The sequence below is a fragment of the Spea bombifrons genome, chromosome 10 (assembly GCF_027358695.1).
Source record: "Spea bombifrons isolate aSpeBom1 chromosome 10, aSpeBom1.2.pri, whole genome shotgun sequence".
NCBI lineage: Eukaryota > Metazoa > Chordata > Amphibia > Anura > Pelobatidae > Spea > Spea bombifrons.
Window position 1 is genome coordinate 22,847,569 of NC_071096.1, and position 144,179 is coordinate 22,991,747.

Genomic DNA, 144,179 nt, shown 5'->3' on the forward strand with positions numbered 1-144,179 from the left:
TGGGGTATCACTGCGCTCAGGAGATGTTACTGAACACATATTGGGGTGTTGTTTGACAGGGACATATACCAGGAGCGATACATTTATACCTGAAGTACGTGTGTGAAAAAAATACAAAAAAATTTACTACCATAAAGTTTCACAAAGGCTGGTGGTAAAATTAGTGCATGGAAAGGGTTAAATTACCAGCATGTGAAATACCTTGGGGTGTCTAGTTTTTAAAAATATATGACTTGATGGGGTAAATTGCATTGGCCGGCTTCAAAGATACCCGAAATGGCACATGGGGGGAAGAATTACCAGATTTGGAAAAAAAGGTTTTGAAATAGCAAAACGCTACCTGTACTTATTGCCCCATAACGTGCAGAAAAAAGCAAAAAAACATAAAAACATTGGGTATTTCAAACTCAGGACAAATAGTAGAATCTATTTAGCAGGTTTTTTCATTCGTTTTTGCAGATGAGTAAAAGTTTTTTGTTTAAAAAGTGAGAAAAAGTAATTTTTTAACAAAAAATCCCCATATTGTATCATTTTTTTTATAGTAAATTAGATGATATGATAAAATTAATGGTATCTAAAGAAAGCCCTGTTTGTCCTGAAAAAAACAATATATAATATGTGTGGGAGCACGAAATGAGAAAGAAGAAAATCACAGCTAAACAGGAACACCGAAAAATGTTAAAATAGCCATTGTCCCACAATATACTACGAGTAATAACCCCTATTGTCCTTAAGGGGTTAAATAGTTAACATATTAATATTTACTAGTAACTTTGTATTAAAACCTAGTTTGAGAAACACTGTGTTCGGGTTCTTGTAGCTTTTATTATTATGTCAGTAAAATAAGAAGGTGAATAGAGAAATGCCATTGTGATAAAGAGATGAAAGTGTAAATTGTAAGTTTTTTATTACATTATAATTAGCATTTTTTTTATCCGATTAATCGAAAAAATAATCGGCCAACTAATCGATTATTAAAATAATCGTTAGTTGCAGCCCTAGACAGTGCTGCACTCCACGTTTTGGAGGTTGCTGTGAGACTGCTGGTGAGGAGTCTAGTTCCAACTTTCTGGTTTACCTCACCTGCAAAAGGTAACCATTTCGATATCAAATGGACATGTCAGTATGTCTTTAAAAAAAAATAAATTCCTGCGCTTAAAAGCACATTAGGATATACTGCTATGCCCTGACATTCTTGCAGAAGCAGGGACACCTCCACGCCATTACAAGGAGATCAGGCTGTCTTTTTACCGCTTGGACTACTCTTTTTACCGCTTGGACTACTCTCTGTCAGCATAAGAAAGAGGGTACGAAAGGCGTTTTTCAAATGTGATGAAAGTAACAGGTACCATACCCTGAGATGTACTTTAATACATTTTCCGTCAATGTTTTATTTAATGGATGCTACATCCTTAGATTATGGTTGGTATTGCAACAATAATGGTATTTGTTAAGAAGTACTCTTACTTTTAAGATATTCTCATGTACCGTTTTAAAAATGCACTGTAAATAAAGTACAATTTTACAATAGTTGATACTTCCATCTTTAACATGCCTTATTTTACCTTCTATGCCAGGTGTGTCATGATTGAATGTGCACTGTTTCAGTAACATGAGGCTGAAGCTCAGAAACATTTTCCTTGTCTACTTTGTGGTCTCCAGTATTGTTCTGCTGTATGCAGTGTTGCAACTTGGTGAGCTGGGTTTTCTTTTGGGGATCTGCTCCTCACAACGTCCAATACCCGAAGTCGATAAGTATATACATCTGCTAGCTATATGTGTCAGAAAGATTTGTGTTTTGAAGAGAAACCAGAGCATATATGGGTAATGTGTAAGGTTATATGGGTAATCAAGGTTACTGACATAAAATGTACAAGTAAAAATCAAAGAGAAGTAGTTGAAAGACAGTCTGCAATTACTTAAGTGATATGGAATGTTATATGGAGTTTACGTCTCTTGTAATCTTTTATTTGCTAACAGGGCAGCCATGTGATTGCTCCCTTCATATTCAGGAAGCTCGGGGTATCCATGGGAAGGACTATAATGTTGCGAATCGAAGGGAATCCAATGACCAAGGACTAGTGAGCCAGTTACCCATTATATATGTGGTTACTCCAACCTTTAGGCGGTTAGTACTTCATTTATGGTAATTCAGCCTCTTTTTTTCCCCTCTCCTTTCAGTTTTGTTGTTCACTGTATTTCTAGCATTACTGTGCCTCTTGACAACTCTGTCCTCTAATTCCCTTCCTTTACAGGGTTATATACTTATATTGAGGGAGTGGGTCCGTTCCCATGTGAATTTTCAATCTAATTCAGTTTGGATATTTGGATTATTGCTGTTTGATAATTTACAACATTTTGTCTACGTATCCGGATTTTTCTTCGATACATTTCAGTGACTTTAAATAGCTTCCATTTAGTCACTGTTTTATTTTTCTTTTTATCATGCTTTCTTTCTTTTCTGTTTTACAGGTTATCCCCTGCTTGTAATTTACTTTCTCTCTCACTTGTCTATACTCCAGACCTCTACAACGTGCAGAACTCACCCGCTTGTCCCAGACTTTGATTTTGGTCCCTGCTCTTCACTGGATCTTGGTAGAAGACTCACCAGAAAGAACCCCATTAGTGACAGATCTGCTTGCACAGAGTGGTTTGCATTATACTCACTTGAATGTTCAGACACCACCATCCATGAAACTTAAAGAAGGAGACCCAAATTGGTTGAAACCTCGTGGCGTGGAACAACGTAATGAAGCCCTGCATTGGCTAAGGACAAACCAGTCACCAGTAGATCGAGGAGTTGTATATTTTGCAGATGATGACAATACATACAGTGTCAACATTTTTAAGGAGGTAAACCTAACAATTAGTTTTTCAGGTTGCATAACATATGCAAATGACAAAAATTCTTATTTATACAGTAAGTTAATCCTTTTACTGAATTTGGGCTTGTATATTGGCGTGATTAATAGTTCACTAGTGTAGACAATAGATAAAAAGATCACCCTTCATGGGGATATATATATTCGCTCCATTTATATCACTGTTGAACTATGCATTTTATAAGAGCAGTTCATCCCTTGCAAAAACAAAACAAACCTTCAAAATGTAAAAATGCATCTTTCCTCTTGCTATAGTGATTAAAACCCTCTTGCAAACAGACCCCCAGACTTAAAATCTTTGACAATCACTTTTCTGAGAATGTCTGTAATTCATCTAAATGTGCCCTTGGAAAGTGTCCATATTATACTTAGTATATACTTATGTTTTAGTTTTTTTTACACAATTTCCCCTTTTTCTTAACAGCTGCCAGGACCATGGGTTCTATTCATACGAGAAGGAGATCAGGAATATAACCATGGGTTATATTCCTGTTCTCGTCTTGTAGTACAGGGTCTCCCCAATTAAGAACCTCCTCCTTTATATTAAATAAACCACCACCACAGCTCCCTGGTATTCTTCTATTCTATTGGGAAGATCGGTCAATTAGATTTCTTGGCTTTGTCAGGCTACCTTTTCTGGAAGCTGCAAAAGTCACTACCAGATCGCTAAGTACCCTGTACCCTATCCTCTCCCACAGAAACAATTTTTGTACTGGCAGGTGCAAATACTCGAGCCGCAGAGAAATGTAGAGTTTTTATTGGAAGGGTACGGCATCTGAACTTCTCCAGTTTGATGCTGAGCATGCACTCAGAGTATCATGACATCTAAAAGGTGGTGACAGGGAGGCAGGAAAAGAAAATACAAATTCTTTGTAGGTATAAAAGCACAGGGGGTATTGCAGAAAGATGCTAGGAGAGGTCAGGAAAAATAGGGTTGCATTTAAAAAGGTTGACAATTCTTTTTTTTTTTTAATGAAAATCCCAAGAAATACATTTTTGAGGACTGGAAGCTTCTGGCCCAAGGAACATGTGAAGTCAGTTGCCCCCATTGACCCCTAACATACGCACTGGCATACACATCACACACTTATTCTAACACACATATACTTATATTTACCCCTTAAGGCACAGGCTGTTTTAAAATTTTTGCGATGCTCGTCTTTAGCTGTAATTTTCTATTAGTCTATTCCTATTTAATGTACCCACGCAAGTTATATATATTTTTTTCAGGACTAGAAGGGCTTTCTTCCTATAAAAATAATAATAAAATATGCTAGAAAAACTGGGGGGAAAAAAAGCTTTTTATCACTTTTATTTGAAAAATCTTTTACCATAAAACCTAATGAAGAATCCTGCTAAACAGATTCTACTATTGTCCTGAGTTTAGAAATATTCATTATTTTATTTTTTTTGCACGTTTATAGGGCAGTAAGCACAAGTAGCGCTTTGCTATTTTAACTTGATAAAGACCTCATTGTGAGGTCGAAACGTTGTTGTCCGTTTCCTTCAAATAAATCTGTCTGATGGAACCCTTGAGTGCCTGGAGCCTTTTTCTATTTTGATTTACTGGGGAGTTGGCCCTTCCCGGCACAGCCAAGCACCTGAGTTCCTGTGGGGAGTGAGTGCAGATTCCTGATTCTGGTGACTTGCTATTTTAAAACCATTTTTTTCCCCAAATCTGGTCATTCTGCCCCATGTGCTATCTGGGACTTCTTTAAAGCCAGCCAATGCAAACTTTGTGGTAGTAATTTATTTTGTGTTTTTTATCAACATCTTCCGAATACCACCAATGCTTGGTTTGTCTGGTTGTGTGTGGCTTAAAGGCCACATTTGGGAAGTGCGCTTTTTCGTTTTGGTCATTCTGTGCCTATGCCCTATTTGGGACATCTTTGAACCCGGCCAATACTAATATTTTAAATCTTTCCATATCTGGATTTTTTTGGAAGATTCTGTTTATTTAATTTTGTTTTACATTTTGTTGGAACTGGACGGTTCCCCTGATGGTGACATCACTGCATAATTATTTCTAAACGTTACCACATTTTTTTTTTAGGTATTTTTATTTTTTTCCTTTTTTGATTTATGTTTTTTATCTCCCATTGGTGCTTGTGACCACTCTCCAGAGTTGTCCCAGTGCGTCTTGGGGTAGGTTTGCGGTGTTGTTGAATGCCTCGCTATTTAGGCATTTCAGCGACACCATTAAAGTGTTGATCGCCTCCTGAGCTCCTCTAAAATGGGAGTAGATGCCCCGGGGAGGGGCCACACAAGGCCCCTGATGCCGTGCAGCAACACCTTGAAGAGAAGAAAGCGATTGTAAATCGCTTTCTAAACTTAATTAATGTCATGACATGCCAGGCACATCATTGCTCTTTAATTAACTGTTTTTCTGTGACGTGCCTGGCATGTCGCTGGTCATTAATATGCACACTTATGCAAACACACACTTACACACACTCATGCATATGTACATACATACATACTCCCTCTCTCCCTTAGCACTTTACCTTGCCCAGAACCTTCTTTCTAGCAGCAAGACACTATTTTACCATAGGTCACATAACCTTGTTCCTGCGTCTCGAAGTTGGGCCAGATGTTTTGGAAGTTTTATGAATTCTATTCCAATTACATACCACCCACTTAATAAAGTAAAAAAAAAAGAATAAAATTATATATACCACCCACTTAATAAAGTAAAAAAAGAATAAAATTATATATACCACATGCGGTATCAGCTCAGTCCTTTTTTGCTTAGGGTCACTGAGGTTCGCCTTTTATAATACGTAAATACGCATATGTTTTTGTTCTATAGAAAACTAGATATAATAGCCACAAGAATTCCCAAATTTAAATAGTTATAATTGTGTATATGCTGGATGCAAAATGACGATAACGATATAACAGTACGATATTACTATACAAATCTGTTCCTTCAGATTGCATCACATAAAAAAATATGTAAATACATAAGGAGATTGAAAAGAAAAGTTCAGCCGCAAACTTCAAAGTTAGTGAATTTAGCCCAAGCATTAGATTTACTATCAAGAATCAATCTGATATATGTATCAGAGGCGGACTGGGGATGATGTTGGTTCAGCTAATGTTCCTGTTTCGTGTGAATAGCGTACACATGTAAAGTATTTCTTGTTTTTTTGAAGAAAACTTGGTTTTGATACCGTATTTGCATGATTAGGTGAAAATTGTGGGTGGGAAATTTAGTAAAAACTCTAGGGCTGCAACAACTAATCGATAAAATCGATAATAATCGATAATGAAATTCGTTGGCAACGAATTTCATTATCGATTAGTTGAATCGATTATTATCGATTATAAAATGAGGGTTTTTTCAGAGCAAACGCTCTGAAAAATCCCCCTCATTATATAATCCGTTTAGTCTGACTCACCGTCTCACAGAAGCAGCTCCTACTTACTCCCCCTCCCTGTAATCACTGTGACAACTGGCCCCGCCCCTTCCTTCTCCAGGCCAGAACCACATGGCTGTGACACTCATCTAACTGTAAGTATATGTGTGTGTATATATATATATATATATATATATATATATATATATATATATATATATATATATATATAAAGTCCAAAAATAGTTACCGGCACTCCAGGGACTTTGCAAATGACCACACAAACAACTTCGGTTTTTAAGTCAACGTTTCAGTCTTGTTTATTACAGACTTTTCATCAGGTGTTTAGGTTTAATTTAGGAGCAGCTGTGGTTAATGGGGTGTTTGGGGTTAATTTGAGGCAGTTGTGGTTAATGGTGTGTTTAGGGTTAATTTAGGGGATGCTGTAGTTAAGGGGGTGTTAAGGGTTAATTTAGGGGCAGTTATGGTTAATGGGGAGTTTAGGGTTAATTTAGGGGAATCTAAATCCTGGGGGCAGTGAAGTGACATATCTGGGGGTATAAGGCATATACAGTATATAAGGCATATGTGGGGAGGGCAGTGTGGCATGTCTGGGGAGGACGGAGTGGTGTATCAGGGTGTATAAGGCATATCTGGGGGTAGAGAAGTGGCATGTCTGGGAGGCAGGGTGGCATGTCTGGGGAGGATGGAGTGGGGTATCGGGATATAAGGTGTATCAGGCACAGTGGCAGATGTGGGAGGCAGCGTGGAGTGGCAGATGTGGGAGGCAGCGTGGAGTGGCATATGTGGGAGGCATTGTGGAGTGGCAGATGTGGGAGGCAGCATGGCGTGGCATATGTGGGGAGGGCAGGGTGGCATGTCTGGGGAGGATGGAGTGGTGTTTCAGGGGGTATAAGGCGTATCAGGCACAGTGGCATGGGGGTAGAGTGGAGTGGCAGATGTGGGAGGCAGCGTGGCGTGGCAGATGTGGGAGGTGGCGTGGCATATGTGGGAGGCAGCGTGGAGTGGCATATGTGGGAGGCAGCGTGGTGTGGTATATGTGGGAGGCAGCGTGGAGTGCTGTGGTAGGCAGCGTGGCATATGTGGGGGGGCAGCATGGCATGTCTGGGAGGCAGCGTAGCAAGCCTGGGCTCAAATGTGCATATATTGGGGGGCTGGTTGGGAAATAAAGACAAGAAATGTATTATCAAAGTTTTTTTATTCTGCTGTTTGTATTTAACATCATTTGTTTAGTAAATTATTTTAAATAAATGAAAAATTTACATTCATTTTTTTATCCGATTAATCGATTAATCGAAAAAATAATCGGCCAACTAATCGATTATTAAAATAATCGTTAGTTGCAGCCCTAAACAACTCTGAATCGTCATCAAAGTAGTTACATTAACGTAAAATACCCACAAATCCACTGTACAGGAAATTGCCTTCTGGTAAGACACAGAACATTTTTGTCTTCCACAAAGAGGGCATCCCTCAGGATTCTAGGAAGGTGTAGATCTTCCCAGTTCCACATATCTTGTACAGCACCTACGTATGCATACAGCACATACATATGTATGTTTCCAACATACATATGTAAACATACTTAACATACTGGGTATATACCCCACATAGACAGGTTATTCCAAGGCCCATTTTTTAACATCTCGCTTTCCTCCACTTATGTGTATTTTAATATTGTGTCCGTGTTCTACAGCCCTGAAAGTCACAGCAAGAGGAAATGTGTTGATAATGTTAATTTCAAGTGTGTAAATAAATAAATAAAAACATTTTAAAAAAATCACCCTTCTACATGCCTTACTCAGTTATCAATAGATGACAGCCACATAAACAGTGACGTTTTACCCCCTAGGCCCAGCAACTAAAACAAGTGCCCCTCTGAGGCCATTTTCAGCATTAGGATTGTTTGTTTTAACGTGTGCTGCTAAAGTGGGAGACCGTGACCACAAGGCTGTTAGTGTACCCACCATACATGTTCACAGAAGGGGAGGGCTGGAACCTTCTGGCCTGGGGTGTCTAGACCCCATGCCTTTCTCCAGGCTAACAAATATAAATACTGTCGTTTAAAATGTTCTTTTTGAATTCAAAGGAATGTTTGAATGCAGATTAGAGACTTCATGGCTACACATCTGAGCAGTGTTCATTTTGTTTTTCATCTAGAGACTAATAAATGCAAAGTAATATGCTTCATGTTATTTGTATTATGCATATTAGAAGTTTTCACACAGTGTTTAAGAAACACTGAATTCAGGACAATACATTAACCTTACTTGTTATACAGTATGTTCTTATTTTCTTTATTGCAGATGCGTTATACTCAGAAGGTCTCTGTCTGGCCAGTTGGGCTAGTTGGGGGCTTGCTCTATGAGGGACCACTGGTAGATAAAGGCCATGTGGTTGGATTTCACACTGCCTGGAAGACACATAGACCATTTCCCATAGATATGGCAGGATTTGCAGTGTCCCTCTCAATTCTTTTAATGCACCCAGATGCCATATTTGATCCCATTGCGGAGAGGGGATTTCTGGAAAGCAGTCTATTACAACAGTTGGTATCAGTTGAAGAACTGGAGCCCCGAGCAGATAACTGCACCAAGGTTTGTATAATTATATATATATTTTTTACACATAATATGTTTGCATATATTAGTATCCATGTATTTATACAGTTCCTTGCAAAAGTATTCGGACCCTTTAACAATCGTTACATGTGGTACATTGGAATTTCGTTTTGTATAGTGTCTATATACCGTATTTGCTCGATTTATAAGACGACCCCCCAAATCTGAATATTAATTTAGGAAAAAAAGAACACGACCCTATAGGAACAAAGTTTTACCAGTGAATGTTAATTCATGTAAACTATTTTTTTTAATAAAAGCTATGATTGAGAAAAATATTTTGGTTTTATTTCCTTCTATTTTCCAACCTGGATCCAGTTATGCATTTCATAGAACACTCTGCCTCCAGAAACAGAAATGCCTTATTCGCGTAGACAATTTACGCTGCAGCCGGAAGGAGGTGTGGCTAGCAGAGGGGGTTGTCTGCGTCCATCGCGCAGACCTTCCCCGGCTGTCAGATCAGAGTTCCCCGCAACGGTAAGGGGTGGGGGAGGGTTTATGAGCAAGTATGAATGATTAAGGGAATGAATGAGTATTTAAATGTTTGTGAAGGAGTGTATGTGATAGCATGGATGTATAAGGGGGGTAGCATGGCATAGGGAGGCTGTAATCATACTCCTATCATGCCCAGGTACTGACTGCCAGGCTATGATAGGAGTGTGATTGCTGTTAGCAATATATATATATATATATATATATATATATATAAACAATCCCTATATGCCACTCTGCCCCATGATATGCTTTTTAACCCCCTATATGCCAGAGTGACATATAGGGATATAAGGCAAATCATGGGGCAGAGTGGCATATAGGGGGTTAAAAGGCATATCGTGGAGCACAGTGGCATATAGGAGGGTGTAAGGCATTTCTGGAGGTAGAGTGGCATATAGAGGGTTAAAAGGCATATCATGGGGCAGAGTGGCATATAGGGGGGTATAAGGCATATCATGGAGCACAGTGGCATATAGGAAGGTATAAGGCATTTCTGGAGGTAGAGTGGCATATAGAGGGTTAAAAGACATATCATGGGGCAGAGTGGCATATAGGGGGTATAAGGCATTTCTGGGGGCAGATGTGCATAACGGGGGGGCAGGTTGGCAAATAAAAGGAAATAAAAACAAAAAAAAAATCTCAATCATAGCTTTTATTAAATATGAAAAAATAGTTTACATGAATTAATATTTACTAGTAAAACTTTTTTCCGACAGGGTAGTGTTATATTCAAGCTTTTTCTTTTTTCCTAAATTAATATTCAGATTTTGGGGGGTCTTCCTATAATCGAGCAAATATGGTAATCGATTGTAAGCTCGTCTGAGCAGGGCCCTCTTCACCTGTTGTGTCTGCAAGTCAAATGTTACATACTTGTTGTGTCCTGTCCACCTATTGTACAGGCTATGGAATTTGGCGCTATATAAAACAATAAATTAATAATAAATAATAATGATATTTCATTGGATATTGAAAGCCATGTGTCAGTGCTTGCAGATGACACAAAATTAGGTAAAATAATTTGGTCTAAACTATACCTTACTTTCCTGCTAGGAGATTTGATAGAATTGGAGGTGTGGACAGCCAAGAGATACTAATAATTATATACTTAATATTGATGAATGCAAGGTTATTTATTTTGGGAGACGTTCACGTTTCCAACGCTGGCACACAACTGTAACCCGACACCTACGACAATGTTCCCACACTGCTGAACATGGTTGGCGAAAGTCTCATTTCATGTCTGACTTTCTGCACTATAAATTAATGCTACGTTCCTACTACTCTGCTCTCAACCTTGCTAAAGAAACCTACTTCACTTCCCTTATCTCCTCCCTGTCTCACAACTCTAAACGATACTTTAATACTTTCAATTCCCTGCTTCCACCGATCCCCACTACCCCTTCCACCAACCTTAACGCATCTGACTTTGCCACATTATTCAATAATAAAATTCAAACTATCAGAAATTACATATCTGCACAGTCACCACCCTGTCCTCACCCTCCTTCTGACTCTGACCCAGTGACCTCTTTTCCCTTCACTAATTTCTCTGCTGTCACTGAAGAGGATGTACATGCTCTTCTTCTTTACTCTTGTCCAACCACCTGCCCCCTTGACCCCATCCCTTCCCATCTCACTCAGTCTCTTTCATCTACCCGTGTCCCTACTCTAACTCATATCTTCAACCTCTCCCTCACTACTGGATCTGTCCCATCCTCCTTCAAGCATGCTACCATTACTCCCTATCTTGAAAAAGTCCTCTCTTGACCCGACTGATCTCTCCAATTACCGTTATCTCTTTGCTTCCTTTCACCTCCAAACTTCTTGAAAGAATTGTTTATATCCAATTAACTAAGTTTCTAGATTCCAACTTCCTGCTTGACCCTCTTCAATCTGGTTTTCACCCTCGACACTCTAATGACTTAATTACTGCTAAGTCCAAGGGCCACTACGCCATGCTAATCATACTGGACCTTTCTGCTGCTTTTGACACTGTGGCCTCCGTGACTCTGCTCTCTCCTGGCTCACTTCCTACCTCTCTGATCGTACCTTTCAGTGTCTCTGTCTCCAGTAACACTTCCCTTCCCCTCTCTCTCTCAGTTGGGGTACCCCAAGGCTCAGTTTTAGGACCCCTTCTGTTCTCGCTTTACACTTGGCAAACTGATCTCATCCTTTGGCTTTCAATACCACCTGTATGCTGATGACACCCAGATCTATCTATCCTCCCCTGATCTCTCTCCCTCTGTCTTGGACCATGTAACTAACTGCCTTGTATCTGTCTCTACCTGGATGTCTGCATGTTTCTTGAAACTTAACCTCTCCAAAACCGAACTGAACTCCTCATCTTCCCTCCCTCCAATGCTAAGATTCCCTTACACTGGCACTTTTACCTATTGTGTAATACACCCTAAATCCCTCTAGATTGTAAGCTTGTTTGAGCAGGGCCCTCCTCACATAGTTACATAGTTACATAGGCTGAAAAAAGACATGCGTCCATCAAGTTCAGCCTTTCCTATATCTGTTAATTTGTTGCTGTTGATCCAAAAGAAGGCAAAAAACCCGGCTTCGCTCTTTCCAATTTTGCACTAACCAGGGAAAAAAATTCCTTCTTGACCCCAAAATGACAGTCAGATTTCTCCTTGGATCAATAAGCTGTTTCCCCATAATTAAAGATTATATCCCCGAACATTATGTTTTTCCAGGTATCCATCCAGTTGCAGTTTAAACATCTGTACAGACTCTGATAAAACTACCTCTGCAGTCAGAGAATTCCACATCCTTATTGTCCTTACTGTAAAAAACCCTTTCCTCTGCTTTAGTCTAAATCTCCTTTCTTCCAGTCTAAATGCATGACCACGTGTCCTATGCATAGTCCTGTTTATGAACAGATTTCCACACAATGGTTTGTATTGGCCCCGAATATATTTATATAACGTTATCATATCCCCTCTGAGGCGACATTTTTCTAAACTAAACAGATTTAAATTAGTTAACCTTTCTTCATAACTATAGTGCTCCATTCCTTTTATTAATTTTGTAGCCCGCCTCTGCACCCTTTCTAGTGCTATGATATCCTTCTTTAGAAAAGGTGCCCAAAATTGCACAGCATACTCAAGGTGCGGCCTTACCATTGATTTATACAAAGGCAAAATTCTATCTTTATTCCGCGACTTGATGCCCCTTTTTATACACGACAATACCTTACTGGCCTTAGCAACCGCAGACTGACACTGCACATTGTTGCCTAGTTTGTTGTCTATAACAATTCCCAAATCCTTCTCATTTGTCATTACCCCTAATTCACTACCGTTTAGGGTGTAGGTTGCTTGTGCATTCGCTACCCCAAAGTGCATAACTTTACATTTATCTACATTGAATTTCATCTGCCATTTGAGTGCCCAGTCCCCCAGTCTATCTAGATCCCTCTGCAGCACTGTAATATCCTGCTCGCCCTGTATAACTTTACCTAGTTTTGTGTCATCTGCAAACACAGAAACATGACTTTCAATGCCTACTGCCAGGTCATTTATAAATATGTTGAATAAAATTGGTCCCAGAACAGAACCCTGAGGGACACCACTTACCACTTTTGACCAGCTTGAAAATTTACCATTTATAACAACTCTCTGTTCTCTACCTCTAAGCCAATGTTCTACCCAAGAACAAGAATTTGCATCTAGGCCAATTTCTTTCAGTTTGAATACTAACCTATTGTGTGGAACCGTGTCAAACGCCTTGGCAAAATCCAAGTAGATTACATCCACTGCAACCCCCTGATCGACACTTCTACTTACTTCTTCGTAGAATGCAATTAAATTAGTTTGACAGGACCTATGTTCTATAAAACCATGCTGATTTATGATAATAATACTATTCTTCCAAAGGAATTCTTGAATATTATCCCTAAACAGCCCTTCAAATACTTTCCCAGCAACGGAAGTTAGGCTCACAGGTCTATAATTTCCGGGCACAGAGTTGGAACCCTTTTTGAAAATAGGAACCACATCTGCCTTCCTCCAATCCTCTGGTACAATTCCTGAAAGAAAAGAATCCCGAAAGATTAGAAACAGAGGTTCGCTTATTTCCTGACACAGCTCCTTAAGTACTCGTGGGTGAATACCGTCAGGCCCTGGAGCCTTGTTAACATTAATTTTCTTTAGTTGCTGCAGCACCTTGTCCTGGGCCATCCACTCACAGTTTGACTGAAAATTTTTCTCAGTGGTCCTATGTATCTCCATTGCCATAGGTTCCTCCATAACATATACTGAGGAAAAATACTTATTTAAAGTTTCTGCTTTTTCCTGGTCCTCCTTAACCAACACTCCCCTCTCTGTTATTAATGAACCTACATTTTCATTCTTTGTTTTTTTAGAATTTATGTACTTAAAGAATATTTTGGGGTTAGTTTTGCTCTCTTTGGCAATCACCCTCTCATTTTCTAGTTTAGCCCATCTAATCACTTTTTTGCATGCTTTATTGGCTTCCTTATATCTTATATAGGATGCCTCTGATTTGTCTGATTTTAAATGCTGTAAAAGCCATTTTCTTATTTTTAATTTCCTGCTTAACGACCCCACTAAGCCACATCGGTTTCAATTTGTTTCTTTTATATTTGTTTCCTAGTGGTACATACTGAGAAGTGTACCCTGCTAATATTTGTTTGAAAATACTCCGTTTTTCCTCAGTATTTTTATCCCTGAAGAGTTTTTGCCAGTCAGTAAGTTGTAAAGCTGCCCTTATCTTATTGAAATTGGCCTTCTTAAAATTATACATTTTAGTATTCCCCATGGGCAATTTCTTTTTTGAGTTTATTTCAAAAGAGACCATATTGTGATCACTATTACCCAGGTGCTCCCCCACTTGAATGTTAGACACAAGATCAACATTGTTTATCACCAGATCCAAACAAGTATCCTTTCTAGTTGGTGCTTGTACCAGTTGTGACATGAAGGCGTCATTTAACAGGTTCAAAAACCTGGATCCCCTTGCAGAACTACTAGTCTCTCTATCCCAATTTATGTCCGGGTAATTGAAATCTCCAATAATTAACGCGTTACCCAGATGTGCAGCTTTCTCAATTTGTTCTAACAGCTGCTCTTCCTCATCATTATTAACATTAGGTGGTTTATAACATATCCCAACCAGTAGTTCTTTTCCTTTTTTTTGCCCCAAGTTGATATCTACCCATAAAGCTTCCACAAATCCCTTGTCGCCTTCAAGATGCTTAATATTTGACTTTAGCTCGTTGCTAACATACAAGCATACTCCTCATCCCTTCCTGCTTTTTCTGTCCTTCCTATATAATGTATAACCTTTTAAGTTAACTGCCCAGTCATGGGTCTCATCCCACCATGTTTCTGTTATGCCTATTATATCATATTGGTTAGTGTATGCTATTGCCTCTAGTTCTCCCATTTTGTTATTTAGGCTCCTTGCATTAGCAAGCATACATTTAATATTACCCTGAGTCTCTTGAATTTTATGAGAATTTTTATTAATACATACCTCCTCTGTTATGATCTTGCCCCTCCCCCCATCTCCACCCCCCTTGTTCTGATCTGAAGCCCCACTCCTTTCTGCACTATCTCCATTTTCAAGATCTCTGTGTCCCTCCCCCCCCTACCACTAGTTTAAAAACTCCTCCAGCCTTCTAGCCATCCTCTCCCCTAGCACAACAGACCCTCTTCCGTTTAGGTGCAATCCATCACCGCTATAAAGATTGTACCCAAGCGCAAAATCAGCCCAGTGCTCTAGAAAGCCAAAACCCTCCTTCCTACACCATGACTTTAGCCACGCATTTACCTCCCTGATCTCCCGCTGTCTTTCTACTGTTGCGCGTGGCACAGGTAATATTTCTGACCTGTTGTCTCTGTTAGTCAAAGTGTTATGTTACCACTTGTTTTGTCCTGTCCACCCATTGTACAGCACTACGGAATTTGATGGTGCTATATAAAACAAGAAATCATAATAATAATATTTGCTGGTCAGCAGAAGCCAGCATTTCTATCTTCCCGGATGTGGTGTAACTGTCCATGTGCCATACCATTGCTTATTAAATATCTGATCACATGACTGGGCAGTATCTTTCAGTTGGTGTAAATGCTAACACCCGCCAGAGACTTCTCAACCCCCCCCAGTGGAAATGGGGTGGGGGGAAATGAGTGTTACGGGGAGGTCCTGTACCCTGATGTGGGTACACCTGCCAGATTGTTGCTTCCTTCCCGAGACTTTGGCGATTAACCCTATCGGCGCTGGACTATGGCAATCTAGCTGATGCAGTGCTCATACAGTCCTGTCAAGGACAATAAGTGATTGTAGCAGCCCACCTGAAGCATCAGACAGAGTTAATATTGAGGTTAAAACAAAGAACACTTTATTGTGAAAACACACAGCCTTATATACAAACTCTATCAGATAAGGACATAATCTGATCACCACAAGCAATGCCCATATAACCCTAAATCGTTGTTTTCAGGGGGATCTGAAGGGAGTGGTGACTGTCCCGGGGTCCCTAGATGATTAGGTCGTGCACTGGACCCCAAGCGGTAGCAGTTTGATGCTTTCCTGGGACAGTCCACAAAGCAACCAGGCTGCTTAACCCCGGTCAACAAAAGGTGCTTAAAAACTGGGGTTCCAGCTGCCTCAACCAACCACCCCTTGTCAGAGCCCCGCCACATGTTGTATAATTGTGCAAAAGAGCGCTCTGGTGGGGCCAAGGGCATCCGGGATATTAAAGGTTTAAAAGTCCAGCAGGCACTTCTGCCAATCCTAGACTACACACAGTTCCAGAGAATTATGGCTAAGAACTGGTCAGGTACAGGGCAAGGAAAATAAAGATCCAATGGGTCTGGGTAAAACAAAGGTTGGACTATACTCCTGGGCACAACCAAAACAGGTAAACACAACTGAAGAATAGGTTAAGTCCTCTGCAGCCCTTGTTCCTTGACAATGGGCAAGGTCTGCGGCTATGCAACCCCATATGCAACAATTTTTGATGCGCTGTGTGTTCTGACACCTTTCTATGAGAACCAGGATTAACTTCTTCAGCAATTTGAGCTACACTAGCTCGTCTGTTGGGTTTGGCCACACAGGCCACCCTTGCTCCCCATGTGCATCAATGAGCCTTGGCCGCCCATGACCCTGTTCACCGATTTTCCTTATTTGGACCACTTTTGATAGCTACTGACCACTGCAAACAGGGAACACCCTGCAAGAGCTGAGGTCGTCTAGCCATCACAATTTGGCCCTTGTCAAAGTCATTCAGATCCTTATGTTTGACCATTTGTCCTGCTTTTAACACATGAACTTTGTGGAGGAAATATTCACTTGTTGCCTAATATACACCACCCACTGACAAGTGCGGTGATAAGCTTATCAATGTTATTCAATTCACCAGTCATTTGTCCTAATGTTAGGGCTGATCGGTGTATATAAACACAAAATATACAGAAACAACAGCATGTCTTTATTGAACCTTTAAATACCACTATATGGACAAACGTATTCGGGGACACCTCTTAACTCCTTCAGTCCAAGGGGTCTTTGGCACCTTAAGTAAAAAAATTTGTGAAAAAAATGTTTCATTTTAGCCTGTCTACCCAGAGTATCTCATCCAAGGGTCTTTGGTCATTTTTCATGCAGCTATTTGGCCATCAGTAACTACCAAAAAACAATAAGAAAACAAAATATAGAGCTAACTATCAGGGGAACTTGATATATAATGTATATATAATGTATATATAAACAAAATATAGAGCTAACTATCAGGGGAACTTGATTTATAATGTGTGTGATGGAACCCTCCGTCGCTGGGGCCACTGGAGTGGCCTGACTGCTTACCGACTATGGGCTCTGATTCCAATCGCTTCCTAAGCTGTTTTAGCCTGCTGTCGTTTTTCTTGTGGGGGAGGGCTTTCCTCCCCGGATCCCGGATTAACAGCAGCCCGTACATGCACGGGCTTTGTCGCTATCATATTGCACTGCAAGCACGCACGTTTATGGGCTTTGACGTGAAGGAGTTAAAGAATGAGACAAATATAAATCATGTCAGAACAGGGCTATGGGGTAGGGTGTCAAGACGGAAGCCTTTTCACACAAATAAAAATATTCAAGCCTGGCTGAAGTCCCCCTAAAGCACATGGGAAAATGTGTTATTGCCTAATGTAACCAAGGTTGAACTTTTTGGCCAGAATTCCAAAAGGTATGTTTGGTGCAAAAACAACTCTGCACATCACACAAAGAATACCATACCCACAGTGAAGCATGGTGGTGGCAGCATCATGCTTTGAGGCTATTTTTCTTCAGCTGGAACCAGGGCCTTAGTCAGGGTGGAGGGAATTATGAACAATTCCAAATACCACGCAATTTTGGCACAAAACCTTCAGGTGTCCGTTAGGAAGCTGAAGATGAAGACAAAGTTCACCTTTCAGCACAACGACCCAAAGCACACATCCAAATTCACAAAAGCATGGCTTCACCAGAAGATTAACATTTTGGGATGTGCACAGAAGAGGTCCTCGCAATCTGACAGATTTGGAGCGCTTTGGGTAAGAAGAGTGGGCCACATCAAGATGTGCCATGCATGTGGGGTATCACTGTACTCAGGAGATGTTACTGAACACATATTAGGGTGTTGTTTGACACGGACATATACCAGGAGCGGTAAATTCATACCTGAAGTACAATGTGTGTGAAAAAAATACAAAGGCTGGTGGTAAAATTAGTGCATGGAAAGGGTTAAAATACCAGCATTTCAAATACCTTGGGGTGTCTTGCTTTCAAAAATATTTGGTTTGATGGGGTACATTGGATTGGCTGGCTTTAAAGATACCTGAAATAGGATATGTGGGCAGACTTTTTGACAAGTCAAAATTCCAATTTGAAAAATGCACACCTCTCAAAAAGGGCATTTTAGTCCCTGAACAACCTAACAAACCCATGCATGTGGGGTATCGCTGCGCTCAGGAGATGTTGCAGAACACATATTGGGGTGTTGTTTGGCAGTCACTTATAACAGGTGCAGTAAATTGTGGGAAAAAAAAATACAAAATATTTTTACTACCATAAAGTTTGACAGGGTGGTGGTAGAATTAGTGGATGGAAATACCTTGGGGTGTCTGGTTTTTAAAAATATATGGTTTGATGAGGTAAATTGCATTGGCCGGCTTCAAAGATACCTGAAATAGCACATGGGGCAGAATGACCAGCTTTGGGGAAAAATTGGCTTTGAAATAGCAAAACAGTACTGGTACTTATTGCCCCATAACATGCAGAAAAAAAGCCAAAAAACATAAAAACATTGGGTATTTCTAAACTCAGGACGAATAGTAGAATCTATTTAGCAGGTTTTTTTATTAGTTTTTGCAGATGAGTAAAAGTTGTTTTTTTGTAAAAAAAAAAGTGATAAAAAATTTTTTACAAAAAAATCACAATATTTTGTACATTTTTGTTATAGTAAATTAGATGATATGATAATCCTAAAGAAAGCCCTGTTTGTCTTGGAAAAAAACAATCTATAATATGTGTGGGAGCACGAAATGAGAGAGAAGAAAGTCACAGCTAAACAGCAACACTGAAAAATGTTAAAAGAGCCATTGTCCCAAAATGTACTACGCGTAAGAAACAGTCTTGTCATTAAGTTATTAATAAAAGCTATATGCCACTCTGCCTCCAGAAATGCCTTATATCCCTATAATCCACTCTGGCATATAAGGGGTTAAAAGGCATATCACGGGCCATTCCAGAAAAGCCTTATGCCCCCCCATATAACACTCCCCCCCCCGACTTACTTCTGATTCCCTGGTGTCTGGTGGGGGCAGCGGGTGGCGGCCGGCGTTCTGCCTGGGCTTCTATTACTGAGCACCGGAAGGTCATGTGAAGCCGGTGCTCCGTCATAGAAGCCCCGGCGAAAGTGCCAGCAGCAGCGGGGGTTTGTCTGCTTCAATCGAGCAGACGTTTGCCGGCTGCCAGAGAAGAAAATTCCCTGAAGCGAAATAAGTCCTCCTCCTGCTGGACACTCCCCTGGTAACCTATCTTCTTCAGTGACCCTTAGAGACCAAGGTGATAGAAAAGGGAAAGGACATTGCACTGGGGGAGGGAGTGGAAGGTGACCAAAGGCCTTAACTGATTTGCCATGTGCTCTACATAGAAGAATCTCCATTAATGTTTGAGACCATTTTAGGGTCTTGTATAGAGAGGCTGTGCCCTTTGGATCTCTGCATCAGAACACTTAACCATTTCACTTAATTGGCATACAGTTGGTTGTCAATCATGCCTTCTTTTTTACAGGAATATTTACTTTGGGTAAGTTGTACTGTGATTTATAGTATTGGCCAAAAGCTGTGGATATATGATTGGGCGAAATCAGTTTCTTATCTCCAACTATGATGTTCTTTATTACTTCTCTTTTACGCTTGTTTTTTACCCTATTTGTGAGAGACTTGCTTGCCATATTTTTGGAGTCGTTCCATTTTTGGCGTATATATAATAGGGATTTAATAATATCAAATAATTTTGATTTCGTTTTCGCTTTAATTTGATTTATGGATTCTTTGATGTTTTGCTAAATCTATATATAGCTCTGGTAGAATCTCTTGTTTATTGCCGTTCTTCCCTATTTTTGCCCAAAAATGGCCGCTCAAACAGCTTAGGAAGCGATCGGCAATCGCTTCCTAAGCATAATTGGTGTTGCTGACATGCCCAGATAACCTTGTGATTGCTCCGAAAAGCAACAACAAGTGCCATCATGAAAACGACGTTGCCGCGACTCACAAGGTGGCGTCTACAACTGAAAAATTGAAGAGTTCACAATTCACGCTATATCTTCGCAAAAATTCGCGTGTGGAAAGAGTTAAAATAGTGGCATTATAAATGCCCATAGGGTGCCTAGTTTTAAAAAATGTATGATGTGATGGGGTATATTGAATTGGCCATCTTCAAAGATGTCCCAAATATGGGACGTGGGCACAGATTGACCAGATGTTTAAATGGCAAAAAAATACACGCCTCACAAATAACCCAACAAACCCATGTATCACTGCGCTCAGGAGATGTTGCTGAACACATATTGGGGTGTTGTTTGGCAGTGACATATACCAAGAGCGGTAAAGTCATACCTGAAGTACAACGTGTGTGAAAAAAAAATACAAAGTGTTTTACTACTATAAAGTTTGACAAAGGTTGGTGATAGAATTATTGCATGTAAAGGGTTAAAATACTAGCTTTTGAAATACCTTGGGGTTTCTAGTTTTCAAAAATATATGGTTTGTTGGGGTAAATTGCATTGGCCTGCTTCAAAGATACCCGAAATAGCACATAGGACAGAATGACCAGCTTTGGGGAAAAAATGGTTTTGAAATAGCAAAACGATACTGGTACTTATTGCCCCATAACGTGCAAAAAAAAGATAAAAACATTGGGTATTTCTAAACTCATGACAAATAGTAGAATCTATTTAGCAGGTTTTTTTCATTAGTTTTTGCAGATGAGTGAAAGATTTTTCAAAGAAAAGTGAGAGGGTAATTTTTTAACAAAAAAACCCCCATATTATATCATTTTTTAATGGTAAATTACATATGATAAAAATAATGGTATCTAAAGAAACTCAGCAAACAGGATCCATGAGCACCTTAAATAGCAGAGGACTGGCCTGAAAAGGAGAACAAATACGTGAGAGTACCAGGCAATTACAACAAGAAATACCTGGTAATAAAAAAGAGAGGCACGTGAAAAATAGTTAGAAAATTGAAAACACACAATGAAATAAATACTGCCAATAAACACATACTAATAACCCCCGAAAAGGCGAAACAAGAGAAAAACCCAGGGAGGGAAGACAAAGACCCGCCACGGGAACGTGCGTAGCAGAGATGACCGACCTAAACAGGTTGATGGTCCTGTACGACTTCCCCTAGGAAAAGAGGTGAGCTAAAACATTTATAACGACCGTTATAGGGGCCATAAAGGGATCACAACGCTGTTCCATACGCCAGCGACCCCAGACCTTCCAAGCCTGGAGGTAGGATTTTCTGGTGCCAGGAGTAGATCTCGAGCCGTTGCCGATAAACCTGACGGATCCCCGGAAACTGTCCAGGCCACCAGGGACAGGCGATCCTGCAGGACCAGAGGGTGAGGATGCCCTACTGGGTCCAGCAAGAGGTCCCCCAACGATGGGAGAAGAAGGGGATCCGCACATGACATCTCCAGGAGCAACGGGAACCAAGGTTGAGTTCTCCAGAGGGGGTTCAGCAGAACGATCGTCACACCCTGACAAGCTAGGGTGTGGAAAGCCTGAAGGATCATGGAGAACGGGGGAAACGCATAAGCTCCCCTGGGAGCCCACAACTGAAGGAACGCGTCCGCAGCTAGCGAGAGCGGATCCGGCAGCCAGCTGAAAAAAACGCTGGAGTCTGACAGTTGGTCCGGGATGCAAAGAGATCCAAATGGAAACCGCGTCGAAGCTCGATGGTGTGAAAAACTGAGGGAGTAGACGGCAGTTGCTGGCGTCCCTCCAGTGGCGTGAGAACCAGTCCACTACCAAATTGTCCGTCCCGGGTAGATACTCCGCCCGAATGGACAGATGGTTGTCCAGACAATATTGAAAGAGATCCTTGGTAAGCTCGGTCAGAAGTCGCGAGCGAGAGCCCCCCGGGCGATTGATGTATCTCACCGCGGACACGTTGTCCAGCATAGAACCAGGCAGCAGTGCGTAAGGTTTTTGGTAAAACTGCGTACTGCGAAGGAGCCGGCTATCAGCTCGAGACAATTGATGTGAAGGCCGCGCTCCTCCGAGGTCCACGGACCTCCCGTGGCCTCCGGGCCACAGGCCGCTCCCCAGCCCAACAGGCTGGCGTCGGAGTCCAGAACGAAGTCCGGAACAGAGCCGAAAATGGCACGACCGTTCCAGGCCTCCATGTGCCCCAGCCACCAGCGGAGTTCCAGAGGTGCTTCGGCCGAAAGAGCGATAAGGTGATTGTAGGAACCTGAAGCGCGAAGGTGGAAAGTTTTTAAGCGCTGAAGGGCCCATTAGTGGAGAGGGCCCTGGAAGATCGCCTGGATCGATGAGGATAGGAGGCCAATAACCCTTGCGAGGTTCCGAAGTGAAACGCAGCGACGACTGAGCAGGCGACGAATCTCCTTTTTTATGGATTGGACTTGCGGCCGATAGTCTGAGTACAGCTGCCACAGCATCCACCGTGAAGCCCAGGAATTGGACAGTCTGAGAGAGGGAGAGAGATGGCTTCTCCACATTGATAACGAACCCCAGATCCTGAAGGAGACGGACTGTGGTCGTGGTGTCGCGAAGAAGGGTCTCCACGTCGCCCTCCATCAGAAGAATGGCGTCTAAATAGATGATGGCGCGGACGCCCCACGTCTGAAGAAATTCCATAACCGGCTTTAGTAGCTTTGTGAAGCACCAGGGAGCTGAGCTGAGGCCGAATGGGAGACATGTGAACTGCCAGAGGCGCCAATGGAACTGCAGAAAACCCCTGTCGTCCGGGTGCATGGGAACGGTAAGGTAGGCGTCCTTTAGATCGAGCCTCGTAAACCAGTCGTTAGTACGCAAGAGGTCGCGGAGGAGATGGATACCTTCCATCTTGAAATGACGGTAAACGATGAACGTGTTGAGGGCCCGCGGATTTATGACGGGACGAAAGTCTCCCAACTTCTTGCCCACTAGAAAGATGTTGCTTAAGAAACGAGGGTAAACTGGCCCCTTTGTCCCGGAGCGAGCAGTGTTCTGAATGGACAAGGGAGGCCGCTGCGTGCGCAAACCGAGGGGGACAAGGAGGAGACATCTGGAATGAGACCGAAACGAACACCTGACGAAACCCTAGGACCGTCTGAAGAACCCAAGGGTCTGAGGAAAGGGCCGACCAAGCATGGAAAAAATTGGCGAGTCTGCCCGCAATAGGTAGAAAAGGATAAACAGGAATGATTCTTACCTGACACAGTCTTTCCCCTGAAGGATGAAGATACTCTACCACGGTAGGCATCACGCTGGAATGGTGTGCGGAAACGGGACCGGAAGGTGTTAGCCGAGTCCGGGTACCGGGGTCTTGAGCCGAAGGAGGCTGATCTGCTGGCGGCACGACCCCTCTGCCGGCCACCTCTGGCGGAAAAACGGTCTCCCGACCTGAAGACTTTCTTTAAAGATGTCTGTGCCTTGTCCGAGGAGGTGAAGACTGTAACGTGACGCGTGAGATCCTTGAGGAATTTTTCTCCGAAGAGCAACCCATTCGATTCAGGACCCAGCTCCTTGGGGGCCAACTCCACCAATTTAGTATCGAGCTTGAAGAGAGCCGCTTTATGGTGTTCGGCTGATAGGGCAGAGTTAGCATTCCCCAAAAGGCAGAGGGCTCTCTGGGTCCATTTGCGGACCAAATGGGGATCCAATGGAGATCCATCGAGAAGGGCCTCGTCTGCCATCTGAAAGATGTGTGTAAGAGGACCCGTGACATCCAAAAGCTTGTCTTGAGTGGAATGGAGACCAAGCTCAATCCCCTTCCTGGGATCCTTTCGATGCCGTGTAAGGAATCTAACGAATGATTGGTCGAACTCAGGAGTGCTGGTGACCTTGGCGGGAACGGTAGGTCTGGGGCATTCAGACCGGAGCCGCTGGCGAACTTCTTTATCCAAGGGCCTGCGGATCCAGAATTTGATAAACTCCGCAACGTGATCCGATGGGGTCCATTCAGTGGAGCACGGATGGCGTATCGACCTGGGGTCAAAAAGTGGTACGCCCATCTCATCGGTGACCTCAAAAGGTTGATCCCACTTGGAACAGGAGGGTTTAGGATCGTCAGGTGGCAAAACGGGAGCCAAACGGGAAGGAGAGCTGTGGCCAGAGGAGCCCGCCTGGTACTCATCCAATATCTCGTATTCTGCCTCTAGGTCGGCTGTTGGCGATCCAGGATCTGTTATAGGCCTGGATCGCTTCAGAGGAGCCTTGCCCTTGTCGGAGAGGGATGGGACAGTGGCCCAACTACGTTTGCGGGATGTATCCCGATCGGTGGGGGAGATGGAAACCCCATTATCAGATTCCTCGGCTTCAGCCAGGATGACTGCTTGTCCCGGGCGGAGTTGTTGAGCTTCAGCCAGAGCAGCGGTAGAGAGGCTGCCAATGCAGAACGGCACAGACAGCCTCCCATACACCACTCTGGCTTCTCCCCCTCCCATACACCACTCTGCCTCTCTCCCGACTCCCTGGTGTTTTGTGAACTTTTGTTGCTGACAGGCACTTTCACTGCAGCTGTATAGAAGCCTCAGTGTAAGCTCCCTGGTGTCTTGTGAACCTCCGTAGAGTGGAGTATGGGAGGTGGGAGGAGGCAAAGTGGTGTATGGGAGGTGGGAGGAGGCAGAGTGGTATATGGGAGGGGGGGAGGAACCAGAGTGGTGGATGGGAGGGGGGGGAGGCAAAGTGGTGTATGGGAGTGGGAGGAGGCAAAGTGGTGTATGGGAGTGGGAGGAGGCAGAGTGGTGTATGGGAGTGGGAGGAGGCAGAGTGGTGTATGGGAGGGTGGGAGGAGGCAGAGTGGTATATGGGAGGGGAGGAGAAAAAGTGGTGTATGGGAGGGGGTGGAGCCAGAGTGGTGTATGGGAGGGGGAGGAGGAAAAGTGGCGTATGGGAGGGGGGAGGAGGCAAAGTGGTGTATGGGAGGGGGTGGAGCCAGAGTGGTGTATGGGAGGGGGAGGAGGCAGTGTATGGGAGGGTGGGAGGAGGCAAAGTGGTGTATGGGAGGGGCCAGAGTGGTGTATGGGAGGGTGGGAGGAGGCAAAGTGGTGTATGGGAGGGGGAGGAGGCAGAGTGGAGTATGGGAGGGGAGAGGGGGAGGAGGCAGAGTGGAGTATGGGAGGGGGGAGGGGATTAGGAGGCAGAGTGGAGTATGGGAGAGGGGAGGAGGCAGAGTGGAGTATGGGAGGGGGGAGGGGATTAGGAGGCAGAGTGGAGTATGGGAGGGGGGAGGAGACAGAGTGGAGTATGGGAGGGGGGAGGAGGCAGAGTGGAGGCTGGGAGGGGGGAGGAGGCAGAGTGGAGTATGGGAGGGGGAGGAGGCAGAGTGGAGTATGGGAGGGGGGCAGAGTGGAGTATTAGAGTGGAGTATGGGAGGGGGCAGAGTGGAGTATGGGAGGGGGAGAGGGGGCAGAGTGGAGTATGGGAGAGGGGAGGGGGCAGAGTGGAGTGTGGGAGGGGGGAGTGGGCAGAGTGGAGTATGGGAGGGGGAGTGGGCAGAGTGGAGTATGGGAGGGGGAGTGGGCAGAGTGGAGTATGGGAGGGGGGAGAAGGCAGAGTGGAGTATGGGGGGAGGCAGAGTAGAGTATGGGAGGAGAGGAGGCAGAGTGGAGTATGGGGGGAGGCAGAGTAGAGTATGGGAGGAGAGGAGGCAGAGTGGAGTATGGGAGGAGAGGAGGCAGAGTGGAGTATGGGGGGGAGGAGGCAGAGTGGAGTATGGTAGGGGGAGGAGGCAGAGTGGAGTATGGGAGGGGGAGGCAGAGTAGAGTACCAATCGGCTGCTTTAAGGATGTCATTTAAGGAGCCTCCTGCTTGTAAGGTTTTGGTAGACATAGCACCTCTAGTGGAGTGTGCTCCGAATTTAGAGATGTCAATACCAACCATGGACATAATAAGTCTGACCCACCTTGCTAGGGTGGCAGAAGTAACTGGTGCGTACGGTTTACAATAGGAGATTAGTAACTGTTGGGAAGACGAACTTCTGAGAGTATGAAAGCGAAGTTCATATGTTTGTAAACATCGAACGACATAATTTAGGATGGTCAGGAAAACAGGGATAAAATACCTTTTTAAGGTTAGTTTTGGTACGTCTATTTATAATAAAGTAAACACCGTCAGGGGAAAAAGTTCTATTAGATATATCTAGAGCTTTAACATCCGACACTCTTAAAAGAAATTAAACATAGTAAAACAGTTAATTTATAAGATAACAATTTAAGAGAGAGTGAATCATTATCATTCCATGAATTAAATAAATCTAGAATAAGATTAACATTCCAAGTGTCTGTGTATTTTGGACGTGGAGGCCTCTGAAATCTGATACCTTTTAAAAGTTTACAAACCAAAGGGTGTTTGCCTACAGGAAAAGAGTTAATATGGGAATGGTAGGCAGAAATGGCACAACGGTATAGATACAGGGTCCGGTAAGCTTTACCGGAGTCAAATTCTAAAGAAAGGAAATTTAGGATTTGAGAGATAGGTGTTTGAATGGGATCCAGATCCCGTTGCATGCACCAACGAACCCAAAGTTTCCAGGCTGATCTGTAATTAGATCTGGTACCTGGGGCCCATGCTTCTGACAGTAGTCTTTGAGTAGAAGCTGAAAATTCTGGATTCGGTTCGAATGGCCTGAGATCAGCCATGCTATCAATGTCAACTGTTTGTCTAGAACAAGAGGGTGTGGGTTCCCTGATGGGTCTAATAATATCGATTGGAAGGTCGGGAGGATCCGTGGGAAGTCTATGGCCATGTTCAGTATCTGGGGAAACCATGGTTGAGCTGGCCACCATGGGGTGATCAGGATTAGGTGAGATTTTTGCATGGATACTTGAACAAGAACTCTGGATATTAGAATGAATGGGGGAAATGCATAGTTGGTTCCTGATGGCCAATCCTGAAGGAAGGCATCCGTTCCCAGAGCTTCTGGATCTGGACGCCAACTGAAGAAATCCGGGAGATGTCGATTGAGGCGAGATGCAAACAGGTCTGTTTGACATGGTCCCCAAAGGCAATTGAGTTGATAAAAGATTTGGGGATCGAGTCGCCAATCGCTGTAGTCTACTAGGAAGCAGGAGTTCCAGTCTGCTATCGTGTTGGATAGACCTGGAAGATATTCTGCTTTGAGGGAGATATTCCTCTCTAGGCAGAAGTGCCAGAATTGTTTTGCTAGATCGGCTAGAGGTTTTGATCTCGTACCCCCTAGTTTGTTGATGTATTGGACTGCGGTAATGTTGTCCATCTTGAGTAGGACACAACAATTTGTTTTGTTTTTGATGAAACTCTTGAGGGCAAAGGATCCCGGTAGAAGTTCTAGATAATTGATATGCATGTGGGATTCTGAATGTGACCATTTCCCTCCTGTGGAATTTGCACCGCAGCGAGCTCCCCAGCCTATACGGCTGGCGTCTGACTCTATTGTTATATCCGGGAAGGAACTGAAAATAGTTTTCCCATTCCATGATTGAACATGATTCAGCCACCAAAGAAGTTCCTCTTTGGCCTCCATATCTAATGAGATCTCGTCTGAGTATCCCAAGCCCTCTCTCAGATGTCTCGCCTTGAGACGTTGAAGGGCGCGATAATGGAGGGGAGCTGGAAATATGGCTTGGATTGATGCAGAGAGTAGACCCACAATCCTTGCCACAGATCTTAGGGAGATTATCTCCTTGTTGAGAATAGATCTGATTTCTTTCCGAATGGTTTTTAATTTCTTTGAGGGTAGACTCAGATTTGCTTCCTGAGAATTGATGATGAACCCTAAGAATTCTACTTCCCTTGAAGGGGTCAAAATGGATTTCTTCTCGTTTATGAGGAAACCCAAGTTTGTCAGTAATGAGATTGTCCAATTCATATGGAGGTGAATGGTATGAAGGTCTTGAGACATGAGAAGGATATCGTCTAGATAGATAAGTCTCACTCCTCGACTTCTTAGGAGGGCTATGAAAGGTTTCAAGATTTTTGTAAAGCACCATGGTGCTGAAGAAAGGCCGAAGGGAAGGCAATTGAATTGCCATTTTTGACCTTCCCATATGAATTGAAGAAAATGTTGATGTGAAGGATGAATTGGAACAGTCAAATAGGCATCCTTCAGGTCTATTTTTATCATCCAATCGTTTTGGATTAATAGATCTCGTAAGAAATGAATTCCCTCCATTTTGAAATGGTGGTACCGAACAAAATTGTTCAGTTGTTTGAGATTGATGACGGGACGATAGCCGCCATCTTTCTTTTTCACAAGAAAAAGGTTGCTCAGAAAACCCGGGGAAGAAAGGGGAACCTGAGTGATGGCCTGTTTCTGAATTAGGTTGAGAATCTCCAAACGAATCAGATTTTCGTCTGCTAGGGAGAATTTTAGAGAAAAGGGTAGAGACCTCTGTATTGGTGTTTTGAAAAAGTCTATTTTGTAGCCGGTGACAGTGTCTAGGACCCATGGGTCTGAGGTTATATAGGTCCAAATATGGGAAAAAAGTGTTAACCTGCCCCCTAAGGTGATTGGGGAAGAAAGGGGAGGTATGGTAGGATTCAGAGTGTGGGCGGAATCCTTCTTGAGAAGGGCCTTTTGAGAAGTATTTCGAGTTGGATGATCGGCTGGGAAAGCGGCCCCTGCCTTTCCCAGCCCTTCCAAAAACCTTAGGGTTGAACACCTTCTTAAGGTTAGATCGGGCCTTGTCTAACTCAGAGAAAACCTTTACGTATTTATTGATTTCTTTAAGAAAGGCTTCTCCGAAGAGGTAACCATTGGCTGATGGCCCTGGTTCTTTATGAGCTATGTTAGTTAGTTGAGGGTCCATTTTCATTAATAAGGACCTGCGTCTTTCGCTGGCCAGTGCAGTGTTAACATTTCCAAATAGACATACAGCCCTTTGTGACCAGCCTCTCAATATCTCTGTATTGACTGGGGTTCCAGAATTTGCGGATTCTTCCGCTAGCTCGCAAATTTTTGACAAAGGACCCAAGAGGTCAAGAAGTTTATCCTGGCATGATCTCATGGATCTGTCCAGGCCTTTTTTAGGGTTCTTCCCTGTTTTGCATAGATATTGGACTATAGTGGGATCTATGTCAGGGGTCAAAGCAACTTTTTTAGGTAAGTTAGGTCTTGGGCATTCCGCCCGTAATTTGTTGCGAGCAACCTTATCTCTAGGTATTTAGCCAGATGAGATGACGGCACCCATTCTGATGAACGAGGGTGTTTAATATTAATAGGATCAAAATAGGGTTTGCCTTTAGCGTCTAAGGCTATGTCATCGTTAGACTCACCAATTGGTCTAAGGTCAGCCTCATCAGAAAAGGAGTTTGAGGATATTTCCTCTATAGAGGCATTCGACTCTGAGTTGGAATCCGAACTTTCATCAGAAGAGGTTCTGTATGAGTCTGGTTTGGTGCGTGATCCTTTTTTATTCCGTTTTTCTTCCTCACGGATGGAGGGTTTTTTGTGTGATTTAGACACACTTTTTGTATTGCTGTGGTGTGACAGCGATTCATAATTTGTATTTTGATCTCTATCCTTGTTTTGGCATTTAGTGCGCTTTGTGTGATGGATAGGATCGTCAGAGCAGTGTTTCCTCTTTTCTGAGGCTTTGCCAGGTTTCTTAAAACCTTTAGCCAGGTCTTTGGATGACTCCTCTGCAGACCAGAAACATTCTGGGGTAGCAGGAGTGTGAAATGACCTTTCCCTAAGAAGGGACACAGATATGGCATCTGCCATAGATTTTGATAGTGTTTCCTGCATGGAGGACATGGCCGTAATAACAGCAGAGGAAACAGATTTATTAAGTGACTCAGATAGTTTGTCACTGTCAATAGTATGTGCAGAATGAACAGTGTCACTAGAGGTCTTTTTGCTGATTTCCTTATTGGCCATAATGCTGATAAGGAGCCAAAAAGAAACAGTATGTAATAATAATAATAATTGTAAAGTATAGGTAGGTTGTAGAGAAAGCTAGGTAGATAGAAACAAATTGCTAGTATTTGAAGCAAATTGCTACAAGTGAGCCTGTTTGTCTTGCTGAGGTACTGTGAGGAAGATGGGCGGGGACGCAAAGCAGCTGATCACCAGCTGAGTGTAAATTAAGGGCGGGAAAACGAAAAGGGGGGATGGTGCGACCAATATGGTGTTTGCGAGCAGCAGAAATATCCAAATGGACGCTTCTACCGCACTGCGACCGCAAACAAGTAAGGGAGACAGAGAAATTAACTCCTAGAAGCTAATATAGAAATGAGAGGTGCATCCTGCCGATGCCCGAGGCACCGAGGCGCCCGAGGGTAGAAATAAAATATAAGAAAATACAACTTAACATATAAAAATTGGAGAATATAATACAATAATAAATGATATTTAAACGTAGTGAATAAATGTAGGAATAATCAGTATAATATATCATAAATATACAACAATGAAGGAGAGTAAAGTAATTGTACTTAACTGTCCGAACAGCAGCAAAGAAAGAGGAGGAGCTATAAGGTTCAACTGCCACTATACCTGTCTACCAGACCTGATTGGCTAATGGACTACCTATACATATAGCATGTTTGGTTACACCTACCTGTTCATTTTTTTCTCTAACTAACTTGTATATTACCTTTGCTGCTGTTGAAAGCAAAGAAAGATATAAGCATAATAGGAGCCTCCTGTCTGCCATAAAATCGAAAGTTATCAATATGAATTACTACTTTATGAGTCTAACACACACAATTAATTTCCATTCCACTCAGCAACCAAAATTGATAATAATCAGGGCAGTAATAAAAAGATCACTAACTCTATCTATATATTAGTTCAACTAATATGACAATTAAAAGTAATTTAATAATGTCTAAGAGTATTAGTGAAGTTCCTAATAGATGCAAATAATGTCAAACTTCATCTACAGGTAAAAATACCTTTTCATTATTGTCATTATCACGGGTTATAAGCTGCAGTCTCACAAGTGGTCATATACAATAATGTCATATATACCGTGTTTCCCCGAAAGTAAGACAGTGTCTTACTTTCTTTTTATCCCTAAAAGCCCCACTATGTCTTACTTTCGGGGTATGTCTTATATTGGGAAAAAATTGAGAGTGATGGGAGTTATGATGTACTTTTAGAGCATAATTAGATCATGAAAAAGACATTGGAAATGGTACAGCATAACACCCATCACTCTCACACACTTACCAATCAACACACCTACCAATCCACACGTATACCAATCCACACACATATACACCAATCCACACGTATACACATATCCACACACATATACACTAATCCACACACATATACCAATCCACACACATATACACCAATCCACACACATATACACCAATCCACACACATATACACCAATCCACACACACATATACACCAATCCAAACACACATACACCAATCCACTCTCACTTAATGCTTTCCTACCTTTCCTTTCTTCTTTCAGCTTCTTTTCCTCCTCTTCGCTCCTCTTCTTCAGTTCTTGTCTCCTTCCGGGTCAGAGGGCACGGACAGCGGTGGGCGCGGCTTCAGTGTTGTGCGCCGGGATCTGACAAGAAACCCCGGCGCACAACAGCTGTTGCCGCGCAGATCACAAGGGAGCGGTATCGGAGGTCATTAACAGACCTCCGGCTCCCTTGAGTGATTTTAAGCCGGGTTGAACCCGGCTTAAAATCACTCAAGGGAGCCGGAGGTCTGTTAAAGACCTCCGATACCGCTCCCTTGCGAGCCTGCTCCTCCAGCGGCGGACATTACTGTCCGTCTCTGGAGGGGTGCCAGGTGCCGCAGGTTGGCACCCCCTGGAGTGTGGCGCCCTGTTCGGTCGCACACCCCAAAGGTCGGCCCTGCTCTAAGGGGCCGGCCTTAGGGGTCTGCGGCCGCACAGGGTTTAAATAAAAACATCGGGGTTTTTTTTCAACTTTATTTAACATCCTCCATGTTAAATAAAGTTAAAAAAACTTTATTTAACATCCTCCATGTTAAATAAAGTTTTTTTTAACTTTATTTAACATGGAGGATGTTAAATAAAGTTAAAAAAAAACCCCGATGTTTTAATTTAAATCCTGTGCGGCCGCAGACACGTAAGGCCGGCCTTGGTGGGGACTTCCCGGCCCCTTAGAGTGGCGGACCCGGCAAATCCCCCGTGTTTCCCCGAAAGTAAGACATATGTCTTACTTTCGGGGTACGGCTTATATTAGCTGACCCCTCTGAAACTCCCGATACGTCTTACAATCGGGGGTGTCTTACTATCGGGGAAACACGGTACTAATTCCCAGAAACAGGGAATTCTGTATTGAAGAAGACAAAATTCTCCTCTATTCAGAATAATAAAACAATTATAATTACCAACACTTGTTGCTGTGGTCCAACTGGTCCTTGTAGAAGTTAATCCAGGTTCAGTGGCAAGAAATTAAGTGGAAAGAAATATAACTTTCTAAAAGTTATATAGGTTAGGACTCAAAGTAACTCTAAGAGTAAAATGATGTTAAGATTCCAATTCTCTGGGGTGAATTTGGTGAGTTAGTCCATCAGGGTCCAATTTGTTTCAGGGTGCCTTTGTTTCAGGGTGAGTCTTTTTTTCTAATTATTAAAGACATAAGCTTTTAAAGACGGGGCTTATTATCATAGCCTCCACCTCTTGATTGGAATTATCCAATCATAACGGTGGGTTTTACCCATTATAATTAGGACTTCTACTCATATTTACACTGTTGTAATTTCTTAATTTACCTGTGAGAGACGCTCTGGTCTAAGAAATAACTTAAGATCATTACATATGTGTTTGGAATTTATCCATGGTCACCCTTATCTTTAGATGTTACCTCCTAGGTAGTAAATCAGGTCTTTGTAGTCACCCATATCTCCAGATGTTGCCTCCTAGGTAGTAAATTAGGTTTTGGTGGTCTTACGACGTATCCCCCATTCCAATTTACATTCCCAAGGATATATAGTGTCTACTCCTTAACTTTCTCATGGAAGATAAAGTTAATTAGATCATATATACTGAAACATCTATATACATGACTACTTCTTTGTTCTCAATTATAGAGGCAACAAAGACAGAAAGAAATAATCATTATATGATTAAGTAAAATAAAATGGCTCTGACTCCATTTTGTGCTCATGTAAAATACAGAATATATAGAATACATGTTTTCCATCATAAAATATCTGACAAATAAAGAGATAAAAGTGTAAATTTTAAGTTTTTTATTACATTATTTTAAATTAAAAAAAATTGATTAATCGAAAAAATAATCGGCCAACTAATCGATTATTAAAATAATCGTTAGTTGCAGCCCTAATATCATCCAAATTTTGAACATCTCATGTTTTCCAAAGGCTATCACTAGTAAAAAAATCTTTCAGGTTTGTATTTTGTCATATTGGGGTAAAGTAAGATGGTTGATCAATATTGAGAAGACCAAACTTTAAAAAAGGTTCTTTATCTGTGTTTGAAAACTAAAATAATTTGTTGAGGTATGAATTAAAGTTCCCAAATCATAATCCTTCAATAAGATTTTTCTAAGAGAACAGAGCAAAGTGATTCATCATTTGTCAACCAACCCCTGAGATTAGTTAAATTAAATCTTTTCAAAAAAGATTCTTGGGAGAGCAATCGGAGAGTTTTCGAAAAAAAAAAATATTGCTGAAGAATCATCATCTTTATCAAAATAACTCTTCCAGATACATTGATAGGTAAATGTTTCCAAACAGATACATTTTGAAGCGTTCTTTCCAATATTGGTTGGGCATTTAGTTTAAAGTATGATTTCACATCACTTGATATCACAACCCCCAAATACATAAAATTCTCAGTCCAAGTTAGAGGACAAGTCACTAAGCTCTTTTCCCTAGCTCCCTTATCAAGTTGCATTATATTCGATTTAGACCAGTTTATCTTTAAACCCGATAAGGACCCACATTCTTCTACAATCTGTAAAAGATTCTGCAATGAAGAACATGGATCCTCCAAAAACAATAAAAAATCTTCAGCATAGAGAGCAACCTTCTCTACTTTCCGGGCCACTCTAAAACCCTTTATCCTGCCGGTATTCTATATTATTTCTATAGAGTAAATAATGCTGGGGAAGGAGGGAAGCCTTGGCGAGTTCCTCTACCCAGATCAATCCAATTTGAGTTTGGTAGCTACCATCTCAACAATCCCTTCCTGAGTTCCACCTTCCCTCTTTCATAACTGATATCTAACAAAAAAAAATAGGAATGGTTAAAGAAAGAGGAGAGGAAAGAGGTAGGAAATAAAATGTATTTGCTTTTATTTAGTTTGAGAATCCAGCCAAATTGACAAATTTAAGATCGGCTAAACTGTGTTCCATTCCCAGGACCCTATTGTCAACCCCTCTACTTTATATCTATTTTAACTTTGGTAATTTTGTTATTAACTGTAACTTGACACGTAGAAATAGCCAGCATAATATCTCTAAAAGAGAATTCTTGCGATTTTTTTTTTTTTCTTTCACCGAGAGAGACCTCATTTATATTTAGAGTCTTTTGAATAGTCTGGATTTTTATCTACATCAGTGTCTGTAACTTCTAATTCCACCTCTGAGATCTCTGGTGGTTGAGTATCTTTTATTTAACTCCATAAATTCCAATTTTCTTCCTCCCCTCCTTACCCCCAATCTATGGTCTATTCTTTTCTTTACTTATTCCTCTCTTCCTCCCCTCAAAAAGCAGCACCTAATTATATAAAAAACAGGTTTTTCAACCTTACAAAAATTTATAATACTTGCAGTTTGACACTACCAGCGACAGCATTGCCAGCTTTATGAATACAGGTTTTAAAAAAACAGAGCTAGCCACCGGGTTAACCTGACTTAGAATTCACAACCACCTCCAGCAGCGATACCAGCATCAGCAGTAGCAGTAGCGCGATCAATGCTGAGGACCGGCATCTGGAGGTAGTGTCATCATCAAGCACCAAGCAGAGGTGGAGCTCCAGTAGCAGTGGCACGATCAATGTTGAGGACCGGCATCCGGAGGTAGTTAGACTTTTGATATCCATGGACATTAGGACTATTCCATCCATACTTATGTTCATTTCTTTCAAATGGTATATGAGAATATTAGTGTCCTTCAAAATTATTGGTATGGCTTCCACTGACTCCTTAAAGTGATAGTCTAGCCATTTCGCCACACGTTCTAGGATTACTCCAATAGCCGAGACTATTGGTCTTCCTGGTGGTTGTAAATTTTTATGGACCTTTGGTAGTGTATATAGCACTGGTATTCTGGGATGAATAGTAAGTAAAAAACTATATTCATCTATTGTGATGTATCTCATATAAAATAAAAAGACTGAAACGTTGACTTGTAACACAGAGTTTCTTGAAATTATTTAAAACCAAGTCCCACGAGTGCCGGCAACTATTTTTGGAATATATATACACTCACTTTATTAGTTTTGGGTTGGACCCGCTTTTGCCTTCAGAACTGCCTTCATTCTTCGTGGCATACTTTCTGTAAGGTGCTGGAAACATTCCTCAGAGATTTTGGTCCAAATGATGCGAAGCGCCACATTTAAAAGATGCTCTATTGGATTGAGATCTGGTGATTGTGGAGGCCATTGGGGTACAGCGAGCTCATTGTCATGTTCAAGAAACCTGTTTGGGATGATGTGAGCTGTGTGACATGATGCATTATTCTGCTGGAAGTAGCCATCAGAAGATGGGCACACTGTGGTCATAAAGGGATGGACATGGTCAGCACTAATACTCAGATAAGCTGTCACGTATAAACAATGCTTAATTGGTACTAAGGGGCCCAAAATGTGCCAAGAAAATGATCCCGACACCATTACACCACCAGCCTGAACCGTTGATACAAGGCAGGATGGATCCATGCTTTCGTGTTGTTTATGCCGAAGTCTGACCCTGCCATCTGAATGTCATAGCTGGAATCAAGACCCATTAGACCAGGCAACGTTCTTCCAGTCTTCCATTATCCAATTCTGGGGAGCCTGTGTGCATTGTAGCCTGTTATCTGTTCTTAGCTGACAGGAGTGGCACCCAGTGTGGTCTTCTGCTGCTGTAGCCCATCTGCTTTAAGGTTTGACGTGCTGTGCATTCAGAGATGGCATTCTGCATACCTTGGTTGTAAGGTATGGTTCTGCATACCTAAGTGGTTGTTTGAGTTACTGTTGCCTTTCTGTCATCTCGAACCAGTCTGCCCATTCTCCTCTGACCTCTGACATCAACAAGGCATTTTCGTTCACACAACTGCTGCTCACTGGATATTTTCTCTTTTTTGGACCATTCTCTGTAAACCCTAGAGATGGTTGTGCGTGAAAATCTCAGTAGATCAGCAGTTTCTGAAATACTCGGACCAGCCTGTCTGGCACCAACAACCATGCCACCTTCAGAGTCACTTAGTTCCCCTTTATTCCCCATTCTGATGCTCAGTTTGAACTTCAGCAAGTTGTCTTGACTATGTCGACATGCCTTAATGCATTGAGTTGCTGCCATGTGATTGGCTGACTAGCTGTTTGGGTTAACAAGGAATTGAACAGGTGTACCTAATAAAGTGTATATACATATGCCCCTTAGTTTTACAGAATACACAAAAGTAATAAAAAAATTAAAATTAAAAAATAGTTCATATATTTGGATGTTTATATTTAACTACTATATTTGGCATAGCAGAATTTGTGTTGAACTTTATCTGGGTATTTTTAGGTGTGTGTATATAGGCATCGTTGATGCTGGCTGGTTTCTAGTTGTGGTATGGAGAGGTTTAAAAGTGGTATAGATTTGGGTATAGACTTGACCCAACTGCACAATTGGGTATATCTGTCATTAGGAGAGATTACAGTAACATAATAACAAGTGGCATGAATTCTCTGAAATACATGTACAATGTTTCCCCTCCCTACCTACTCTCGCTGGTGAAGAAACTGCTGAGTACAATGCAGCCATGATGTACCAATCCACACCCAGGGGGTATTTGTGGAATGTCCGATCTAGACTTACGGCGGGTAATCTCAAGTTGCTTGAGAATCCAGCGATGATACAGCAAATTTTTAGAAACGGAGGGCGGGCAGATCATTATAGATTTTGTTTTGTGAGATTGTAAAATAGGAGTTTAGGCAGGGATTAGAATGTTGGTCTCTCCCTCAGGTTATGCCCTTAACGGCATAGTGTCAAGTAGGGCTGCAACTAACGATTATTTTAATAATCGATTAGTTGGCCGATTATTTTTTCGATTAATCGGATAAAAAATGCAATTTCTTTAAATTTAAAATAATGTAATAAAAAACGTACAAATTACACTTTCATCTCTTTATTGCAATGGCCTCTCTCTATTCACCTTCTTATTTTACTGACATGATAATAAAAGCTACAAGAACCCAAACACGGTGTTTCTCAAACTAGGTTTTAATACAAAGTTATTAGTAAATATTAATTCATATGTTAACTATTTTTCATATTTAATAAAAACTGAGAAAAAAGCCTTGTTTATATTTTCTTTTATTTACCAAACTGTCCCCAGTTATGCACATCTCACCCCCAGCTTGCCACTCTGCCCCCATATATGGCTTATACCTCTTATATGCCAGAGATTCCACTGTGCCCCCTGATATGGCACTGTACCCCTGATATGCCTTATACTCCTTATATGCCAGTGATATGCAACTGTGCCCCCGATATACCTTTTACCCCCAGATATGTCTTATGCCCCCCTGATATGCCTTATACCCCCTATATGCCTTATAACTTCCAATATGCCACTCGCCCCATTTATGCCTTATACCTCCCTATATGCCACTGTGCACCCTGATATGCCACTCCGCTCCCCATAAATGCCCTGCACCACCCTGAAATTCATTATACTCCCTGATTCACCACTCTGCCTCCCCCAGATATGCCACTCTGAAATTCATTATACCCCCCATACACCACTCTAACTCCCCCAGATATGCCATTCTGACTTCCCGAAATTCATTACACCCCCATACACCACTCTGCTACCCTAAAATTCATTATACCCCCCATACACCACTATAACTCACCCATACACCACTCTGCCTCCTCCCCCAATACACCACTCTGCCTCCTCCCCCTCCCATACTCCACTCTGCCTCCTCCCCCCTCCCATACTCCACTCTGCCTCCTCCCCCCCTCCCATACTCCACTCTGCCTCCTCCCCCCTCCCATACACCATTCTGGCTCCTCCCCCTCCCATACACCACTCTGCCTCTCTACCCGGCTCCCTGGTATTTTGTGAACCTCCGTTGCTGACAGGCACTTTCACTGCAGCTTCATAGAAGCCTCAGTGTAAGTGAAGGGCAGTAACGGAGGCAGACCCCCACCAGCTGACAGAGAGGATGATCCTCTGCAGGAGATCTCGATTCTCTGTCAGCCGGTGGGGGTCTGCACGATTCGCGCAGACAGCCTCCGTTACTGAGACGGGAGAGAGGCAGAGCAGTGTATGGGAGGGGGGAGGAGTCAGAGGGGTGTATGGGAGGGGGAGAGAGACAGAAGTGAGAGACCGGCCGACAGTGAGGGGAATCCAGGTCCCCTGCAGCGTTGCGGGGGATCTGGATTCTAGTGTTATAATCCGATCTCTGTTTGAGGTCGGATTATATAACGAGAGGAGTTTTTCAGAGCATTTCGCCGAAAAAAAACCTCTTTTTCTAATCGATAAAAATCGATTCGACTAATCGATAATGAAAATCGTTGACAACGATTTTCATTATCGATTATTATCGATTAGTTGTTTCAGCCCTAGTGTCAAGCAGGACTATACTGAAGTAAGGTGGGAATTGGAGACCCCTGTGGCTACTACCTCTAAAAGCTCTGGGACAGCTATTGACTATTTAGTAATTCAATCAAATATCTATCTGTTTTGGAGTCTTTCTAATAATTCTATCAAACAATAATCTCTTTTCATGCTAGATTGATTACTTCATGATTTTAGTGTGTATCATGATTTTAGTTAATGTATATTAAAAGTAAAGCTTTATTATAGGATTTGTTTTGTGCAAAAAAACCCAGACGTACTATATAAAGGTAAATAGTGCTGTAAAAAGCTTTTGCTCTTTCCTGAGTTCTTCTATTTTTGCATATTTATCACACTTAAATGTTTCAGATCATCAAACTAATTTTAATATTTAATAACGGCGTAAACACAAAAATGCTTTTTAATGTTTTTAATAAAACTATCCAACCCTACCTGGCCCTATGTGGAAAAAGTATTGCCTCCTTTCTAAACCCGTTAAACCCCTTGACAAGTCATGAGGCTAAAAAGGGTACCTCAGCACTGGTAGTGGTTTCTTAGCACTATAGGTAAGCATATATCGGCAGGAATGCTTTTACAGTAATTTTCTCTATAGTGATATTTTTTTTTAAATGTCAAGAACTCATCTCATCTCAAAAAAAAGAAGTCTTGGGAAGCACTGGTAAGTTGGGGGAGGATAAGAGTGGCATATAGGGGTTAAAAGGAATATCAGGGAGGCATAGTGTCATATAGGGGGTATAAGGCATATATGGGGAGCAGAGTGGGATATAGGGTTGTATAAGGCATATCTGGGGGGCAGAGTGGCATATGGGGGTATAAGGCATATCTGGCAGCCAGGGAGGCAGAGTGGCATAAAAGGGGGGCAGATGTGCATAACCGGGTCCAGCAAATAAAAGGAAATAAAAACAAAAAATGCATTTTTCTCTATCATAGTTTTTATTAAATATGAAAACCGTTTACATGTGAATTAATACCGTATATTCCGGAGTATAAGACGACTGGGCATATAAGACGACCCCCAACTTTTCCAGTTAAAATATAGAGTTTGTGCTATACTCGCCGTATAAGACTACCCCTCTACCCAGTATACAACAACCAGCCAATCACGGCAAGCGATGTACCTTACCGGTGATTGGCTGGTTGTTATACAGACATATACATACTACACTGCCCTTACACACACACACACACACACACACACACACACATACATATATATATATATATATATATATATATATATATATATATAATGTGTATATATATATATTGTGACTTTCATGTAGGATTGGTGGTGGAAGGGAGGTATGTTTCTCCTAGATTCCTTTCCTATGTGAAGTAACACCAGAGTCTTCCACCTGCTAGATGATTCATTTAGGTGAACGAGAGGGCGGATATAAAAGGGAAGCCAGGAGGGCATGTAGCTCTCTGGCTGAGGACACAGAAAGCCTGTCTGTGGGAGAGACATGTGAGTAAAGGTTGCTGGACATATTATGTTAAGTTGGAAGAGAGAAGCTCTCCAGCTGGTAGTGAGGGACATCCCTTGTATAGTAAGTGCCGGACAGGCAAGGTATTTCTTTTATTGCTGTGTTGTTATGTTTCTTTTGTCTTCGCAACCTTTCTAATAAACCTGACCCTGTGTCAGATTGCACGAACTTACTGCTGTTTGCCTGAAGTTTGTGCAATCTGACACAGGGTCAGGTTTATTAGAAAGGTTGCAAAGACAAAACAAATATAACAATATATCTACACATACTAACATACGCTTGTCCATACATACACATTTATACACTGCCCTCACCACACACCCCTGCCTTTACACACACACACACACATATATATACACACCAGCTTACAAACACACAATTACCTACACTGCTCTTACACACACCTGACCATACACATACACTGACCATCACAGTTGTGGCAGCGTGAGGTCTGTCATTTCAGACCTCTGCTTTACTGCTCCCTCATCACTACGCGCTGGCAATTGATGCCGAGCACCGGGACATGACGTCACCCCCGCACTTGACATCAATAGCCGGCGCGTAGTGATTAGGGAGCACAGAAGTCGAGGTCTGAAGTGCCAGACCTCGAGCTCCCTAATGTTGGGCTAGTTAGAGGGAGGTCGTGATCTTGCACCTACCTCTGCGCGGCCCTGAAGACCGGCCCAGGGGAGGCGGCTTCTCCACTCGCCCCTCCCCTAGAGATTTGTGGCTTCGTGGGGAATCTCCGGCTCGGTAAGTAAGTATACCCTGTGACAGAACCCTCCATCACTGGGGTCCGTGGAGTGGCCTGAGAGCCAGCCTCCTCCCTATCGACTATGGGCCCAGGCCTTGTAGAGACTTCTGTGTGTGGATACAGGGGTTCAGTTTCTGCTGATGTTCCCCATGTTTTAGCACTCAGTGTCTCAAAACTGTAATGTCAGCTGGACATCCTGTGGTAGGAAGAAGGCTGATTGTCTTAGCATTGTTAATTGTATAGGTGTGAAGTGTTTCCCCTGTTATTGTGTGAGTTAGCCCTTGTCTTAAGACCTAATTATCAATTACTTAACAGGTAGCTGTTAATCCTGTGAGCTCCTGTTATCCCTGTTTCCTGGCCATTGTCTGTCTCAAGCCAATTATATGTCTATCGTCATTCCACGTCTACGTCCCCAGTTAATGTAATTATTTATGTCTCGTGTCATACTGTTCTTCCCCTGGATATTGTGTTGCAGGATTAGATCATGTGATGTTTGTCTTGCCCCTTTTCTACTTGTGTATATATAACTCTGTATTTGTCTTTAATAAAGGAGTCCTGTTTTCACCTCAACATGAGTGTTGCCTGATGTTTGGGGTGGGCTGTAGCCTCGCTGTGTAGCTAAGCTTCGGATAGCCACAGTGCCAATGCAGCTACGGTGCAACGACGTCCCCCCTTCTATCTACAACGCTGGTTCTGCCCGGCGCTGAAGGGGTTACTCTTTTGAGAAGATTTTCTCGGGTTAAAAAGTCGTCTTATACGCCGGAATATACGGTATTTACTAGTAAAACTTTTTTCTTTTAGGGTAGTCTTATACTCAGGCTTTTTCTTTTTTTCCTAAATTCAAATTTTGGGGGGTTGTCTTATAATCAAGCAAATAAGGTATTTCATAATATAACCCTTTACTGACTTTTTCAGCAAGGACAAAAACAACTTTTTTTTTAATACCATTATTAGTTGTGTAATCCAACATTCAGTATTCATAATGCATTAATGAAAAATGTTGAAACAAAAACATTTTTAATCTGATATTTTACTATGAAAATGGACCCCAAACCAGTTCAGTTGACTAAAATACAACAAAATATATTGTCTTAAATTGGAAGAAGAAGAAGAAAACAAAAACCCATCATGCGTGCCTACCTTGCCCTGTTCTGTGTGCTGTTAAGTAGTGTCATGTAGATAAAAAAATATACAAAGGCCCATGCATATTGGGGTATTTCTGTAATCTAGAGATGCAGCTGAATACATTGAGGTGATGAGTATCTCTGCTTTTGCATGTAATCTACGCAAGCAATCCAAGAAGCATGTAGAGGTTGGTTGAAAAAAATCTACGGAAATTCATTTTTACGATTTTCTTTGCTACAGGTTGGTGACCACCTGGTTGCATGATTTGTGTCTGAATGCTTCTAGTGAAATAGGTTGTTTTCTCTCCAAAAATATATAGATTTGTGGTGGTATATCTGGCAGGCTGCTAAACAGTACAAAATGAGACTTTTGAAAATTTTACGTTTGGTAAAGGGAAAGAGCATGTTCTATTTTGGGCCTCATAATTTGTTCATCTGAACTGGTTTGGGGACAACTTTCAAAGGAAAAAAATTAGAAGCGATGTATTCAATATTTTTATGTTTTATTTATACTAAATGTTAGACTATATTTAAAAATTGCATCAAAAGACAGCTCTATCTATCCTTGAAAAAAACATTATATAGTTTTTTTTGGGCGCAAGAAAAATTCAAAACCAGAGTCAACCTTAAACAACTGTAAAAAATGCTGAAAAAGTCTCGGGTTTTGGGCACAAAAGAGCCTCTATAAAGACAGGGTTCAATTATGAAATATGTGAACAATACACAGATCAGCCATAACATTATGACCACCTGCCTAATATTGTGTAGATCCCCCTTTTGCCACCAAAACAGCCCTGACCTGTCAAGGCATGGACTACACCTCCTGAAGGTGTGCTGTGGTATCTAGCACCAAGATATTAGCAGCAGGTCCTTTTAGTCTTGTAACTTGAGAGGTGGGGCCTCCATGGATGCCTCCATGGATGCATCCTGGTGCCATGTGTTCTCCAGGAAAGCAATGCACATGAACCATTTCAGCTATTTGAGCTACACTTGCTCGTCTGTTGGATTTGCCCATACTGGCCAGCCTTAGCCCCAGTGTGCATCAATGAGCTTGGCCACCCATGACCCTGACGCCGGTTCACCACTTTTCCTTCCTTGGACCACTTTTAATAGCTACTGACTACTGTAAACCGGGAACACCCTGAAAGAGCTTCAGTTTTGGAGATGTTATGACTCAGTTGTTTAGCCATCACAATTTAGCCCTTGTAGAAGTCGTTCAGATCCTTACGCTTGCCCATTTTTCCTGCTTCTAACACATCAACTTTGTGGACGCAATGTTCCCTTGCTGCCTAATATATTCCACCCAGTGGTCGTAATGTTATGGCTGATCGGTGTATAATAACATACATTTTTTTTATCATGTTTTTTTTTTCTGGCAAGATACTCGTATCATGGTAGATACTTCTGATTAAGCTTCTTCTAAAGGCATAATGTGTGATGTTTTATCCATTTCATATCACATCTAAATCACATATTAATGAATATATGTGATTTTTATATATTACATTTTGGTAAAATTCTTAATAACAATATATTGAGTATCTGTCATTTTTAATTCTATGGAGAAATTTACGTTCCCACTGTATCATTCTTCTTGCAGTCCGATCTTGGAAGGATCTAAAGATCCAAGCGCATAGCCCCTGGAGGTTGCTTATACATCTTACATGGCTACAAATTTCTTGAAATATGGATGACAAGTATATCAAGCACATTGAAAAAATAGCATTAGGAGAGACAGTGGCTTTTCTGCCATGTCTCTGCACAGCGGTGGAACAAAGTAAGGTGGGGCCCTGGGGCAACACTGCTTCACACACATACATATCTAAATACACACACAGTGCATTAGCAAGCCGTTGACCACTCAATAAGATTACTGGTTTTCCCTTGTACAAATGTGGCACTTTTTTTTATTACCCCCAATAAATGCCCATTAAGAAAAATGTATCAATATATTTCCTCAAGTGTTTACAAAAGTTATTTCATAGAGCTTAAATGCTTTTTGATCACAGAGCACAAAAAATATTTACTCAAAAAAATCAAAGAAAGCTTTAATTAATTCCGTTCAATTGGAGTGAGTAAAAACAGCTAAATTCATCCGGTAATCAGCAACATTAATCAAAAATATATCTTCCATGATAGCGTTGAATTCATCGAAACACTTATGAGTCCAAATGTTAATAAGAGTATCCCTACAGTAAGCATGTTAAAGTGTCCATCATTATGCAAAATGGCCACCTCTGAATGCTCACTCTTATTACCATTTGGAGTCTCATATGTGCACATATGTGTTTTGTGAAAAAAAATTGAAAAGGCATTGTATGTATAACACAGAAAGCAGGAAGTATGATATCCCAACAGGAGGAATCAAATGAAAGCTCCATCTCCAAAAATATATATTATTGCAGGCCTAACTGAGATGTCCAATGTGCCCTGTAACTTTCCAAAAGTATAAATAAGCCTATGCATATGGGGTATTTCTGTAATCTTGAGCTGAAAGTTTTTTTTTCTGGCTTTCACACAACCTGTGTAAAGCATATAAAAAATGAAGGGGTAATAATATGGCCACAGTTGGTAGATATTGGTTGCCAAAAGGATGTGTGATTAGTGTCTTAATGCTTCTATTGAAATATTGTCTACTATAAACAGTGGAAATTGTTCTTGCTCTCTCTTTCTCATCATATATAATACCATTGGGAAGTTCCTCAAAAAATGCAAGTGGCATGTAAAGTTCAGTAAGGTTTTCTTAATACAAATAACTTGGGCCAATTAAAAAAATATATTGGGTGGATCCAGGTTATTCAGTACTTTTTAGGTTATTAGCTTAAAGCGAGCAGGCGTGCCAGCCTCCAAGGCTATATATTTTATCAGATATTGAGTGCCTGTATGATGCCTAAACGCTTATGATCCCTTAAAAGGCATAGTTTTTATTTTTTTTTTTTTAAAGAACTTTAATAACTATTTCAGCCATTTGTAACTTTTCTTTCACACTTGATAAAGGGGTTGTTTTTGACTGTTTGTATTGTTTTCGTGAATCATTGGTGAGCAATACATGTTCGCTTGAATACAAAAGTTGAAGACATTGTGACTTCTGGTCTTTGTCTGGGATTCACATGAAAATGTAATATGATTAAACGTTGAAAATACTCTCCCTTAATTGTTAAACGCATGTTCTGTCTAGTGAGAAAAAATAATTATGACAGACAATATAAGCTTTAACCTCTATACCTTTATGACGTAATTATGCTTTTTAGCAAATCTGAAGTGTTTGGGTGGGCACCTGTGAATATGCTTGTGAAAATAAATCTATTTGGAAAGGGTGTAACTAATGTCTAGTTTATTTCTCTTCTCCTCAGGTATGGGTTTGGCATACACGGACTGAAAAACCAAAACTCAAACAAGAAGAAGCACTGGAGAAACAGGGGAAGGGTTCAAATTCTAACATACGGGTATGATCTTAATTTGAAGGTTAGACCCACGGGAAGGTATGATCTTCATGCAGACCGTAGACTTGAATGTATTGGTGTATTAATACAGAAGGAAGACCCTTCTTTACAGACATTATCTTAGTGCAGAGGTGTCGCACACAAACAATGAATTTCTAGCTGTGCTAACATAATTCTAAAAGGGTTTCCCAATGATCAGCCTTTTAAACTTAAACTTTTATTAGTCAATACAATGCGCTGTTGGGACACAGGAGTTTTGATTGCTGATAAAGTACTTCTGTATGCCTCAGTTTTCAGCAGCAATAGTCATTAACAATGTGAACACTATATTTCTAATTCATTTGATATGTTAATGGACAAAATTTGCGTTTCTTTCACAAACAAGAACATCTCTAAGTGACCCCAAACTTTTGAACAGTAGTGTGTGTATGTATGTATGTATGTATGTATGTATATATATATATATATATATATATATATATATGTATATATATATATATATATATATATATATATGTGTGTGTGTGTATATTGTGATTGAAGTATGAGTATTAATAGGATACAAACAGGGCAGCCAAAGTGCATACATAGTGGGGCTTTGTTTTAGTGGGGATTCATAACCCATTGAGTGTTTAGCAGTTTCATAAGACATTTCATACCACTCAAGCACTGAAAAGGTAAATACAGTAATAGAAGGCTTTTTTCTTAATACAGAAAAAAAAATCCTGCATGTATAGATTTCATCTGACTAGTGGGTAGATCTTATTATGTAATTCAGGTCCTGGTGGGTAGATTGAATAAATAAAGGACAAAACATAATAAATTAGCAAAACCTTGATACAGATAATATGTCATTGCTGCTATCTATCAAGGTAACAAAATCATTGTTATTCAGCCGTCATAAGTTGAAGTAAAATGAATTACTGCATTAATGTTGTGTTACGGAATGCCACTCTGCCCCATTTCTCCTGGAAGAAAGGCTGGATTGGCTGTTTAGTTATACATGTCACGTAGTGAGATTTTATTTTTTCATCTCCATGGTACAGTCTGTTAAGTTATATAAACTCCCATGGTTGCTTTTTTATGAAGGGTCATATATAGTCAGCTCTGTACTGTGGCAGTGGTCTGTGTGTGATTCCATCAAGGTTTATGTGGTTGTGGGAGTTTTCAGTCCTTTTGGGAATGAGAGTAATTTTTATGATATTGTAACCTTTTCAAATGTTTAAAGCAAGGATGTTTATAATGGGTCTGGAGATTATCACATAAATAAACAACTTGTGGTACAAGCGTCTCTGATGTGTTCCTTAGAAACATGAATGTTTCACCTCTAGTTCATGTTTTTGTTTTTTGCAGTATTTGTATTGTATATTTGTCAGTGCACCATATTACTCTGCAGTATTCTTTGACTGTATCTACAACAGAACTTGTGTATTAGTATGGCAGTCTTACATATTATATGGGGGGTTTTGTTTGTATATATGTATTTCCCACAGCACTACACTCTCTCTGTTTCTCTCTTTTTTTTCTTTTATTCACGCCTTCTGATTCTACATTTTAGCAGCTACAACTAGGAAGACCATCACCCCTGACTCATCCCTCATACATGCATAGTTTGTCTGACACATAGGGATAACCCATCCCATCATCTATTTTGGAAAGGATGTGGATGCGTATTTGAGCTATTTCTAAAGTCTCTAAGCATAGCATTTTGAAGTACCTAGCTAGCTGTGGCTTCCACACCACCATTTGTCCCCACCTGATTGGACTTAAAGAGGGCCTTAGTTTTCTCTATTGTGCTGTTAAGAGTATCCCCTACACCCTTTTCCAGAAGGAATCCCTCTGATTCAGCTTCCACATCCTCAGGACCGCTGATCATATCCATAGAAGTCTGAAGATAGCGTAGGCTGACTAGGACAAAGACCTGAAGGGGATTAAAGCAAAAGCGTGTGTAAATATACTGAGCAAATTTTCTAGAACAATAGTTTGTGATTTATCTTTAATCTAACATTGTATATGTGTGTATATATATATATATATATATATATATATTGATATATATATATATATATATATATTTATATGTAAATTAAATATCTTAAAATATTTACTTGACCTACATGAGCCATTGAGTGAGCCAGTGGCCTATGAGCAGACTTGATGGGCTGAAATGTTAGATTTTCCAGTTGTTATCTCAGCTCCAAAGTATTTATATACCAACCAACAAAATTATCTCAATCAAAATCATATCAATAATACTACTCCAAAACACTCTAGGTTTCCTCCAGTCTACACATGTTTCTCCAAAAAAACTGTCCTTTGGGGACACTGAAGGTAAGTGAAGCTCCTCCTATCTACGGTAGGGGTAGGAAACAGAAATAGGGCAATAAATGTATAAGAGACGAACCAGAAAAAAAATAATGCAAACATTCGGTTGACCAAAATGACAACGGGAAAAGTAATTGTTCAGGTAAGAACCTTATCTGCTACACAATATCTTCTGTAGCACTCGAGATTGAGGTATAATAGCAACATAAAGAGAGAAAAAACACCAAGGCCTGACTTATTCTCCCAAAGACAAAATCATCTTGGAGCATTGTGATATTTTATGCTCTACCCCATAGAAATTGTGGAATTTGCATTTAAATTAAGATCCACTTTATCCAAAGAGCAATGATACTTCTAGAAACTCCACTAAATTGACTAGAAATAAGGGCACCTTTTCCATTGGGTTGATCTTTTAATCTAGATCTATAAGCTTATTTTAGCATCCATTGCATGTAATCTTTTCCTTAGCATTGCTGGATTTAGGATAGGGTGACCAGACGTCCCCTGACACGTCCCCGGACGCAGGGCCAGATTAACTTCCGCAGGGGCCCTGCTGCTTAACTGTGCGTTGCTCGCACAGTGCTGTGCGAGCAACGTCTCCTGAATCCGCCCAGGGGAAGCAGGAACCCAGTGGAGTCACATGAATTGGTCACATCACATGACTCCGTTCCTGCTTCCTCTGGGCCATACGAGAGAAGTGCTCGCACAGAGTAGTGATGGGAAGTTCAGATCAGTAAAGTGAATCAGTTAATTTCGAGTGATTCATTAAAATGAACCGATTCATTGGTTCACCTAATGTGACTCATAGCAGTTACTCCTTCCCAGTCATTCCCTGCACTCACACTGATAACTGGCCCTGCACCTTTCAATATAGTGTATGAATCCTCCTTCCTGCCTAAAAAGGATTATTTGCTTATTTGCATTACGCACGAATGTATTATACAGTAATGTAATATGTGTCCACACTGCTCAGCAACTAAACTCACAGTAAACATCAGATTAATATTTGGGGTGCTGAAAGTTAAGGGAGGTCGGATTTAATTTAGAGGCAGTTTACGGTTAATGGGATCTTTAGGGTTAATTTAATGGTGAGGACTGAGGAGCTAATTTAAGAAGGTTAACTTGAGGTGCAGTTAGAGGTAAAGGGGTGCAAACTAAGGGGAATCTAAATCCTGGGGGCAATAAAGATTAATCCTGTATTTAGTTATAAAGTATAATGGCACAGGGAGGCTGTTTGAGGCTAGGATGGCAGGTCCTGCTTCCAATCTGGGTGCCATGGCTGACGTGGGGCTAGCTGGGGGCAATACACAAGGATGACAACATCGGCCATGTTTTCCAGGACACAGAACTTTTACATATTGCTGACTATATAAACACCAAAACCTAATGCAAGGAGAGCACATAAGGAAAAAAGGTTGGTACGTTTGGACTTGGCACCATTCATTTCAGCCTTGTTTCTAGGTTTGGTTAGTTACTTTTGAGCACTGATGTACCATTGCTGTATGTTACCGTATTTGCTCGATTATAAGACGAGGTTTTTTCCAGAGCAAATGCTCTGAAAAATACCCCTCGTCTTATAATCGGGGTCGTCTTCTCAGACCCCCCAAAAAATGTCTGCTGGGGCCATGCTGCTTACCGGTCGCGAGCAGCGTCTCTTCTGTTAGAAGCAGGAGGACAGGAAGCTTGCAGCGTCCTCACAGAGCTCTATCTCCCCCTCCCTCCTCTGGGGGCGGGGCCAGAGAAGTTGCTCTACAGCCGGTCCCCTGCAGAAGTCTTCGAGTGAGAGATCTGCAGTTCAGGTAAGGGGGTGGGGGAGGGTTTTTGGGTAAGTATGTGTGATTAATGTGTGTTTAATGTGTGAAGTATGTGTGATTAATGGAATGAATGAGTATTTAAATGTGTTTGTGTGTGATAGCATGGATGTGTAAGGGGGGTGGGGGTTGTAGCATGGCATAGGGAGGCTGTAATCCCACTACTATCATCCCCAGGTTCCAGCATGTACTGGCTGCCTTGGCTTGATAGGAGTGTGATTGCTGTTAGCAGTTTGATATAGATATATATATATATATATATATATATATATATATATATATATATCTATATCAAACTGCTAACAGCAATCACACTCCTATCAAGCCAAGGCAGCCAGTACATGCTGGGTTAAAAGGCATATCATGGGGCTGAGTGGCATATAGGAGGTTAAAATGCATTTCTGGACCTCCAGAAATGCATTTTAACCCCCTATATGCCACTCAGCCCCATGATATGCCTATATACCTCCAGAAATGCATTTTAACCCCCTATATGCCACTCAGCCCCATGATATGCCTTTTAACCCCCTATATGCCAGAGTGGCATATAGGGGTATAAGGCATATCATGGGGCAGAGTGGCAAATAGGGGGGTATAAAGCATTTCTGGGGGCAGAGTGGCATAACTGGGGGGAGGCAGGTTGGCAAATAAAAGGAAATTTAAAAAATATATTTTTCTCAATCATAGCTTTTATTAAACATGAAAAAATAATTTACATGAATTAACTGGTAAAACTTTTTTCCTATAGGGTCGTCTTATATTCAGGCTTTTTGTTTTTTTCCTAAATTAATATTTTGATTTTGGGGGGTCGTCTTATATTCGGGGTCGTCTTATAATCGAGCAAATACGGTATTTCATTTGTTCCTTTTTACTTTATCGCTGTGGTCATCCTTGTGTTTCTTATTTGTGCCTTCATATACATACGTATTTCCATCCTAGTTCCTGTAGTCATGTGCCCTTGTTCATATGGACCTTCCTATATGTGTCTTGGTGCCGAGATGCTTTTTATTATATATATATATTTTTATATGTATTTAATCATATTGTTTAATAAAGATTTACTTTATATATACCTTTTTTTCCTTACGTGCTCTCCTTGCATTAGTTTTTGGTGTTTATATATGTACAGTGCATGTATTTCTACCATTATTGGTAGTTTGTTCGTTTTTGATGATTAATATTGCTGACCATCCCAAATTAAATGCTGCCCTACAGTATGGAGGATGTATAGACCCATGGAAGGGAACCAACTAGTCAGATATACATCCCCCATACTGCAGGGCAGCATTTTATCTGGGCCGGCGGCATCAATCCACAAGGGGGGCAGCTGGGGCTATTATATAAATCAATACTAAAGAGAGGGGCAGGCTGAGGGCATAAATACACATAGTGCTGGCTGGGGGCGATACAGAAGGGGGCAAAAACACAATGACGCAGCAGTGTGGAAAATACTTTTTTTTGTTTGTAGCTTACCTGTCCAGGTGTGGGTGTCAGTGTAGCAGAGCCTGTCCTGGTGTGTGTGGGTGTTGGTGTGGTTGTGTGTGTGGTAGAGCCTGTGTTATTTACTCTATTTCAATCTTCATATTTTATTGAAAAGGATTAGTGGCACTAAATTGTGCCTTCAGGTGTCCCGTGTATGATTACATTTTTAGTGTACTGATGTACTCCCAATCCCATCACATAAGATTCTATCCTATATAATCTGCCTCGCATTGATGTCATCTTTATCCAGTACACATCAATGCCGAGGAGTTTAGATTCTGTCTATTTTAATCCTCAGTACCAGGCCCATGATACTCAATCTGCCCTAAAGATTCTAAGTATTTTTATTTTTATCTCATTGACAAATGTGAGAAAAAATGTATACATCATACAATCACTTCATAAACATATACCAAATACACTGCATATATAGTTTGAAGAGAAAATTCTTATAAAAGTTTTTTACCCTTTGCCAATGAAAAATAAAAATGTCGCCGGATTTCATTTTAATTTTAATTTAGGATGACGTGGATAAGAACCAACGGATTGACATGAAAGGATGAAATCACAGGAATAAACTCTGGGGTTGATTTTCAATTGTAAGGTTACAATGCTGGCTTCCGTCAACAGGGAAAAATGCAGCAGGAAGGAGATATACCTGCAACTGCAAAAAAGTCAGGATATCCTAAAGGGCATGTGAAGGGATGCCCTGTACCCTGACTAGGTACTCCCACCGAATGTTGCTTCCTCCTGCTGGGACGCCGACAATTAACCCCTTCAGCGCCAGACAGAACCAGCGTTGTAGAGATAAGAGGGGACGTCACGGCACCGAAGCTGCGTTGGCACTGTGGATAGCGGAAGCTTAGCTGAGTGTGACTATTGTCCTGAAAAGCATCATAGCAGCACACCCCAAGCATCAGACAACACAGGTGAGGTGAAAACACAGGAATATTTAACCCCTTCAGTACCGGGACGTACCTGGTACTTCCTGGTCACATGTCACCGTCAGACCGGGACGTACCACGTAGCTCATCCAAAAAAAATGCCACCGCAATCGTGGTGATCGCGGGGGCGCTGCTGCTGCTGCTGTCTGCCCAGGTGTCTGGATCACAGAGTGATTCCGTAGGCTGAAAACACGATTGCAGGAAAACCAGCAATCGTGTCTTCAGCTGCCGCAGGCGGCTTCAGGGAAGGGGGTTGTGTGTTGATTGGATCACAACACAACATCCCCCTGTTGCCTGATCGCAGTCGCAGTATTTTAGGGGTTAATACCCGTTTTGTACAGAACGCTGCTGCTGACCAGCAACAGCAAAAACAAGCCTCCACAAGCCCTTTGATCACGCCTGTAGGCATGGAAGCCTACAGGAGTGATCAAAGAGAGTCCTCCCTATAGACCAGGAATTGCGTCTCGGCTGCCAGAGGCAGCTTCAGGGACAGGGGGAGAGGGTTTTTCAGTCTCCACGTGAGTGTGGAAACCAGCCCCAACCCTCCCCTGCACCCGCACCGCACCGGCACCAGTGCGGGGAACTCTGATCTCTGACAGCCGGGGAAGGTCTGCGCGATGGACACAACCCTCGCTGCTAGCCACACCTCCTTCCTGCTGCAGCGGAAGTTGTCTACGCGAATCGCATAGACATCTACACGCTGCCCCAGCTACACACCGGGGACTCAGAAGTACCGGTAAGTGGGCCGGGGGGGGGGGGAGACAGGAGGTCCCCTGCAGCTGCGGGGGATCTGGATCTTAGTCGTCTCATAGTCAGACCTATATGAGGTCTGATTATAAGACGAGGGGTATTTTACAGAGCATTTGCTCTGAAAAAAACTTTGTCTTATAATCGAGCAAATACGGTAATTTACAGCTCCTAGTATATGTCACTATCACAAAACTCTCCAATATGTGTTCGGCAACATCTCCAGAGTACAGTGATACCCCCATGCATGGGTTTGTTGGGTTGTTGTACTCACAAGAGTGTTCCCTTGACTGTGGCTGTAGGGGCTCCTCACCATGAAACATTGCAATTCCAAGTAAGGCAATATTTCTAATTTTCCGGTGGTCCTTGGTTGCAAAAAAAGAAAACAGTGCACAGCTGCTATGTCCTGGTCGTCTGTGTGCTGCTACTTGTTTCAGTAGGCTGTACATATGTACGTCCTCTGTATCTTCGCTCCCTAAGGAATACTCTACCTCCCCACAGGTCTTATGACCAGGGGAGGGCTGGCAGCCTAAGGCCTGGGGGGCAAGTCTAGTCAACTGGCCCATTGCACCATCAAAGCGACTGCGAGCGACATTGAAAGCGGCCGTCGTGCGGCAGTCACTCCACCAGCGCCTAATGAAATTAAAGTGGCCGGCGTGCACACACCGCATGCCTCAGCTCTTCATCACACCCCTTTTAAGACGTGGGAAGAGGAGCTGAGGCATGGCCGTTGGGTCTGACAGCCGCATGATGCAGGGGCGTACCTAGAGTATTTGGCACCTGTGGCAGACCCTGTATGTGGCACCCCCCCACACACACTTTAAAACTGCATAGTTTCTATGGTTAGGCAAACATTGACAGGGGTACAGCATAACTGTTATCATTATATACTTAGGGATTACGCAGCACCACCGTCAATGTGTGCCTATACATTGAGCCAGACACTGACAACCCCTATCACTATATACTAAGCCAAACATTGATGTGGTGTAGGCTTACCACTTTAGTGACTGGCATAGTATATAGTAGGGATGCACCGAAATGAAAATTCTGTACTGAAACTAAAAATTCAGCATTCACTTGGCCAAAACTGAAAAAAAAACAAAAAAAAACTTTAAAGTACTTTATTAAAAGTAACACCAAAATTAGACAAAAAAATCAACAATAATATTAACACACACACATATATATATATATATATATCTATATATATATATATATATATATATATATATATATATATCTATATATATATATATATATATATATATATATATATATATATATATATATATATATATATATATACACATATATATAACAACAATCACAATCCTATCATGTCCAGGTTCTAGCATGTGCTGGCTGACTTAGCATGATAGGAGTGTGATTGCTGTTTGCAATTATATATATAAATATATATATATATATATTAATACTGTCATTGAATTATTCTGTCCAATAAAAGTGTTAACACACCGAAGTTGGACCAAAAAATAATTTATAACAGCAATCACACTCCTATCATGCCTAGGCAGCCACTACATGCTGGAATCTGGGCATGAAAGGAATGTGATTACGGACTCCCTATGCCACGCTATCCCCCAACACTTACACATCCATGCTATCTGAAACTCATTCACAAACATTCAGCATAACACCCATCACTCTCACACACTTACATTCAGCATAACACCCATCACTCTCACACACTTACATTCAACATAACACCCATCACTCTCACACACTTACATTCAGCATAACACCCACTACTCTCACACACTTACATTCAGCATAACACCCATCACTCTCACACACTTACATTTAGCATAACACCCATCACTCTCACACACTTACATTTAGCATAACACCCATCACTCTCACACACTTACATTCAGCATAACACCCATCACTCTCACACACTTACATTCAGCATAACACCCATAACTCTCTAACACATACATTCAGCATAACACCCATCACTCTCACACACTTACATTTAGCATAACACCCATCACTCTCACACACTTACATTTAGCATAACACCCATCACTCTCACACACGTACATTCAGCATAACACCCATCACTCTCACACACGTATTTAGCATAACACCCATCACTCTCACACACTTACATTCAGCATAACACCCATCACTCTCACACACTTACATTTAGCATAACACCCATCACTCTCACACACTTACATTCAGCATAACACCCATCACTCTCACACACTTACATTCAGCATAACACCCATCACTCTCACACACTTACATTCAGCATAACACCCATCACTCTCACACACTTACATTTAGCATAACACCCATCACTCTCACACACTTACATTCAGCATAACACCCATCACTCTCACACACTTACATTCAGCATAACACCCATCACTCTCACACACTTACATTCAGCATAACACCCATCACTCTCACACACTTACTAATCAACTCTCTCCTACCTTTTCTTCTTTCACTCTCACTTTTCCTCTTCCTCCTCTTCTTCTTCTACTTCTACTTCTTCTTCTTCCTGTCCTGTGCACTGAGACGGTGGGTGTGGCTTCAGTGTTGTGCGCCGGGATTTGACATCAAGTCCCGGCGCACAGTCACAGTTGCCGTGCGCACCGTTTCTGAAGGCGTGCCGGCATAGTGGCAGCCCTCAGATAAGCGGCAGCCGGGGAGGACCGCCCCCCTCCCTCCCCCGCCAGGTACGCATGACGGCCGCATTCAATCCTGCTCGCGGCCGCTTAGTTTTTAACTTTGCGGCCGCAGCCGCATTGAATGCCTGTCTGCCGGTCGTCTGTCCGGCCCACCGGCCCGGATTTAGGGCGGCCTGGGGGGCAATTGCCCCCCTGCCCCCCGGCCCAGCCCGCCCCTGCTTATGACTTTGCCATAGACCTGCAACCTGGAGCCATACCTGCTTAGGGCTGTGCATACACCCTGTCTGCTGCAGAGAACAAAGCCATGGAGGAGTCTATTGCAGATGCGCTATCACAGGGAGTCATTCATAAATCTACTTCTCCAGCTGCAGCATGTTTTTTGATTGGCAAGTTAAGGCCATGTATTGATTACAATTACCAATCACTCAATTACCAATTACTCAATCACATTACCAATAAAACGCTTGCCCAATTCCGTTAATCACTGAACTTTGTGACCGCCTTAAGGGAGCTACGGTCTTTCGGTCAATGCAACGCTATCTTCTAAGAATTAATGACGTTCTATGAGGTCATTTACCTGGATGACAACCTTATCCAGTTTCCTTCATTGGAGACCCACTACTGTGGATGTCACTAGGGTCTTATAGAGATTACGAGAACAGGGTTTGATCCGTAAACTCGAAATGGTCCACCAATCACAAGTGAGGTTCTTAGGCTACATAATCTCCAATAAGGGTTTTGCTATGGACCCACAAAAACTAGCTGCTGTACTAGAAGGGCCTAGTCTCGTGGGTTTGCAATCTATATAATGTTGCCTAGGTTTTGCAAACTACTATAGGAAATTCATCACTGTATGTGTGTGTGTGTGCGGGGGGGGTTGTATAATAAATGCTTGTTACACCACTCACCTCCAGAATAAAGGACAGAGTGACAGCTACCCCGTTGGTGGCCATGATTCCAGTGTAGTAACTTAGTAGTACCTCCCTGCAACCCCTCACCCAAATATTCAGCTCATCCGTCTGATAGTTGTAGCTGTAATGGGCTGAGTTGTTGGTGATCTGGATATGGATGCAAGGCCGTGGGGAGCTTGGATTACAACAACTGAATGGGACACTGTCCATCAGGTATCGGCCATCCACATTACTTTTTATGCGACTGCAGAAATAAGATATGTTTAAGCAGGTTGGATGAAAGATCAAATAAGAAAAGGTGCTTATCAAATACAGTCTAATTTATTTACCATTCGGGTAAAGCAATAGTTACATTTGTTATACAATACATGCACATAGTAAGGAAAAATAAATAAATCTGTAAATCATAAGCCTCATGCATTAAAGCAATGCAGTTATAGCTATTTCTCACTATGGGGTTTACTCATTGAAGTGGTAATTGCCAAAATAAATTGCAGAAGAGTTGCAGTTTCAACTCACTGACTTTATAAATTATAAAGGTCCAACCTCACTCAGTAAGCTTCTGCAGTAAGGACATTGTGGTTGGCCTTGTAAAATCAATAATTAAATCAATTAGATTTCTTGAAGATGAAAGGCTGGCTAAGCCCTAATACCTGGCTTTAACTCCCATGCAGAAATTATGATTAATAATAACCATTATTGTCTTGTATATATACTAAAATAACTTACTCACTCTTTCACTTCCTTGGAGCCAAAGTCCAAGTAGCGATTGCTGATCCATTGTACCTCAAACCAATCTTTGTAATGATTGTTTCCACAGCACTGGTATTCCATTTGTAGCTTGTCCATGGACTTCTTCTGATAACAACGACCTGGGATATCTGTATCTTTGTAAAACCTGATTCCATTCTGTAGCCCAATTTTTAGTGATTCCTCCAGAGTCCCTCTCATTGCAACACTTAAAACTAGCGCAGCTAGGCAAATCATGCAGCTCAAGACAGAAACAAAAAAAAAGGGCATCATAAAGGGTTTCCATCGTGGGTACTTGGCAATATCCAGGGAGTCTTGGCTGATCTTTCCTGCATAGAGACCAAGGAGGATACCTACCAACCCAGCTGTTATCACTGTACTTGGGACAGCATGTGCTGCTGTGTTATCCATTATCTCATTGTGTATCCAAAGTTGCACCTTTAGGAAAATCCCTATTCCAAAAGTCAGGCATCCTATAAGGACAGCGAGCCACGAGAGAAGCCATAGAGTTTGAGCAAGCTTTACACGCCTTTGGAAATTGAATTTGGCCTTAAAGAGGACCATTCTGAGTGAAGGGCAGGAAAAGAAGTGCAAAGGATTCTGTGTTACACCTTCAAGGGTGGGTCTTAGGAGTATGAGAGAGAGAAACAAACAAAGATTTTCAGTGCAGGAGAAGAGAGAGTCCAAGGTGGAGAGATAATCAGATTGGAGAATAATCCTGCACTCATCTGCCTATCTGTCAATCTCTCATTAGCACTGTATGCCCCTTCTACACCTCTCTTCCAATACGGTCTCTTTTGTCCTATGTACTCTAGTTGAATTTCCACATTTCACAACCAAAATGTGTAAATATGTTTTTTTGCCTAATGAACATTACTACCTTCATCTCTTCAGAGGTTCCCATTCTCTCCCCGACAATGTGCTGTGACCACATATATATATACCACACTATACTATAGTGATCACACTATACTATAGTAAACATTAAATAACAGGATCTTCACAATAAATTACAACATATACAGCTGAATCTCATGAAGTATATTGTGTTGTATCAGGCAAGATTAGACTAGAAGAATTATGAGCCAAGGAGCCAACATTTTATAAAATGCATGTACTGTATTACAAATAGCACACAGCTGATTTTCTGAGATAGATTTCTCACAGTGCAGGACACAGTAAGTTAGCCCAGAAATAGAAGACCTCAAGCAATCCAGTCCCATCAAAAAATCACTATGGAATGAGTAATGATATAAATACTGCAGACTAATTATATTGAAGAACCATGATGGCTGTATGGAATATTGCATATTAATCCATCCCTACCTTCTAAAAAAGAAAAGGTTGCGTCTGGTAGTGGTCCAAATTCAAACTCAAGACAGCCCAGGCTCATTTTCCACACTGTTACATTTAACAGCTATTCCCTGGTGTGTGCTACTGGACTAGTGGTAAGCGCCATAGATATAGCATGAAAAACTAGTTTGCACTTTATATACCAAATATCAAATGTTACTTATAAAGTGGTAAGATGTTGCTTTATTTTTGTAATATATGGTCGTTTTATTTCTAAATGTAAAAAATGAAACAATAGAAGACTCTGTATTATACAAGAATATTGCATTTAACAATGTTAATAATATAAAATAAAAACAGTTATATAAAATTACAGTGAAACAAAACTACAATCACATACCATTCCCTCTTTAACATATCATTTCATCTAATATCCTAAATATATTCTATTTGTCCCGAGTTTAGAAATACCCAATGTTTTTTATGGTTTTTTTTTTTGTTGCTTTTTTCTGCAAGTTATTGGGCAATAATTGCAAGTACCGTTTTGCTATTTCAAAACCAATTTTTTCCTCAAATCTGGTCATTCTGCCCCATGTGCTATTTCAGGTATCTTTAAAGCCGACCAATGCAATTTACCCCATCAAACCATATATTTTTGAAAACTAGACACCCCAAGGTATTTCAACCCTTCCCATGCACTAATTTGACCACCCTTTGTTAAACTTTATGGTAGTAATGTATTTTGTGTTTTTGCTGAACAACACCCCCATATGTGTTCAGCAACATCTCCCGAGTACAGTGATACCCCCCATGCACGAGTTTCTTGGGCTGTTTAGGAGGTAAATCCCTTTGGCATTTGGGAAGTGTGCATTTTTTTATTATTATTATCTTTTATTTATATAGCGCCAACAATCCACCCAGAGAAAGGGTGAGAGGTAGTGTGGTGGTTGTATCAATGACAAGGAAGTTCTTGCAGCTAAGATGGTATGCTTCTCTGAAGAAGTGAGTTTTGAGATGTTTCTTGAATGTTGGGAGGGAGAGTGAATGCTGAAGGTTTGGTGGAAGTAGATTCCAGAGATATGGGGCAGCCCGAGTGAAATCTTGTAGACGGGAAAAGGAAGAGGTGATAAGTGACGAGGAGAGCTTTAGCCAATGGGAAGAACGTAAGGATCGAGTAGGAGAATATTTGCTTATGAGGGCAGAAGTGTATGGAGGAGCAGTGTTATGGAGGGCCTTATGCATTAGAACCACTATTTTAAATTTAATTCTAAAGGTTATTGGGAGCCAGTGGAGGATTTCACAGAGTGGGGAAGCAGAAGAGGAGCAGCAGCATTTAGGACAGATTGTAGAGGAGAGAGTCGAGACAGTGGAATGCCAACCAGAAGAGTGTTGCTGTAGTCAAGACGGGAAATGATAAGTGAATGAAACAGAGTTTTTGTGGATTCTTGGGTGAGGAATGGGCAGATGTGAGAGATTTTTTTAGGTGCAAGCGGCAGGATCTGGCGAGGGACTGAATGTGAGGGATGAAGGAAAGGTTAGAGTCAAGGATGACCCCAAGGCATCAGGGCATGGTTAGTAGGAGAGGTAGTCGTGTTGATAATGGTGATAGATAATTCAGGTAGTGGAGTGGAGATGGAAGGAAGGAAGTTGATTAGTTTAGTTTTAGAAAGATTAAGTTTCAGGTAGCGTTGTGACATCCATGAAGAAATAGCAGACAAGCAATTGGTAATACGGGACATGAGAGATGGAGAGAGATCGGAAGAAGACAGGTAGATTTGGGTATAGAAACATAGAAACATAGAAAGTGACGGCAGATAAGAACCAGTAGGCCCATCCAGTCTGCCCAACCTCTGAGTACTTTCCTTTAGTACTTGCCCTTATCCTATATCTAGCTTGGCCTTATGCCTATCCCATGCTTGCTTAAATGACTTCACTGTATTAACATCTACCACCTCTGCCGGGAGGCTATTCCATGCGTCCACTACCCTTTCCGTAAAGTAATATTTTCTGATGTTACCATTAAACCTTTGCCCCTCTAGTTTATGCTTGTGTCCTCTTGTTGTGGTAGTATTTCTTCTTTTAAATAAACTCTCTTCCTTTACCTTGTTGATTCCCTTTAAGTATTTAAATGTTTCTATCATATCCCCCCCTGTCCCGTCTTTTTTCCAGGCTATATAGGTTAAGATCCTTTAACCTGTCCTGGTAAGGTTTATCTTGTAATACATAAACCATTTTAGTAGCCCTTCTCTGAACTTTCTCCAACATTTCTATATCTTTCTGGAGATACGGTCTCAAGTACTGTACACAATACTCCAAGTGAGGTCTCACCAGTGATCTGTACAACGGCATGAGCACTTCCCTCTTACTACTGCTAATACCTCTCGCTATACAACCAAGCATTCTGCTAGCATTACCTGCTGCTTTACTGCATTGTCTGCCTACCTTTAAATCCTCAGAAATAATTACCCCTAAATCCCTTTCCTCACACGTTGAGGTTAGGACAGTACCAAATATTCTGTACTCTGCCCTTGGGTTTTTATGCCCCAGGTGCATTACTTTGCATTTATCTACATTAAATGCCAATTGCCACAGCTCTGACCATTTTTCCAGTTTACCTAGATCGTTTGCCATTTGGCTTCTTCCTCCAGGAACATCAATCCTGTTGCAAATTTTTGTGTCTTCAGCAAATAAACATACCTTTCCATCAAGTCCATCTTCAATATCACTAATAAAAATATTAAAGAGAATGGGTCCAAGTACAGATCCCTGAGGTATCCCACTGGTAACAAGACCTTGTTCTGAATATACTACAACCCTCTGTTGTCTGTCACTCAGCCACTCCTGAATCCATTCAATAACATTGGGATCTAAACCCAGAGATTGCAGTTTATTTATAAGTCTTCTATGTGGGACAGTGTCAAAGGCCTTACTGAAATCCAGATACGCAATGTCTACTGCACCACCTTGATCAATTACTTTAGTCACTCAATCAAAAAAATCAATAAGATTTGTTTGGCAAGATCTTCCTGAGGAAAATCCATGTTGTTTCTGATCTTGAAACCCATGTGACATCAGATGTTCAACAATCCTTTCCTTTAACATTGTTTCCATTAATTTCCCCACTACAGATGTAAGACTAACTGGCCTGTAGTTGCCTGACTCCTCCCTACTGCCTTTTTTGTGAATGGGCACAACATTCGCTACTTTCCAATCCCCAGGGACAACTCCCGTTACTAATGATTCGTTAAATATATCAGTTAACGGTTTTGCTAGTACACCCCCAAGCTCTTTTAATAACTTGGGGTGTATCCCATCAGGCCCCATCGACTTATTTGTCTTTACCTTAGACAACTGAAGTAGCACCTCCGCCTCGATAAACTCACATTTGGGCAGACTGGGCAGACTGGATGGGCCTACTGGTTCTTATCTGCCCTCACTTTCTATGTTTCTAAATTGTACTTCAGGTATGAATTTATAGCTCCAGGTATACATCAAACACCCCAATATGTGTTCAGCAACATCACTCGAGTACAGTGGGCTACAAGGCCACATTTGGGAAGTAGACACCCGTTAGGTATTTGAAATGCTTTTATTTTAACACTTTTCATGTCAGGATTTTTGGGAGGATACAGCGGTAATTTTAGAACTTGCTCATAATATTTTTTATTTTATTATTTTTGAACTTTTTTTTTTTTTTTTTTTTTTTTACATTTTGCTGGAACTGGATGGTTCCCCTGATGGTGACATCACTGCATAATTATTTTTAAATGTTACCACATTTTGGAAAAAAAAAACACTTTAGCTACTTTTATTTTTTTCCCATTTTTTATTTTTTTAAAAATAGTTTACTACTCACATTGTGATCAGAAAGCTGGGCTCCATTGACTTGCATGTTCGATTGCAGTACCTGTATTCAACCTCCAAGAGGAGCCAGGGTTCTCTAGAGGGTCTGAAGAGACCCTCTTGGAAACTTTTGCACCTTGGTTATTTTTATAAAGGGCACGCCGCCATCTTGTGAGTACAACATAAAGAAGCAGAGGCTCAGCACTCAAATGGTAAGGTGAGTTTATTTTACAGGCAACGTTTCGACACACGGGTCTTTCTCAAGCCTTAGAAACATAAGTGCATGCGCTCAAATACAAGTAATTAAGGGGTCAGACACACCCGATGCTACATAACAATTTAAAGTGACAGTGAAAACTGACCAGTCTATATATAAAGTGACAAAGACAGCCAATCAATGTGTATATATAGATATATATATATATATATATATATATATATATATATTATCATTATATTAAAAATATTAATAAATACAAAAGTGAAGGTATCAGTTGTGAAAAATATACTACGTGTATATCATACCAAAGAAGTATACACAAGTTTAAAATCAACACTATACTACAAATACAGACACTATATAATCTAGAAATATTACTATAACAAAATTGTAGCATAATAATATACGATATTAAAGATCGGTCTGTCAACGCAGCTGCACCAGTCAAATATTTCATAATCTCAAAAAGCTGCAAAAAAGCATTAAATAAACCTACAGGACCAGCTGCATCAGCCAAGCTGAAATAAACAGAATCTAAAAGAGATAGAGGATAATGCTGAAGTTAATAAATATATATTGTCCTTAAAATGAATATCCTCCCGCGCCTTTTATACCTACTCCAGACCCTTCCAGTCTATCTGACGCAGACGTACCTTAAGAAATGGACCAGGACCTTTACGGGTTACGTTTGGTCCAACCGCCCCCCTAGGCTGGCCCTCACATACTTGATTGGCACTAAGGAACAGGCTGGCCTGGGCCTCCCGGACGTCGAGGGGTATTGGGTCGCCTCCCATCTCCGGAGGGTGGTGGAGTGGACGTCTAGCACCCACAAACAATGGGTCCATATTGAAAATTCCCTTTTCCCCTTAGATATTGCCGCTATCCCGTGGCTACCACGACACCATAGCCGGCCCTCTAACCCTGACTTCCCCCCGGGCCTGAAACAGGCAGACATACAGTTTCTCCTGCCGGCACGGGAGCGGGTGCTCCGGGCTTCCCACCTTTTCACTGGGGAATCGGTCCGCACCATCTCGGACTTTGTACTTACCACCCCGGTTCCCTTTGGGGCCACATTCCTATATCACCAAATCAAGCATTTTCTGTCCTCCCTATCCCCCACCTCCGACCTGACCAGACCGCTGACGCCGTTTGAACTACTCTGTACGGACCCCTCTAGACATTCACATCTTCTCTCCACACTTTACAAACTTATTTTGACGTATCGCACCCCTAGAAAGCCGTATTTTCTCAGCTTGTGGGAAAAGGATCTGAACCGTTCATTTGAGTCTGTAGAGGGGGTTACTTCCAGTAGACTACAAGAATCTGCATACAAGCTTCTTACCAGGTGGTATAGGGTGCCCGCTGATCTCCACCGCTTCCTTCCGCTGGTCTCCCCCCTGTGTTGGAGGTGCGGATCCGCTGAAGGCTCCTATATGCATCTGTGGTGGTCCTGCCCCTAGTACAGCCCCTATGGGTGGCTGTGACCGCGGTGATATGGGCTGTTGATGACCCTTCCTTTCAGGCCTCTCCCGAGGTGATGCTTTTACATGGCCCCTCTAGAGTGGGCTCCTATAAGAGGTCACTTACTATCCACTTCATTACTGCGGCCAAGGCCACCATCCCCTGTTTTTGGCGACAGGCTACACCTCCGCCTGTTTCTGGCTACCCTGGAGGGAGTTTCTGGCCTCCCCCTCTTTTCAGGCCGTCCTGGGCAGCTTTGTTGCTGCCCCCCCGAACTAGACTAAAGTTGATTGTCGACTTGTATGCATATGTTTCGCCTCTGATCCCACCAGTTTGACCTACTGCGATGCCATTTTCTAAGTATGCTTTTGGAGACGGCGCCCCATCCATCCACCCATCCATTCACGTGCATTGTTGATGTTATTGTTTCTGTTCTCTTATTTTTATTTTTTCGTTTGTTTAATCTTGGCAACTCTCCAGTACAAACCTGTCTACTGCCATACCCTGTAACATTGTACCCATGATATTGCTCGCACTGTATCTTTTTGTATGGTACATCAACCTTTGTTGCATTTGACGTATATTTTGTCATCCGATATACCTTTTCGAACTGTTACCCTCTTGTGTAATACTCGCCCGATGCATACTATTGCGTTTTGATGCCTGATGTACTATGTCCACCGATTTACGCAATGTTACTTTTTCAATAAACGGAGACTTGAAAAAAAAATAATAAAAAAAAATGTATATAAGAATGTCATTATGTAAAAATATATTTTTCCAAAATAATTTAATTCATAATCATCCTAAATATCTCATATTCAAGCATGGCTTTCACACAAACTAAAAAGCCTATGACACCTGGTATTCCCAAGCAGTCTCCGATCCCAGTACTAACCAGGCCCAACCTTACTAGCTCCCGAGGTCAGACAATATTTGGGTGTATCCAGGATGGTATGGCCGTAGGCTCACAAAAATGGCATTAAATCTAATTCCCTATTGAGTCCATTTGGGAATAATGTATCCAATTCATGTATGTAGGTAGCGTGTACCGTGCACCACAAACCAACTACCACCTAAACCCACCAAGTAACGACACGGAGACTGAAATTGGATAGAACAGGCCACAGCATACTTTATTAACAATAACCACAAACAAAACTGTGTTGGCCTAAACACCATAAACCAATACAAATACACAATAAACCAACACAATAAATACTAAATACAAATATATATATATCAACATAATCCATAATACAGTCAGGCATAACCAACACAGGAACTGAATTAACCCCGTCCTTGCCGGCCGCTCACCACCGTATAATCCAAACCACAGATACTCGCCTCCCCCCCTCGTCCAAACAAACTTGACAGCTAACTTCCACTGCCCCATAACCAATGCTAACCAGCTAACCACCAGCCGACCATAAGCTCGGTGGGCACGTCCAATAAAAACACCAGAGGTCAGGGGAGAATTGAGCCTTCCTTCACACTACCATCCAAACTACATAATAAACACCCGACTGGCAAGGACACACAAACCGACACAAACCCCGCTGTTTAACCCCTTTAATCAGCAGGGGGCCCCCCACCAACAAAAGCCATGGCCTGACTGATCGCCTCCTGGAGCGCTAAATTAAAAATATCCAGACCAACATCATTTAGATGGACGCCATCGCTTCTAAACAAATTAGCGGCAGAAAACGAACGAGTGTCCGACGAGCCAAACTTGAGGAAGAACCGTACCGACAGAAAACATTAAGCAGACATATCCAAACCAACATAAGACCTAAAACGCCCTGATCGCCAATGCGCAATCCACTGCACCAAAGAATCGGGTAGACCCACCCGGGTATTCGTGACTGCCCCTATCCATAAGGAATGCCCCCCAAAAGCCCCGGCAGGGAGCCCCAGGGCCACCAGTGTCTTCCGGAAGACACCCACAAATTGAAAATGCAACAAATAGGACCCGTACCAGAAGAGGGCCACCGGGCGTACCAACAGAAACTCCCTAACTGCCGACACAGGGCATATAGTCAAGCCCACAATGGAACCCAACTGAACCCAAGTCCCCTTGCTCAACACATCCGCCTTAGACCGACTAATGCGAAAGCGCAAGCCTGCTGACCAAATTCCACATCCTCCACCAGAACACCACCAGGCACACGCTTACTAGGGCTAACCAATTCTCCTATAGGCATGGCCCTAAAAAACGCTAACCGAACTTTGAAATCCTGAAAAAAACAAGGAAATCCTTGGTAAAATCCGCCAGCCCCATTAACTAACATAGAAAACTAAGACCCGACAGGCGAGCAGACTCCGCCGACGGGGACACCCCAGCCGAGTCCCACTGACACAGGAGGGAAAGCAAAATGTAGACCCGAGCAGCGTGAAACGGGAAACCACCACAGTCCCCATCAAACACTACCCACTCATCCCACACCTTACCATACCTCCCCCAAGTGGCTTTGGAAACTGAACCATGGATCCACTGCGTCACTCGTCCAACCCAAGGGCCAACAGTTCCACAGTACATGGGACCCCCTCTTCATCTGCATATGGTGCAGTAGCTCAAAACTCCGCCCACTGAAAGCGAGAGAGCGCATCAGCCATCACGTTTTTCACACCAGGTATATGCACCGCTCTACAGGTCACATTCAGACCCAAACACCGTAATACCAGCAAGAGATGCAGCTGGGCATTGGAAACCTCGGGCGCCTGCCAATATGACCGACCATTGTAGGTGTCCAAAACGGACCCCCAAAGTCATCCCGCAGTGAGGCCGAACCACACCCGCCGACTAAAGACCCTCCCCATCGGCCAGCTTATCAACAGGCAAACAGCGCTCCATTGCCACAGAATCGATCTCGATTCCAAGGAAGCTAAGGCATGTAGTAGGCCCCTCTGTCTTATCGGCCGCAAGGTGGGACCCCAAAACGTTTCATTTCACCCTGCACTGTACTCAGGCAATGAAGACAGTCCCCAGAATCCCCGGACCCAATACACAAAAAATCATCCAGATAATGCAGGATAGAGGCCAAACCCGCCTCCTCCCACACTACCTAGTCCAAGAAAGTGCTAAGACACTCAAAATAAGAACATGATATTGAACAACCCATAGGGAGGCTCATATCAACATAAAACTGCTCGTCGAACTGGCAACCCAATAAGTTATGGCAGGCTGGGTGAACTGGAAGAAGGCGAAAAACCACGGGGGTACGACAAATGGTTAATCAAACAAAACTTCCCTGGTTCCTTTTTGGGAGCCACCCCAAGCGGGGACACCCGTAAATTTGCCAAAGGCTGAACGGCAAAGGGGCCGCCATGCACCCTAACTCCACTTCCTTACGCAACTTATCCCGACAACATCGGGAAATTCCGCAACAGAATGCAAATTCCGAAAATTAGCCGAACGAGGGTATCAAAAAACCCTCCGAAAAACCCCGCAACAAAACGCCCGCGGCCTTCCGGTCTTTATACCAGCTTAGCCGCGGGCGCATCGTGCCGACGTCCACTGGCGGAGCCACCACCCCTGGAGCCACAGGACTCACCGAGCCTGCAACCTCAGTTCCACCCGAAACTGCCACTGCAGGCACCGGGAGGGAAACTGAACCCGAGGAATCTGCACCACTCACAGACTGCTCCCACACTGACCTAACTTGCCTATCCAGACCTACCCCAGGTGGCCCAGCACCCCCACCACACTCCCACGCATCCAGAAAACCCCACAGACCCAACAAAAAAGGCCCCACAGCGGAGCCCGGGTGACCCCTCACCTCAGACCCCAAGAACCCCAAAGACTGAGAGGGTAACTCACCACCAAGCGACCGGCAGACCTCCTGTGGTGCCGTACTTGCAGCCATGTTGCTAGAAGATCCCTGCATCACAGGTCCAGACAGTCTTTAAGAATCATCCTGCAGCACACCAGCACCAGCCTGTGCAGATTAAAGGGATGAGATGAGATGCCCCTGGACAGCAGAGGGATCAGGGACCGCCACAGGGGCCCTAACCCAGGTAAGCCACCACCAGGTGCCGTGTAAAAGGGGGGAAGCCTCCTCACCAGAGGGGAGCGTATTGGAGGATGGAAAATCCCCCACCCCATCACCCAAAGGAGGTAAGCGGGCTGAAGGCTGCCGAGGGGGGCCCAAGTCATCCTCAGAGGACCCACCACCGTCCTCCTAGTCCCCCTCCCCAGCACATCCCCCAGCCACCTTCCGTAATGCCCCGCCGGGCCTACTCACCCCTCCTGCAGCTTGCCTGTCCGTGGAAACCCCACCCACCGCTTCCTGCGGCCTCCGGAATGGCCGCGCCGAGGTCCGTCAGTCCCTGATGCCCATGCAGGCCCCGCAGCCTGTGTTGCTGGCTCCCGCGATGATGCGGCAGGTCTCGCGAGCTGTGAGGAAGCCTCGCGATGACACACGCCCCCGCCATCTTGCCAACGACTAAGATGGCCACCCACCCCGAGGAGACACCTCACGGGGAGCGCGCGGCCCAGGATCTAGACTCCTGCTGCGGTAACGAGCACCCGCCTCGGGGCTCAACCTCTGCGGCCCCACTAGGCACCTCAGCCTGAGGCAACAAGTGAGCAAACTGCTCACGAAGCGCCCTGCCACCGTCCTTGTCCGCACCAGCCCTGAGAGCAGCCGTCAGGATACACCAAAGCTCAAGCAGGTAAGTCTGTTACTTACCATCTCTGAAAAAAGTGACAGTGACCGGGGTCACCCAGAGGGCACCCTTTATCTCCTAGGGACTGACACCCCTATATTTACATACCCCAATCAAAAGACACCCATGCCACCAGCATGCAACCCACCTACATACATACATACATACATACATACATACATGCTCCCTGTCCATTTAGCTACACTGAATCCCAGGGGCCTTAAATCCACCATGCTTCACGTTGTTTAGGAATATTAACTCAATCACGCCCTCGTTTAGGTCTAGGCACCTGTTCAATAACATGAAATTTAAGGTCCGTTAATTTATGTTTCAACTCATTAAAGTGCGATGGGACCGATAAATCCAATTTTCTTAATTTGATGGATTTATAAACCACATAGGATGATTCACATGTATAATGGGATTTCAGATTATACCATTTTTCTTTCTGTGGGTGTTAAAATCTGTCCCCCTTCAGAATATCAGGACAGGCCACAAAACCTAAACATGGGAAATTGCCACATTTTTTTTAATGTGGTCATCACATTTAACATTTTAAATTGATCCCGAATGGTACCACCCCTTCTAAATGCCATAAGAGGGGGCGAGGCAACTCTTTTATTATTGTGTAACCATCAGATAATATATGCCAATGTTTTCTAAAAATCCTTGTAACATCTCTGCTATGGGTACCAAAATTAGACACAAAAGCCAGTCTGTTCTGAGGAACCCTATGTGTTTTAAATAACAAATCAACTCTAGATGTTTTTTAACTGATCTATATATTTATCATCCAATAAATTTTGGGGATAACAGTGCTCGCCCCGTCATTGGTCATTAACTGACCATTTTTGTGTGACGTGCCTCGCCCGTCATTGGTCGTTAAGGGGTTAAAGCTGTAAACAGCCTTGCATTATATCAGGTTAATCTCAATGTAATACTTTGCTCAGCATCTGGTCACTGACCCCTAAGTGTTTTATTTATAAATTTATAATATAAAATTATAGCGGTCAGCCGTGGACAGCCACAATAACCAGGCTTATGTCCCAGGTGATCATAGTTACATAGTTAAATAGGCTGAAAAAAGATGTGTGTTAATCAAGTTCAGCCTTTCCCATATCTGTTTATTTCTTGCTGTTGATCCAAAAGAAGGCAAAAAAACCCCAGTTGCGACTCTTTCCAATTTTGCACAAACTAGGGGGAAAAAAATCCTTCTTGACCCCAGAATGGCAGTCAGATCTCTCTTTGGATCAAGAAGCTGTTTCCCCATAATTTAAAATTTATATCACTGAATATTATGTTTTTGCAACAGACTCTGATAAAACTACCTCTGTAGGCAGAGAATTGCACATGCTTATTGTGCAAACTGTAAAAAACCCTTTCCTTTGCCTTTAACTAAATCGCCTTTCTTCCAGTCTAAATGCGTGACCACGTGTCCTATGCATAGTCCTGTTTATGAAAAGATTTCCACACAATGGTTGGTTTGGCCCCGAATATATTTATATAATGCTATCATATCCCCTCTAAGGCGCCGTTTTTCTAAACTAAACAGATTTAAATTAATTAACTGAACTGTTCCTGTGACGGATCGACCTGTGCCCCAGACTGGACACATCCGCCCGTCAGCTCCTTCCCTCTCCCAGTAAGCAGACACGCTGTGGCTGTCTGAAGAAAGCAGTCACAGACCAGCACTTTCCTCAATCACGAGACAGGACTTCATGCTTTGATGTTAAAACAGAACTCTTTTTATTACAAACACACATTTATACACAATCTCAATTCAATGTGCACCAAACCCAACCCCCAATGCCATCAGCCACATCCCATCACAAATCCCATCAGTATACAGGGGATGTATCAGGTGAGGGGGATTAAGGGATACAATGGGTTTCCCCAACCTGTGTTATCCCCCATGTAGTGTGGGTGCCGTCTGGGCAGACAGGGCTGTGCTGGCTGATTAGAGCCCAAGCCAAGTACAGGATTGTCTCTTTGAAGGCCGGAGCTGCAGCCACATTCAAACAGGATACAAATAAATATAATAATAATAACAATGAAGATCAGACATGGTTCTTCACAGTTCCATTCCTTTTATTAATTTTGTAGCCCACCTCTGCACTTTTCCCAGTGCTATAATATCCTTCTTTAGAATAGCGGCCCAAAATTGCACAGCATATTCAAGGTGTGGTCTTACCATTGATTTATAAAGGGGCAAAATTATATTTTATCCCGCAAATTGATGCCCCTTTTTATACATGACAATACCTTACTGGCCTTAGCAACTGCTGACTGACATTGCACATTGTTGCCTAGTTTGTGGTCTATAAAAATTCCCAAATCCTTCTCATTTGTTGTAATCCCTAATTCACTACCATTTAGGGTGTAAATTGCTTGTGCATTCCTTACCCCGCAGTGCATAACTTTTCATTTATCTACCGTATATTCCGGAGTATAAGACGACTTTTTAACCCCAAAAAATCTTCTTAAAAGTGGGGGGTCGTCTTATACGCCGGGTACTTACCAAGCCGGAGGTTCCCACGAAGCCACCAATCTCTCTAATCACTACGCTATTGATGCCGAGCGCAGGGATGACGTCATGTCCCGGCGCCCGGCATCAATTTCCGGCGCGTAGTGATGAGGGAGCAGGGAAGCCCGAGGTCTGGCACTTGAGGCATCGGCTTCCCTGTTCTCTAATCACTAGGCGCCGGCTATTGATGCCTAGCGCAGGGATGACGTCATGTCCCGGCGCTCGGCATCAATAGCCGACGCGTAGTGATTAGAGAGCAGGGAAGCCGAGGTCTGAAGTGCCAGACCTCGGGCTCCCACAACTGGATGGAAGAAAGAAGACAGAAGATAAGGTAAGAGATGGGGAGAAAGGGGAGAAATATATATATATATATATATATATATATATATATATATATACACATGTGTGTATAAAGGCAGGGGTGTGTGGTGAGGGCAGTGTATAAATGTGTATGTATGGACAGGCATATGTGTAGATATATCTATAGATATATATATTATATATGTGTGTGTGTGTGTAAGGGCAGTGCATGTATGTATATGTCAGGAAATCAACCAGCAAATCACCGGTAAGGTACATCGCTTGCCGTGATTGGCTGGTTGTTGTACGCTGGGTAGAGGGGTAGTCTTATACGGCGAGTATAGTCCAAACTCTATATTTGGACTGTAAAAGTTGGGGGTCGTCTTATACGCCCAGTCGTCTTATACGCCGGAATATACGGTACATTAAATTTCATCTGCCATTTGTCAGCCCAGTCCCCCAGTCTATCTAAATCCCTCTGCAGCAAAGTAATATCTTGCTCACATTGTATTACTTTACAGAGTTTAGCGTCATCTGCAAACACGGAAACATGACTTTCAATACCTATTGAATGGTCATTTATAAATATGTTGAATAAAAATGGTCCCAGGACAGAAACCTGAGGAACACCACTTACCACTTTTGTCCAGCTTGAAAATGTACCATTTATGACAACTCTCTGTACTGTAGATTAGTTTGACATGACCTACGTTTCATAAAACCATACTGATTTTTGCTAATAACACTGTTCTTCCCAATGAATTCCTGAATATTATTCCTTAATAGCCCTTCAAATACCTTCCCAGCCACAGAAATTAAGCTCACAGGTCTATAATTTCCAGGCAGAGAGTTTGAACCCTTTTTGAATATAGGAACCACATCTGCCTTCCTCCAGTCCTCCATTCCTGAAAGAAAAGAATCCCGGAAGATTAGAAACAGAGGTTCACTTATTTCCAGACTCAGCTCCTTAAGTACTCGTGGGTGAATACCATCAGGCCCCAGGGCTTTGTTGACAACTTTTTTTTTAGGATTTATGGACTTAAGGATTTTTGGGGGGTTGGTTTTGCTCTCTTTGGCTACCCCTCTCTCATTTTCTAGTTTAGCCCATCTAATCACCTTTTTGCATGCATTATTGGCTTCCTTTTATCTTTTATAAGATGCCTCTGATTTGTCTGATTTAAATGCTTTAAAAGCCCTTTTCTTATTTTTTGTTTCTCCATTTACTTCCCCACTAAGCCACATTGATTTAAATATGTTTCTTTTATATTTATTACCCAGTGGTACATACTGAGAAGTGTACCGTCCTAATATTTGTTTTAAGATACTCAATTTTTCCTCAATGTTTTTATCGCTAAAGTGTTTATGCCAGTCAATATGTTGTAAAGCTGCCCTTATCTTATTAAAACTGGCCTTTTTAAAATGATGTTTTAGTATTCCCCATGTGCAATATCTTTAAGTTTATTTCAAAAGACACCATATTGTGATCACTATTACCCAAGTGCTCCCCCACTTGAATGTTTGACAGTAGATCAACATTGTTTGTTATAACAAGATCCAGACGAGAATCATTTCTAGTTGGTGCTTGTACCAGTTGTGACATGAAGGTGTCATTTAACAGGTTCAAAAACCTGAATCCCCTTGCAGAACTACTAGTCCCTCTATCCCAATTTATGTCCGGGTAATTAAAGTCTCCAATACTCAATGTGTTACCCAGATGAAACCATCATTAGGTGGTTTATAACATATCCCAACCAGTAGTTGATTTCCTTTTTTTTTTTTTTTGCCCCAATCTGATATCTACCTATAAGGCTTCCACATTTCCCTTGTCGCATTCAAGATGCTTAATATTAGACTTTAGCTCCTTGTTAACATACAAGCCTACTCCACCTCCCTTCCTGCTTTGTCTGCCCTTCCTATATAACGTGTAACAGTTTAAGTTAACTGCCCAGTCATGGGTCTCATCCCACCATGTTTCTGTTATGCCTGTTATATCATATTGCTTAGTGTATGCTATTGCCTCTAGTTCCCCCATTTTGTTATTTAGGCTCCTTGCATTAGCAAGCATACATTTAATATTATACTGATTCTCTTGAATTTTATGAGGATTTTTATTAATACATACCTCCTCTGTTCTGATCTTGCCCCTCCCCCATCTCCACCCCCCTTGTTCTGATCTTAAGCCCCTCTCCTTTCTGCGCCATCTCCATTTTCTAGATCTCTGTGTCCCTCCCCCCTACCACTAGTTTAAAAACCCTCCAACCTTCTAGCCATCCTCTCCCATAGCACAGCAGACCCTCTTCCATTTAGGTGCAATCCATCACCACTATAAAGATTGTACTCATTTCTGAAAATACTACCTTGGAGGTCCTTTTCTTCAGTTTACCTCCTAATTCCCTGAAATCATTCTTAAGGACCTTCCATTTTCCACTGACTTTGTCATTGGTACTGATATGGACCATGGCAGCCACTCTGTCAGCAACATGCCGGACCCGAGCACCCGGGAGACTGCAAACTGTCCGGTTGAGCCGATCAGAGCGGCAGATTAACCTATCTACTCGCTTAATTATAGAGTCCCCTACCACCACAACCTGTCTAGCCTTTCTTACGCTCTCAACCCCACCCATACTAGAGGGGCTGTTCCCTCAGCTGTAAGAAGGAACAGCTTCCTCCGGTACAGCTACTCCTGAGCTAATGCACCCAACATCTTCACTCAAGCGAGCTAAACCTTTCCTCTTCCCTCCTCCTCTGCTACTACATGTAACTGTCACCCAGCTACATGCCTGTTCCCCAACTGACTTATCTCCTCCCTCTTCCGGAGAAGCCACTTGCTCACACCTGCCACAGAGGTGTGGATCCTGGACGGATTCATCCAGGCATGCATACATGAGGCAAGATGTGTATTGAGTCAGATCATCAATCTTGCCAACTCCCATAACCATACATACAATCAAGTATAGGTAGAAAATAAATGAGAAATCTACAACATAAAAAGTTAAACAAGAACACCCGTCAAAAATAAACAGTTAGAAGTACAGAACTAAAGTTCAACACAAACAGTCCAATAAATATATAACAGTATAAATAAAAGTACCTTGTCTAATATCCTTTTCTCATTTAAACGCCTGTTTTCTTTTTAACTTCTACTTAAAATAGCCTACTTCAAAAGAGACTATCTCTATGTAGAAGCAACTCCAACTGAGCAAGCTCTGTGCATTAGTTGTAGCTTTATATAGCTAAAACCACACAGGTTAAAATAAGTAACCAGTCCTCTCAATTAACTGAACTGCAGTGTGACGTAACCCTCCATCACTGGGGCCCCTGGAGAGGCCTGAGAGCCAGCCTCCTCCCTACCGAATATGGGCCCAGGCTTTGTAGGGACTTCTGTGTGTGGATACAGGGGGTCAGTTTCTACTGATTTTTCCCAGGTACATGTTTTATTACATTCCCCACTCAGAGTATCAAAACTATAATGTCAGCTGGACATCCTGGTGCAGGAAGAAGGCTGATTGTCTTTGCATTGGGTGCATTGTTGATTGTATAGGTGTGAAGTGTTTCCCCTGTTATTGTGTGAATTAGCCCTTGCCTTAAGACCCCTTGTAGGTATGACTAGGTGCCCGTGCTGCATACCTAATTATCAATTACACAACAGGTAGCTGTTAATCCTGTGAGCTCCTGTTATCTCTGTGTCCTGGCCATTGTCTGTCTCAAGCCGATTATATGTCTATCACCATTCCATGTCTACGTCCCCAACTAATGTAATTATTTATGTCTCATGTCATTATGTCCTTCCCCCGGATATTGTGTTGCAGGAATTGATCTAATAACTTCCTTCCTGACATGGTAATTAGATCCTGTGATATTTGTCTTGCCCCTTTTCGTACTTGTATATATAGCTCTGTATTTGGTTTAAGTAAAGGAGTCCTGTTTTCACCTCAACATGAGTGTTGCCTGATGCTTGGGGTAGGCTGCTATGATCTTTTATTGTCCTTTTCAGGACAATAGTCACGCTGTGTAGCTAAGCTTCGGATAGCCACAGTGCCGGTGCAGCGACGTCCCCCCTTCTATCTACAATACTGGTGCCTGGCGCTGAAGGGGTTAATTGTTGGTGTCCCGGCAGGAGGAAGCAACGATTGGTGGGAGTACCCAGTCAGGGTACAGGTCTGTCCCCTCACATGCAGCACACAGAAAAAAAAACACCAAAAAAGCACCCAAAACAAAACCAGTTGAGGTTTGTAACCCTTTCTATTACTGCAGATTACCGAGTAATTATAATGCAACCAAATATAAGCTTTTTCCACCACTTGTACTCCTCCAAGGGAACTCCTGCTTCTTTTTCGCTTCTACTTAAAATAGCCTGCTTAAAAAGAGACTATCTCAATACAGAAGCAACTCAAGTTATATTAAAGTTATATTAATAATAGATCTTTAACCAAACCAGCGCACTACTACTATTCTTAACCTTACATTAACCCTAAAAGTCTAAGCTTATTTTTGAGTTTTTGTCCCACATTCTTTCATCCGCATACCTGTCAACAGCCCCTATATTTCCAGGACAGTCCTTTTTTTTCAGTCCTGTCCCATCCCGTCAAATTCGGGTAAACTAGGTATGCAAATGTAGGTAGGTAAAATAAATAAATATACTAAATTAAATAACTTTAATAATATAATAAGAAGTTAACCCCCTTATTTTTAACACCCATTAAATGTAAAATTAGATGATAATAATAATAGATCTTTAACCAAACCAGTGCACTACAACTATTCTTAACCTTACAATAATCCTATAAGTCTAAGCTTATTTTGAGTTTTTGTCCCACATGCTTTCATCCGCATACCTGCCAACAGCCCTTATTTTTCCGGGGCAGTCCTGCTTTTTTTTCAGTCCTGTCCTGTCAAATTCAGGTTGTTGGAAAGTATGCTATTGTAGATAAGTTGCAAATGTTAGCCAAGTATGTAAAATTGGTCTAAAATCCCCTATTATTTTTTTAATTCAACTTCTATTGATGTTGTATGGTAAATAATCCACGCTCCTCCCAGGCCAAGTTGCTCAGAGCATTTGTCTAAGTCTGAGACAACTGCTCTGAGCAACTTGGCCTGGGAGGAACAGGGATTTCATTTGAGGGCAAGGTACACTTCAGAGCACCTTGGATCGCGCCAGGATTTAAAGGTCCGTATGTGCAACTCTATTGGTCGCCGGCAGGGGGCTCGTCTGGCATCAACCAATGAAGGGCAGCTGTTCTTCATTGGTTGATGCCAGGCGAGCCCCCTGCTGGCAACCAATAGAATCGCAAATGTGGACCCAAAGCTGGTGTGCTCCGAACATATACGAATATTCGCCTGAACCGAACACAAGAACGGGCGAATATTCGTAGAATACGGAAAAATACGGAAAAAAAAAATGCACGAACACGAACACAAAGATTTTGCTGGTGCCCAAGTCTAGTACTGACCACAAAAGATTATAGTGTGGGATGTGGGTTAAATAGGATGTCTGAGTATGAAACAGGTTTCAGGGGCGCTGAGTGCTCGTGATTGAAGGGACAATCACCTTGTCTGATTAAACTGAAACATGAGGGGTTGATGTAAAGAAATGGGACATAAATGTTTGCTTTGTGGAAGGGGGTTGTAATGTTTTCAGAACCCCGGGAACTGAATTGGATTAGAAATCATTTGGATATCCAAATCAACCCTGGTATTATAAGGATGGCCGAGGGATAATGTTATTATAGAAAGACATTAATTAAGATATTAATGGTACTGTTGTGCATGATTTGTACAGTAATGATAAGTGTGATGCTGCACCGTGTCTTATTTTTCTCTCTAGCAGATTGGTGTCCTTTTTACCCCTTCAATCCCAGGGGTTTTTGGTACCTCAAAGCCCGGAGCAATTTTGCCATTTTTGCGCTATGTCGGTTCAGCGATTATTCTCTTTTCCTGTGAATAGTGTACCAATGTAAACTATATTGTTTTTTCAAGGAGAGATAGAGCTTTCTTTTGATACCATAGTTGGATGACTAGCTGAAAATTTAGAATGAGAAATTTAGTAAAAACTAGCGAAAATTAGACAAAAAACTATTTTTTTAAAATTTTTCCCTCTAAATCCTCACAAAATTAGGTAAAGTGATGGAAAATCCCCTCCAACTTTATCAATTCAGGTGTCCTGATTTCAGAAATACCTTATTTATATAGATTTTCCATAGTTTTCCAGCACCAGGGAGTGTACATTTTTTGTATAATTTTTATGCCTATGGGTTAACGGGTTTGAGGGTTTTTTTTTACACAAAAATGGTGTTGGACCTCCTGAACATGCCAGTGATGTCACAATGACATCACAGCTCATTATTATTTTTTAAATTATTATTTATATTATTATTTTAATGATTTTTTATTTTTATTATTTAAATGAATAAACGTTTTTTTTTTTTTCTGCTTTTCTGTTTCAGGAAGGGAGGGGGGGTGAGAGACATGGTTTCTCACTCCCCTCCCCGCGATCCCCCTGCACCGATCACACTGTGCATAGAGGTCGCAGCGTCTGTGCCTCATCGGAGGACAAGATGTCCCCTGACGCAACCCGGAAGGGAATGCCAGATCGCACGATCGGGCATGTGAAACTACCCGATCACGTGATCGGGCAGTTTGAAATGTAACAGCTTTCTTGCTTTCATGTCGGGAGCTGTTACAGCAGATCGGACAGCAGAAAGCAGCGAAAGCAGCGATGCCTGATCTCCCGTGCAGCGGCAGGGATGTGTCCCTGACGCTGCACGAAGGGCTGGACGTACCAGTACGTCCATAGGGGTTTTTTACTAGGCGTTTTTTGGACGTCCCGGTACGTCCATAGGGGATTGAAGGGGTTAAGAGATGCTGGTTTTCTACTGAGGATAAGACGCTTCAAGCAGCAGGGAGCATGGAGTTCCACCAGGGATTTTATTGAAATTGCTGTCTTGACAGGATCAAGATCAAGAGGAGTGTCACATGAGGGAAAGATTCAGTTGGACATTCTTTTGAAAATAACATTTAGGGTTATTATAACTTTATGTTTTTTATATGTTTGTATGTACAGGATAACTGTGAAATGAGTGCCATGGGGGGATTTTTTTCTGGAGAGATACATTTAGGTATCATTGCTATATGATGTGAATCAAGAGGTGGAATGTAGTGGCCATGGATTGCGTCATCCATTATTAGTGATTCACGTCACAGATGCATAAACCACTCCCTACGTGTGGCATACATTGCCAATTATTTATATTGTTTAAGAAGTGCATTACCTCTACCACCAAGTAGCATTGGAGAGTAAGTGATGATGTGTACATCTCTTGTTTATCTAAGACCATGGATAATGGCTGCCTACATGAAAAGCCATGTGGGCTACACCAGGAACCATGGGGTATCAGAAACTCCAGGATAAGGGGAGGAGTAGAATAGACTGGAAGGAGGAAAAAGGAAGCAGCATGGCAGAAGCTAAGGGAGCTGTTAAAGTTTGCCAGAGAAGTATGAAATAGGACATGTCTCTTCCATCTTGGGCTAGTTAAGTGCCAAGAAGCTAGGACTAGTTTAGTGCCTAGTATTGTAACTAAAATTAGAAAACAACTACTGAAAGATTCCCTTAAAGTCTTCTATATGAACCTGGTATCTAGTTTGGAAACTGAACATCAAAGGAGTGATTTGATATGCTGAAGTTAAGTACATATGTTATTACAATGTTATTAGAATATTAGAATAATATTAGAATTGTTGACTTCTGTAATTTTGTTATGGGAACCTTTTTCGATATATTGTTTTTACCACTAGAGGTATTAATAAAGTATATCATTATACATCAGTATTCGTCTTTACGTAATTTAACTGTATTCTTGAATCAAATAAATGTATTGTTGTATTGTTTTTTCTAAATTGTGTATTAAATATTAGCATAATTTTGCATAAAACAGGCCACGACCACAACATGGATGAATGGACAAAACGGCAAAACTTGGCACAAAAACGCATTGGGAAGGAAATGATTGCTCAAGTCTAGCTGGCAGCTGAGATTTGCACCAGTAGTAGCAGTCTTCTGCTTTCTGACAACTTATACTGACCTTGTTTGTTGTCTGTGATCCTGACCCCGCTTACCAAGTCCTGTATCTTTTGCTGTGGTGGTCTGCACTGCCTTGTTCTTGGTTACTAGTCAGTTCTGCTCCGAGGATGCTGTTCCTGAATACAGGGGTGTAACAACCTCTGTTATGTTGGAGGCATTAATGGGCTCCTATTTGCTTTGAATTGGGATTTTCATTGACAGTCTGGACGATATGTGCAAAAACCTGTCTACTTCTGAAAATATATCTGGCCAATAAAACTTTGTAAGGATCTTTTCCCTAGTTTTCTCAAAGTCCAGGTGTCCCCCTATTGCATGACTGTGATACAACTGCATTCTGCAAGATGACAACTCTTTTCTAGCTTACAAAGCCAAGTGTACTTCTCTGCAAAATAGGGGAACAGTGTTTTGTTAGGGGCAATGAGACTACCTTTCGGGTACCTGTACATTTGGGTGTGGTTTTCCTACTGAGTGTCTCTAAAGGTTCCAGGGCTTACACTCAAATCATGGAATTCTACTTCTCTTGGGGGGTTCATCTATCTCGCAGGATTTTGTCACATTCTGTTACTCCATGTTACCCAAACATGCCACATATGGATCCTTTTCACTTTCAACCTTGGCAAAAGAAACAAACATCCTCTATTTCCTCTGTATCTCCAATTTTCTCTGGGCGCTTGTTCTAAGTGATTTTCCTATGCCTTGGGGGGGGGGGAGTGGGAAAGTATAGCCTAAATACTACACCATAGTGCTAGTTCTCACACCTGTGTAAATTTTTTCTTCTGATGTGGGATATGAGTGAATATTGCCAGGCATACATGAAATGTCAATTATCTGTTGTTCATTTAACCACAATCCTAGAATCTAGCAATGCCTTCACACTCCTCCCTTTTACTCTTACAGATTTAACATGATTAGAACAAAAAGCAATATAAATGGACATATGTATACACAAGTAAAACCCCACAATAATCCACTTTTGACATTGCACTGTCCCACTAATCTGCCGATTTACTTTAATGTTCCTTCTCTTCAGCCTTGTGGTCACTTAGTAAGCATTTTGATCTGATCTTCAACCACAAGTCACAATATCCACTTAACACACAATTAGATGATTTCATGTCTTCATTGAATATACCATGTAAACATTTATAGCAGGGGCGTCCAAGTTTTTTCTGCAGTGGGCCACTTCATCAGAATTGTATATGTGCGCGGGCCGCACTCATTTTTTACTGTGAGAAAATATTGCCTTTAATAAAATATGCAGATTAAAATAAATTAAATGATACAAAACCTTTACTTTTCCTCTCACTGACTTGTGAGTTTTGTGACTACAAATTCAGGTTTCTGGATAAGTAAAAATAAATAGTTCTATTTATTTTAGCGATGCACTAAAATGAAAATTCTGGACCAAAACCGAAAATTCAGGGTTCACTTAGCCGAAACTGAAAATGACCCCACACACACTTTTAATAAAAGTAAGTTACACACCAAAATTGTACAAAAAATTATATATTATGATTGTTAACAGCAATCTCAGGCATACCCAGATTCCAGCATGTACTGGTTGGCTGGGCATTGTATTTTTTGTCCAATTTTAGTGTGTAACCATGCTTTTATTAAAAGTAACACACCACAATTGGACAAAAAAAATCTACAATATGACTTGGCATGATAGGAGTGTGATTGCTAACAGCAAACACACATTTTTTTTATACCCAGGCAACCAGTAAGTGCTGGAACCTAGGCATGATGGGACTGTGATTGCTGTTAGCAGATTGCAGTTAGCTGTTAGCAATCACACTCCTATCATCCCAAGTCAACCAGTACATACTGGTGGCAGCATCAATACACAAGGGGGCAGCTAGCCAGGTTTCAGCATGTACTGGCTGACTTGGCATGATATGAGTGGGATTGTTAACAGCAATCACAGTCCCATCATGCCTAGGTCCCAGCACTTACACATCCTTGCTATCACACACACAAATCCATTCATTCACAGATTCATTCCCTCAATCAGGCATACTCATTCAAACACACTCCCCCACCCCCTTACCTGCACTACAGCTCTCTCAATGCCGATCACTGACTTCAGCAGGGAGCGCGGCCTCCCTCGTTCTCCCCACAGAGGAGGCAGGACTGAAGCAGAGAATAGACCCTCCCACAAGTAAGCAGCAGGGCTCTTGCGATCCTGGCTGCCGATCTCACACGGGCCGCACCTCGAGGTCCCGCGGGCCGCATTTGGCCCGCAGGCCGCATGTTGGACGCCCCTGATTTATAGTGTAAGGTGGAAAAGTATGTGAACTCCTAGTCAGGAGTCAAAAAAAGAGATTGGATGTTTTTGTTCAAGCTGCCAAAAACCATAAAGCCATTTGAGTTGGCTTTTCATAAGAAGCATTCCATGATGTGAACCATGCCTTGAACAAAAGAGATCTCTGAAGACCTAAAATTAAGAACCGATGGCTTAGATAAAACCGGAAAGAGTGATTAAGGTATCTCCAAAAGCCTTGATGTCCATCAGTCCGCAGTAAGACAACTTGTTTATAAATGAACACAGTTTAGTTGTTGCTGCTCTCCCCATGAGTTGGCATCCTGTAAAGATGTCTGCAATAGTGCAGTGCAGAATGATTGATGAGATTAAGAAAAATCATTGAGTGTCAGTTAAAGACTTGCATGTTGTTCATGAGATGATGTAAAGGAAGATGCTATCCAAAAAAACGGGAATTTAATTTCCTTGTATATCCCTGGCAGCACTTAAAATCAAATGTAGCTCGACTTTTAGGTAGGGCAGGAAACCAATAAAAAACTTGCAACATACCAAGTGCCCAATAAGTGGATATAAATGTGCAAAATAAACAACTTTATTAGGAGGGACAAATTTGTGCTGTCGAAGATACTCAAGGAAAATACATTCCCAGTTATAAAGGTTTTCTCTTGTGATCCCCTGCAGCACTTAAAATGAGATATACAAAAGCAATAAGGGTGATACCAAAATCATGGTACCACAGACTGCAAAACAACTTGAGATATCAAGTCTATAATACTTGACAAAGGTATGGAATGAGGACCAGACAGCTGTATTACAAATTGGCACTGTGAGAACATCTGTTCAAAATGACTTCCATCTGGGGAGCTTGTGGCAACCGATCTCAGTAACTCAGAAAAAAACAAAAAATGACATATACGGAATAATAGTGTAGTATGGTCAATAACCTGAGAACATAAAATGAAACATCCAATAGTCGCACTCACAATATGTATGAGTAATTCAGGCCTCCAAAAACAAACTCCTTGGTGTGTATCCCAGTTTATCCAAACCAACGAATATAGAAGAGAGGAAAAACATCTACCATAGGATGATATCTTTCAAGACTTATAAATGCACGGTAATTGGTTGCACTCACATTTAGATGGATGTATCAAGCGTTTCTGGTATGTTTTCTGGAGTTGCAGTGGATCCTGGGTGCCCTGGGTTGACCTTTTTCCTTGGATGGAGTATCCAGGTATTTCTTTTTGTTTTTATTAATTCCGGTAGTATATGTCAGTTTTAAATAAAGTGCAAGTGCTTGTGTGAATCAAAAAAGTTGTAAAATTAATTATAATGTCATGTGTGAATGTAAAGGTGAATGAAGATTAATGTATAAATTACTTTATGAAGATAAATCTATGTAACCCGTGATGTGATGTATAAATAAATAATTTATCACGGGACACAGCCCTAAGAATTGATCAAAAAAATAAACTTTACATGTGTCTAAAAAAATTTACGCTCCAATGATCTATTAAAACAATTAAAATCCGTAAAAAATGTCCGTATCTAATGATAAAAAATTGGAAAAAGTCCTAAGAAAAGTCAGAAAAATAATAATCCTCGAAGCATTTCACCGCAATTTGGTTTCCTCAGGAGGTTCATGTCCGGTAGCCATATCGTGGCGAAACGCGTCAAGGATTATTATTTTTCATGGAGAGTGTTATATAGGGTTGCGGCTGGACACTCAGTATTTCTTTGATTTTATTACTTTTTATTCACTTTCACTTTTGACACTGGTTTTCATTTTTCATATCCGGAACATTTGTTCATCCAGCCCACAAGGTAGGTAATATGGAATGAGCCTCAAGTCCCAAAGGAAGAGGAGAACAGACTGATGTGTATGCCTCTTGAATAGTATGCATTATCCATCTTCTGGCAAATCTGGAGACCTTACATCCTTTCTGGGCTCCCGCGAAGGAAACAAACAGGTTGGTAGAACTGTGGAACACAGCAATCCTTTCTAGATACACTAGTAAAGCTGTCCTCACATGCAAGCAGTAATCCAGACATCATTTTGCCAGCTTTTTGACCAGCACCCTAGAATGAGAAAGAGTTGCACGCTCAGACTGTTTCTCGTACTAAGGTGCTTGGCAAAAAGCTGGTAAAATGATTTATTGATAAGTATGAAAGATAATTTCTTGGGAATTAATTCTGGTGGTAGGCAAAGTATTGCACCTTTATCTAGGATATTCAAACAGATGATTAGTAAAACGTCTTCGTACCAGCATGGTAGGCACGTGAGTTCTGGACTGAGGTTGTGAGCTGGAGACTGCTATAGCAAATCTCCAGACCCAGGGGTGAGAGGCCAAATAAAAACCCTAAAAGGCACTTAGGTCAGCAATATAGACATTAATAGTGGCTGGTGACAATCCTTTTAAAATGCATGGAGGAACTTAAGAATTTGTAGTATGGACCGGAGAAAAGGCGAGCTGTACCTAAAAGAACACCACTCCGAGAAGATCTTCCAATAGTGGTATACCTCTTCTTTGCACACAGTTACCTAACAAGGGGTTGAGCCCCAACAAAGGTGGACAGAGATTTAGATAATCCCAACAGTGTGGAGGCTCCAGTATAGGTGGGTATATAATAATAGGCAGGATTGGGATATCTGTGCTGAGCAGTTCCGGATTTTTAAATCTGTTGCCCAGCTAGCCCCACCTCCAGCTGAATATCATGGGCACGCCTCCTGCTGTGCATCATCAGTGGGCCTCCGGTGTTCCTCTGCTGGCTGAGAACATGTAAGTGCTTGTCGCTGGGGAGCCTCGCGCTAGCTACCAGCACCTTGTCTGCTGGTAGCGGGTCCCATTGACGTGACACTCATGACTACTTTTACTGTTACGTTCATCAGCTGGAGCAGTGTCTGAGATAGATGAAAAACAGGACTATGAGAAAGCAAATCTGGATGGCCCAGAAGATGAAAGGGCAGATTTACAGACATCAACAGGACATCCTTATAACATATTCTCCTCCACCAGTTCGGGTTGACTAGAATGACATCTACTTCTCCTGTCCTTCAGTGGTGTCTCCAGCTTTCATACTTAGGGGGGGCACATGGGGGGGCAGGGACCAAAGTAGGGGGGCCAATTATAAAATGCTACATATACACTATATATTTATATGTGTAGCTATATATATATATATATATATATATATATATATATATATGCGTTAGACATCCATTTTTTTAACTACATAATAAGTGCTTATCTCTTTGAAGTAAAGACAGTGATTGAAATATGATTTCAAAACAACAGCTGAACTGGCAGTTATTTTTAATTCTTTAATATTAGACCCTGCTGCCAATATATATACTAATATTAACCCCTGCTGCCGATATATACTTATATTATACCCTGCTGCCGATATATGCTAATATTATACCCTACTGCTGATATATATAAATATTAGCCCCTGCAGCCAATATATATAAATATTAGCACCTGCAGCCAATATTTATTGATAATAGCCCCTGCAGCCAATATATATTAATATTAGCCCCTGCTGTCAATATATATAAAGATTAGACCCTACTGCCAATATATGTTCATATTAGCCCCTGCTGCCAGTATAAATAAATATATATATATATATATATATATTAGCCAGTGCTGCCAATATATGTTAATATTAGCCCCTGCTGCCAATATAAATATATATATATATATATATATATATATATATATATATATATATATATAAATATTAGCCAGTGCTGCCAATATATGTTAATATTAGACCCTGCTGCTGATATATATTATTAGACCCTGCTGCCGATATATATTAATATTAGCTACTGCAGCCAATATAGATAAATATTAGCCCCTGCTGCCAATATATATATAAATATTTGCCCCTACTGTGAATATATACATACATTTTAGACCCTGTTGCCAATATATTTTATAGTGAAACAATTTAACCTGACTCAAGCATTTTCTTGGGCCCCACTCCACGCTCCCTAGCATGCAATCACTCCCTCCCCACTACACAAAAAATATTTGCCACACTGACTGCAGATCAGGGGAAGACTGTGAGAGTCAGTACAGTCTTCCCTCCTTCTGACTGCACAGGACATTGAGAGGTCCTCTCCCCGTAATCATCCCCAGAGTCCCTTTGTCCCCTCATTCACACTTCTCTTTTACTTACTCCCTGTAGTTCAGGTATGGATGAAATAAACAACACATGGAAACAGCATGTGCAACTGAATAAGACATAAAAACCCTGTATTTGCAGATATACATAAATAATGTATGGAAACACAGCATTGCAGGTATAAATCAACAGAACACACAAACCCAGCATTGCAGGTATAGATCAACTGAAAATCACATGTAAACTCAGCACTGAAGGTATAGATCAAATAAACAACACATGGAAAAGGCACTCCAGGTATTGATCAACTGAATAAGACATACAAATCCTGTATTTGCAGGTAAACATAAATAATGTATAGAAACATAGCATAGCAGATATAGACCAACACATTAACACACAAACCCAGCTTTGCAGGTATTGATCAATTTGAATTTACATAAAAACTCAGCATTAAAGTTATAGATAAAACTCCCTAAATTACAGGCATAGATCACAGATCTGCCCTATCTACCCCCTTCTCATTCCCTTCTGCCCTATCTACCCCCTTCTGCCTTATCTACCCCTTCTCACTCCCTTCTGCCCTATCTACCCCCTTCTACCTTATCTACCCCTTCTCACTCCCTTCTGCCCTATCTACCCCCTTCTCACTCCCTTCTGCCCTATCTACCCCTTCTCACTCCCTCCTGCCCTATCTACCCTTTCTCACTCCCTTCTCCCTATCTACCCCCTATCCCCCCATCTCACTCCCTTCTCCCTATCTACCCCCTTCTAACTATCTACCCTCTCCCCCCTTTGAAGTTCAAATACCTTTCAGGAGTCCTGCGGTAGGAGTACGGCACCGCGTCAAGATGGAAGCCTAGCGTAGGAGAAGTGCCGAACAGTTGCTTAAAACATGTTCCGGCGCCTCTCACTCACCTCCTCTCGTCTATCATGACTGCGGGAAAAAAAAACAAAAAAGCGTTTCAACTGGGGGGGCACGGCATGATGTAGGGGGGCCATGGCCCCCTCTGGGCCCCCCCTGCCGATGCCACTGCTGTCTTAATCTTCCCAATAACTCTGGACAGGAGTGGACATGGAGGCAAGATGTAATTTAGATTGCCTGACTAGTTTTGGGTTAAGGCCTCTAAGGCCAGTGGACCTCCTTCCAAGGAAAGGGAGAAAAGAGGCTTCCTGGCACCATCAAGTCTATATCTGGTAGGCCGCAAGGAGAGAAAATATCTTGAAAAATCTATGGATCCGGGAGGCTCCGTTCTCCCGTGTAATTAAGGTGCTTGCTTGAACAATCCACTTGGAGATTCAGAGAGCCTTGAATGTGGACAACTGCCAGAGAGGAGGGACTGTCTTCTGCTCAGGCAAACATGTGAGCCGCTAGGTGCCCCTGAAGGGAACTCCATGTGCCCCCTACGTAACTGTTGGTATGATCTTCTTATTGCAGAGTGCCATTTTAGCTTTACGCCAGATGTAATGGGAAATATGTCTTTCAAAAAGTTCCACTCACTTCCACTTTTGACTCCTCAGGCCACAGAATATTTTCCCAAAAGCCTCCGGGGTCATCAAAATGTTTTGGCAAATGTGAGATGGGCCTTTGTGTTAGTTTTGGTCTGCAGTGGTTTTTGCCTTCAGTTCTCCCATGGTTGCCATTTTTGAACAAGTCTCTTACTTATTGTGGAATCAGGAATACTGACCTTAACTGAGGTTCTATTTAATTGATGTTTAGATTCCACAAGGCTGGCAGTAATCATGTCTTTGTGTGTGTCTAGTGAAATATAACCCAATTATTAATAATAAATAACATTAGTTAACTGGTTGATTTCCTAACTAAGGGGGCAATTAATTTTTCACATATGGTCAGGTAGGATTAGATAGCTTTTTTCCTTCTATACATGAAAACATAATTTAAAAACTGCATTTTGTGTTTACTCATGTTATCTTTGGTCTAATATTAAATAAAGTTTGATGATCTGAAACATTTAAGTATGACAAATATGCAAAAGTAGAATAAAGGAGGCAAATGTTTTTTTCACATCCCAAAGAGGCTCTATTGGATTGAGATCTGGTCACTGTGGAGGCCATTGGAGTACAGTGAACTCATTGTCATGTTCAAGAAACCAGTTTGAGATGATGTGAGCTTTGTGATATGGTGCATTATCCTGCTGGAAGTAGCCATCAGAAGATGGGTACACTGTGGTCATAAAGGGATGGACATGGTCAGCAACAATACTCAGGTAGGCTGCCGCGTTTAAACGATTCTCAATTGGTACTAAGGGGCCCAAAGTGTGCGAAGAAAATGTCCCCCACACCATTACACAGCCACCACCAGCCTGATCCGTTGATGCAAGGCAGGATGTATCCATGCTTTCATGTTGTTGAAGCCAAAGTCTGACCCTGTCATCTGAATGTCGCAGCTGGAATCGAGACTAATCAGACCAGGCAACGTTCTTCCAGTCTTCCATTATCCAATTCTGGGGAGCCTGTGTGAATTGTAGCCTGTTATCTGTTCTTAGCTGACATGAGTGGCACCCAGTGTGGTCTTCTGCTGCTGTAGCCCATCTGCTTTAAGGTTCGACGTGCTGTGCATTCAGAGATGGTATTCTGCATACCTTGGTTGTAACAAGTGGTTATTGAAGTTACTGTTGCCTTTTTGTCATCTAGAACCAGTCTGCCCATTCTCCTCTGACCTCTGATATCAACAAGGCATTTTCGTCCACACAACTGCCGCTCACTGGATATTTTTTCAAGCCATTCTCTGTAAACTCTAGATATGGTTGTGCGTCAAAATTCCAGTAGATCAGCAGTTTCTGAAATACTCAGACCACCCCATCCGGCACCAAAAACCATACCACGTTCAAAGTCACTTAAATCTCCTTTCTTACCCATTCTGATGCTCAGTTTGAACTTCATCAAGTTGTCTTAACCACATCTACATGCCTAAATTCATTGAGTTGCTGCCATGTGATTGGCTGAATAGCTATTTATGTTAACAATAGTGGGCAGTGAATATATATATACAGTGGGGCAAAAAAGTATTTAGTCAGCCACCAATTCTGCAAGTTCTCCCACTTAAAAAGATGAGAGAGGCCTGTAATTATCACCATAGGTACACTTCAACTATCAGAGACAGAATGAGACAACAAAGTCCATAAATCACATTGTCTGATTTTTAAAGAATTTATTTGCAAATTATGGTGGAAAATAAGTATTTGGTCAATAACAAAAGTTCATATCAATACTTTGTTATATACCCTTTGTTGGCAATGACAGAGGTCAAACATTTTTTGTAAGTCTTCACAAGGTTTTCACACACTGTTGCTGGTATTTTGGGCCATTCCTCCATGCAGATCTCCTCTAGAGCAGTGATGTTTTGGGGCTGTCGCTGGGCAACACGGACTTTCAACTCCCTCCTCTTCTGGATCATCCAAATGCTCTCTAGCAAACTTTAGAGGGACCCGGACATGTACTGGCTTAAGCAGGGGGACACGTCTGGCCCTGCATGATTTGAGTCCCTGGCAGCGTAGTGTGTTACTGATGGTAGCCTTTGTTACTTTGGTCCCAGCTCTCTGCAGGTCATTCACTAGGACCCCCCGTGTGGTTCTGGGATTTTTGCTCACCGTTCTTGTGATCATTTTGACACCACGGGGTGAGATCTTGCGTGGAGCCCCAGATCGAGGGAGATTATCAGTGGTCCTGTATGTCTTCCATTTTCGAATAATTGCTCCCACAGTTGATTTCTTTACACCAAGCTGCTTGCCTATTGCAGAATCAGTCTCCCCAGCCTGGTGCAGGTCTACAATTTTGTTTCTGGTGTCCTTCGACAGCTCTTTGGTCTTGGCCATAGTGGGGTTTGGAGTGTGACTGTTTGAGGTTGTGGACAGGTGTCTTTTATACTGATAACAAGTTCAAACAGGTGCCATTAAACGAGTGGAGGACAGAGGAGACTCTTAACCCCTTAACGACAATCCACGTACATGTACGGGGTTGCCGTGCAACGAGATAACGACAATGCCCGTACATGTACGGGCTGCCGTTAAATAGCTGCATTGCCGCGATCGCGGCGTTTTCGCCGCAATCGGCGGCTTTGCAGCATCCATGGAAGCCTCCCAAGTGAGGCTGACCGTGGATCCGGGGAGGGCAGCCCTTGGCAGCCCTCCCCGGAAGAAAAATGGCCGCCGCCGCACCGATCATGAAAGATCGCGGCGGCGCCCGGCTAAAACAGCTTAGGAAGCGATCTGAATCGCTTCCTAAGCATAAACGGTGTTACTGACATGCCTCGATATCGTTGACGTTGCCGTCATTCACAGGATGGCATCAACAATAGATATGAGTTCACAGAGGGTCTATCCAGACCCTCTTGTGAACTCTCGAGCTCCTCCTGCAGGTTGAATGCAGGTACTGCATCCAACCATGCAAGGTCAATGGAGCCCAGCTCACTAATGAGTGATTAGTAAAAAAAAAAAAATTAAAAAAAAAATTAAAAAAATAAAATTTCAAAAAATGTTTTAAAAAAATAAAAATAATATGGTAACATATAAAAATCCCCACTGTCACCAAAAAAAAAAAAAATTAATAAGCAAGTCCTAAAATTCTTTATCTTTACAAAAATTCCAGCATGGAAAGAGTTAAAATATTGGCATTACAAATGCCCATAGGGTGTCTCGTATTAAAAAATGCATGAGTGGATGGGATAAATTGAATTGGCCGGGTTCAAAGGTGTCCCAAATATGGGACATGGGGGCAGTAGGATCAGATGTCTAAATGGCCAAAAAATACACACCTCACAAAGGCGGCCTTTTACCTCCCAAATAACCCAACAAACCCATGCATGTGGGGTATCACTGCGCTCAGGAGATGTTACTGAACACATATTGGGGTTGTTTGACAGGGACATATACCAGGAGCGATAAATTTATACCTGAAGTACAACGTGTGTGAAAAAAATACAAAAAAATGTACTACCATAAAGTTTCACAAAGGCTGGTGGTAAAATTAGTGCATGGAAAGGGTTAAATTACCAGCATGTGAAATACCTTGGGGTGTCTAGTTTTTAAAAATATATGACTTGATGGGGTAAATTGCATTGGCCGGCTTCAAAGATACTCGAAATGGCACATGGGGGGAAGAATTACCAGATTTGGAAAAAAAGGTTTTGAAATAGCAAAACGCTACCTGTACTTATTGCCCCATAACGTGCAGAAAAAAGCAAAAAAAACATAAAAACATTGGGTATTTCTAAACTCAGGACAAATAGTAGAATCTATTTAGCAGGTTTTTTCATTCGTTTTTGCAGATGAGTAAAAGTTTTTTGTTTAAAAAGTGAGAAAAAGTAATTTTTTAACAAAAAATCCCCATATTTTATCATTTTTTTTTATAGTAAATTAGATGATATGATAAAATTAATGGTATCTAAAGAAAGCCCTGTTTGTCCTGAAAAAAACAATATATAATATGTGTGGGAGCACCAAATGAGAAAGAAGAAAATCACAGCTAAACAGGAACACCGAAAAATGTTAAAATAGCCATTGTCCCACAATATACTACGAGTAATAACCCCTATTGTCCTTAAGGGGTTAAAGAAGATGTTACAGGTCTGTGAGAGCCAGATATCTTGCTTGTTTGTAGATGACCAAATACTTATTTTACCGAGGAATTTACCAATGAATTCATTAGAAATCCTACAATGTGATTTACTGTATTTTTTCCCCCCATTCTGTCTCTCATAGTTGAAGTGTACCTATGGTGAAAATTACAGGCCTCTCTCATCTTTTTAAGTGGGAGAACTTGCACAATTGGTGGCTGACTAAATACTTTTTTTGCCCCACTGTGTATATATATATATATATATGTATATATATGTATTTCATTTTTGTTTCAAGAGCATCTCTATTATATTTGTTTCTGGCTAGCTTAGCTAAATTGAACCACAGCTTTGCCTTTTATCTGCTTAGATAAGTGATCATTTTAAATTGGAGATAGCACTATGAGAATATTTAAGTTACATTGAGCAGTGAGCATGTGAGGTTGAGCAGTTAGCACTTGACTATGTGCCCCCCTACATCATTCTGTTCCCTCCCGTGTGGCCCCCCAATTGAAACGCTGTCTTCTTTTTTATTTGCGCAGCCTGAGGAGAGAGAGAGGTGCAGAGCGGTTGCTCAGGAATACGTTTTCAGCAACCGCTCAGCGCCTCTCACTCTCCTCTGCGAGGCCTCTGTCTTGGTTGCGGTGCCGGTATTTCATGCCGAGCTCCGGAATATGACGTCATATTCTGGCGCTCAGCAGTGAAGCGGCAACCAATAATAAGCATACAGTCCCAACAAAAGGAAAACGGCAGTGTAGTTAATTAAACAGTTCCAAGGACAAAGGCAGGCAGCATAGTCAAAACAGTTCTAAGGTCAAAGGCAGACAGCGTAGGTTCATAAAGGAGGTCACAGTTCCAGTATAAAGGGCAAAGGCGAGTAGCGTAGTCAAAAACAGTTCCAAGGTCAAAGGCAGGCAGCGTAGGTTCATAAACGAGGTCACAGTTCTCGTATAAAGGGCAAAGGCAAGTAGCGTAGTCAAAAACAGTTCCAAGGTCAAAGGCAGGCAGAGTAGGTTCATAAACGAGGTCACAGTTCCAATAGAAAGGGCAAAGGCAAGTAGAGGAATCCAATAAAGGGGAGCCAAGGGTCAAATACCGTCACGTAGAATGTTCAAAATCTTCTAGAAGTAGGTGATAGGGAATCCACAGGAAAGCAGCTCAACTAGCAAGCAAATTGTGAAGGGGTAATTGGGTCTTTATAGAGTCTTTGATTAGAGGTCTCCTCCCCTTCCCACCTAAATACCTCTTCTGTGCATCCTCCATGTTAAATAAAGTTTTTTTTTAACTGTATTTAACATGGAGGATGTTAAATAAAGTTAAAACAAACAAACAAAAAACCTGATGTTTTAATTTAAATCCCAGGCAGGGGCGCCGAACGGTCGCTCGTGAAGTTTTCAGCAACCGCTCGGCGCCCCTCACTCTCCGTGACTCCGCCGCGGTGCCTGCGTTTCACGTTCAGCTGTGAAGCGCGCACTGCGGCAGAACGGGAAGACGGACGCCTCCCGCTCCCGCTGCAGGACTCAACAAGGTAAGTAAGGATAATGAGAAGGGGCAGAGAGGGGGAAGCAGTGAGACGGGGCAGAGGGGGGGCAGTGAGACGGGGCAGAGGGGGGGAAGGCAGTGAGAAGGGGCAGGGGGGGGAGGCAGTGAGAAGGGGCAAAGGTGGTAGATAGTGAGAAGGGGCAGAGGGGGGGCAGTGAGAAGGGGCAGAGGTGGGAAGGCAGTGAGAAGGGGCAGAGGTGGTAGATAAAGGGGGAGAGGGGATAGATAGTGACAAGATTTTTTCCTTTCTTTTTTGGGATGGGGAGCGCCAGAGGAGTAGTCCGCATGGGGTGCCAGAACACCTAAGGCCGGCTCTGGCTGTTAACAATTAATATACCGTATTTATCGGCGTATAACACGCACTTTTTTAACTAAAATTTGAAGCTGAAATCCTACCTGCGTGTTATACGCCGATAAATCCTAGAGCCAGTGGCGGAACTACCGGGGTCGCAACTGCGACCGGGCCCTAGAGTTCTGCCAGTCAGGGGGGGCCCAAGGGGTGCCGAGCGGTTGCTGAAGACGACCGCTCGGCAACTCTCGGGCCCCCCTGACTGACAGAAATCCAGGACTCCTCTGCTGGCGGCCGCCGCCGCCTGCCTCAGCCTCAGCCGCCTGCCTCAGTCTCAGCCGCCGCCGCCCGCCGCCTGCCTCAGCCTCCGCCGCCTGCCTCAGCCGCCGCCGCCTGCCTCAGCCTCCTGCCTCAGCCTCCGCCGCCTGCCACCTGCCGCCTGCCGCCGCCGCCGCCTGCCTCAGCGCTTCAACTCTTGTGTTGGAAGCGTGAGGCGTTTGTCTCGGGTGCCGGCGCTCAGCAGTGAAGCGCCGGCACCCGAGACAAACGCCTCACGCTTCCAACACAGGAGTTGAAGGTAAGTGACCGGGATGGGGTTAGGGAGTGAGAGGGGAGATCCTGAGAAGGGGGGTTAGGGTGTGTGTGTCTGAGTGTGTGTGTGTCTTACTGTGTGTGTCTTACTGTGTGTGTGTGGTTTCCCAGATAGCAGTGATTCTGATGAAGTTTTTTTTGTTCAGTTTTTTTGTTCAAAAATGGGGGTGCGTGTTAGTTACATTATTAGTGTTTTTTTGTACAGTTTTGGTGTGTTACTTACTTTTATTAAAAGTGGGGGGGGGTTTAATTTGATTTTTTTAAGGGGGAAGCAATTCATGCCTGTAATTTAGGGGGTTTTATCTATACCTTATCTTATACCATATCTATATGTGAATTCCAATTGATCTATACCTGCAAAGCTGGGTTTTCATGTTATTCTGTTAATCTTTATATGCTATGCTATGTTTCCATACATTATTTATGTTTACCTGCAAATATATTTACCTATTTGCGTGTAAAAAAACTTTATTAATAAGCACGTTATATCAATTCAGAGGGAAGACCTTCACAGATTAGTATCTTTATTTAATTTAAAACACTCATTAAAACTATATTCCAAATGTGTAGAATCAATTAGAATCCAAGAAGGAGGCTAATCTATAAAATCTTATATAACCAGATGGGAAAAAGAGTTAAATATTACACTCTCATCAAAAGAATGGCTAAGCGCTTTTAGAAGATTATCACCCAGGCTGCACGATTTATCATTATTGGAGACACAATTTAAAGTCGCCTATAGATGGTACATGGTCCCGACTAGACTCACGGACATGTACCACTCTACTTCTAGAATTTGCTGGAGATGTGGACAGATGGAGGGGTCATATCTTCACATATGGTGGTCTTGTTCTAAAGTTACCAAACTTAGGGGAAAGACCCTCCATTTTCTCAAAAGAACGACCTATATAGAGATACCAAATTCCCCAGCATCACTTTTGTTACATATAGGTTGGCCAACTATGACCTCTGTGCAGTTAAATTTAACATTACACTTATGCTTGGTAGTAAAAAGAATAATTGCAAAACAATGGAAGCATGATAACGACTTTAATTGGGTTCAAGTTGAGAATCAATTGAAATACCAACTTATGATGGAAAGGGAAGTATCCCGACTCCACTCTGCCAATTTTAAGAAAATATCTATTTGGGATAAATGCCTGCAATTAATGATTATATCGGACTCAGGCAGCAGATGAATAGCTAATAGATTTGCCTCTCCAGAACTAATATGTTAGTTCATCAGTACTAGTTTTCCTTCCCGCCCTCATCTCCAACTTGGACTGTATATTTTGTGTTTTGTTTTTTTTTTGTGTAGGTTATTTTGTTTGTTTGGCCTGTGAATCAACAATTTGCATTATAGTAAGACTTATGGTCTACATACTGCTCGATTTGTTTCGTTTATGTAGATGATTTGTGTAACTCTGTTTTTTTCCTTTCATTATTTTTCAAATATAAAAGAAATAAAAAGTAAATAAAAAATAAAAAAATTACAGGATTTGTATGTCTTATTCAGTTGATAAATACCCTTAGTGTTATTGCCATGTGTTGTTTATTTGATCTATACCTTCAGTGCTGAGTTTACTTGTGATTTCCAGTTGATCTATACCTGAAATGCTGGGTTTGTGTGTTCTGTTGATCTATACCTGCAATGCTATATTTCCAGGGTCTAATATTTATATATATTGGCAACAGGGTCTAATATTTATATGTATTGGCTGCAGGGGCTAATATTTATATATATTGGCTGCAGGGGCTAATATTTATATATATAATCGGAAGCAGGGGCTAATGTTTATATATATTATCGGCATGGTGTAATAGTAATAAATATCGGCAGCAGGGTATAATATTTGTATATATCGGCAACAGGGTATAATATTTATATATATTAGCAGTAGGTGTCACGTCCTTCCCAGGCTGCGGAGCTGCATATCTCACTCTTGTTTCAGTTTCCCTGTTTTGCTTTAAGCATTCCTGGATTTCCTTTTGCGCTGTTCTGATCTCCTATTCCTTGCTTCTGCTTCAGCTCTTTGCTTTTGCTTTGTTTCCTTTATAAAGTGTGCCCCTCCCGTGTGTTCTGTTTGTCTCAGTCTGCAGTCTAAAGGTATGTCTCAGTGCTATGTGTTTGGTTAAGTGTTTGGTTTGTTTTGTATCTTTGTCAGCAGGGATTAGCGTTAGTGTGACAGAACCCTCCATCACTGGGGTCCCTGGAGAGGCCTGAGAGCCAGCCTCCTCCCTATCGACTATGGGCCCAGGCCTTATAGAGACTTCTGTGTGTGGATACAGGGGTTCAGTTTCTGCTGATGTTCCCCATGTTTTAGCACTCAGTGTCTCAAAACTGTAATGTCAGCTGGACATCCTGTGGTAGGAAGAAGGCTGATTGTCTTAGCATTGTTAATTGTATAGGTGTGAAGTGTTTCCCCTGTTATTGTGTGAGTTAGCCCTTGTCTTAAGACCCCCTGTAGGTATGACTAGGTGTCACTGCTGCATACCTAACTATCAATTACATAACAGGTAGCTGTTAATCCTGTGAGCTCCTGTTATCCCTGTGTCCTGGCCATTGTCTGTCTTAAGCCAATAATATGTCTATCGTCATTCCACGTCTACGTCCCCAATAAATGTAATTATTTATGTATCGTGTCATCCTATTGTGTTGCAGGATTTGATCTAATTATTTCCTTCCTGACATGGTAATTAGATCATGTGATATTTGTCTTGCCCCTTTTCTTACTTGTGTATATATAACTCTGTATTTGTCTTTAGCCCCTTAAGGACAATGGGCGGTCCCAAAACCCATTGAAAACAATGCATTTTGAGCCCGTACATGTACGGGCTTTGTCATTAAGGGGTTAATAAATGAGTCCTGTTTTCACCTCAACATGAGTGTTGACTGATGTTTGGGGTGGGCTGTAGCCTCGCTGTGTAGCTAAGCTTCGGATAGCCACAGTGCCAATGCAGCTACGGTGCAGCGACATCCCCCCTTCTATCTACAACAGTGGTTCTGCCCGGCGCTGAAGGGGTTACTTGTTGGTGTCCCGTCAGGAGGAAGCAACGTTTGGCGGGAGTACCCAGTCGGGGTACAGGTCGGTCCCGTCACAGTTAGGACCCACCGTCATTGGAGTACTTTGGCGTAGTGGTGGGCTAAGCATTCTATGGCCATAAGATGTGACAGAATCTCCAATAGTTATCATACAGTCCTAGGCTAGTTTCTATATTTTTGTGTGTCAGTCTGTCCTGTACTCCCAGCAGCGGGGTGTCCTGTCCTGTACCCCCGGCAGCGGGGTGTCCTGTCTCGTATACCCGGCAGCGGGGTGTCCTGTCTTGTTCCCTGTTGTGCCCTGTGTTATGTATATCTTGTCTGGTTATGTTTATTCCTTGTCTGGTTCACTGTAGTGCTCTGTAACATGTATATCTTGTCTGGTTATGTTTCGTGCCTGGTCTCCCTGTCCCTTGCTTGTTATGTTTCTGCTATATCCTTTGCTTAGCTTCCATACTCCCAGCCTGCAGCATCCTGCACGTGATTCTAGTGATATGTTTCATGCCTGCTCCAGGGTGCCTGCAGGATATCACTTTGTTTCCTTTTGGATTACACCTGCTGCTGTGTCAGGGCGCTGGTATGTGGCTGCACAACCCTAGGTGCTCATCACCTGGGTTAGTGTGGTCGCCCTGCAACCAGGCCCTGTCCAACTCCGCTACTGCACCGTAACTCCTGCACACAATCTTTGGGCGCGCTTGGTCCTTTTAGTCATCAGCATGGACCCAGTCCGTGACAGTAGGGTCTAATATTTATGTATATCGGCAGCAGGGTATAATATTAGTATATATTGGCGGCAGGGTCTAATATTAAAGAACGAAAAATAACTGCCAGTTCAGCTGTTATTTTGAAATCATATTTCAATCAAGGTCTTTACTTCAAAGAGATAAGTACATATTATATACCGTATTTGCTCGATTATAAGATGGGGGTTTTTCCAGGGCAAATGCTCTGAAAAAGACCCCTCGTCTTATAATCGGGGTCGTCTTATAATCAGACCTCAACTAGGTCTGACTATGAGACTAAGATCCAGATCCCCTGCAGCGACGCAGGGGACCTGGATCCTCCTGCCTCGGTGCTTAGTCCGGGCAGCGTGTAGAGCTCTACGTGATTCGCGTAGAGCTCTACACGCTGCCCGGACTAAGCTCTACGCGATTTGCATAGAGCTCTACACACTGCCCGGACTAGGCACCGGGCAGTTTGTAGAGCTCTACGCGATTCGCGTACACAACCTCCGCTGCAGCCGGGAGGACTACGCACCAGGGACTCAGAAGCTCGGGTAAGTTTGGAGGAGGGAGGGGGAGGGAGTGTTAAATGGGGGGGCATAAGGCATTTCTGGAGGCAGAGTGCTCTGTGAAATGCATTTTAACCCCCTTAATGCCACTTTGCCTCCAGAAATGCCTTTTAACACTCTATACGCCACTCTGCCTCCTGAAATGCCCTATAGCTCCCTATATGCCACTCTGCCCCATAATATGCCCTTTAACCCCTTAAATGCCAGAGTGGCATATAGGGGTATAAGGCAATTCTGAAAGCAGAGTGGCACATAGGAGGTCAAAAGGCATATCATGGAGCACAGTGGCATTTAGAGGGTTAAAAGGCATATCATGAGGCAAAGTGGCATATAGGGGGTATATGGCATTTCTGGGGCACAGTGGCAAGCTTGGGGGCAGATGTGCATAACTGGGGGGGCAGGTTGAAAAAAAAAGGAAATATTTTTCTCAATCATAGCTTTTATTAAAAAAAATTGTTCGCATAGTTTACATGAATTAACATTCACTGGTAAAACTTTTTTTTCCTATAGGGTCATCTTATATTCAGGCTTTTTCTTTTTTTCATAAACTAATATTCAGTTTTTGGGGGCTCGTCTTATAATCAGGGTCGTCTTATAATTGAGCAAATACGGTAATTAAAATGGATGTCTAACACACACACACACACACACACACATATATATATATATATATATATATATGTTAGTGTATATGTAGCGTTTTATAATTGCTCCCTACTTTGGTCCCTGTCCCCCCATATGCCCCCCTAAATATGAAAGCTGGAGACGCCACTGCCCCCCCCTTGCTTTTACATAAACAATGCAGAGCCAAAGAAAGGTAACTAGATGCTGAGTAATTTAGATTCTTATAATAGGATGAAAGATGGAAAGAAGAATTCTATTACATGACAGATCTGACAGGAACCCCCGCCCTAATAATCTCCTTAACAGATTCAAGCTCTATAATTCCTTGATGACCCTGTTTGCTGCCTGTTGTTGCATGGCTATCTTTTCTGTACCCATATCACTATCACTTTTTTCTAGTTAGGCTAGTTACTGGAACTGGAACTCTTATTTCATTATTTTTGTCTAAGATTTACAGAGTTAGTGGACAATAACATTTTATACAGTTGTGTAAAAACTTTGCTTCCTGTCTAAAGCTACTTGTTACGGGATGCCCTGTACCCCGACTGGGTACCTCAATAAGAACTGTATACGGGCACACTCCAAAGCACCGACTCTCCAGTCACCCAAATCACTTGCTGAAGCTTAATGCAGAGTGGAGTGCAAGAACTGTTTATTCACAACATAGTGGAATACAATGGAATGGGGAAAGACTGATTTAAACAACATTTTAGTGCACCATGGGGGGTCAGACATTAAACAGATTAACTGAAACAATGGTTTGTCACCCTGGTTGCATCCTGGCTGTCTGCCAGACATAATCCCCTCAGCAAGTGATGAGACAATATACTTCTGGGGTTAGCTGAAAACATGGGGAGACACAGGGAAAAGTAATTGCAAAACGTGATCTGTGTTGGCAAAGTACAGGACCAATCCCAAATCAATATCAGTGCTCCACAGTCCTCAGAGCCTCTAATACCATATTTGCTCGATTATAAGACGACCCCCCAAAATCTGAATATTAATTTAGGAAAAAAAGAAAAAGCCTGAATATAAGACGACCCTATAGGAAAAATGTTTTACCAGTAAATGTACCCTTATGAAAAAATTACTGCAGTTTTTCTGAAGTAATACTGCAGTTTTTTGGACATGAAAAAACTGCAATATGTCACATACCTGGCTGCCGGTGCCTCTGGGTCCTCGGACCGGCAGCCGCCGAGGAGAAGAGGGAGACCTCCCACCGTACTGTGGCAGCCGCAGTCGCCACGGAGAAGAGGGAGACCTCCCGCCTTGCCGCAGCAGCTGCAACCGCCGCGGAAAAGAGGGAGACCTCCCGCCTCAGCACAGCAGCCTCAGCCGCCACGGAAAAGGGGGAGACCTCTCGCCTTACCGCAGCAGCCGCAACCACCACGGAGGAGAGGGAGACCTCCCGCCTCTCCGAGACAGCCTCCGCCGCCGCGAGGAAGGGGAAGACCTCGCGGTTCCATGCGTCGGTCGTCCTCTGCTGGAGCCAGGTCCGGTCCTGCTCCATGCACGCGGTCCTCTGCACGCCACCTAGTGGCGCCAGCCGGTACTACCACTCCTTTTAGGATTTTATGATCCGCCAATCCCAAAATGGCCGCGAACCGGAAGTGACGTAAAGGAACTTTGAATTTTTGGCGGGAATTCAGTAATTGATGCCTGGACTTTCCCCTCCTATTTAAGAGCCTCAGAAACCTCCCAGCCTTGCCTTCTGATGGTCGTACCTATCCCGTATAGTGTCTCCTCAGTTAGCGTTCCCGACTCGGCTTGTTCCTGTACCTGTGTTCCTGGCGTTTGACTCTGGCTTCCCTCACGATGACTCTGACTTCTGGCTTCCTGACCTTGGCTTGCTCATTGGCTATTCTGTGCTGGACTTTTGTGATCTGTCTATTGGACTTGCACATGCTGTTCTACCTGATTACAGGTCCTATTCTACGCTGTGCGTGACACAATACTGCACTTTTACTGCAGCATTACTGCACATTTACTGCAGTTTTACGGCATTTGTACTTCACTGTACTGCAGTTTTACTGCAGTTATTTTTGTACGAAAGTACAAATGCAATAAAGCTACAGTACATTCAAGTACAACTGTAGGTTTGCAATATAAAAAAAAGTGCAGTACAGTGAAGTACAAATGCAGTAAAACTGCAGTAAATGTGCAGTAATACTGCAGTAAAAGTGCAGTATTGCAGTTTTTTCATGTCCAAAAAAACTGCAGTATTACTTTAGAAAAACTGCAGTAATTTGTTCGTAAGGGTAAATTCATGTAAACTTTTTAAACTATTTTTTTTAATAAAAGCTATGATTGAGAAAAATATTTTGTTTTTAATTCCTTTTATTTTCCAACCTGCCCCCCAGTTATGCACATCCGCCCCCAGGCTTGTCACTCTTCCCCATAAATGCCTTAAACCTCCTACATGCCACTGTGCCCCATGATATGCCTTATACCCCCTATGTGCCACTCTGCCTCCAGAAATGCCTTATACCCCCATATGCCACTCTGGGTGTGGCATATAGGGAGTGGCATATAGGGAGGTATAAGGCATTTTACGAGGCAGAGTGGCGTATAGAGGGTTAAAGGGCATTTCTGGAGGCAGAGTGGCATTAAGGGGGTTAAAAGGCATTTCATAGAGCACTCTGCCTACAGAAAAGCCTTATGCCCCCATTTAAACCCCACCCCCCCAAAAAAAACTTACCGAGAACTCTGATCTCTGACAGCCGGGGAAGGTCTGAGCGATGGAAGCAGACAACACCCGCTGCTAACCACACCTCCTTCCGGCTGCAGCGGAAGTTGTCTACGCGAATCACATAGACGTCTACACGCTGCCCCGGCTAAACACCGGGTACTCAGAAGCACCGGTAAGTTGGGGGGGGAGACAGGAGGATTCAGGTCCCCTGCAGCGTTGCGGGGGTACTCAGAAGCACCGGTAAGTTGGGGGGGAGACAGGAGGATTCAGGTCCCCTGCAGCGTTGCGGGGGATCTGGATCTTAGTCTCATAGTCAGACCTATTTGAGGTCTGATTATAAGACGACCCCGATTATAAGATGAGGGGTATTTTTCAGAGCATTTCCTCGGAAAAAAAACCTTGTCTTATAATCGAGCAAATACAGTATTTAGGACATACGGTAAAACCTGTACAAGTGGAAAATTAGTAGAAACTGACCCCCAGTACTTACACAGTCTTTACAAGGCCCGGGCCCATAGTCAATAGGGAGTAGGCTGGCTCTCAGGTCTCTCAAGGGGGCCCAGTAATGGAGGGTTCCGTCACACTACTAAACAGTCTTTCACAATGTTGTGGGGTAAATCCAGTCTACTTTTCATGCAGAACTGCTTTAATTGACATTTGTGAATTTAGAATATTAGCTGCTAATTTTGAAACATTACCAAATAAATCTAATGGGACTTTCAAACCTTTACATTCCTTGAAATATCCTAATAAGCCTGCTGTCTCTTTTTTTCACTGTTTTTAATGTAAATCCTGATCAGTATCTGTATGTTTACTTTACTATTTGTGTCTGAATTGTCAAACCTTCTTTTGATGTTTTCTTAGCAGATGGAGCCTAAGTATCTCCAATCTCTCTTGCCTTCAGCCACTACAATTTACTATTTTGCACTAGATGTCCATACCTGGGAACTTCTTAGCTACGCTACCCGGAGCCTTCCCTTGCGGGATGCGGCAAGTACTGCCCACTGATGTCAGTTGGTGCTCCTGCTGACTTCGGTGAGCGTCCCGCTGACATTACAGGAAACAACCGCATTTAAAGGGGAAATGGGTGGGGGAGCAGGGCATGTCAAGACCCCGCTCCCGCAATGTTTTGCCCAATCAATGAGGATACGGAATGACACAGCAATTTGATCAAGCAAAAATTTAATATAGAACTCTTACTACAGCAGATAGAAAATAGTTATGTGTGTAAACTTATATAAATGTATATATGTGTGTGTAAAACGGGTTAAGCAATCAATCAATATCACAGCAAGTATTTACCACTCATCTAGCTGATTAACTCGCAACTCAGCAGGGATTGGGAAACCCCTCAGAACAGTCTTTTCAAAGAGCCACTTGTCTCAGACGTAAGGATCCCTGGATCCATCCTGGGCTACCCATGCACATTCTTGCAAACAGCGCAGCTGAGGCTTCAAAGTTTGTGGTTGCGGCTGTGGGTTTTTATAGCCATTGGGGGAACTTTCCAGAATCTTCCAGGGGCATCATGTGTTATATCTAGGTGGCTTCTGTTCTTTGGCCCCGGATGGCCCTCTATTCTATGATGCTGGCCAGGCACCTTAACCCCTTCAGTTCCCTAAAGATGTACCAGTACGTCCATAAAAGGCATCTCAAGAAACCCCTATGGACGTACTGGTACTTTCTGACCTTCTTGCAGCGGTAAGGACACATCCCTGTCGCTAGACGGGAGTTCAGACTGACGCTGGTTTTCTGCTGCCCAATCACCTGAAACAGTTGCCAGCGAGAACGCCGGAAAACTGTTACTATCACGCGATCAGACATTCCCTTCCAGGTCCCGTCACTGCTGACATCACCCGGAAGGTCAACAGAGGACAGGATATCCCCTACACCCTAGCTGTCTAGACCCTGCTGGGATATCAGATTGCTCCGATGAGGCACTGATCACAGACACTGACTTAGAGATCACAGGGGGATCGCAGGGAGGAGAGTGAGAAGCCATGTTTCTCACTCTTCTCACATGCTGAAACACAAATCAGCAAAAAAAAGAAGAAAAAAGTCACAAAAAAACACAATAAGTAATACTGTTGCAGCTAAGTATCGTTTTTTACATCTTTTTCAATACAATATGTAACTAACTGCAAAGAGCAACCTAAAAGAAATACTCCCACCTTACTTTTCCACACTTAAGCCTGAGTGGTAAGAGTATTTTTCTTGTGAATTGGGCATCTTTTCCCATCTTTATCTAACTTTGCATCTAATATCTCAAGAACCAAGACATAAGAAACTTTGGCCAGTGTTTTTTGACAGCATTAAATGCTGTTTTTCTGGCTTTTCGGCTATGCCCCCACTTGTTCCTGTCTCCTCGCGCAGTCCAGGTCATAAGAGCTCTTTCTGAAGAATTTTGAGGCGGCATGGAGTGACAGGGACGAGGAGACAGGAACAAGTGGCTGTAGTTATGCCACTGCTCCCACTCCACTCACTTAAGGGCAGCAAAGTTCAGGTACATAAAATATTTTAAATTATGTTTATTATTAAACTATTTGTATAACAAAAATGCCCCCTTGTATTATTTGAAGCACAGTATCTGCCTATTTCCTAATCTCCCTAGAGCAATCAATTATCCTCATTGTAGGACCATAAGGAGTCAGAAAATTACATAATTTAAATGTGTAAAAAAAAAAATCCTAAGCAAATGAGCAGCAAATGTTTTTTTTGTTTTCTCTCATTGATGTCCATTTTGTGAATACACACTAAGATGTCAAAGTGGCAGTGACCTCAGAGTTCAACCTCAGTGTTTCAACCAACACCTTGTTTTTCCTCCAGAGCCGGACGACAGCAGGGACCATGTCTCCAACTGCTCTTATTAAGAAGCAGGACTGGCCCTGCCATGGAGCAGAGTGGGGCAATTGCCCCAGGCGGCACTTTTGAAGAGGCGGCACTTGTTTTTTGTTTTTTTAAGCGGAGGAGAGAGAGAGGGACGCCGAGTGGTTTTCGCTTATCAAGTTGTCAGTACCCGCTCGGCGCCCCTCTCTCCTGTGCGAGCCCTCTAGCTCGGTCTCGGTGCCGGCTTGTAATGCTGTGCACCGGAATATGACATCATTTCCGGCGCTCAGCAGTGAAGCAGCGCACAGCACAGCAGAGCAGGGAGACTCTCGCCGCAGGACTGCTGGAAGATAATTGAAGTACAAAGAGGGGGGGATAGGGTAGATAATAGGGAGGGAGGGGGTAGATAATGAGAAGGTAGGGAGAGGAAGGGTAGATAATGAGAAGGTAGGAAGAGGAAGGGTAGGTAATGAGCAGTGGCGTCGGGAAGGGGGGGGCGGCATTTCAAACTTCGCCCCAGGTAGCAATATGTCTTGGCCCGGCCCTGTTAAGAAGGCTCCAGAGATAACACTGAGGCGTCCACCAGGAGTGGTGAAGATAATACCCGTAGGATTTTGAATCTCATTTACAAAACTTCCGGCTGCCTTCTTAGCACTAGATGCTGAGAAGGCTTTTGACCGGATCAGCTGACTCTTTTTGGGAGAGACTGTAAAAGTAGTAAAAGTAAAAGAATGGGCAATTTTTTGATGATACAATGGCTCTAGCTGTCAGTTTCAGAACCCACAAGCCAAGATATCTGGACCAAATCTGGACTCCTTCTTTTTTAACATTAATAATGGCACTAGACAGGGGTGTGTATCCGCCCCCCTATGTTCTCTGTCAATTGAGCTATTGTCTATCTTAACGCGTCAATCTATTAATGTCAAAGGAATAACAGGCCTGTAGGAACATAAAATTTCCTTATATGTGGATGACATCTCATTAACGTTAGCCACCCCTCAAACTTCTGTCCTTGAAATTCTAATATAGGTCTAAAATGAATCACCTTACTTAGATCTTTCCCTGTTTTGGGGATCAAGGTTATTATTGCCCGTAGCGTTTGTGTTGGAAATTTCTTCTGGTGTGATATTTCTCTATATGTTCTCAGCAGTAACAGAGAAATAACAGTCTAGAGTCTAGAGATGGGGGGGGGGAAAGGGGAGCGTAAAAGCCATCTGGACCGGGGGCCTTAGATTTTTTTTTCAAGTTTTGAATTACCACTTTCATTTCAGTCAGTTGGATAGGCTTGTTATACAGTGAGTAAAAGTATTCTATATATGCTTTGCTAATTTCTTGAGGAGACAGATGGACCTTCACATCTTATTAATTCTAGTTTTACTTAATTTTGTTCAGGAAATTTTGTATTAGCACTGTTACTGCTGTAATGCCAGTCTTGTTTTAATATTGTTAGACATCTATTAGTTTTCTCTATTAATTTTTCTTTGATCTTTATTTGGACTTCTTTTATATTTTTAGATATCAAAGCTGTTGGATTTAATTTATTACTGGCTTCAAGTTGCGCAAATCTTATATACAAATCTGCAAATTCTAGCCCTCTCGATTTTCTTGAACCTTTGCTCCCTGTTTCATAAGATAGCCCTGCATAGTGCATTTAAAAGCGCACCACAAGGTTATATATCCATGACCTGTTGTCATTGTCTGACCAATCAGTAGGTTTCTTCAATATAGGTTAATGCATTAATTATCCTGATCTGTATTATGACTCAATTTAACCAACAGACATCAAGTAGCGAAAGATGATAATCTAAATATATAGCAATTCAAGTTTTTTGTTCTTCCATTTAAATGTAGAGACAGTAAGCTGGAATTGTTGCAAGAGCTTTACAGTAAGTATATTTAAGGTATCATTCTCAACAGATTGCAAGAGCAGTGGGTGCCGAATAAGGTAGGAGTCTTGATGCTGGGCCAGGCTCGGATTTAGAGCATGGCTGAAGGCAAACTGAGGATGGATCCAGTTCAGGCCTGCTCTCCACTTTAGCCCTAGTCTCCATTTTGAGCGCCATATATAGGTGTTCTGGGTATGAGCAGGACATAAACTTGGGGTGACAAGCTTAGTATAGTGGCTGAGTTGGCAGGGAACTGAAGCATTTTTTTTAACCTTTGCTCCCTGTTTTATAAGATAGCCCTGCATAGTGCATTTAAAAGTGCACCACAAGGTTGTATCCATAACTGACCAGTTGTCATTGTCTTCCAAAAAATGTTTAGCCAAATTTTTAAATTTAAACACATTGCTTGCCTATAAAGTAACCGTATATTCTATTCAATCCACAACTACTCCTCTAATTTCTAGTGACTGTCATAATCATAAAGGTTCCATAGTTCGGACACCGGACACCTCCCACCCCTGGCGGCGGATCCCTGTCCCCTACCACCAATTGCCCCTCTGCCTGCCCCTACCACCAATTGCCCCCTCGCCAGATGCCCGTCTGCCTTCTCCATTTTATTGCCCCTCAATCGTTGCCTCCCAGCAGTATTGTCCCTCATTTACTTCTCTTTATTATTCCCCATCTTATTGCCCCCCGTTTCTCTCTAATAGCCCCATTTACCTCCATCACATTTACTCTCTGGTTATCCAAGTCCCCCCCACCTCTTTCTAATCTCTAATTGTTCCTCTTTTACCCACATTTATTGCCCCTTTTGTTCTCCTTTATTATTGTATTGCTTTTACCCCTATTTTGCTCCTTTTATATCTCTGACCAAACCTACTGCCCCCCACATTGTTCCTCCATAAGTGAACCCCTCAGTCTCCTATATCAGTGGCCCCTGGGCTCACCATGAATTTCCCACCTCCTAGCCTGTCCGGGAGCCCCCAGTCGTCCCTCACCTTGCAGGTTTCTGTCTCTGCGTCGTCCGTCCCAGCTCTGTTTGGGAGGGTCTCTCAGTTTGGATCGGGGTTGGTACCGGCGTCCCAGCCTCCTGGTGGACCCCAGTATGTCCTGTCCAATTCAGTGGCCATTACGGCACAGATTCAGCAATTTGAGTCGGTGCACCCCAATATCTGCGCTATCTATGACCTCATTGAGAGAGTGGATGACATGGGACTTCAGAACCAGATCAGAGAGGATGTCATCTTCATCAAAGGTATGAATATCCCATATTTTATTTGAACTCCTCATCTCCTGCTGTTACTCTTGTTCTCTTTTTTTTTTTTTTTTTTCAATTCTCCGTTTATTGATACATCAGTCAGATAAGATACATGAGCAAGGATACATAGAGTGTACATTTGAAGGTGACAATATAAATGAGATGTAATGGTACAAGTATCCCTCGGTAGGAGGATAAATACAGGCATTGACGCAAACCAGAAACTAATAAGTGCATCACCTTTAAAGTCAGAATAAATCAAATGGCTCATGAATCGTAGAGGAAATTGGCGCACCACGCAGAGCATCAGATGAGTATAGGAAAATCATCAACATTTAACATGATATAAAAAAAGGGAAAAATTAAAATGAGGCAATACCATTCCATCTACTATGCAACGCAAGTATGTATGTGTGTGAAACATGTGGATATATGACACAACTAGGACTCATAGCACTGGGGTGTAGGGGAAAAGTATGTCATCTAAGTCATGGGCGAATTGTTGGAAGTTCCAAAGTCGAAAGTCAGGGGATGAGACAAAAGAATGCCACCAAAACCATCTGAGATTATGTTGATGGCCTTTATTATTATTATTTTTATTATTATCCTTTATTTACATAGCGCCAACAGTTTACGCAGCGCTTAATACAATACATAAGTTCAAGGGATATGACAAGACAAGAATTGACAGACTAAGACAAACCGATACATTTGGTGGAGAGAGCCCTGCTCGCAAGCTTACAATCTAGAGGGAAATGGGGTGACAAACATAAGGCATAGAGAAAGGGTGAGAGGTATTGTGGTGGTTGTATCGATGACAAGCAAGTTCTAGCAGCTAAGGTGGTATGCTTCTCTGAAGAAGTGGGTTTTTAGATGTTTCTTGAATGTCGGGAGGGAGGGTGAATGCTGAAGGTTCCTTGGGAGTAGATTCCAGAGATATGGGGCAGCTCGAGTGAAATCTTGTAGACGGGAAATGAGTGTAGGTGATGAGTGAGGAGGAGAGCCTTAGCCCATGGGAGGAACGTAGGGATCGAGTAGGAGAGTATTTGCTAATGAGGTCAGAAATGTACGGAGGAGCAGTATTATGGATGGCCTTATACGTCAGTACCAGGATCTTAAATTTAATTCTAAAGGTAATTGGGAGCCAGTGGAGGGTTTCACAGAGGGGGGAAGCAGAAGAGGAGCGACGTGCAAGGAAGATGAGCCTAGCAGCGGCATTTAGGATAGACTGTAGAGGAGAGAGTCGAGACAGTGGAGTGCCAACCAGAAGAGTGTTGCAGTAGTCAAGACAGGAAATGATAAGGGAATGAACTAGGGTTTTTGTGGATTCTTGGGTGAGGAATGGGCGGATCCGAGAGATGTTTTTTAGGTGCAAGCGGCAGGATCTGGCGAGGGACTGAATGTGAGGGATGAAGGAGAGGTTTAAGTCAAGGATGACCCCAAGGCATCGGGCCTGGTTAGTAGGAGAGATAGTTGTGTTGTTAATGGTGATAGAGAATTCAGGTAGTGGAGTGGAGATGGAGGGAGGGAAGATAATGAGTTCAGTTTTAGAAAGATTAAGTTTCAGGTAGTGTTGTGACATCCATGAAGAAATAGCAGACAAGCAATTGGTAATACGGGACAGGAGAGATGGAGAGAGATCAGGAGAAGACAGGTACATTTGGGTATCATCTGCATATAGGTGATACTGGAGGCCAAATGAGTTGATTAGTTTGCCAAGAGAGGAAGTATAAAGAGAGAATAGCAGAGGGCCAAGGACTGAACCTTGGAAGGACACCAACCGAAAGTGGAAGGGGTGATGATGTCTTGCCAGAGAAGTTGACAGAGAAGGAACGGTTAGACAGATATGAGGAGATCCAGGAGAGAGCTGTATCTCGAATGCCTATAGAAGCAAGTGAGTCTAGAAGAAGGTGGTGCTCAACAGTATCGAAAGCAGCAGAGAGATCCAGTAGAATTAGAATAGAGTAGTGACCTTTTGCTTTGGCAGAGAGCAAGTCATTGGAGACTTTTGTTAGAGCTGTTTCAGTAGAGTGAAGGGGTTTGAAACCAGACTGTAGAGGGTCAAGGAGGGAATTAGAGGAGAGGAAGTTAGTGAGGTGATTGTACACAATCCGTTCAAGCAGCTTAGAGGTAAAAGGAAGCAGAGAGATAGGGCGGTAGTTAGTCAAACAGACGGGATCTTTACCCCTAGCGGACCAAAGCAATTCCTCCATTTGGGCAATAAACATAATTTTCTGAAGCCAAGCCTGTAGAGGGGGATTGGGAGACTTCCAAAACCGTGGGATAACCGATTTTGCTGAATTAATTCAATGAATCGTTAGAGAGCGTCTATAAGCTGCATGCAGAAGGGGGTTTAGGTGTAGGAGCATGGTAGCGGAGTGAACTGTATATCGGGAGCACAGACTACCTCTAAAACCTTCCAGACAGTACCCTAGAAGTCTTGGATCACAGGGCACGACCACCAGAGATGGTATAGGGTACCCTCACTAGCCCCACACAGCCAGCAGGCGTCCAGGATGGAAGGTACAAATCTATGTATGTCCGCGGGGACTTTATACCAGCACGCTAGGATCTTATAGGACCATTCTTGCAGCTTACTTGAGAGAGATCCCTTGTGTATGGCCAGAAGCACCCTGTCCCAGTCCTGCGGAGAGGGGGAAACACCAAGATCCCTCTCCCACAGGCTTAGGAAAAAGGGCTTAGTAGTGGAGACAGAGTCCAGCAACAAGGCGTATAGAGCCGAGAGTAGATGTGGAGGTTCAGCAGGCAAAACACACATAGATTCGAAGCTGGAGAGCGGTCTAGTCAAGAGGGGAGTCTGGGGAATAGATGAGGCAAAATGTTTCAGTTGATGTAGAAAATAACGTTGAGCCTGATTAATAGTAGGAGAGTCAAATATAACCTCTGCGGTAACAGTAAGAGTCCCTGGGAACACATGAAAGTAGCGCAGTGGCACCCGCAAGAGGGACCGAAGGGGCAAGGAGCACCGCGGGGGCCAGCCCCGGCGGGAACTCCGGACCAGGAACAAGGGGCAGGGTACAAACCCTGTACGTGGGGAAGACTGTAGTGAGTCTCCTCAGGCGCAAATGTGATCCCGAGCCAGACACCCATGGAAAGACACCGATGGGCCACGCAACAAGGGCCCCCTCCACCGCCAACCACTGCCTCGGGACCCCCATGGTCCACTCCACGACCCTCCGCCGGCGGGCAGCCCCCCAACAGAGCTCCAGATCCGGAACACACCCCCCCCAGCCGAGGGCGAATGAGGTGCGAACGAGCCAGCTCCGGCACCCCGGCAGACCACATGCAGGAGGTGAAAACTCGACGGCACTTCCCAAAAAACAGCCTATGGACGAACATTGGCAGGGACCGAAACAAGCACAAAAACCGCAGGAGAATGTTCATCCCCAGAACAGCAACCCCACCAAACCAAGAGACATGTGCACGTGCCCATCCACGAAGGTCCGCAGAAACGGTGGCGAGAAGGGGGAGGAGGTTAAGGGATAGCAGTTGAGAGGGGTCAGCAGATATTTTAAGGCCCAGGTAAGTTAAAGCTCTGTCACATACTCGGAATGGAAATTTACGGCCAAGCTCTCTTATCTACGCTGGTTGTATGTTACTACACAAAAGTTCTGATTTTTGGACATCAATTTTATAATTTGAGAGAGAGAAACTAGGTCAGAGAAACTAGGGGCTTAGTGACAAAACATAGCATATCATCTGCATAAAGGGCCACTTTGTGATGGATAGTAGCTACAGAGATCCCAGTCACCAGGGGGTTAGCTTGAGGCGCAGCCGCCAGCGGTTCCAGACCCAAAATAAACAGAAGCGGGGAGAGGGGGCAGCCCTGTCTAGTTCTGTTCGACAGGGTGACCGGCCCCAATAGAAGTCCGTTAACCTTAACATGAGCTTTCGGTTTGTAGTACATGGCCCCCTGACTACTGCCTTATGGGCCTCCCACACAGTAGGAACGGGAACATCCGGCGTATAATTATCTTTAAAATAGTTTCTGAGAAGTTCAGCAATATCAGGGGTAAAACCAGGCTTAGACAAAATGTTTTCGTTAAGTCACTAAATCCAGGGTCTAACCGGGAAGGAGACCAATTTCAATGACATATAGACTGGGGAGTGATCACTGAATGTAGAAGGGCCAATTGAAGAGGAGTGGAGTGTGGGAATGTGGTGGTGAGAAATAAAAAAGGTGTCAATACGTGTATAGCTATTGTGTAGAGGCGAGTGATAGGTATAATCCTTGTCTACAGGATTTAACGTCCTCCATACATCAATAAGTTGTGCTAAATGTAAGAGACGTTTGACTCGATTTATTTTAGTATATGCGATATGGGACCTACCGGTAGAGCTATCTAAATGAGGATTTAAAACCATATTCAAATCTCCCCCCGGTATTGTGAGACCCTCCTGAAATTCCATAAGCGACAAAAAGTGGGGTTGCTGGCGGTTGGGGGCATATTTGCTAGAGTAATTTTATGCGCTCCTTAAAACCCCTTTATATGGTTCGTCAGCAGTGGCGGAACTACCGGGGTCGCAGGGGTCGCGACTGCGACCGGGCCCCGGTGGCAGGGGGGCCCAAGCCAAGGGGCCGCCCGAAATCGGTCCCCGGCGGCAAGGGGGCCCAAGCCAAGGGGCCGCCCGAAATCGGGCCACGGCGGCAGGGGGGCCCAAGCCAAGGGGCCGCCCGAAATATTTTTTCCGTTTTTTTTTTTTTTGTTGTTTTTTTTTTTTTTTTAAATAAGGCAAGCCGGGCCACGGAGCTGGCGACAGCCACCTAGTCATTGATGCAGCGTGAGGGGCGAAAGCTCCGCCCCCTCACGCTCAGAGCCAGGCCCGGATTGGCCATCGGGCACACCGGGCATTTGCCCGGTGGGCCGGGCAGCCCAGGGCCGGATTCACGCAGGGGCTGATGGAGCTGAAGCTCCAGCCCCCTACCTTAAAATAGGCCAAGTCAGGACCGGACTGACTGGGCCTATGCGGCCTCTACGGCCATCTATAACTTAGGGCAAAAGGGGCACTTGCCCCTTAACCCTGCAGCAGCTGCGACCGGGCCCGCCACTCTAGGGGGCCCGGGCAACCCCCACGATTAATTCCGCGGGGGGGGTGCTACTTACTGGCAGACGCGCACGAGCCGAGGATGCCGGGGACGCAGGAATCCAACAGTCACGTGACGTACGTGACGTACGTCACATGACCCTGCTGCGCATCTGCTTCCCCCTGTGCACTGAACAGGTTGGTCTGCGAGCGCCGAGCGGCACATACTTTTTACATCTTCGGTTGTTCAGGTAAGGGGAGGCTGCATGAAGGAGTATTTGAGATTGAGTGAGAGAATTAATGAGTGTCTGTGAAGGAGTGAGTGAATGAATGTTTGTGAATGAGTATATGTAAATGAGTATCTGAATGAGGGAATTAATGCGTATCAATGTATGAATATCTGAATGATTGAATGGATTATCTGTGAATTAGTGAGTAAATATTTGTGAATTAATATATGTGTGTGTGTGTCTGTGTGTGTGAGAGATAGCATGGATGTGTAAGGGGGGGGCAAAGATACCACAGTCAGGCTGTTTTGGTGGAAAGATGCCACAGGAGGGCTGTTTTGGGGCCAAAGATGCCACAGGAGGGCTGTTATGGTGGCAAAGATGCCACAGGCGGGCTGTTATGAGGGCAAAGATGCCACAGGCGGGCTGTTATGAGGCCAAAGATGCCACAGGAGGGCTGTTATGGTGGAAAAGATGCCACAGGAGGGCTGTTATGGTGGCAAAGATGCCACAGGCGGGCTGTTATGGGGCCAAAGATGCCACAGGCGGGCTGTTATGGGGCCAAAGATGCCACAGGCGCGCTGTTATGGGGCCAAAGATGCCACAGGCAGCCTGTTATGGGGCCAAAGATGCCACAGGAGGGCTGTTATGGTGGCAAAGATGCCACAGGAGGGCTGTTATGGTGGCAAAGATGCCACAGGCGGGCTGTTATGGGGCCAAAGATGCCACAGGCGGGCTGTTATGGGGCCAAAGATGCCACAAGCGGGCTGTTATGGGGCCAAAGATGCCACAGGCGGGCTGTTTTGGGGCCAAAAATGCCACAGGCGGGCTGTTTTGGTGGCAAAGATGCCACAGGCGGGCTGTTTTGGTGGCAAAGATGCCACAGTCAGGCTGTTTTGGTGGAAAGATGCCACAGGAGGGCTGTTTTGGGGCCAAAGATGCCACAGGAGGGCTGTTTTGGGGCCAAAGATGCCACAGGAGGGCTGTTATGGTGGCAAAGATGCCAAAGTGGGCTGTTATGGGGCCAAAGATGCCACAGGCGGGCTGTTATGGGGCCAAAGATGCCACAGGATGGCTGTTATGGTGGCAAAGATGCCACAGGCAGGCTGCTATGGGGCCAAAGATGCCACAGGCGGGCTGTTATGGGGCCAAAGATGCCACAGGCGGGCTGTTATGGGGCCAAAGATGCCACAGGCAGGCTGTTTTGGTGGCAAAGATGCCACAGGCGGGCTGTTTTGGTGGCAAAGATGCCACAGTCAGGCTGTTTTGGCGGAAAGATTATTTATGTATTCAAAGAAAAAGGGGCGCATGTACAAAAGGGGCCCTATGTACATGCGCCCCTTTTTCTTTGATTATGCCCTTTGTACATGCGCCCCTTTTTCTTTGATTTTTTTTTTACAGATATGATTCAATATGTAAATTGAATTTGTTGAAAAAAAATTGTTGGGTAAAAATCATGTTTTTTGGGGGGGTGAGGGGGTGGGGGGGCTTAACAGATTCTCGCACCCGGGCCCTGAGGGGTCTAGTTACGCCCCTGTTCGTCAGTTTAGGCTCCTTAGAGTCACGGAAGTGTGTCTCCTGTAAGAAAGAAATACATACTTTCTGGAGGTGAAGTTCCAGTTAAAGCTTGGACTGCTTTTCAGATACGTTCAACCCCCTGATATTCAGGGAGACTATTTTAATGGGTTCAAGTGTCATATGTTAAGTTGGTAGAGAAATCTGCATCAAAGAATGGCATGGTAGGCACAAGTACACATTCCCCGGGTATACATAAGAAAACCAAAACATAACGAAAAACATAAAAAAACTGAAGTGAACTCTCAAAGAACCATCGAGAGAGAGATGCCATAGCATCGACCAGAGAGCATGTTGTCCAGAGGACTGGACAGGTACCAAATAACAGAGGCCCATAGGGCTCCACATGGTAGGCTCTGAGGGGAAAAGTCGCTTGAGAAACCATGAGATGGAAACAAACAAACATTGCGTGTGTGTATAGGTGGTGTCATGATGGAAATATTCCATGCAGAAGAATCCAATGGCCAAGGAGGAATTTCCAAGCTAACAAAAACATATGAAACGGTGGAAGTGTAATGTGGGTGTGTGCGATATGAAGCTGCAAGAAGGGCAGACCAGTGGCTAAGGCGGAACAGGTCACAACTGAAGGTCTAAAGGACCAAAAAACTAAGAAAAAGAACTCCCCCAGGGTAGGCTTAAAAAGATAACGACAACCACTAGGGTCGGGATGGACGTAGCAATGGGTTGTCCCAGTTGAGGGCCGCAGATCCCATGACATGAGTGTCAAAACATACATAAAAAACGTCAAGATATCAAAGGAAAAAATTAAAGTCACATATTAGATACAGCTCACGTAAGTCCTGGCGTCTGGAGGGTGCAAGTGAAGGATAAAAAGCGGACAAAGTTCCCGTCGGTGAAAAGTGCATGAAGCGCGTTGGTGAGAAGTAACCGTCATCCAAACCGAAGCGTAACCTCTGCGGCCGTAGACTGGAAAACGGGTGGCACCCCAGGGCCGGTAAGTATAGAAGACAGTCAGTGTCCGTGGGGCGTTAGGAGGGATCCTCGTCGTCAACCTCCGTCTAGCACTTGAGAAGAGGTATCGCAGGGTTCCTGGGGGGGAAGTTGGGCTGTAATCAAGCCAGCGTGTCGGTCGGCAATCCGATATAAGCAGAACCACTTAGCCAGCGCGGTAGAGGGCTATCACGGGTTCTCACACTGCTAGGGTGCCTTAGTTGAGCAGAGCTTGCGTTTGACTACTCTTCTGGATTTGATTCGGCTTCCTGCTTTACCGGTTACCAGACCTGATTCTCGGTTCCAGCTCTCCTGGCTAGTCCTGGTTCCTGTTTGCCTGGCTCACTCCGCCATCCGGGGTCCTCCTCATCCAATTGTTACAGTTTTGATGTTTGTCAGTGGTAGGCTTCCCTGAAGAGAAAAGTTTTTAGGGAGCGTTTGAAGGAGGCTAGAGTTGGTGGGAGTCGGACAGCACGGGGAACAGAGTTCCAGAGGGTTGGTGCTGCGCGAGAGAAGTCCTGTAGGCAGACATGGGAGGAGGTGATTAGTGAAGCTGCAAGGAGCAGGTCATTGTTGGATCTTAGAGGGCAGGCTGGGGTATATTTGCTGATGAGGGAGGATAGGAAGAGGGGAGTGACGTTACTGAGAGCTTTGTAGGATAGAATGAGTATTTTAAATTTAAATCTGCTATGGATGGGGAGCCAGTGGAGGGACTCGCAGAGAGTTGCAGCAGATGCAGAGCGTCGGATGAGATAGATTAGTCTGGCAGATGCATTGAGGACAGACTGGAGGGGGGATAGTCGGGAGAGAGGGAGGCCGGTAAGTAGGTTGTTGCAGTAGTCTAGACAGAAGATTACAAGGGAGTGGATTAGTTGTTTTGCGGTGCTGGCAGTCAGGAGCAGTTTCAGTCGAGTGCTGTGGGCGGAAACCAGATTGCAGGGCATCGAGCAGGGAGTTTGAGGACAGAAAGTGGGTTAGATGGTCGTAGATTCATTTTTCTAAGAGTTTAGATGTTAATGGAAGTAGTGATATGGGGCAGTAGTTAGCAGGGGAATTTGGATCAAGGCAGGGCTTCTTGAGGATGGAAGTGACCTGTGCATGTTTGAATGGGGATGGGAATATACCAGTAGAGAGTGAGGAGTTAAAGATGTGAGTGAGGGCAGGAATAAGGCTAGAGGAGAGTGATGGAATTAGGTATGACGGGATGGGGTTGAGAGGGCATGTAGAGAGGTGTGAGGAAGACAGTACAGCGTGAACTTCGTCCACTGTGGTTGGGGGGAAGAAGCAGAGAGAGGCAGAGGGGTTGATCGTGAAAGGAGAAGGAAGTGGAGCACTGGAATGTTGTTGCGGATGGATTGTGTTTTTTCTTGGAAATAGTCTGCAAGATCTTGGGCACTAAAGGCAGATGAGGGAGGTGGTGTGGGTGGGGTGAGGAGAGAGTGGAAGGTGGAGAAAAGTCATTTGGGGTTGGAGGAGAGAGATGAAATGAGGGAAGAAAAGTATGTTTGTTTAGCTAGCTGAAGGGCAGATGTGTAAGCATGGAGGATGAACTTGTAGCGGTTGTAGTCAGCTTTGGAGCAAGATTTCCTGCAGACACGCTCAGCAGTGCATGAGCATTTTTGTAAACAGCGCATCTGCCTTGAGTGCCAGAGCTGAAGATGACGACGTGAAAATTACGATTACAATCTACAGAGAAAATGTAGCAGAGAACCCTGTCACTAGCGTGACCACGTTTTCTTTCTGCCATTCAGGGACACACCATGAAGCGCATTAGATTACACACACAGGTGTATATTATATATCAACTCAATACATTTAGGCATGTGTTAGAATATTCTTTGTCTTGAATATCTAAACTTCTCCAGTGATCAAACAGCAATCAAGACCACAGCTTCTATGTCTATTAATCAGGTTTATTCAATAACAAATTATCAATTCATACAGTACCGATGCTGGAACAAATGTTGATAAAAGGTACTGTAGGTTCAATATTCTTGGTGAGATGAAGGTGAGAGCGTGGAAAGAGACCTTGTCCTTGTAATCATGCCAATTTATACCCCTTTACATTTTCTTAGGGTATACGTAAAGGAATCCTATTGGAACAGTCATATGATACACCGGCATTCCACAGAAGACCCTCTAAGCTACATCACTTAATTGATACCATATGTTCCTAGCACTCAAGTTGCATTCAGGCCTAAAATGTGCAGAACTAAATAAAAGTATAAAAATGATTTCTTACAGCATGTAGACGTGGTCAAGACAACTTGCTGAAGTTCAAAACGGGCATCAGAATGGGGAAGAAAGGGGATTTAAGTGACTTTGAACGTGGCATGGTTTTTTGTGCCAGACGGGCTGGTCTGAGTATTTCAGAAACTGCTGATCTACTGGGAGTTTTCCACACAATTGTCTCTTTACAGAGAATGGTCTGAAAAAGAGAAAATATCCAGTGAGCAGCAGTTGTGTGGATGAAAATGCCTTGTTGATGTCAGAGGTCAGACGAGAATGGGCAGACTGGTTTGAGATGACAGAAAGGCAACAGTAACTCAAATAATCACTTGTTACAACCTTTGAACTCGCAACACGTGGAATCATGGAGCAGATGGGCTACAGCAGCAGAAGACCACACAGGGTGCCACTCTTGTCAGCTAAGAACAGGAAACCGAGGCTACAATTCGCACAGGCTCACCAAAGTTGGACAATGGAAGACTGGAAGAATGTTGCCTGGTCTGATGAGTCTCGATTCCAGCTGGGACATTCAGATGGCAGGGTCAGACTTTGGCATAAACAACATGAAAGCATGGATCCATCCTGCCTTGTATCAACCGTTCAGGCTGGTGGTGTAGGTGTAATAGTGTGGAGGACATTTTCTTTGCACATTTTGGGCCCCATAGTACCAATTGAGCATTGTTTAAACATGACAGCCTACCTGAGTATTGTTGCTGACCATGTCCCTCCCTTTTTTATCACAGTGTACCCATCCTCTGATGGCTACTTCCAGTTGGATAATGCACCATGTCACAAAGCTCACATCATCAACTGGTTTCCTGAACATGACAATGAGTCCACTGTACTCCAATGGCCTCAAGAGTCACGAAACTTCAATCCAACAGAGAACCTTTGGGATGTGGTGGATTCACATCATGGATGTGGAGCCAACAAATCTGCAGCAGCTACCTGATGCCATCATGTCTATATAAACCAAATGTTTCCAGCACCTTGTAGAAAGTATGCCACGAAGAATAAAGGCAGTTCTGAAAGCAAAAGGGGGTCCAACCCGGTACTAGCAAGGTATACCTGATAAAGTAGCAAATGAGTGTATATGCATTAGACATGCATTTTTAGCTGCATATTATGTACTTATCTCTTTGAAGTAAAGACTGTGATTTAAATATGATTTCAAAGTAACAGCTGAACTGGCAGTTAGTTCTTATTTTTTAATATTAGTCTCTGCTGCCAATATATACTAATATTAGACCCTGCTGCCAATACATTTTATATTGAACAAATTGGACCCTACGCAAGCATTTCCTTGGGCCCAGCTCTATACTCCCTAGCATGCAACCACTCCCTTTGCTCCTGCACCAAAAAATATTTGCCACACTGAATCAGAATCAGACATACAACTCCTGCAGGTATAGATCAACTGGAAATCACATGTAAAATTAGCACTGAGGGAATAGATTAAATAAACAACACATGAAAACAGCATGCAGGTATTGATCAACTGAATAAGACATGCAAACCCTGTGTTGGCAGGTATACATAATGTATGGAAACATAGCATAGCAGATATGGTCCAACAGAAAAACACAAAAAACAGCTTTGCAGGTTTAGATCAATTGGAAATCACATAAAAAATGAGCATTAAAGGTATAGATAAATACCCCTAAATTACAGGCATAGATCACAGGTTGCACACCCCAAAGCCAGCCCTGGTGTCCACACTGCCCACATAGAACCTGACCATCACCCAGATAACACACATAGGACATGCCATCTTTGTCCCCAAACAGCCCAGCATGAGTCAACTTTGTCCCCAAACAGCCCGGCCTGTGCCATCTTTGGCCCCAAGGCTCAAACACCCTGCACATCTTTGCATTTCCACAAATCAATTATACACTTTCATTCACATAATTCATTCACACAATCATTTATTCTCTCACTCATTCACAAAAATCATTCACACATATTCATTAATTAGACTTGTGCATTCGTATTCGGACAAACATTAAACAAACACGAAGGGTGCGTTTTTGTTGTCCACCCCGAATACCTAAGAAACGAATATGGCGGCGGCAATATTCCGGCTGTCACGATCGCGGTCCCGGGTCCGGTCGCGGTCCCGGGTCGGGTCACGGTCCTGGGGTCTCGTGTGCGGCGATCCGCTCGCGGGTAACGGAGACCCGAGCTGGAGAGCTCTGGCTCCGTCTCCGGCGGACGTCCGCACGTAAGTGCGGTGGGGCCCGGAGTTCCCGATCTCCCTGCACCGGTGATCCGCAACCCGATCGCCGGTGCAAGAAGCAGGATGGCAGGTCTGGGGATTCGGCAGCGATCAGAATGAAAACTGCTCGCTGCCTTAGGAATCCCCAGAGAGGTTTACTTACCGGTTCGCCGGTCTCCACTGGGGGCGCAGCCAATTCCCACGACTGGAGCCGTGAGTCAGAGGGACGTCTTAGGGGACGCCCCTGACGCTCTGTTGGGGGCGTGGCCTTAAGTGGCGCCAGATTCAAAAACCCTGCAGATCTGTCCACAGGCACCCTGTTGTGGTCTTATCTCTGTATTGAAGTTTGAGTTTGCTTTGTTACTATTTGGTTGACCATTGGATTTCCTGACTACCCTCTTGCCTGCTGATTTTGTACCTCTGCCTGAGACCATCGTTACCGACCCCTGGCTTGTCTGACTATCCGCATCGTGTACCTGACCCCTGGCTTGGCTGACTATCCGCATCGTGTACCTGACCCCTGGCTTGGCTGACTATCTGCATTGTGTATCCGACCCCTGGCTCGTCTGACTTCCGGCATCATGTATCTGATCCCGGGCTGTTCGTATAATCTACTGCTTCTGCACCTCGCTGCTTCAGCTCAGTATCTACCATTTTCAGCTATCATGGCGGCTTCCTCACTGTTGGGATCATGCTGAGTTCCTTGTGATTCCTTATTCTGAAGATCTCCTGCGGTGAGTGCTTTTGGTGCTAGCATACGTTACACCGGCATCATATTCCAGTGCTCAGCATGAAATGCTGGCACCACAACCGAGCTAGAGGCCTGGTGGAGGTGACTGAGGGGCCAAGCGGTTGATGAAAACATATTCATGAGCGACTGCTTGGCGCCCCTTTCTCTCCTCCGCGTCAAGAAAAAAAAAAGGATGGCATTACAGTTGGGGAGATTGAGGCACGGAAGCCTCCATTCCATGGGCTCCTGGCAGGGCCTGAGTGCCAGCCTCCTTCCTACAGACTATGGGCCCTGGTACGGAATGACACATTTCCCAAAGTACAAGAGACTGTAAAGACTGTGGAGCTCAGAAACAGATTTGTGGCGCCTGCATTGTGGGAGGGGGATTATGTGTGGTGTTACTCTCCATCCGGTCAGGACCAGTGTTCCCTCTAAGCTGTGTGCTTGTGCACATAGCTTTCAGAGGGAGCGCACACATCAGAAAATTGTGCGCACAACCAGTAGCGTACCTAGCGGAGGGGGGGGTCCGCTACTGGTTGTGAGCACAGCACCCCTCCAGAGACAGCCAGTAATGTCCGTCTCTAGAGGAGCAGGCTTGGTTGGGGAGATCAAGGATCTCCCTCTAACCAGCTTAAAAACAAAGGATCCTGCTCCCTTGCGATGCACGCGGCAACTGATGCTGTGTGTCAGGATTTGATGTCATATCCCAGCGCACAACACTGAAGCCACACCCACAGCCTTCATTGCACCGGAAGGACAGGACAGAGAAGAAGAAGAGGAAGAACGAAGAGGAGGAGGAAAAGTGACAGTGACGGAGAACAGGTAGAAAAACATTCAGTGTGAATGGATTAGTAAGTGTGTGAGAGTGATTGGGTGTTATGCTGTAGTTTATGCTGAATGTTTGTGAATGAGTGTGTGTGTGATAGCATGGATGTGTAAGTGGGGGGGGCATGGCATAGGGAGGCTGTAATCACATTCCTATCATGCCCAGGTTCCAGCATGTACAGACTGCCTGGGCATGATATGAGTGTGATTGTTGTTAACAATTATCTATCTATATATATATATTTTTAATTTATTTATTTATTTATTTTGTTATTGAATTTTTTGTCTAATTTTGGTGTAATACTTACTTTTAATAAAAGGTTTTTTTTGTTTTTGTTGGGGGGGCATTTTCGTTTCGGTCAAGTGAATGCTGAATTTTCGGTCCAACTCTGCTATAAACTAGGCCAGACACTGAAGTGGTAGGCCTACACCACATCAATGTTTGGCTTAGTATATAGTGATAGGTGTTATGCTGTACCACTGTCAGTGCGTGCCTCAGTATATAGTGATAGGTGTTATGCTGTACCCCCGTCGATGTTTGCCTCAGTATATGATAGTTTTGCTGGGGATTTGGAACGGTAAGAGGAGGTTCCTTGTGCAGTTAAAAGAGCTCAAGGAAGGGGTCAGTGGAATAGTGCATCCCCCCAGAGTTTCTCCATCTGTAGCAACAGGTGACAAGCTGACCCTAGGCTCCTATGCAGGAACTGTGGAGAATGGGGCCACCTCACCGCTAGCTGTGATAAGTCCCAGTTGTGCAATGGATGTGGCTAGCCAGACCATGGATATAAGGACTGCCCTTATAAGCCCCTGCATTCCTGGGCAGATAATATGGATATTCGATCCAGGTCAAGTAAGCCCTCCTCTACAGCTGACCCGAAAGAGCCTGTAATGGTGATGCCGCCACTAGATGATCCTGCTGTGCTGGTTGCAGTGGGATCAGTAATGCCAAGAAATCAGATGAAGGAACTGGCTGTTTCAGGTGCAATGGATCCCTCCCCAGTGTAAATCCCTGTGTAGGTCCTTCTACTAGCCATGAGAGTCACATTCCTGTGGGAGACCTTGAGAGCAGTCCTGACGACAGAGGTGGAAAGTCCAGCAGTGAGATCTCACCATCAACCCTGCGCATACGTTTGCTCTGATGGAAGTCTGGTGGCGTATCCAGCTGGTTCCATGCCTAAGAGGGGGGTCTGACAGTCAGTCCTGTTTAGCACCCCTTCTGGAGGCTGAAGTGGAGGTCCTGGGCGACAACACGGAGGAGAAATCCAAAGTAGAGTTTTCCGGGAACCCTGGAGATGACAGAGTAAAATCATCAAAGCAGAAGTCAGAGCTACGAGACCTTCCGGAGTCATCTGTCTGGAAGGTGGCTCAAAGCATACAGAGCTGTGCAGGTGTTGTTGAGATGGGACTTGTGCTGTCTGATCCTTTTTACATCATGGATTACAGCAGCATGTCAGAAGTTTCATACTATGAAGGTCGAGGAATGCTGATAAAACACAGTAGACCTCTCACATTGGATCTCATTGTTGCCTCACTTAATGTGAGGAGTCTGAGGAGCCCTATCAGAAGGGCTGCTTTATTTGCATATTTACAGACTCTAAATGCGGAGATAATTTTCTTACAGGAGTGTGCAGTAGATCATGGACTGTTTTATGGACATTTAAAGAAGGACTGGATCGCTGGGCCCTCTTACTGGTCCGGGTCAAATGATAATAAAGCCGCTGGGGTTGGAATCCTTTTTAAGAACAAAAATGTGGTTTTAAATTCTATTAATAAAATTGCTCCCAAGAGAGCAATTTTAATTGATGTGGTTTTTAAAGGTTTTAATGTACAGTATTTGCTTCACCAGTTAGAAACGAAAGAATGGAAATTTTAGAGCGTATCTCCTTCTTTGCTAAAAGTTGTTCCCCTCTAATAGTTGGAGGGGATGGCGGCGCCAGAAAGACCCAAGTCAGATTTTTTATCACTGGTGAGAAACCAACTCCAAGATTAAGAATTGTTTTATTGTTGCTAGCAAGAGGAAGAAAAAAGAGAGCTCTTAATGTACGTTTGCAAACTTAGAGAACTGGAGACCTATCACCCTACTGAATGTTGACTATAAAATTATGGCCAAGATTTTAGCTAACAGAACTAAAGCTAACAAAAGCTGTAATAGATAAGGTCATTCACCCAGATCAGATCTGTGGTATCCCAAGACGTGCTATGTGGGAACCTCAATTCGTGATCTGATATGGTATCAGAAAGATCGTAGACAAAAACTAGCCAATTTATCTCTTGATTTTAAAAAAGCTTTTGATTGTGTATCCCATGAATATCTCTTTATGGTTTTAACCTCTTCGTAACAAAGGCTGATTCTATTTTTTGTACCCTTCGTGACAATAGCTGTTTTATCATTTCTGCTGTGTTTGTGTTTGCTGTAATTTTCTCTTAACCCATTTACTGAGCCCACACAAGTCATATATTGTTTTTTTTCAGGACAAGAAGGGCTTTCTTCAGACACCATTATGTAATTTCCTATAATAAAAATAATTAAATAAGACGAAAAATTAGAAAAAACTTTATTTGAAAAATCTTTTATTCATCATGAAAAGCTACTGAAAAAACCTGCTAAATAGATTCTACTATTTGTCCCGAGTTTAGAAATACCCAATGTTTTTTATGTTTTTTTTTTTGCTTTCTTCTGCACGTTATGGGGCAATAAGTACAAGTAGTGTTTTGCTAATTCAAAACCATTTTTCTCTGAATCTGGTAATTCTGCCTCCATGTGGTATTTGGGTCATCTTTGAAGCCGACAAATTAAATTTACCCCACCAAACCATATATTTTTGAAAACTAGACACCCCAGGGTATTTCAGATGCTGATAGTTTAACCATTTCCATGCACTAATCCTACCACCAGCCCTTGTCAAAGTTTGTGATAGTAATTGTTTTTGGTGTTTTTTTCACACACTTTGTACGTCAGGTGTGAATTTACAGCTCCTGGTATATGTGTTCAGCAACATCTCCTGAGTACTGTGATACCCCACATGCATGGGTTTGTCAGATTGTTTGGGTGCAAAAAGGCCACATTTGGAACATGAGCAATTCAGTTTTTCAACTTTACATCTGGGTAAAGAAAAATGCTTATACCCAACAGTAGGGACAGGTTACAAGAAAGCCTGGCCTATCTCCAAGAAGGGATTTGATCTAGCACCGTTAAGCGATCCCTCAGCCACGGAATAGACACAGCGGACACTTGTCAGTGCAAATAAAAACTCTTTAAAATGGTGGAGCAAATAAAATCTAAAAAAACTACATTTAAAAAAAATTAAAAAAAATACAAAAGTGCAGCAGGAACAAAAAAAAATTAAAAATGGGAAACTGTGTGATACAACTTGAAGCAGTTACCGACACAGGGTGCAGGTTTTCCAGGGCAATCTGGACAGCAAAATGTGGTGTCCTTTCTTTGTCCCCTGCTGTAGAACACTCTGCATCTCTTTTGGGGATTCTGCTTCTTTGCTGTAGGGGGGGGTTTAAAAATAAAATTGGTAGCCCCAATTCTGCTTGCTCCCATCACCACTTGGGGACCAGGTGCATCACGGTACAAGATACTTGAAATTACTTGGAGCTGAAACTGCAAAAAAGACAGTTTCAGCCCAGTGTCTGCTTTTTTGAGCAACAAAAAAGCGTTATAGGTTGCAATTTGCATGAGATAAATTGCAAACTTCTTGCACCAGGCCTTTGTTTTCCTCATAATGAGGTAGGGCTGTAGGAGCTGATCTGACAGATCAACTCCACCCATGTTCTTATTATAGGCCCTGATGCACACTGACCCCAGCTCTGCCACCAGGGGAGGGCTGGCAGCCTAAGGCCTGGGGGGCAAGTCTAGTCAACTGGCCCATTGCACCATCAAAGCGGCTGCCAGCGACATTGAAAGTGGCCGTCGTGCGGCAGTCACTCCACCAGCGCCTAATGAAATTAAAGTGGCCGGTGTGCACGCACCGCATGCCTCAGCTCTTCATCACACCCCTTTTAAGACGTGGGAAGAGGAGCTGAGGCATGGCCGTTGGGTCTGACAGCCGCATGATGCAGGGGCGTACCTAGAGTATTTGGCACCTGTGGCAGACCCTGTATGTGGCACCCCCCCACACACACTTTAAAACTGCATAGTTTCTATGGTTAGGCAAACATTGACAGGGGTACAGCATAACTGTTATCATTATATACTTAGGGATTACGCAGCACCACCGTCAATGTGTGCCTATACATTGAGCCAGACACCGACAACGCCTATTACTATATACCAGGGGTGTCCAAGTTTTTTCTGCGGTGGGCCACTTCGTCAGAATTGTATACGTGCGAGGGCCGCACTCATTTTTCACTGAGGGAAAATATGGCCTTTAATAAGATACGCAGATTAAAATAAAGTAAATGACACAAAACCTTTACTTTTCCTCTCACTGATTTCTGGGCCTAGAAAGTTTTGTGACTACAAATTCAGGATTCTGGATAAGTAAAAAAAAATAAAAAATAGGGATGCACTAAAATGAAAATTCTGGACCAAAACCGAAAATTCAGGGTTCACTTAGCCAAAACTGAAGGTGACCCCCCACACACACTGTCCTGTGCACTGAGCGCGGAAGACGGTGGGCGTGGCTTCAGTGTTGTGCGCCGGAATTTGACATCAAGTCCCGGCGCACAGCCACAGTTGCTGCGGGCATCGTTTCTGAAGGCGTGCCGGCATGGTGGCACCCCTCAGACGAGCGGCAGCCGGGGCGGACCGCCCCCTCCCCCCGCCAGGTACGCATGACGGCCGCACTCAATCCTGCTCGCGGCCGCTTAGTTTTTAACTTTGCGGCCGCAGCCTCATTGAATGTCGTCCGTCCGGCCCACCGGCCCAGATTTAGGGCGGCCTGGGGGGCAATTGCCCCCCTGCCCCCCGGCCCAGCCCGCCCCTGTCTGCCACGGACAGAAACCTCCACAGTCCTCTCATTGTGGATGGTGTCCCTGAACTTCAATGCCAAGAGCTCCTCTTGACGTAGAGCTGAGGTCTCCCCCTTTCCTAGCCGAACCGTGCCAGATGTTGTGGGAAACCCAAGCAGTTCTTTTTTATAGTACCGCAAGCTACCGTATCGAAACAATACAGCAGCTTGAACAAAGGTACGCTTGTATAGAAGTTATCTACATACAAGTGGTAGCCTTTGTTCATAAGGGGGAATATTAGGTCCCACACAATCTTGGCACTGGTGCCCAGATGTTCTGGGCAACCTGGAGGGTCAAGGTGGCTATCCTTACCCTTGTATACCCAGAAGGCATGAGTATACCCAGTCTCGCTCTCGCAGAGCTTATACACCTTCACTCCATACCTACCGTGTTTCCCCGAAAGTAAGACAGTGTCTTACTTTCTTTTTATCCCTAAAAGCCCCACTATGTCTTACTTTCGGGGTATGTCTTATATTGGGAAAAAATTGAGAGTGATGGGAGTTATGATGTACTTTTAGAGCATAATTAGATCATGAAAAAGACATTGGAAATGGTACAGCATAACACCCATCACTCTCACACACTTACCAATCCACACATATATACCAATCCACACGTATACCAATCCACACACATATACACCAATCCACACGTATACACAAATCCACACACATATACACTAATCCACACACATATACACTAATCCACACACATATACCAATCCACACACATATACACCAATCCACACGTATACACAAATCCACACACATATACACTAATCCACACACATATACCAATCCACACACATATACACCAATCCACACACATATACACCAATCCACACACACATATACACCAATCCACACACACATATACACCAATCCACACACACATATACACCAATCCACACACACATATACACCAATCCACACACACATACACCAATCCACACACATATACACCAATCCACTCTCACTTAATGCTTTCCTACCTTTCCTTTCTTCTTTCAGCTTCTTTTCCTCCTCTTCGCTCCTCTTCTTCAGTTCTTGTCTCCTTCCGGGTCAGAGGGCACGGACAGCGGTGGGCGCGGCTTCAGTGTTGTGCGCCGGGATCTGACAAGAAACCCCGGCGCACAACAGCTGTTGCCGCGCAGATCACAAGGGAGCGGTATCGGAGGTCATTAACAGACCTCCGGCTCCCTTGAGTGATTTTAAGCCAGGTTGAACCCGGCTTAAAATCACTCAAGGGAGCCGGAGGTCTGTTAAAGACCTCCGATACCGCTCCCTTGCGAGCCTGCTCCTCCAGCGGCGGACATTACTGTCCGTCTCTGGAGGGGTGCCGGGTGCCGCAGGTTGGCACCCCCTGGAGTGTGGCGCCCTGTGCGGTCGCACACCCCAAAGGTCGGCCCTGCTCTAAGGGGCCGGCCTTAGGGGTCTGCGGCCGCACAGGGTTTAAATAAAAACATCGGGGGTTTTTTCAACTTTATTTAACATCCTCCATGTTAAATAAAGTTAAAAAAACTTTATTTAACATCCTCCATGTTAAATAAAGTTTTTTTTAACTTTATTTAACATGGAGGATGTTAAATAAAGTTAAAAAAAAAACCCCGATGTTTTAATTTAAATCCTGTGCGGCCGCAGACACGTAAGGCCGGCCTTGGTGGGGACTTCCCGGCCCCTTAGAGTGGCGGACCCGGCAAATCCCCCGTGTTTCCCCGAAAGTAAGACATATGTCTTACTTTCGGGGTACGGCTTATATTAGCTGACCCCTCTGAAACTCCCGATACGTCTTACAATCGGGGGTGTCTTACTATCGGGGAAACACGGTAGAGCGCTTGGAAGGAATATACTGCTTGAATCCCAACCTTCCTTTATATTTCATCAGGGATTCATCCACGCAGATATCCCTTCCAGGTGTATAAACCTCTGGAAACCTGGCAATGAGATGGGTAATCAGGGGGTGGATTTTATAGAGCCTATCAAACTGGGGGTGCTCCTTAGAGGGGCACAGGCTGTTGTCATTAAAATGCATGAAATGCAGAATCATTTCATACCTTTGCCTAGCTATAGTCTGGGCATAAATGGGGGTACTACAGATGGGGCTGGTGCTCCAATAAGAGCGGATGGAGGGCTTTTTTATAATGCCCATTAACATTGTGAGTGGCCAGAATTTAAGAAATTCTGGCACGCCAATGGGAGTCCATGGCTGTTTTGCCCAAAAAGAATTAGGTTAGTTTGTGCGACAATGTCTCCCAAGACATCATCTCCTAAAAAAACCTGCACAAATTGCAGTGGAGTGAATCCTGTAACATCAATATTGATGCCAAGAATTCCAGAAAAAGGAGGGATAGCTGGCTTATACCTATTAGGCGCTACCTATGCCTCTGGTGCACTGCAACGACTACTTGTGCCAGGGGACCTAACAGCCGCAGATACATCACTAGATGTATGTGTGAACTGACCAACGTCAAAATCTGACGCTGTATCAGAGGCCTCAGAATCAGTGGCCAAAAAGGCATACGCCTCCTCAGCCATATACCTGCGCTGCATGGTTAAAATAGAAAGAATTGCAGGAAGCAAAAATAGTTCGAAGGAAAGGGTTAATGGCGCTAATAAAAAAAATTAAAAGTTTTAAAAAAAATGGAAAAAAAAAACACCCAAAAACAATTGCCACTATGCAAGATCACTGTTTATGCAGTGATCAATGGCAATGAAGGGTTTAATAGTGAATGGGTGGCTCTAATAAGAGCCTTTAGATCTATATATATATATATATATATATATATAATTTTTTTTATTGAAAATCCCTGTAACACAACGATCTGTCTCTTTCCCTCACTAAAAGCAAGTGAAGGAGAGAGGCAGATCCAATACTGGTCAAAGGCAATGTTTATAAACATTGCCTTTGATTTAGCAAATCATGATCACTCTTCTGAGTGATCTGACTGCTGGGGGTGTTAATCACTTGATGTCCATGACATCCAGCAACACCCCTCCCCCGATGATGACAGCAGGCAAAACACGGCGTGTGTTTCGAAGACACCGGTACCCGGAAGGTAAGTAAAGCATTTAGGAAGCGATCGGCGTTCCTTGTCATTCGTAGGGTGAGGACAAAAAAAAAAAGGAAGGACAATATCTTGATGGAGATGAAAAGGCGACATGACTTTAGGAAGAAACTCTGGAGGAGTTCAAAGATTTGAAGATAAGGAGTTAAAATGGACAGAGACTGGATCTTGGCTGTTCTTCTAGCTGATGTCAAAGCTATTAACAGACCCAACTTCCAGGTGAGAAGCTTGATCAGGGTGTCTTTGAAATGAGAGATCCAAGGGTGCACAACCATTCACTAAGAGCCACCACATGGACCTTCAGGGTGGCTGGAGACAGACCTCTATGAAAACCAGCTTGGAGGAAACGTAGTGTGTTGCTGATGGAGACATTATCCCACAGGAGTTGTCTGTTAGCACACCAGGAGGAGAAGGACTTGCAGATCTTCTCATACCAGAGATCGGTAACTTGCAGAGACAGCTCTACATCAGGGTTTCAGCCACCTCTGAGAGACAAGTCTGAATTAATCTCTCCCTCTCAGAAGCCACGCCGACAACTTGAAGTAAATGGGGATTGGGTATAGTACAGGCCCTTGATGGAGCAGGTCCAATGTCTTTGGAGGCTCTATGGATAGACGGATTAACTCTGGGTACCAAATTATTTTGTTTCAGTCGGGAGCTATCAGGATCACCTGACATCTTTCTCTCGCTTGATCTGTCGGAGAACCCTGGTGATGAGAGGTGGGAAAGATGTAGCCCAAATCGTAGTCCCAAGTCTGGGAAAAGGCATCCAGAGTTAACGGATGGCCCGCTGGTGACAGGGAATAAAACAGAGGCCGTTTTTCTGTTGGCTGCCGTCACCATGAGGTCAATCTGTAGTGTACCCCAGTCTCTCGTGATCTGAAGAAATGTCGCAGTGTTCAAGCTCCATTCTCCTTGAAGAACAGATGTTCTGCTGAGAAAATCTGCGGTAATGTTCTCCTTTCCTTGAATGAACATGACCGAAAGGTGGGAGAGATGGAACTCAGCCCACTTCCCGATCTTCTGAAGAAGAGCACCCAATTGAAGACTCCTTCTGCCGCCTTGCTTGTTCAGGAAAGCCACCACTGTGCGATTGTCTGACAGAACTCTTACTGTTTTTCCCCGCCCAGAAAGGAGCGCCTTCCAGACTGCCAGAAGTTCCAGCACATTGATATGAAGATGACGTTCCTGGTTTGACCAAAAACCAATTCTTCCAACGTGGCTCCCCAACCGGAGAAGCTGGCGACTGTAGACACTACTGTCCAAATAGGCTTGGTCCAAACCAGGCCCGAACTCTCACCTGAAGCCGCCATCTGAGGGAAAAGACGAATGCTGGCTGGAATGGCAACCTTCCTTGAGAGTGAGATGGCTTCACACCTTTCCTCCCATGTAATGTCTTAAGAAGAGGTTATTCTCCACCCTAAGTGATAACTCACCAAATCTTAATTTTATGCATGTGGATAGGTCTCATATTCAATGAATTAAATCTTGAGCACAATTATAAGAAAGGACTGAGAATTCAATTATAGTTATTTATTAAAGATCACAAAAATAACATAAATCCAAAATTAAGCAGAGTGTAACATAGAATGCCTATTAAAACCAGTCAGTCTCGATATGAAGTCTAGATTCTGTCCCTCAGTCTGCTCCCACATTGTAAACAAAATGAGGTCTGATTATGAGACTAAGATCCAGATCCCCCGTACCGCTGCAGGGGACCTGGATCCTCCTGTCTCCCCCCCCCCATACACACACTTACCGGTGCTTCCTGCTGTATTGCCGGGGCAGCGATCCGCGTAGATAATGTCTGCTGCAGCCGGAAGGAGGTGTGGCTAGCAGCGGGGGTTGTCTGCGTCCGTCGCACATACCTTCCCCGACTGTCAGAGATCAGAGTTCCCCGCACCGGTGCGGGTTACTCTGATCTCTGACAGCCGGGGAAGGTATACGCGACAGACGCAGACAAACCCCCGCTGCCAACTCCACCTCCTTCCGGCTGCAGCGGAAGGAGACGTCAACCCGCTGCCCCGGCAAAACAGCAGGAAATTGGAAGCACCGGTAAGTGTGTGTGTGTGTTAGTGTGTTAAATGGGGGCATAGGGCATTTCTGGAATGCCTTATACCCCTATATGCCACTCTGGCACTTAGGGGGTTAAAAAGCATATTATGGGGCAGAGTGGCATATAGGGAGGTATAAGGCATTTCACCTCCCTATATGCCACTCTGCCCCATAATATGCCTTTTAACCCCCTAAATGTCAGAGGGGCATATAGGGGTATAAGGCATTTCTGGAGGCAGAGTGCTCTATACAATGCCATAGAATATACAATATTAACTCCCTTAATGCCACTCTGCCTCCTGGAATGCCTTATACCTCCCTATATGCCACTCTGCCCCATAATATGCATTTTAACCCCCTAAATGCCAGAATGGGATATAGGGGTATAAGGCATTTCTGGAGGCAGAGTGGCACATAGGGGGTCAAAAGGCATACCATGGGGCACAGTGGCATATAGAGGGTTAAAAGGCATATCATGGGCCACAGTGCCATATTGGTGTGGCAAGCCTGGGGGCAGATGTGCGTAACTGGGGGACAGGTTGGAAAATACAAGGAAATAAAAACAAAAAAAATATTTTTCTCAATCATAGCTTTTATTAAAAAAAATAGTTTACATGAACTAACATTTACTGGTAAAACTTTTTTCCTTTAGGGTCGTCTTATATTCAGGCTTTTTCTTTTTTTCCTAAGTTAATATTCAAATTTTGGGGGGTCGTCTTATAATCAGGGTCGTCTTATAATCGAGCAAATACAGTAATAACTAGACCTGCGTATTGCTACCTCAAAAATGGTTGCTAACGGTCCGAGAAAAAACAGGAGAGGAAAATTACCACCAAGGCCAAGCTGTTGATCGTTTCTACAGAATAGCCAAAACATTTTAATCTTATGCCACAATAAAAACATCTTATATAACAGAAAAATGCTAGTTCTGCATAGTTAAATCCTTAGCCATACTTTTACTGAGGCCTGTAACTCCTTTAGCTGGGCAGAAAAATCAATATCGTGATTATTCGGCCCAGTTAATGGGATTAATTTAGGAACAAAATTAGGATTCTGAATCTATTGTGAAAAAGTTGTTTCTGCAATTAAATGCACATCACGAAACACAAAACATTTGCAATGTGGCCACCATGCATGATCACAAGTTAAATTTTCACTTTGTAACTGATAAAAATCACCCAACTGAAATGCATAAGGCTCTATGCAGATGCAACAAAGTATTTTTCCACAACCCACCAAAACAAGTTTTATGAGGAGGTCCATTGCAAGCAAGCAAAATTGTGCAGCCAAAAATTCCATGACTTACAATGTTAACAATTCCTTTTTGTTTAGTTTGCAATTTCATTTGGAAAATGTGTTTTTCTCTATTTACACAGTCAAAGAATGATAAATCAGAAATATTCCTCAAACCCATGAGCTGTCAAAAAATGTAATATGGCCCCACTGGCTGTAACGGGAGGTGATACAGAAAATGTTTCATATTCGTTGTATCCATTTCACTGTTAGAGGCATCGGCATTTGTTGTAGATATGAGTACGTCATAAACCTTGAATTACCATCTGCTTGGTACTCTGTGGGAAGCTTTGGGATTCTGTTTGTTGTGAGGATGTTTCATTGCAGCAACTATAATGATTGCAAAGAATGTCCCAATATTTCTTTGATATTATGGGTATAAAGATCAATCCTACAAAAAAAAAAACAGGTCATACATGTCAGGGAGCTGGATAGTCTGACCGACTACCTCCGCTGACTTGTGCTCCCTTACTGACTGACTTCCGAGTCAAACCGCGTGCGGTCTTATCAGATGTCAGTCTCCCCCAGAAAAAGGAGATATGTGATGGAGTGCGTGACGGAACTGTCCATCACTGCGGCCCCTGGAGAGGACTGAAAGCAAGCCTGCTACCCACAGATTATGAACCCTGTCTCCCTGCCCTGACATGGGATTGTTGTCCTCGTCTGGGACCAGAACTCCCCAGTCTCTAAGTTCACCCCAGTACTGGTTAGTGGGAAAGGTGCCTCTTGCCAGCCGCCTGCATCCACAACTCTACGAGCGACGGAGCTGTGCTCTCCAACTGAACTGGTTGCAGACCCGATTGGGGTCTGGCCCCAGTTCAGTCTTCTTTTTAAAAGGGGAGATATGTTACAGAATGACCTGTCATACAGGGCCCCAAGGAACTCAGAGATCAGGGCCGGCCTGACAATGGAGCCAGGTGGCACTTTTGAAGGGGCGGCACTTTGCCGCCCCAAGCCCTTTTTTTATTTTTAAAGCAGAAGAGAGAGGGGCGCCGAATGGTTTTCGCTTACCAAGTTGTCAGTACCCGCTCGGCGCCCCTCTCTCTCTCCTCTGCGGCAAGTCTCCCTGTTCGGTCTCGGTCCCGGCTTGTAATGCTAAGCGCCGGAAGATGACGTCATTTCCGGCGCTCAGCATTACAAGCCGGCACCGAGATCGAACAGGGAGACTCGCCGCAGGACTGCTGAAAGGTAAGTACAAGGGGAGGGGGTAGATAATAGGGAGGGAGAGTAAGGGTAGATAATTGGGGGGCGGCAGGGACGGAGGGAGAGGAAGGGTAGATAATGGGGGGGGCAGCATTTTAAACTTCACCCCAGGCAGCAGGTACACATAGCAGGGTTCCAAGGTGTGCATGCTGGCTGGTGCTGGAAGTTATGCTGGCTGGTGTTGGAAGTTATTCTGGGGACAACAGGAGGATACTGGGTGATCTCTGGAAGTTAGTACAGCTCTCTTGGTGAATCCGTTACAATCCTGTATATGCCTTATACCCTCCTGATATGCCGCTGTGCTCCCTGATATGCTGATATGCCTTATACCCCTTGATATGCCGTATACCCCCTGATATGCCTTATACCCCCTGATATGCCACTATGCCCCCTGATATGCCTTATACCCCCAAATATGCCACTCTGCCCCCCAGATATGCCTTATTTTCTCCTATATGCCATAGTGAACTCTGATATGCCTTATACCCCAGATATGGCACTCTGCCCCTCAAATATGCCTTATATCCCTATAAGCCTTATACATCCCTGATATGCCACTGTGCCCTCTGATATGCCACTATGCCTTATACCACCTGATATGCCTTATACCACCTGATATGCCTTATACCACCAGTATGCCTTTTAGCCCCAGATATGCCACTCTGCCCCCTCCAGATATGCCTTATACCCCCAGATATGCCCATCTGCCCCCCAGATATGCCATATACCCCCTATATGCCATAGTGCCCTCTGCTATGCCTTATACCCCAGATATGCCACTCTGCCCCAAATATGCCTTATACCCCCTATATGGCACTGTACCCCCGATATGCCTTATAACACCCTATATGCTACTCTGCCCCCTGATATGCAACTCTGCCCCCCCAGATATGCCTTATACCCCAGATATGGCCCTCTGCCCCCAAATATGCCTTATACCTCTTATATGCCTCTGTTACCCTGATATGCCTTATAACCCCCAGATATGCCACTCTGCCCCCTGAAAAATGCCATTCTACCTCCCCAAATATGCCTTATACCCCCTATATGCCACTGTGCTCCTGATATGCCACGCTGTCCCCCCCAGACTTACCCCCATGCTCCATACTCCTTGGTGTCTAGTAGGGACAGCCGGTGAATGTCTGCACGATGCATGTAGATAATCCTCTGCTGGCCGGCACTTTCGCTGGAGCTTCTATGAATGAGCACTGGAAGGTCATGTGATGCCGGCGCTCCATCATAGAAGCTTCAGTGGAAGTGCCGGCAGTAGCAGAGGTTGTCTGTGCACATCACACAGACGCCCACTGGCTGCCGCCGAACTTTGCACAATGCGCACAGACAACCTCCGCCGCTGCTGGCCGGTACTTCCGCTGGGGCTTCTATGGTGGAGTACTGGAAGGTCATGTCACGCTGGTGCTCCATCATAGAAACCCCGGTGGAAGTGCCGGCAACAGCACGCCAGCTGTCAGAGAGGAGGATCTGGCTCCCCTGCAGCACTGCGGGGGATCTGGATTTTAGTGTTTTCGATAAAATCGATTCAACTAATTGATAAGTTGATAAAGAAATTAGTTGGCAATGATTTTTATTATCGATTATTAGGTGGGGGTGGCTCATCTAAAATTAAATTTTTATGTATGTGTAAATGTGGAGAAGTCTTTGGTTGATGCCAGAGGAAGAGCATGCAGGCGACCAATAGGCTCACTCGCACTGCCTTTTTAACTCCTGATGAGGAACCTACGGATTTCTGCTCCCGGTAACCCCTCCGATGCTGCAGAGATAACAGGAGCGGAAATCCGTAGGTTCACCGTCAGGGGTTAACTTGGCCGGCAGAGACCACTGATCTCCCTGCTATACTATTATAGCAGGGAGACCAGTGGTCTCTTCAGGCCAAGTTGCTGGGAAAGGATTTTAAAAGTCTGTACGAGCAACCCTATTGGTCGCCAGCAGGGGCTTGTCTGCCATCAACCAATGAAGTACAGGTGTACTGCAACTAACGATTATTTTAATAATCGATTAGTTGGCCGATTATTTTGTCGATTAATCGGATAAAAAAATACATTATTTTAAATTGAAGAAAAATTGCAATAAAAAACGTACAATTTACACTTTCATCTCTTTATTGCAATGACCTCTCTCTATTCACCTTCTTATTTTACCTTCAAGGCTTGAGAAAGACCTGTGCGTCGAAACGTTGCCTGTGTGAAATAAACTCACCTTATTATTTGAAGTGCTGAGCCTCTGCTTCTTTATTTTGGACTTCTTATTTTACTGACATAATAATAAAAGCTACAAGAACCCAAACACAGTGCTTCTCAAACTAGGTTTTAATACAAAGTTATTATTAAATATTAATTCATGTTAACTATTTTTCATATTTAATAAAAACTGAGAAAAAAGCCTTGTTTAAATTTTTTTATTTACCAAACTGCCCCCAGTTATGCACATCTGACCCCCAGCTTGCCACTCTGCCCCCATATATGCCTTATACCTCTTATATGCCAGATGCCACTGTGCCCCTGATATGCCTTATACTCCTTATATGCCAGTGATATGCAACTGAGCCCCCTGATATACCTTTTACCCCCAGATTTGTTTTATGCCCCCCTGATATGCCTAATATCCATATGCCTTATACCCCCTATATGCCACTGAGCCCCCTGATATACCTTTTACCCCCAGATATGTTTATGCCCCCCTGATATGCCTAATATCCATATGCCTTATACCCCCTATATGCCCTAAAAATTCATAATACCCCCCATACGCCACTATAACTCACCCATACACCACTCTGGCTCCTCCCCCTCCCATACTCCACTTTGGCTCCTCCCCTCCCATACATCACTTTGCCTCCTCCCCCTCCCATATACCACTCTGCCTCCTCCCCTCCCATACATCACTTTGGCTCCTCCCCCTCCCATACTCCACTCTGCCTCCTCCCATACACCACCCTGGCTCCTCCCCCTCCCATACTCCACTCTGCCTCCTCCCATACATCACGTTGGCTCCTCCCCCTCCCACACATCACTTTGCCTCCTCCCCCCTCCCATATTACACTCTGCCTCCTGTGAACCTCCGTTTCTGACAAGACACCAGGGAGCCGGGTAGAGAGGCAGAGTGGCGTATGAGAGGGGGAGGAGCCAGAGTGGTGTATTGGAGGGTGGCTCCCATACACCCTTCTGACTCCTCCCCCCTCCCATACACCGCTCTGCCTCTCTACCCGGCTCCGTTACTGAAGGCACTTTCATTGCAGCGTCATAGAAGCCACAGTGTAACTGAAGGGCAGTAACGGAGTCTGTCTGTGCGATGCAGACCCTCACCGGCTATCAGAGAGGATGATTCTCTGTCAGCCGGTGGGAGTCTGGATCGCACTTACAGACTCCGTTACTGCCCTTCACTTACACTGAGGCTTCTATGAAGCTGCAGGGAAAGTGCCTGTCAGTAACGGTGCCAGGTAGAGAGGCAGAGTGATGTATGGGAGGGGGGAGGAGGCAGATGGGAGGGGGAGAGAGACGGAAGTGAGAGACCGGCCGACAGTGAGGGGAATCCAGGTCCCCTGCAGCATTGCGGGGGATCTGGATTCCGGTGTTATAATCCGATCTCTGTTTGAGGTCGGATTATATAAGGAGAGGAGTTTTTCAGAGCATTTGCTCTGAAAAAACCTCTTTTTAATAGATACAAATCGATCCGATTAATCGATGATGAAATTCGTTGACAACGATATTCATTATCGATTATTATCGATTTTATCGATTAGTTGTTTCAGCCCTACACACGTCCAAAAATTGTGCGCACAACAGTTTTTTTCCCAATAAAAAAAATATATATATTATTTTTTTGATACTTTATGCGGATGTTTTGTGCGGATATTGTGCGCACCAAATTTTGGCTCTGGGAAAATTTTTGCACAAGATAAATTTTCTGCGCACGCCACCTAAGAAAAATTAGATGGAACATTGTTGGGGACCCCATTCTATTGTCAATCCCTTTACTGACCCTATTGTATCTGGGAGGCAGATTAAGGGGACTGTTGTGTACCCAGTGTATCCCGATATCTTGATTTATGTTTATGTGTGCTTTGCTGGCTATATCCAGCCATGTGTGTGAAAATTAAAGCAGTCTTCATTTTGTGTGTACCCTACATTGAGTCTCTTTCTTGCTTGTTCAGTGTCCAAAATGGCTCTAGATTCCAGGCTGATATAGAAGATTTTAAGGGAATCTTTCAGTGGTTGTTTTCAAACTTTAGTTGCAATACTAGGCACTAAACTAGTCCCTGGCACTTAACCTGCCCAAGATGGGAGAGACCTCTCTATGGAGCAGTCACAGTGCGTCCTGAGCTGTTTTTTTGTGTTCCCGAAGGCCTCGTAATTGAGCCAATTGAACAACACCATTTAAATCAGGTGTCCACCACCATATTGCATGTGGTAAAAGTTGACCCCCCAGGAAGGGGCCACACTGGGCCCCTGCTGCAGCTTTCGGAGATGCTGAATGCCTCGACAACAATGCATTAGAGCAACACCATTTAAGCAAACAAAACAACCTTAGATCCCTTCATAAACTTATTTAATGTCATGACCATACCTGGGAACTTCTCGGCTCCGGCTACCCGGAGCCTTCCCTGCACAGGACTGCACACTGACGTCAGCGGGCGGTCCCGCTGACGTCGGGGGGAACACCCCCATGTAAAGGAAAAAATGGGCGGGGCGTGTCAAGACCCTGCTCCCCGGAGGATTCGGGTCTTGACCCGGAGAACCGGAGGAGCAGTGCTCACCCGGCAATCTCCGGGTCAAACCCAGGTATGGTCATGACATGCAGGCACTTCATTGATCGTTAACCGACCGTTTTTCTATATTGTGCACGTCATTGGCAGTTAAGGGGTTAAATTCCCACAGTAAAACCATATCATATTGTAAGATATCATTGAGTGGGGTATGTATGACACATCTGCATTGGAAACATGTTGGTTCAATGGGAGATTTTTTTTACCCCATATATATCTGGAGCTCTATATCTTTAAGTTTCACAGTAAAATCATACGGGTCCTTCCTGGGATTCTGTAATATTTCAGTCCCTCAAGTGGTGATGGTAAAAAGCTTTTTAATATCGTTTGGTATGTATGTTATAATGAATAAAAATAGTTATTGTATTCAAATAATTATTTATCATAAATGTATTATTTCTATCTTACACCAAGGCTTTTCACTGAATATATACATTGAAAATAGTTAATAAAATGTGCAAAGCATCTACATTTTTTGGCAACAACAAAAGTATTTATTTGGATTTCTTTCTTGTGAAAAATAATTTTAATCATTGACAGGAAGTGACATCATTCAGCTCTATTCAGTGTGGTTCAAAACAAGGTAAGCAATATCATACTTTTTATTAATATATTTGAGGCATATTATAGCCATACCTGGGAAATCTCTGGGTTTGACCCGGAGATTGGCAGGTAGAGCACCGCTTCTCCGCGTCAAGACCCGAATCCTCATGGAAGTGGGGTCTTGACACTCCCCACCCATTTTCACTTGAAATAGGGATGTTTCCAGCAGACATCAGTGGGAATGCCCCTGATGTCAGCAGGAATGCCCCTGTAAACTATACAGTTTTTTATTTTATGAAAATTTGCATAAAGTAACTATTTTAAAATCTTTGTTTTGTTAAGTCATGTTTGTGTTAGCATGGCACCTTTATATGTTGCAGTTTTGCCCCCGCAAAGAGAGATCTTTTCATGACTGTACTTGCGCCTAGTGAGTAAAAGGTTCTGTTAAGTAATGTGTGTGGTAACGATATTTTGTTTTATTTTCTAAAATTATTTAAAGGTTACCAACAACCTTAATGTCTGTGTTTTAAATATTCTATGCAGTTTGGATAATAAAGTTCATATTAATCAAAATATGACAAATGTCAATATTACATGGTTGCATAAAATGGACTACTGTGTTTTGGTTGAGTCTTTGGGAGGAATTTCATAATAATCAAAACAAATTACCGTATTTTCTCAATTATAGTATTTAAAGTGGGGGCGCGGCTTATAATCAGGGTTTAGCGCAGGGATGCGTAAATCGTTTCTCCCAACGCCAGGGACGTGCAGTTCCGGGCGCCAGGCAGGTGTTTTTATGTTTAAAATCTTTTTCATTTAGCGCTGCAGGGGACCTGGATGCTCCTCTCTGGCAGCTGGTGGGTGTCTGCGCAATGCAGACAACTCCCGCTGCAGCCAGGACTTCCGCCAGGGTTTCTATGAAGTTACATGACTTTCCGGTGCTCCACCAGAGAAGGTCGAGCGGAAGTGCCTACATAGAAGCCCAGGCAGAAGCGGTGAGCAGCAGAATCGCAGACGACAACCGGCTGCCCCCACTAGATACCAGGGAGTCTTGGGATGCATTGGTAAGTCTGGGGAGGGGGCAGAGTGGCACATCTATAAGTAAGGTGCATTATGATTTGGGGGGGGGTTAAAATGGCTTTTCAAATTTCTGTTTGTATATAACCTATGCTGATTAACTGCATAATAGATACCAAAAATGTTATAATACATGTATTCCTGTTCATTAAGTTAATATGGTTTTACCATTCCACTAATGTGTATTTTTTTAAATTCAATTTTTCTTTAAAATAGCACCAAACTTTAAGGGTGCAGCCTATAATCGGGTGCGGCCTATAATTGAGTCAACAGGGTAAAATTGAAGGTGATGTGTCACTTCAACTCTGTTAAACCAATACTATTTTGTCTGTTCCAGGGTTGAAGATAAAAGATGTCCAGATTAGGAAAAAAAAGCAGAAAATAATAAAATGGCTTTAATGCCTGAGGTGGGAAAATATGATTTGTTAGAAATTTGATTTGCGCCTAAATATATGGGATAGTCAGATAATTAATCCAACGTAGTTAAGAAAAAAAGTTGAAATATTACCGAATCCCAGGAATGACCCATACCATGTTGTAACATTTCATAGCGGGGTGCGTGTGACATATTTGCACTGTGAACATATTGGTCCAATAGGAGATTTTGTTTTTACCCCATATTGAATATTAAAAATGTCAGTTCGGCTGATATTTGGGGCTCTATATGTTTAAAACTTCCACAGTAATCATAGCGTATGGTAATATACCGGTATTATAGAGGGAGATATTTGTGAAGTATGCAACATAAAGTTATTGGTCCAACGGGTTTTTTACTCTATAGAAATATTTGCAAATATATATATATATATATATATATATATATAAATATTGTTTTATATAAATCATAGCATATCGTATCGGGGGGGGGAATACGCTTGACTAATCTGCTTAAACCCTTTAATACCATGCCTTTTATCTCTGTTGAAGTTAAAAAGCGTTTTATGGCTTGACCACTGATTTGGAACTGTCTGATCACAAACAAAAGGCGTCTAATGACTTGACCACGGAAACCGACTTCAGTACACGGCACTACGTGTCTTGAAAGGCAAAGTGATTGAAATTAGCTTGACAACGGAGTTGTCGAAAATGCGGACGCAGGTTAGGCATCACGATCAAGCCCACCAATTTTAAGTATACATTAGACACATCCAGGCGACACTTTATATATGTTGATCTGCAGCGGTATGTGGAATTAGATGTACCAGCCCAAAAAACGGTGACGACTCGAAACGTCAGCGTAAAAGGATAGTTTCCAACGAAATAACTTTGGCTGTTGCAATTCAGCGTCAAATCCAACATCACATTTTATTGTAAGGCTTTCAGAGTGATAAACCCAAGTCACATAATTTCAAATACACAAGCTATATAACAAAATCATTTTGGATCCCGCTTGGTTCTCAAATCCTGCCTACATTTTATTCCCATTGGTCCGTTTACTTTCAATCACAGTACCTCGGCTAAACTCGGGAATCCTCGACAATACCCGGATGTTTCGGTCATAGACTTTCAAATACTCGGGTATCATCGGCTGCGCCAGGTTTACCTAACGGAAGTAATTCTTTCAAACTCTTTTCATTGTTTTCTCCGGAAGTTGTTCTCCGCCTCTTTTTTTTCCGGAAGTTGTCCTCTTTCTTTCTCCCTACGGCCACCGGAATAGCGTGTGGCGCCCTTAGTTATTGTGCGCGTGAGAGGGCAAGATGGCGGCCAATATGTACAGGGTGGGAGGTAAGTGAATACCGTATATTGTAATAGGTTTATCTTGCGGTGTAAATTGTGTACCGCAAACTCAGTTGGCGCGTTAGGCAATCGCATGAGAAACGATAGCCGGTTAGTAACTACACTAGGTTTTTGGAGGTTCTGCCCATATTTACGTTTAGTTATCGGCGAAGGCGCGCGTTTATCGTTGGCCGCGCATGTATACATGGGTAAAAAAAAAAAAGTCCAGCATCTTTTATTCAGTATTGTATAATTACATTTAATGAATGTAAATTGTGTATTGTTTAGTGATTGCTAATCGGGGTCATACAGCAAAGAAAAAAAGTATATTGACCACGTTCGTGTCTCTGTACAAGGGAACGAGGATTTGTATAATACCCCCTGTCACATTATAACAAAATACTTGGTGTCCATTTTTTATGTGTGCTGTGTATTACATTTTATGATCAGCTGGGGAGAATGAAGCAATGTCTGTTTGTAAAAGGTAGTATTGTTTCGAATATGTACCATTTTAAATATACTGTAGTTTAAGGAAAACAGGTAAGAATATCCAAGCAAATTTTTAATTTTCACCACTACTTTCTCTTTATTGATTTAGTCCCCTGGTTTATTAAACATTGCAAGATTCATGGCCTTCAACAAATCTTGCAGACAGAGCTGTAGCATGCTCTTAAAAAAATCAAATTTCTGTCAATATGAATTCAAAGCACCAAGTACTATAAGTGATATGTATAATTTTAGAGCAGGGACAGACCACTCTGAGATACATTAGCTGATCTGACATGTCGTCTGTTATCATACAATGAGTTACTCTGTATAATGCCAGCTGGTAAGATGTCATTGGATGATAAATCAGACACCGTGTTTACCTGTTGCAGCTTCAATCCCTTAAGTGTAGGTGAGAAGATGGGTTTTGATTTCTGGAGTCAAGTTTTAGTGACTGCCACAGTGTGCTTTAAAGGGGGGGCAATCTATTCTCCCTGACGCCTCAGTAAAAGAATACATATTAAAGTACTCTGCTTCAGGCAGTGGCTAAAATAGTTGGACCACAGATGAGGTAGGCTGCTGCTGCTGCAGCAGGACTGCCTATTCTGTGTAATGTATGTGTGTGTTTTCCCCACTTCTGGAAGAATGCATATTAACAAACTCACAGTACATTATTATGCTTTCTTCTATAGTGTCGCTTTAAACACCGCTTCATTTTGCTTAAATAGTTCATACGAGAATTCACCTGCTCATTATCCTCTGGCACTCTCTAAGTTTGCCTTTGTGACCTTGAAGCCTCCTGGTGATCAGAGAACTGCAGCTATTACATCACACGCAACTTTGCGTGCAGTGTAGTTTTGTACATTTAGATGGTGCCTAATGTCCTATATGGAAACTACATATTGCGGAAAAGGCTGCAAAATGCCGCCTTGTTTTTGTCAATAGATGGCTTCATGTATGGGGCACCTGACGTCACAGCGGTGATTTGCCAGAAGTCTGGCTGGGAGATGCGACGCTGGAGCGCTACCAATAAAGTCACTGCAGGCAGTGCACGTGGAGGGAACCTGAACCCAAGGGCATCCATGTAAAACATCAGCTAGGTTTCAAGCTCAATACTTCATCAACCAACTAAGCACTCGTTACTGGGTACCCTATTGACTACATAAAAGAAAAAAGATAACTGGAGGAAACCTTTGATTGTAAATCATGGGGTTAAATAGCTTAAACGCTGAGGGTAAACTTAAAAACGTTAGAAAAAATTAAATTTGATACATACGGGCAGAGTTCTAAACTCCTGATGTGCCTATGTCAGGGGTGTCCAACCTGTGGCCCTCCAGTTGCTGCAGGACTACATCTCCCATAATGCTCTTTCAGCTAAGGGACTGGCTGAGGAGTATGTGAGATGTAGTCCTGCAGCAGCTGAAGGGCCGCAGGTTGGACACTCCTGGCCTATGTATTAATGTATGTTATGTGTGTTAACTGCTTCACTTAAATTGTACAGCGCTGTGTAATGTCTCAACAAGGACACTTCCCTGTT

The 144,179-nt window shown here is 43.2% G+C and overlaps 3 protein-coding genes and 1 non-coding gene across 7 annotated transcripts in view; 2 read left to right on the plus strand and 2 right to left on the minus strand.

Annotated features, from left to right (window-relative positions):
- The first annotated feature begins 1,263 nt into the window (after positions 1-1,263).
- Positions 1,264-46,086, plus strand: B3GAT3 (beta-1,3-glucuronyltransferase 3). 4 transcript variants are annotated; one of them, XM_053448804.1, is made up of 6 exons: positions 1,264-1,345; positions 1,578-1,694; positions 1,981-2,128; positions 2,523-2,853; positions 8,569-8,859; positions 45,552-46,086. In XM_053448804.1, the coding sequence occupies exons 2-6, from the start codon at positions 1,613-1,615 to the stop codon at positions 45,648-45,650; spliced, it is 951 nt and encodes a 316-aa protein (XP_053304779.1). In that variant the 5' UTR covers positions 1,264-1,345; positions 1,578-1,612; the 3' UTR covers positions 45,651-46,086. The 4 variants fall into 4 exon arrangements, with proteins under 4 accessions (XP_053304779.1, XP_053304781.1, XP_053304780.1 ...); XM_053448806.1 differs by having other exon boundaries at positions 1,986-2,128; XM_053448805.1 differs by having other exon boundaries at positions 1,264-1,303.
- A 593-nt stretch (positions 46,087-46,679) lies between these two features.
- ROM1 (retinal outer segment membrane protein 1) lies at positions 46,680-57,871 on the minus strand. The gene is made up of 3 exons (XM_053448803.1): positions 57,261-57,871; positions 56,525-56,771; positions 46,680-47,562 (listed from the first exon to the last, which is right to left on the minus strand). Exons 1-3 carry the CDS (start codon positions 57,839-57,841, stop codon positions 47,359-47,361), a joined length of 1,032 nt encoding a protein of 343 aa, XP_053304778.1. The 5' UTR covers positions 57,842-57,871; the 3' UTR covers positions 46,680-47,358.
- Positions 57,872-124,584: 66,713 nt separating this feature from the next.
- Positions 124,585-124,710, minus strand: LOC128468088 (small nucleolar RNA SNORA35). Its single transcript, XR_008345805.1, has one exon. It is a non-coding gene; the product is annotated as a small nucleolar RNA SNORA35 (small nucleolar RNA).
- Positions 124,711-142,031: 17,321 nt separating this feature from the next.
- Positions 142,032-144,179, plus strand: part of MTA2 (metastasis associated 1 family member 2) — a 17,067-nt gene continuing 14,919 nt past the window's right edge. Inside the window, exon 1 of the mRNA XM_053448800.1 lies at positions 142,032-142,165. Coding sequence (XP_053304775.1) covers positions 142,138-142,165 — 28 coding nt within the window. The 5' untranslated portion in view covers positions 142,032-142,137. The remainder of the gene's footprint in view (positions 142,166-144,179) is intronic.

Excerpts from the sequence above, each read along its gene's own strand:
- ROM1 (XM_053448803.1), bottom strand. The coding sequence starts at position 57,841 with ATGGTCCTCTTTAAGGCCAAATTCAATTTCCAAAGGCGTGTAAAGCTT. Across the intron at positions 56,772-57,260 it reads GGCTCCAAGGAAGTGAAAGA|TCGCATAAAAAGTAATGTGG; the intron begins GTGAGTAAGTTA and ends TTATTTCTGCAG. Across the intron at positions 47,563-56,524 it reads CTCTGTCCTTTATTCTGGAG|GTCTTTGTCCTAGTCAGCCT; the intron begins GTGAGTGGTGTA and ends AATCCCCTTCAG.
- B3GAT3 (XM_053448804.1), top strand. The coding sequence starts at position 1,613 with ATGAGGCTGAAGCTCAGAAACATTTTCCTTGTCTACTTTGTGGTCTCC. Across the intron at positions 2,854-8,568 it reads GTGTCAACATTTTTAAGGAG|ATGCGTTATACTCAGAAGGT; the intron begins GTAAACCTAACA and ends TCTTTATTGCAG. Across the intron at positions 8,860-45,551 it reads GAGCAGATAACTGCACCAAG|GTATGGGTTTGGCATACACG; the intron begins GTTTGTATAATT and ends TCTTCTCCTCAG.